Source organism: Microcaecilia unicolor, chromosome 6, assembly GCF_901765095.1.
Source record: "Microcaecilia unicolor chromosome 6, aMicUni1.1, whole genome shotgun sequence".
Lineage (NCBI taxonomy): Eukaryota > Metazoa > Chordata > Amphibia > Gymnophiona > Siphonopidae > Microcaecilia > Microcaecilia unicolor.
Genome location: NC_044036.1, coordinates 191,325,003 through 191,468,488, shown reverse-complemented (window position 1 = coordinate 191,468,488; position 143,486 = coordinate 191,325,003). Strand labels below are relative to the sequence as shown.

At 45.7% G+C, this 143,486-nt stretch overlaps 3 protein-coding genes across 3 annotated transcripts; 1 reads left to right on the top strand and 2 right to left on the bottom strand.

The window, feature by feature from the left end:
* Positions 1-177: 177 nt before the first annotated feature.
* TCTA (T cell leukemia translocation altered) lies at positions 178-37,118 on the bottom strand. The gene is made up of 3 exons (XM_030205995.1): positions 36,571-37,118; positions 22,375-22,429; positions 178-1,114 (listed from the first exon to the last, which is right to left on the bottom strand). The coding sequence occupies exons 1-3, from the start codon at positions 36,779-36,781 to the stop codon at positions 1,072-1,074; spliced, it is 309 nt and encodes a 102-aa protein (XP_030061855.1). The 5' UTR covers positions 36,782-37,118; the 3' UTR covers positions 178-1,071.
* Positions 37,119-49,434: 12,316 nt separating this feature from the next.
* LOC115472494 (transcription factor E2F2-like) lies at positions 49,435-75,308 on the bottom strand. The gene is made up of 4 exons (XM_030206785.1): positions 75,228-75,308; positions 51,564-51,669; positions 51,046-51,265; positions 49,435-49,843 (listed from the first exon to the last, which is right to left on the bottom strand). The coding sequence occupies exons 1-4, from the start codon at positions 75,306-75,308 to the stop codon at positions 49,795-49,797; spliced, it is 456 nt and encodes a 151-aa protein (XP_030062645.1). The 3' UTR covers positions 49,435-49,794.
* Positions 75,309-75,741: 433 nt separating this feature from the next.
* RHOA (ras homolog family member A) lies at positions 75,742-125,626 on the top strand. The gene is made up of 5 exons (XM_030205456.1): positions 75,742-76,071; positions 95,790-95,947; positions 103,192-103,312; positions 114,317-114,447; positions 124,374-125,626. The coding sequence occupies exons 2-5, from the start codon at positions 95,792-95,794 to the stop codon at positions 124,545-124,547; spliced, it is 582 nt and encodes a 193-aa protein (XP_030061316.1). The 5' UTR covers positions 75,742-76,071; positions 95,790-95,791; the 3' UTR covers positions 124,548-125,626.
* Positions 125,627-143,486: the final 17,860 nt, after the last annotated feature.

Sequence of the window (143,486 nt, the reverse complement as noted above, 5' to 3'; positions counted from 1 at the left end):
AAGGGTACTGAACAAGTGAGTAAGGGTTAGGAGTTAAAAGCAGAATAAAAAACCCATAGTTATACCCATGGAGTGTATACCAGCTGTACAATAGCTTTCTATAAACTCAATTTGTTAACTTATAATTCGAAATATTATTGAATGCATTATAATGTACAAAGATATTCCAAACTAATATATTTTCAGGAGTATTAATTTAATGGAACACCCCCTTTAATTCACAACCTAGAAAAGCCTGCAATGTCAGAGAATGTGGACTGCAGCATTCCTATAAGAAACAAGCAGGAGATTTTGTGTTATAGCCCCAAATTTTCACTCTTAGTACAGACAGGAGAAAAAAAGAAGATACATAGCACAGGGTTTTGAGAAAATAACTTTAAATATGTATATTTTACTAGTTTGGATAATTTAAGCATGCATATGAAATGCGAGCCAGAACATGGAAATAAAGGTTCAGTTAATAAGCACAATATTACCTTTACTGTCATTCACCCTTATGAAGGTACATTATTCGACTGTCCCAAACAGCTCAGCTAAGACGGAAACAGAGCCCTGAAGGGGGAAGGCGATGAGGCTTGATAGAAATTCCTACCCCAGCACCATTCCACAGTTAAACCAGTTTTTCAATGCCAGGCACATGCATATTTATGTGGCCACTCACCGGGAAACAGCATTCTGATTGGCTGATGAATCCTGGCTAATTCTTAATTAGAATACTCAATCTTAAGCCCCTATAGTTGAGAATAAATAAGCAAGCAATTCATTCTACTCCAATCATATAGAGGTCCAAATGCTAAAAGCCACACAAGTCCTACTGAAAAGGATGGAACAAGATCTCTTCTGACCCATTGATTCTAGCTTGTTCCCAAGTGGAAGCAGTAAGAGGGAGCCTGGCCCCTTTCTACAAAGTACACATAGTGCAGTACATTCATTTAATGGCTAGATGCTCCCTGCATACAGACTATGGCTTCTCTGCTGCAGGGTTCTTCAGCCCTTGTGTGAAAAATCACAGTAACTGGGGGTCACAGGTGCAGCAATGCATGGAACACTCTCCAGCTGGGGGATGCCAGTTCACTCTCGATGGGTTTTCAAGGATTCAGTGCTTGAACTTTCCCTGGAAAAGTGTAAGAAAAGAGAAGCAATGTAAACATAAGGCCTCTACAGCAAAACACTTTCCTGTACACCATGGCCATTTATAAGATGAGAACCACCTTGGTGAGGCAGAGGGAGGAATTTGTTGTTTATATTAGGTTTTGTTTTGATGGTTTACAATTTTTTATTTTCCTCTCCCAGTCCATCTCCAGGTACTTTCCCTCCAGTGACCCTGCCCTACTTCCAAGCATTTGTCGCCTCCTCTCCTTCCCCGTTTCTACTTTCTTTCTCCTTTCTGACTCTACTTTCAAGAGCTCCCTCCATAACCACCATTTCCTTCCTATTTTCAAGTACTCCCTATTGTTAGTTAGACTCCTTTTATTTCCAGCCAATCTTCCATCCATCCCACTTATATCCCTTCACCCCAAATCATCCACTTTGCCTAGCAATAGGGACTCAGTGATAGCAACTACCTACTTCTGTTGCCTGGACCCTCCCAGTGAGCTGTCAAAAACAAAAGAAGAACCAATATCCACAAAACAAAACAGTAGAGATGACCAGAAACAATCAATGGTGTTAAGCTGGATTTATTAGATGCTTTCTAAAACGAATCGACACGGGCCGTGTTTCGACTTGTAATGTCTGTCTCAGGAGTCTGCATACATATCACAGTATGCTAAGAAACACCTTGATAACCTCGTAAGTTCAAAGCCTACTGTGTCCTTCAAGAAATGTTAAGGAGAAAACGCTTGCCAATCGCCAAAATATTTCTTCCACAACCTCGACTGCTGTTCACACATCTAATAAATCCTGTTTAACACCATTGATTACTTCTGATGATCTCTACCATTTTGTTCTGCCCTCCCAGTGATCACCACCACAGAAATCTAGGACCTGAGCTGTCCAACCCTGTTATAGAACAATCAGGAACTTTTACCCCAGGCCTTTGATAAATGAGTAGTCAAAGGTAGAAGCAAAATTCAACACACAAAATGTTAGCTGGCTGTCTGGAAACATGGTTGCCGTAATCCAGCCAGACCTATCATTTTGGGTGGGCCCACAGTTAAAATGGATGGGCCTTTCAAAACTTCCTTCCCCTCCCCTTTGTCCTGCATCTCTTTCCCTCTCCTCCACCCCTGCATCCAGCATTTGCCCCCCACCTGTGACCCAGCAACTCCCAACCGCCTCCCTTGGTCTACCTCAGCATCTTCGCTGGCAGAGCAGTGATGTACATCCGATGTCTTTGCTGGCCCTGCAGGATTCTCCTCTGCTGCATCCAACCAGAGAAGAAACAGGAAGCAATGTCAGCAAATGTGGGACACAGCAGAGGGAAGCCTGTGGGGCTGATACAGGCAGTGGATGTGAGTCACTGCTGTACCAGCAAAGATGTTGAGGTAGATTGGATTGTGTGTGTGTGTGTGGGGGGGGGGGGGGGGGTGCGAGATCCAGGGCTGGAAGAGAGATGACTGCCAGTGAACATTTTTGGTAGGCCAGACAGGGTGGGCCTGAGCCAGGAATGGGTGGCCTTGTGCCCACCTGTAGCTATGTCACTGCCATAATCCCTGCAAATTGGAAAACAGATGGATCTATTTCAGGTGGAAAGGACACACTGAGTGGGCCCCACCTGGACTGGGTCTAATCCTTGTGTGATAATACTCAAAATATTGAACAAGCACTGTTACAGGCTAGGCAGGCAGGTAAGACTCTGATCTACAATGGTAAAAAAGTGCTGTGTTTTCAGGATACTCCTCCCAGATGGTGACTCAATGGAAGGTCATTGCCTCTGCCTACACTACACTGTTAGACAGGAAGATTAAAGTTTCGCTTTTATGTGCGCTACCACCACTTCCCTCATCAGGGGTTGCCATGAAAGCACATTCCATTCCTTAACTATTGACTCCTTTTCTTGATGCTTTCAGCCCACCTCCCCCTTTTGTCAAAGTCTGGGGTTCTCTGGCACTGGCCCCTCTACAAAGAAGAGGGGGAATGCCTTGGGTCTTTGACATCATCTATGTCACTTTTACCCTTCTCCATTGAGAATGCTGACCATTTCACCCTACTCTCTCTTTTCTATTTTTTAACCAGTTCTTAATACAAAATAGGACATTACCTCCTATCCCATTACTTTTTAATTTCCTCAGGAGTCATTCATAAGGTAATTTGTCAAATGACTTTTGAAAATCCAGAAACACATCAACCGGCTCACCTTTATCCACGTTTATTTTCCTCTTCAAAGAAATGATTGGTGAGGAAGATTTCCCTTAACTAAATCCATGTTTATTTATTTATTAGGATTTATTTACCACCTTTTTGAAGGAATTCACTCAAGGCGGTGTACAGTAAGAATAGATCAAACATGAGCAATAGGCAATTACAGCAGTAAAAATATTCGAACAATACAACGTATGGCATGGTATACTACTTGCAATGACAACACAATATGTACTAGAACATTATAATTGGTAGTGAAGGGTAAGGCAAAGTTGTAACATGCAGATGAGTAAGAAAGTAGGAAAGTTGGCTTTATGTCATTAATCCATCCCTTTGTGTATGCTCTATATAATTTTGTTCTTTATAATAGTTTCTACAATTTTGCCTAGCACCGAGACTCACTGGTCTTTAATTTCCCAGATCACCTCTGGAACCCTTTAAAAAAATTGGCGTTACATTGGCCACCCTCCAATATTCTGGTACCATGCTTGATTTTAAAGATAAATTACATATTACTAACAATAGCTCTGCAAGCGGAGGAGTGGCCTAGTGGTTAGGGTGGTGGACTTTGGTCCTGAGGAACTGAGTTCGACTCCCGGCACAGGCAGCTCCTTGTGACTCTGGGCAAGTCACTTAACCCTCCATTGCCTGCTGCACTGAGCCTGCCATGAGTGGGAAAGCACGGGGTACAAATGTAACCAAAAAAAAAAAAAAAAGCTCTGCAAGTTCATTTTTCAGTTCTATCAGTACTCTGTATACCATCCGGTCCAGAAGATTTGATAATGTTCAATTTGTTAAATTGCCCCATTACATCTTCCAGGTTTATAGAGATTTGTTTCAGTTTCTCTGACTCATCAGCACTAAACACTATTTCTGGCACTGGTATCCCACATCTTCCTCAGTGAAGACAGAAGCACAGAATGCATTTAATCTCTCCACTATGGCCTTTGTCTTCCCTGAATGTCCCTTTTACCGTGGGTCATCTTGCATCTTTTACTGGCTTCTTGCTTCTAATATACCTAAAAAAGTTTTTACTATGTGTTTTTACCTCCAACACAATCTTCTTTTCAAAGTCTCTCTTTGCCATCCTTATCAGCACTTTCACTTGCCATTCCTTAGGCTGTTATTTTCAGTAGGATCCTCCTTCATTTTCTGAAGGATTTTCTTTTAGCTCTAATAGCTTCTTTCGCCTCATATTTTAACCATGCTGGCTGTCGATTGGCCTTCCTTCCTCCATTTTTAATACATGAAATATATCTGGTCCAGGATGGTATTTTTCAATAACATCCATGCCTAATGTATATTTTTCACCTCTGCATCTGCTCCTCCTAAGGTTTTTTTTTTTTTTTTTAACCAGTCTCCTTTTTGAAAGTTAAATGCTAACATATTGGATTCCCTGTGTGTACTTACTCCAGTGATTATATCAAATCTGATCGTGTTATGATCACTCTTATCATAGTCCCAGCACCTTACCTCCTGCACCACATCATGCGCTCCACTAAGGACTAGGTCTTGAGATATTTCTCCTCACATTGGTTTCTGAACCAGCAGCACCATAAAGCAGTCCTTGATTTCATCACGGATCTTTACCTCCCTAGCATGCCCTGATGTTACATAGGGATTCCAAAGATATGTCTAGTAGTGCTATAGAAATGCTAAGTAGTTGTAGTAGTAGTTGACTTAAAGCCCTCTTGCTCTAATGCTACCCCTCTACCAATTCGGTCCACTTTATCCCTGTGATATAATTTCTACCCTAGTATGACAATGTCCCATTGGTTATCTTCCTTCCACCAGGTCTCAGAGATAGCTATTACATCTATCTTTTAATTAATTGCAATATATTTTAACTCTCCCATCTTATTTCTTAGGCTTCAGGCATTTGCATACAGAGATTTCAAACAATGTTTGTAATACCTATTTACAAATTGTTCAGCTGTTGACAGTGATAATTTGTAATCTTTAAAATCTATGTGCTCTGTATTTATAGCCATACTTGGTCAGACCAATGGTCCATCTAGCCCAGTATCCTGCTTTCAACAGTGGCCAGTTCAGGTCACAAGTACCTGACAGAATTGCAAATAGTAGCACGATTCATGCTACTGATCCCAGGGACAAGCAGTGGATTTCCCCATATCTATCTCAATAGCAGACTGTGGACTTTTCCCTCAGGAACTCGACCAAACCTTTTTTAACCTGAGATACACTAACCGCTAATACCACATCCTCTGGCAACAAGTTCCAGAGCTTAACTACTCGTTGAGTGAAAAAATATTTCCTTCTGTTTGTTTTAAAAGTAGTAAAAACAAAGAAAACAGCACCAAGGGCCTTAAAAGAAGGACACAGTTCTTTAATTATAAACTTTGATAAAAAAAAACAGTCAATTAAAGAACTGTGTCCCTCTTTTTAAGGCCCTTGGTGCTGTTTTCTTTGTTTGGACTTTTGCTTGTACTTCGTTCCCTCTCTTTGCTATACCATTTTAAAAGTAGTACCATGTAACTTCCTTGAGTGTCCCCCAGACACTGTACTTTTTGAAAAAGTAAAAAAAAACGATTTGCATTTACATGTTCTATACCACTCAATATTTTGCAGACTATCATATTCTCCCTCAGCCATCTGTTTTTCAAGCTGAAGAGTCCAAACTCACAACTATTTCCGCTTTAACAATGATTTCTATCTGCAAATCATGGGTACTGCTGGGGCACTAGGATGGCACCACAATATGCTAGCCTAGTAGTTCCCAAACTTTCTCAGGTCATGGTGCCCCTAGGCTACACATTTCCTCTCAGGTCTCCCCTCCCCTGTGTTGGAGTCATACCTTTGCTGGTGGGGATGTGCAAGTCCTACCAGCTGAAGAGGTCCACTGCCTGAGGCCTGAGTTCCATGCTGCTTGTGCAGTGAGCAAATCGATGGCATGCTTCAGCTGACACCTCATTCCCACACATGCCCTCCTTCTTGTCCCCCTTTCCTTCCAGCCTCTTTCGCTCCCCAATCCAGCCTCTGCCCGCCCTCTCTCCCCACTTCCATCCAGCTTCTCCTCCCACCCAGGTTCTGAGAAGTTCCAAAAGGACATTTCTCTGGTAAGTGAACACTATTTTGCTTTGTGCTTTGGGAACTTAAAGATTGGGGTTTAAAGGAGGAATTGTAGGTTAGTGATAGGCAAAATAAAAATATAAAAAGCAAATTTTATCTAATCTCCATAGTCTTTTCCACTTAGTTTTAAAATCTTTGTACCACAGCATTAACAGAGAGAATCTAACAGGCACTGCAGGATCTAGTTTAGTCTTCCCGCCCACCCTAGGACAACTCTTCATTTATAGTTATTGTAATTAGGGTAACAAGCAAGGAGTGCTCTTACAGAGTTTTAAATACATTTCATTACCATCTAAGAAGAAAACACTAAATAAATCATATAATATACTATCCACCTTATAATTGAAAGAGAAAAGCGCCTAGATTTCGACCCAAATCGGGAGATAGACGTTTATCTCACAAAAACGAATAAATCGGTATAATCGAAAGCCGATTTTGGACGTTTTCAACTGCACTCCATCGCGGAAGCGTACAAAGTTGACGGGGGCGGGTCGGAGGCGTGGTGAAGGTGGAACTGGGGCGTGCTTATCGGCCGAGGAGAGATGGGCGCCTTTCGCCGATAATGGAAAAAAAGTATGTGTTTGGTCATTTAGGGCACTTTTTGGGGCCTTATTCGTGAAAAAACAGGGTCCAGGAAAAGTGCCCTAAATTCTAGCTACAGATTACCCCCAGAGGGAATCGGGGATGACCTCCCCTGACTCCCCAGTGGTCACTAACCCCCTCCCACCACAAAACATGATGTTTCACAACTTTTTATTTTCACCCTCAAATGTCATACCCACCTCCCTGGCAGCAGTATGCAAGTCCCTGGAGCAGTTGTTAGGGGGTGCAGTGGACTTCAGGCAGGTGGACCCAGGCCCATCCCCCCCACCTGCTACAATTGTGCTGCTTAATGCTTAGTCATCCAACCCCCCCCCCCCAAACCCACTGAACCCACATGTAGGTGCCCCCCTTCACCCCTTAGGGCTATAGTAATGGTGTAGACTTGTGGGCAGTGGATTTTGAGGGGGATTTGGGGGGCTCAACACACAAGGGAAGGGTGCTATGCACCTGGGAGCTCTTTTACCTTTTTTTGTTTTTGTAAAAGTGCCCCCCCTAGGGTGCCCGGTTGGTGTCCTGGCATGTGAGGGGGACCAGTGCACTACAAATCCTGGCCCCTCCCACGAATAAATGCCTTGGATTTATTCGTTTTTGAGCTGGGCGCTTTCATTTTCCATTATCGCTGAAAAACAAAAACGCCCAGCTCACAAATTGTCGAATAAAACATGGACGTCTATTTTTTGCGAAAATACGGTTCGGTCCGCCCCTTCACGGACCCGTTCTCGGAGATAAACGCCCATGGAGATAGACGTTTTCGTTCAATTATGCCCCTCTATATAAACTAAAAGACACTTTTATATTAGGCTAATATCCTTAATACTGTAGCAAATTTTAAATTATTGAAAAACTCAAAAACACTAAGATGGAGTCAGCAGTCCAGCAGTGAGAGGGGTGCTATCTAGTCTTTTGCATTGAGTATCACATGATCTCCCAGTTGGTGAGATACCATATGTGTGTGCCCGATGCAAAGAGCTCCTAGCTCTCAGAGAACGTGTCCGTTCTCTTGAGACTAGAGTATCAGACTTGGTGGAGCTGAGGGATACAGAAAGGTACATAGAGGAGACCTACAGGGATGTTGTAGAATAGTCCCACCTCCAGTCTGGTAGCTCCTGTGCCACCTTGAAGGGAGGTCTCCTAGAAGGAGAGCATCACCCTGGTGAAGTAGGAAGTACTCCTGTAGCCAGGACCTGCCCACCAGGGGATGTACTATCCTCTCGCACCGAGGATATGTCTCCAAGTGCTGCCTGGGAGGGAAAGGTTAGGACAGCTGTTGTAGTTGGTGACTCGATTATTAGGCATATAGATAGCTGGGTGGCTGGTGGACGTGAGGATCGCCTGGTGACTTGCCTGCCTGGTGTGAAGGTGGCGGACCTCACGCGTCACCTAGATAGGATTTTAGATACTGCTGGGGAGGAGCCGGCTGTCTTGGTACATGTGGGTACCAATGACATAGGAAAATGTGGGAGAGAGGTTCTGGAAGCCAAATTTAGGTAGAAAGCTCAAATCCAGATCCTCTAGGGTAGCATTTTCTGAACTGCTACCCGTTCCACGCGCAGGGTCCAAGAGACAGGCAGAGCTCCAGAGTCTCAATGAGTGGATGAGACGATGGTGAAGGGAGGAGGGTTTTAGATTTGTTAGGAACTGGGCAGCATTCTGGGGAAGGGGGAGCCTATTCCGAAAGGATGGCATCAGCATTTAAAAAGGAGATAGAGCTAAACGAAAATCCTTCAGAAAATGGAAGAAGGAACCGACTGAAAATAATAAGAAACAGCATAAGGAATCTCTTCTCTACCACTATGGTATCCAAGTCCGTCAATGAGGCTGTCTCTGCCTATAACACTATTCTCTCCTCTGCATTGGACACTCTCGCTCCTCCCATGCCCCATCCTGTAAAATGTACCAAACCCCAGCCTTGGCTGACCTCTACAATCTGCTACTTACGTTCCTGTGCCCGCTCTGCCCAACGCCTCTGGCTAAAATCTCGTGCCCATGCTGACTTCATACATTTCAAATTCTTGCTGACCTCCTTCCAGTCTGCTCTTTTCCTCGCCAAACAGGACTATTACATCCAGTTGACAAATTCTCTTGGCTCAAACCCTCAACGCCTCTTTGCCGCTCTCAACTCTCTCCTCAAAGTACCTTCTCCTCCAACACCCCCCTCACTTACTCTAGCTGAGTACTTCCACGATAATGTCCACAAGATTAAACTTGAATTCTCAACCAGTTCACCCCCACCTCTCCTTCCCTTAGTCCATTCTCTCAACCCCCCCAACCCCCGCCTCCTTTTCGTTCTTTCCTGAAATCACTGAAGACGAAACTACACTCCTTCTCTCCTCCTCAAAACTAACCACATGCTCCTCTGACCCTATTCCCACTCATCTACTCAACACTCTCTCACCCACTGTCATCCCTTTCATCTGTCATATCCTCAATCTTTCACTTTCCACTGCGACTGTTCCTGATGCTTTCAAACATGCCGTAGTAACACCACTCCTAAAGAAACCCTCATTGGACCCTACCTGTCCCTCCAACTATCACCCCATCTCCCTCTTCCCTTTCCTATCCAAGATGCTTGAACGTGCTGTTCACCATCATTGCCTTGACTTCCTTTCATCTAAAGCAATTCTTGATCCACTTCAATCTGGCTTTTGCCCCCTTCATTCAACCGAAACAGCGCTTACTAAAGTCTCCAACAACCTGCTCCAGGCCAGATCCAAAGGGCTCTATTCTATCCTCATCCTCCTTGATCTATCTGCTGCTTTTGACATAGTCGATTCACAGCTTACTCCTTGATACGCTATCTTCTCTACTCTTCTCTATCTATACTTCTTCGCTTGGTACTCTGATCTCATCCCATGGTTTTCAGTATCATCTTTACGCCGATGACTCTCAGATCTACCTCTCCACACCAGAAATCTCAGCAAGCATCCAGGCCAAAGTTTCAGCCTGCCTGTCCGACATTGCTGCATGGATGTCTCACCACCATCTGAAGCTAAACATGACCAAAACTGAGCTTCTTATTTATTTATTTATGGCATTTATACCCCGCTCTTTCTCGCTCAATAGCAGGTTCAGTGCAGCTTACAAGGTATGGTACAAAGTATCACAGAGATAACCCCAGTTTGGTACAAGGTATGGTACAGAGTATCACAGAGATAACACAAAGTATGGTAAAAAGTATCAAGAGATGATCCAGTTATAAATCTTTCCACCTAAACCAACCTCTACTCTCCCCCCATTCTCTATTTCTGTGGATAATACGCTCATCCTTCCCGTTTCATCAGCACGTAACCTTGGAGTCATCTTCGACTCCTCCCTCTCCTTCTCTTCACATATTCAACAGACTGCTAAAACCTGTTGTTTCTTCCTCTATAACATCACCAAAATTCGCCCTTTCCTTTCTGAGAACGCAACTAGAACCCTCATCCACACTCTTATCACCTCCCGCTTAGACTACTGTAACTTGCTTCTCACAGGTCTCCCACTGAGCCATCTCTCTCCTCTTCAATCTGTTCAAAATTCGGCTGCATGCCTAATATTCCGCCAGTGTCGTTATGCTCATATTAGCCCTCTTCTCAAGTCACTTCATTGGCTCCCTATCCGTTTCCGCATACAGTTCAAACTCCTCTTACTGACTTACAAATGCATTCACTCTGCAGCTCCTCGGTACCTCTCCACTCATCTCTCCCTACACTCCTCCCCGGGAACTCCGCTCACTGGGAAAATCTCTCGTCTGCACCCTCTCCTCCACCGCTAACTCTAGACTCCGTGCCTTCTATCTTGCCGCACCGTATGTCTGGAATAGACTTCCTGAGCCAATACGTCAAGCCTCATCTCTGGCCATCTTCAAATCTAAGCTAAAAACCCACCTTTTCGATGCTACTACTACTACTACTACTATTTAGCATTTCTATAGCGCTACAAGGCATACGCAGCGCTGCACAAACATAGAAGAAAGACAGTCCCTGCTCAAAGAGCTTACAATCTAATAGACAAAAAATAAATAAAGTAAGCAAATCAAATCAATTAATGTGAACGGGAAGGAAGAGAGGAGGGTAGATGGAGGCGAGTGGTTACGAGTCAAAAGCAATGTTAAAGAGGTGGGCTTTCAGTCTAGATTTAAAGGTGGCCAAGGATGGGGCAAGACGTAGGGGCTCAGGAAGTTTATTCCAGGCGTAGGGTGCAGCGAGACAGAAGGCGCGAAGTCTGGAGTTGGCAGTAGTGGAGAAGGGAACAGATAAGAAGGATTTATCCATGGAGCAGAGTGCACGGGAAGGGGTGTAGGGAAGGACGAGTGTGGAGAGATACTGGGGAGCAGCAGAGTGAATACATTTATAGGTTAGTAGAAGAAGTTTGAACAGGATGCGAAAACGGATAGGGAGCCAGTGAAGGGTCTTGAGGAGAGGGGTAGTATGAGTAAAGCGACCCTGGCGGAAGATGAGACGGGCAGCAGAGTTTTGAACCGACTGGAGAGGGGAGAGGTGACTAAGTGGGAGGCCAGCAAGAAGCAGATTGCAGTAGTCTAAACGAGAGGTGACAAGGGTGTGGATGAGGGTTTTGGTAGAGTGCTCGGAAAGAAAGGGGCGGATTTTACGGATGTTGTAAAGAAAGAAACGATGCTGCCTTCAACTCCTAACCCCTACTCACCTTTTCAAAACCCTCACCTTTTCATCCTCCCTTCAACTGTCCCTTATCCCTGATATGTCCTGTCTGTCCTAACCCTTATCCCTCATTTGTCCTGTCTGTCCTAATTAGATTGTAAGCTCTATCGAGCAGGGACTGTCTCTCCATGTTCTAGTGTAAAGCGCTGTGTACGTCCGGTAGCGCTATAGAAATGATAAGTAGTAGTAGTAGAAAGGGACTCCCCTGCTCCCTCTAAATTGCTTTCCTCCATCGGAGACTGTGCCACAGAAGCTCGCTGTGCCTCCTGTCAACCGCCACGTGCGGAGCCGGTCATGCCTGAGAGGAAAAAATGGCGCCCGCCAAGTGCTGCACTAACTGCCCCGAGGAAACCACCAAAACTATCCCCTGCGCTTCCAACTCACTGGACGCCTGAGGGGAACTCCCATCACACTGAACACCCGCTGTGGGCTGATGGCGGCACGACTCACACTCGCCCGACGCTGCTCTCCGGCCCCCACACCGGGAGCAGCACTTAGCCGCCTCAGAAGGCACTGACATGCTCCACAAACGCCTGCCCCTCAAACAGACTCAGCAGCTCGTCTAGCTCCTCCGTATGATTAAACAAAAACAAAGTCTCTTAAAGAGATGCTTACCTTTTTTTTTTTTACTCAGGAGAGAAAGGCAACACCCGATCAGCCTTGGGCGACGGAGGAAAGGTAGGGGGAGACCAGGAGAGACCTGGCACCACCAGGTGTACACCAGAAGCTACAAACAGCCACTCAACCCCTGACTGTGCTAAACTAGGCCCAAAGGACACCAGTAGCCAGATCAAACCAGAGCTGCACAGAGATGTCCCTCCACCTGCTAGATAGAGAGAATACTGAGGTTTACTTGGCTGCACAGGTCCACATATAGCAAACCTCGGAGGTTCTCTATCTTCACCTGCTGGTAGAGGGACACAACCCACAAGTCTCTGGATTGATCTGTGGGACGCTATGGAAACTTAGATTGTAAGCCCTCTAGGGAAATGAAAAATGTGTACAACACTGCATACAGTAGTAGTAGTACATTATGGGACCTAAAGTGATTTAAGTGGTGGTATCAGAGACTACAAACAGAGCACTGAATCAGGAACATAAGTTCAAAAATAGGTATGAGCTGGGTAACTTGGCAGATCTGCAGCAGTGGGCTGAGAACCTTGGAAAGTCATGTTCACTCTCTGTTGCCTCTGATACAAACTAGAGATTCCAAGAATGGACTGGCCAAAAGAGTGAGATTTAAGGGCAATGTGTCCAAGATATAAATTTACAAAGTTTTACATGTGAAAAAAGGTTCACAAATGGAAAAAGCAAAATAAAATAATTTAGCTTTTTTGGATGCTTCTGAAGGAACATAGGCAAAGTGGGGGCAGCATTAAAAAAGTGTTCAAAGGAATTTGCCCAAGCAATTCCATGGGCTGAAAATTTCTCTTCACGGAACTTCTTCACTCCAGCCCAGATTTTCAAAGGGAAATTTTATTTATATCAGACTGTCCTCACCAGAGACACAAAAATGTACACAATTGCATGCACTTTTTAGCTCTCTGTTCTAGTGTCCTGCTGCTCATGTGCTCATTCCAGTAGTAGTGCCTCCTCAACCCCCCCCCCCCCCCCCCCCCCCGGTTCACCATCATGTAAAATTCTGGCATTTGCTGCCAGTTCCTCAGCTGACAGCAGACCCTTCACAGTTTCCCCCATTCTCCAGTCCTACTCTTTTTCAACAGCCTCAGAAAACTAACTGGCTCTCTCCTAAGACTCCCTGCAGAGCTCACCTTCCCCTAAATCCCCTAGCCATTGCAGCCCATTCTTCCTGCGACTACAACCTTCCCATTGGCTGGATTTTACTACATCTGCACTAGAAGGGATGGGACAGAATTAGAGCTGAAGTAGGCTAAACTCTAAAAAGTATCCACACACTTAGCCATCCTTCTGACTTTGAGACAGGTAATATACAAATTTTTAGAATCCTGAAAAAAATCCAGACAGTTGGCAATCTTAGTCTCCCGAATCCTAAACACATCTGACAGGATCTCCCTAAACCTTTGGCGATTCAATTAATCCACTGCGCCCTGTAATGTGGGATTACTCCTTTGCCCCAATGTGCTGTCTGCTCTGTTGCTGACAAGGGAAGAGACCAACTGAATCAAAGGTAAAATAGCATGTTGGTAAGGCACAGCTGGGCTGGGATTGGATTCAGAGAATACCTTGAATGTCCTGACTGTCAAGGTTGCCAATTCCATGGTAAAACCGCGGAATTGCGCCATTTCCCATGAGCACCCACGGGAAAAATGCAAAATCCGCGGGTAGTGGGTTTTTTGGCTGTTTTCCTGCAGGGGCCCGCGGGTTGGTGGATTTTTCCCCCTTGCCAATCTTATTGGTCAAATTTGACCAACAGGATGGTGAGGGAAGCAGATCTAACCTACTTTAAATACTTGGTGCATGCCGTTTGTTCCGAGTCTCCCTGGTGTTCCAGAAGTCTTGCGATGTTGTTGGCTGGTAGTGCTGCGGGTCCCTAGCCTACTTCCTGTATGATGATCTTCTGAGCTCTCTATCAGAGAGCAGATCATCAGGACAGGGACTTGGCACCAGAGAAGAAAAGAAAGTGTGCAGTAGAGCACACCACAGGGTGAGTCAGGGTCTGGGCAGGGGCCGAGGACGACGCATCATCTTGGGGATTGGGGTCTCGTTGTTGCCATTGGTCGCCATCCTTGTTCCCTCCTCAAACATACCTCAGCACTGGTAGTCTAGTGCGGCAGCCAGGCAGGAAAGCTCCCCACTCTTTCCTGCCCACTGTGCTGCTGGCTGCCGCTGCTGATGCTCGCTCCCACCTTTCACTTTGTTTTTAAAATGGCTGCCAACAGACTTCAAGCTCTCTCGGCAGCCATTTTAAAGACAAAGCGGGAGGCGGGTGTCACAAAAATCAGGAATAGTGTGCCCTTGGGCCACTGCTGGCGACTGGCAGCAGCAGGCGAACCACCCAACAAGGATCAAGGCTGAAAACAGAAGGGACTGGAACAAGCAGGACTGGAGCTGAAGCTGAAGGCAGGCAGGGCTGGAACAAGCAGGACTGGAGCTGAAGCTGAAGGCAGACAGGGCTGGAACAAGCAGTGATGGAACTAAAGCTGAAGACTGACAGGACTGGAACAAGCAGGGTTAGGATTGAAGTTGAAGACAGACAGGGCTGGAACAAGCAGTGATGGAACTAAAGCTGAAGACTGACAGGACTGGAACAAGCAGGGTTAGGATTGAAGTTGAAGACTGGTAGGACAGGAACAAGCAGGGCTGGAACTGCAACCAACACACACAGACAAAAACTCATCTGAAGACCTCTGTTGCAAAGGCAAAGCCTGAAAGTTCCCAGGTGCTTTATAAAGGCATTTACTGATGATGTCAAGTAAGAATGAGGCTTGGCAGCAGGAACACCAGGGTGAGGCTTGGCTGCAAGAACACCAAAGCAAGGCTGGAATGCTGGAACATCAGAATAGGGCTGGAATGATCTCTGGAACATGATTGGGAAACAGGGAGGAGGCAGTCCACAGCAGCCACAGCCATGACAGCGGAAGCGAGCAGCAGATCAGAGGCAGTGCAGCAGGCAGGAAATAGTGGGATCTTTTCTGCCCCACTAGGCCACCAGGAAGTTCAGGGAGGGCAGGCAGGCACCCACCTAGGGCTAGACAGCAAAGAGGTTGACCTCATCCGGCCCCGTCTCCTGTTTTCAATACTGAAAACAGAAGACGGAACCGGATGATATCAAAAAGTTGAAGCCTATTTGGGTAGTCGATGTTTCCCCTCCCCTGCTCAGAATACACTCAAAACAAAGCAAACATACCTATGATGAGCTGCTGCATCCACGTTGTCGTTCTTTATTGTTTTAGTATTTTCTTATATTTTCAAACATGCCAGCTTATGCAGCATACAAATGTACACAGAGTAAGTATAATAACGGAACAACTTTTCAAGGTAGAGTAGTCATTTGTTACAAATGGTTATCAGTGTGTCATTTGGAGGGGCTGGTTATAGGGAGACCCTAACATGTGTTATATTCCTGCAGAGATTTTTTTTTCTCTCGGTAAAGGACCACTAAAACAAACATCATGTTATGAGAATCAGGTGCTCAATATTCAGAATTTCTAGCTATCTACTTATTTATGACATGCTGATATGTTGCTGATTATGAATTATGCTTCTGATGCTGATTATGGATTATGCTGCTGGACAGAGCCGCCGAGAGGGGGGGACGGGGGGACAAAAGTCCCCGGGGGGGGCCTGGCACCGCTGCTGCAGTGTGGCCCGCCCTCCTCTCCTCCTCCTCTCCTCGCTCCGGAACTAACCTTAAGTCTCCTTCTTTCACTTCGCGCAAGCAGCAGCAGGGCAGGCCACTCCTTCCTTCCGTGTCCCACCTTCGCCTGACGTAACGTCCGCAAGGACGGGGCACGGAGGGAAGGAGGAGAGGTCTGCCCTGCTGCTGCTGCTGCTGCTTGCGCGAAGTGAAAGAAGGAGGCTTAAGGTTAGTTCTGGTAGCGGGTGGAGGGGGGGCCCGGCCACTTCAGGCGGGCGGCGACCTCGGGGGGGGGGGGGGGGGCCTTGTCCCGGGCCCGGCGGCCCTGCTGCTGGATTATGGATTATGCTTCTGATACTGATTATAAATTATGCTGCTGATTATTATGATTATGCTGATGATTACAAGGGTTTCATATTGACCTTATTAATATTCATATTGATCTTAATAGTAATAAAATTTGACTCTTTTTTGGGTTCCATTTAGGCTGGAAAAAGTTTTGCCATCTGGCAACACTGCTGACTGTATGCCACTGAATAAATCTCAGTGTTGCCAACATTCAAGGCAAGTTTATTAGTTGTCATCCAGGATGTAATACTAGTCATACAGTAACAGTCTATTTAATGCCACAGAAAAAGAATGATCAAAAGAGAAAAAGAACTGAATATCATCAACATAAATACCATATTGGGCATTCAGTTTTCAAACCTTCTGACAGATTAAGCAAAAGTGTCAAAAAAGGCCAATCCTTAGGGAACTCCTCTTTTAAAGGTCTTATGATTTATTGGTATTTGATAAGATTGCCTTTAATTGTGAAACTGTGAAGCAAATCAAGGCAATTTACAATAAAAGTCAAGTAGAACAGAAAGGAACTCCATAAAATATAGGACATACATCATTCATCCAAAAAGACAAAACAGGTTATACAAAAACAGATTGGCCACAAAAGCCATAGCAGCACACCAGCTGCAGCTGCCTGCTGAGAGAGGGCAGAATGAACATAAGGCAGCTGAGCTTGGCTTGGAGTGCCCCAACGAGATGGAAACGAACCACTGAAGTGGTTTAAAGTAGCATCTGGCCCACTGCCAAATGCCCAAGACACAGGCTATTGCGCCCAGAACTGGAACATATTCCCAGACCCAGGGACCTGGAAGGAAAAGCCAAGCCTGACTTAGGGCGAAGACAGTTACCCTTCTCCTCTCCTAGCCCTGAGACATGAAGAAGATCCCTTCTGAACTGCAGAGAAAGACTTTAGAGAATCCACCAGGTGCGACTGTAGCTGGCTTGGAGGATCCAAGAGAAAAGAGCTGAACTGGTGTGCAGGGTCTGCCGAAGAGGCTGAAGTTGAAATCTGGTTCATGGAGAGAACACCCAAAATAGAGACCACTGAAGCCAGAATGGGAAGAGTCCTCTAACCCAGGACAAGGAATGGAAAGTACCTGAAGAACACTTCCAGCTGTACTGTAGATACAACAGATGCTTGGCAAGGTAGAAAACTAATCCCAAACACTGAAGAAAGGAGCCAGCCAGAAAGAAACTCACATTAAGAGTCGCCAACAGCTAAATTCCGAGGTACGGCTAAATCGAAACCCCTGCCATGCAAAGAAAAAGTCACCACTATCATCAGGACCTGGAATAAAATGCCCTTGTAGATGTGGAAAGGCCTAATGGCTGGATCATCAAGTGATAATGATCTGCAAGGATAGCAAATCACAGAACCCCCCCCCCCCCCCCCCATGGGGAAGTCAAATGGTAATAGGAACATACACAGCCAGGAGAAGCAGGAGTGTTAGAAACTATCCCTGCTGGAGTGAAACTAGCACCAACTGCAGAGATTCTATCATGCAAGATTGCACCATGCATACTCCATTGGCTCAGGACATCCAAATGCAGGTGGAAGAGACCCCCCCCTGCTTTGGAACACCAAAGGAAATAGGACAAGGTCCCAAACCTTGAATCACCTCTAGGGACAGATGCCACCGTACAGAAATGAAAAAGCGTGCAATGGCACAGTGGCTTGAAGTAATGTGAATCCACTCCTCATGTGACATGGAGAGGTACCCTGTTCTTCAGTAAACCTATGGAGTGAAACGAGCTCCCCCCACTACCACCACCCCCGAGAGGGAAGTGCAGGAGGCATTGCTATACCTGAAGTCAGAAAAGAGGTGCTCCCAACAGCAAGAAAGGAGGCTTGTTTATGGAGAAGTGAGAACCCTGACAGGGAGATGTGCCTGGTCTGTAGCCTTTGGGCACCTAAGCCGAGACTAAGTGAATGGAACAGAAGCTCCAGGCTTGTCCCCCATCAATCTTGTAGACTTAGCTTCTCCTAGGTCTCCAACCAACTTTTCTAGATCTTCTCCCAACCAAAAAGTGTACCTCTAAAGCAGTGTTTCCCCAAGTCCGGTCCTGGAGTACCCCTTGCCAGTCAAGTTTTCAGGATACCCATAATGATTATGCATGAAAGAAATTTGCATATAATGGAGGCAGTGTATGCAAATAAAGTTCATGCATATTCATTGTGAATATTCTGAAAACCTAACTGGCAAGGGGTACTCCAGGAGTGGACTTGGGAAACACTGCTCTAAAGTCAGTGTGAAAGCCATTGCACCCATCCACTGTCAAAGCCACAGGCAACTTCTTGATGAGAGTGTCAAGAAATGGCTGGTATAGTCGAGCACAGCAACTGGCTGGTGTGGCTGCTCAAAAGAGCTACCAAGTGGAGCTGGGACCAGAGTGAGATGGTGTAGGAGAACATGGTGGCTTGTACCATTGTGCACTATGTACGACCAGCTGCAGTGGAGTCAAACCAGAAACCTTGGATTTCTGTGGTCAATCTCAGTTATATGTATGAACCAGAAAGCTAGACCGGTATAGTAAAATATCTCTACAACAGCGCCAGCTGCCGAAGACAAAGACAAGGTGCAAAAAAGGCAAGAGAAGCATGAAGAGGCATGATGGCAGCCGAGTGGTGTCATAGTGGATGGAACTGGTATGCAATAGGTCTGTCCAGTGGCACAGTACAATACCAGAGAGCAGAGCTTCTGTGGAAATCAACCCAATCAACTCTGAGCACTGCAGCATACTGCTAGCTGAGCCAGCCAGTGAAAGTAGTGCTTGTCAAGGGAAGCAACAGGTGAGAAGGGTAACATGTCTCAGCTGACAGCGGGCTTTCACAACTTCTAACATAATGCACAAACCAGCCATAAACCTGAAAACATAAGTCAGCCACTGCCCAGAAGAAACCATTCTGCTTCACCATGGACCTATACCCTGCACATGGAAGTATCTCCGAATGGCAGCAGTGAGGTCCCACTCGTCCACGAGTACCATAGGCACCAGAAATCATGAGAACTGTGTACCAGCCTCAGAAAAAAAAAAAATGTAAAATAGCTCACCAAAACCTGAAGCCAACAGCCCCCAAACATATGAAACTATGCCAAACTGCTTTGGCGTGGTTGCTTTTTTTTTTTTTTTTTTTAAGAACTGCCCTCTGACAAAAAAAAAAACAAAAAGTGAGGGAAACAAACTTCAAAAAAATAAAGTACAGCACAATATCACAACAGAAATAGGCCCCACCAGGGAACTCAACCCAAAGGGTGTACGGCCCTGCTGCTGTTCACCAGTCCACATACCAGGAGCCGCCGAACGCAGCATAGCAAGCACAGTCATGTGGTGACTCTTGATCTCCAGGAAAACCCTAATGCAACTCAGCTGTCCCAGCCCAGGCTTGGAAACAGGTGAAAGGTGCCAGCACCTCGTGCCTTGCTTAGGCAGCCACCTAGCAAGCACCACGATGGGTACTTATATTTGTGGTGACAGCTTTTCCAAGCTCCCAGGGCAAGATCCGTTTTCCGTTTACGCCAAGTTCTTTCCAGTTGTCTTGTCTCTGTTCTTAAGGCTCTGAGATCAGCAGATAACCAGGGCGTTGATTTACGTATGTAGGAGGTTTTGAGATGTAGAGGTGCAATAGAATACAGCACAACCTTGCATTTGTTTTCCCAGTCAGAGAGGTAGGTGGGCGTGGTTGGTTGCAATTCCATGCCGTAACTGTAGAGGGACTTCCAGAATAGGCTGGGGTCGATGACACCTCTAGTGTAATACTGACGAGTCATACAAGGCTGGGGGAGGCCTGAGGTTTGACAATGCAAAGTGAACTGCAACTTAAAGTGGTCCGACCAAGTTGTTTCAATCCAGCCAATATCTTGCAGGGAAAAATTCTTGTCGTCTGGTAGAAGGACACAATCCACTTGTCTCTCGATTCATCTGCTGCTGATGCTAAGGAAGCTTCAGGTCTGACTTGGTGATTTCCACATACACTATGTTGCAGTAATCTAGATGGGACAGAAGAAAGGCATGCGATAGTGTCAGCAAAGCCGAGGGGTCAAGATAACTCCTGATTGATCTGAGTTTCCAGACAGCCGCAAACCCGGATTTAAGTACTTACTACTGATTATGTCTCCTTCAAAACCTACTAGCTGCATTTGATCCTAACAAGGTATTGGTGATCCTGACACTTTCCAGTCTTGATTAGAATTGACTAAATAGTAACAAAAGCAGAGGAGCTGCTTAACAGAACTAGAAAAGGTTTGGAACACTGAGCCAAACCATGTCATAACAACAACAGAGAGCAAGAGAGTCTCTGCTCTAGAAACATCTGATTTTGCTTATATACCTTATCAAGCCTTTTTACTACATAATTGCTTGTTTATTTTATCCATTTGTCATTTTTTCCTTCAACTTGCAGTTATCTCCTTGTAGTTAGGTTCGAGAGGTTACGCACTTTTTTGCAGCAAATCCCATATTGCAAAGGGAAAAACATAGGTGTTGCAGCCTAAGTCACATTAAAAAAAATACACAAAAAAATCCCAAAAAGCTATGCATCTGGCTGAACCAAGAAACGAACTCCAGTGAGGTATTTTAAACTTGTTAAAAATGCCTCAAGTCTTGAAAAGCTGCAATAGTTGCTGCAGCTACACTCAACACTGTACTCACAGTCTTGACAGATGTTGAATCTACCAAAAGAACAAGATGTACATGAACTGGACAATAAAGAATAGCTGTGCTAAGCATCATCTCTCATCAGGATTTCTTAGATGCAAAGCTTTGTAACAACTTCTGGTTCATTAGTCCTGTATCCATATACTGTGGTATAGCCAAATCATATTTTCTACTTTTGGATACATAAAGCAACACATATTAAAAAAAGCACAGCACAGAGATACTCCTCAGTGACCACGCATGCTCTAGATTATTTTTTGTGCTAAGTTAGTGTTATGACTCTGCCCCGGTATCATGCTCTCATTCATCTCGCCCTCTGGTGGTCAGACCTGGTGGTCGCAATGGACTGTCTGTTTGTGGTTTTCCCGGTTCCAGAAGTCATGCCGATCCGGTCTGGATTTTCTAGCCTGCCAATTGGTCTCGAGACTTTTTGGAACTAAGCTGTTTCCGTACCTGGTGAACTCCCTGGCTGTTGGCCTTTATTAACCACCTGGAAGTTTCCCTAGTTTGCCTTGCAACAGAGGTCCTCAGAGGTGTGTCATCTGCGATTGTTTGTTGCTGTGCTTCCCTTGCTACTTTCAGTTTCTGCCTTTGAACCTTGTGCCTGGACTTGGACTTTGCTTGCCGCCTGCTATTGAACCTTTGCCTGGATCTGGACCTTGACTTTATTTTGCCTGCCCAAGGTTCTGCTGGGTTTGTGGACTATCTTCCTGCTCTCTGCTGTGGCTTCTGTTCTGGTGGGTGTTCCTCCTGCCGCTGCCACCCTTGGCAGTAGCCCAAGGGCTCACTATCCAGTGTTTCATGTGAAGCGTGACAGTTAGGTAGACCAATGTACTTTATGGATGAGTTGATGACTAAGGTGACCTAATGGTGTTTTAAGACTTAATACAGTTTCTCTACTGTTGGAGCTTTGTTTAGAAGCTTCTACTTGCATTTTAGGAAGTGTGTAATATCTTCAGTTTCTGCAAGCATTTGGATAATTCTGTCTGGTTGACTACCCTCTTCATGTGACTTTATTTTATTACAACTGTATTGATGTATAATTTTTAATGTATATTTATGACTATGGATTAACAGGTGAGTTATAATGTAAACTGCTCTGATATTTTTTGATTAGTGGTATATCAAGAAATACTATAAATGCTACCACTTCTCCTCCTCCTTCAAACAGCTGGTTATAAACTGAAAACCTCTTCCATGCAATGTGTGTCTGTTGCGAGCTACAGTTACTGCAAGTCACAAGTTCTTGCTAAAGCGACTGAGCAAAAATAAATAAAGGCTGCTCGTGCGGTGTAACAGTACAGAAATGAAAGGATAAAAGAGTTAAGAGTCACTGATGGTGATCTCCAAGACCATAAACACCCACCATACACATACTGTGGCCTGCAGGATCAGCACTCTGGTGCTAAATTACATAAACCAAAAGAATGCCTTAGTACTGACCAGATTGGGAAATGTGAGGCGCAGTCTGGTGTCCCTCCATTCTGTCCTCCCATACCTGAAAAAACAGAAAAGAAAACTTTCATTAGTGACTGAATTCAAGCCCAGATTCTACTGGCAGCTCTTTGTCCAATATCATGGCTGCTGCCAATAGCAATAGACAAAAGCCTCTAATAATGTCACCCATTAGCTTCAGCTACAAAAGGAACATATTCTCAGCTCTGTTTTTGTCAGGAACTGCACAGTCTGAGCAAATATGAACTATAGTCACACCCCTTGCATAGCAACATCCACAGAGGAATACTGCACCAGACTAAACACATTGGGATGTTCCCATGACAACTGATAAAACTTTTGATGAAAAAAAAAGCAGAACAGCGGTAAAAAAGAGAGAGAGAGAAAATCTTGAAATATCAAGAAATGGAATCAGACCAAGAAAATATGAAATATTGAATCAATTCTCACTATTATTCCTTGTGATCTTAGGCAAGTTACTTAACCCTCCATTGCCTCAGGTACAAACTTAGATTGTGAGCCCAAAAGGGAAATACCCAGTGTACTTGAATGTAACTCACCTTGAGCTACTACTGAAAAAGGTGTGAGCAAAATCCAAATGCAACCCAATATACATGTTGAGTATACAATATAAGTTCCACACTCTCAGCTAGGATAGGTGTCAGGTCAGTCTGCACCTTCCGTAGATATGGTAGTGCTTTTTTTTGCGCCAGTATGGCATACTAGCACTTTTTTTTTTTTACTTCCTGAGTCCCTCTCTCATCGCTCCTATTTCCTCAATGTCTGTTTGAGAGTCCGGGTCCCCAATCAATCAGTACAAGACCCAACCAGCACACTCAGCCTTCAAGAGAACAGACAGAGAGCAGCAGAATCAGAGACTGGGATCAACATGATCAGAAAAACAGACAACAAAGGTAGAAAAAATCATTTTATTTTCATTTTAGTGTTTAGAATATGTCCAGTTTGTCAGTTTCCACTTTGAAAAAAGCTTTAGAAACTATACAGGTCATCAGGGAAAAAAACAGAATTAAAACAGAGGTGGGGTAATGATTTAGGTACACCGGCGGAAGAGATAAATCTAAACCATTTAATAAAGAGAATACCGTAAGGATCGATTAGCGCAGAATTACGCAAATGCAATTTTCGAGTATTACACAGAGCTTATTTTACACAAGAACGCCTCTTCAAGGCGGGAGGTATAGACTCACCCATTTGCAAGAAATGCAACCAAGGTGTTAATTCATTTATACATGCGTTCTGGAAATGCACATATATTCAAAATTTTTGGAGGGAGGTGACCACCTACTTGGGACATCTGGGGGGGGGGGGGGAGACCTGTCCCAATGTCCCCTAAAGGACTCCTACTAGACCAATATGAGGCTTTTGGCCAACAAGATAAACATTTTCATCAATTAATTAGGAAGGCAGGGATGCTGGGTAAGAGATCAGTGTTGGGAATGTGGACCAGCGACCAAGCCCCGTCATATTGGCAATGGAGAAATAAATTACACACTTTGATGTTATTTGAACTGCAATATGCCCGCTTGACTTATAAGCGGAGGAAGATGTTTCTAGCTATCTGGGATAAATATATCGGATCTCTGTCCCGTAGAGCTCAGAGCTGGGTAATAAATTCATTTCCGGATTAGGGGGGGGGAGTAGATTGGTAGACGCTGGACGCTCCCTGGGATGGCCGAGGCCTTGCGCGCTCAGATGATGCAGAGTCGATTGGGGGGGAGGGTAGAGGTAAATAGGGTACTGGGAAGAGGGGGGGAATGGGGGGGGGGGAGTAGATCTACAGCTAGCTGATGGATGGTTAGGTTTTGAGATGAGGAGGTGCACAGGTTCTCCTCAATTTTCCTTTTTCTTTGCAATATATCATCCATCACTGAGAAGGCTCAGTTCCTCCTATGTCAATTTTGCATAGAATTGTGCTCTAGCTTATACATAGAGGAACCCAAGAAGGGGGGGAGGGGGGGAACAAAGGATATAAAAGGAATTCATTGACGATCACAAGGATGTGGGCATGATTTGATGACAGCTGTATTCTGCTTGGTGTTGATGGTTCACATAAGTTTTACCAAATTTGCGTCAATGAATATGATTAAATATAAACAACATAGTGGGGTGGGGGGGGGGGGGGGGGGGGGGGTAAAATGTAAAAATTTGATGACAGTAAGTAGAGGTGTTTATTTGTTGTGTTCTACCGTGCATGTTGCAATATTGTATTGAGATTACTGTATTGAGGTGGATTTCTTTCTTGACTTGTCATCAATAAAAACCTTTGAAACATAGAATATGTCCAGTTTGAGAATACATCTTTCTTATTTTGCACTGTATAGGAGGAAACGTGTTCCTTTCTGTTTTTCTGGTATTGTGCTGCATGCAGAGTCTAGCTTCTTAGGATTTCCAGTTAATTTTTGAATAATTTGAAGAGGGCTTTCTCTGTTCTGCATGTGTGACTGCAAGGCCAAGTGTCTGAATAGGGATCTGTTTGTTAGGTTCTGAGATAAGTACATAAGTATTGCCATACTGGGAAAGACCAAAGGTCCATCAAGCACAGCATCCCAGTATAATATTTTCAGTGATGCCTGTTTATATGTACCATGGCTGGTAAAGGGGGTGTGGCTACTGTGGGTATGGCTACCATAGGGGTGGAGCCATTGATGGTGACCCCACCCCCACCCCTAAGCTTACCCATAATGAGTACCAGTACCTTTTTTCCTACAAAAAAACGCATTTGGACATGGTATTCATATATTGTACGTATAAAGTTGATAAGCTATAATGCAAGTAGAAGCATGGCACTGTGAAACATCATCTTGCCCGTGCGATCTAGAAACCTGTGATCTTCACCAGCTAGTGTGCTGTTCCCTGTATTTTTTCACTTTCTTTTTGGCCAACTCAGCTACAAATACTATTATTGGCAGCTCTTTGTCTGATATCATGGCTGCAGCTAATAGCAGTAGACAAAAGCCTATAATAATGTCACCCACTGGCTTCAGCTACAAAAGTACAAAATGTACTCACTCTGCTGCTCCCCAGTATCTCTCCACACTCGTCCTTCCCTACTCCCCTTCCCATGCACTCCGTTCCATGGATAAATCCTTATCATCTATTTCCTTCTCCACTACTGCCAACTCCAGACTTCGCTCCACCCTACGCCTGGAATAAACTTCTTGAGCCCCTACATCTTGCCCCATCCTTGACCATCTTTAAATCTAGATTGAAAGCCCACCTCTTTAACATTGCCTTGGGTGAATCTTTTCATAAAGGCGGTTAATAAATCCCAATAAACAAATAAAATACTTATAATGGGATAGCTGCACTTTACTGGTACTAGTTAAACTTTATAGAGTTCTTCACATCTATCTTTTTTGACACAGGCTGAATAGTAAGTGGCCAGTACCACATGTGAGGCTGTTGCTCTTGTACAAGGTCACAAATTGGTATAGCTATAAATTACCTTTATTTACTTCAAAAGGCAAAATAATCTGATCATGGCTGTGCTTCCTATTGTTGTGAGAAGGGAAAAGGACCTCTGCACCATGTACTGGACTTCTCAAATTAGAAATGACTTCATAACTTGATTCATTTACGCAGGAGATGACGACTCAGGAAATTCAAGCACAGTACTCCTCTGCTTCCAATAATGATTCCACAGAAGGAATTAGCAGAATGCTAGGTTATCTTCAGAATTAGCAGAATGTGAGGATATCTTCAGATATGCCTGGCAGAAATGCATACCGATATTTAAAAAACAGGTCACCAGGTAGAGGAGCTAGACAGTAAGGCAGAGGACTATGTGAAAGATCTGGGAAAAGTACAAGATCACTGTGATAATTTTGAGAAAGAGGATAAAGAAATTTGGTGAACGTTGGAGGATCTTGAGAACTGCTCTTGGCGCAATAACCTCTAGTTTCAAGGAAAACCTGAAATGATTGTGCATAAAACTTGAAGAGGTAGTGCAAGAAAAAACCCGAAGCTATGCAGTTCATACAGGCCAATATCACTCTTAAATGTGGATTATAAGATATTCACAAAAAGTTTGGCTCGAAGGTTACAGAAGCAGCTCCCAGGGGTTATACATGCAGATCAGGCGGGATTTATAGAGGAGCGCCAGACCTTTGACAATATAAGGTGTCTAATGCATGTTATTCAACAGGTGAGAGACGACCAGACACCGGCGGTATTGCTATCAATAGACGCAGAAAAAGCGTTCGACCGTGTGGACTGGTCGTTTCTATTTGCAGCATTACAGCGAGTAGGTATTGATGGGAGGTTTTTGGGCTGGCTACGATTGCTTTATCAGGCTCCAATGGCCACCATAAAGATCAATGGAACATATACAAGAACATTTAGCCTTCGGCAGGGAACCAGACAGGGATGTGCAATATCACCACTACTATTTGCCCTGTCATTAGAACCACTGGCCAATATGATTAGGAAAGATAGGGAGGTGACAGGAGTGCTGAGGGGCTTAAGGGAACATAAACTTATGCTGTTTGCTGATGATGTTCTGTTGACAATCTCGAACCCATTGAAATCGGTAGAGAGGATAATAGAGCATTTGGCACGATATGGGCAATTATCGGGATTTAAACCCAATGTAGACAAGTCGATTTTCCTTAATCTTACGGTACCGTATGAGGAATTAGAGGCCCTTAAGGCCGCCTTCCCTTTTGTATGAGCGACAAAATCCATACGATATTTGGGAATACAGGTGACAACACAAATAGAGGGATTATTTGCAGCTAATTTCCCCCAAAAAGTTGAAGAACTATTTAGCGAATTGGATAAATGGGAAGGACTTAATGTTTCCTGGAAAGGGCGCATTAATGCTATTAAAATGATGCTGCTCCCGAAATTGTTGTATCTGTTTATGGCAATTCCGATACCAATCCCCAATAGCTTTTTTGCAAAACTCAATCGCAAAATGTTTGCATATATATGGAAAAAACGCCCGCCAAGAATACGGCGAGCTATGATGTACCAATCATGGGAGAGAGGAGGAATGGGGGTACCTAACTTTTACTTATACTATCAAGCAGCACAATCGAATTTTGGCGGAATGGTCCCCTGGAGCAGCCAAGAAATGGTTACATTGGGAAAGAGCATGGTTGGGTAGGAGAGCAATCAAGGATATCTTATGGATACCAGGTGAGGAAATGGTCCGTATAATTAAGCAAATGCCCATTGGGCTAAAACATCCAATGTGGACGTGGTATCAAGTGAGGAAGAAGCTGTTCCCTGAGAGGAATTATTATCGGCAAACGGCTATAAGGTGGGCAACAGGATTTCCACTGGGGAGATCAGAGAAGGTATTTGAGGTATGGGCCCAAGCTGGGTTGTGCACTCTGGGACAATTATGGAAAGAGGGAAAAATGCTTCAATTCAATGAGCTTCAGGAAGAGTATAGTCTCACCTATTACTGTAACTTACGTAGCTTCCTTAAAAGAAAGCGCAGGATGAGTTAGACCTAGCCGAAACAGCCATGGAAATAGCTATTAGTAGAGGGGGAGGCAGGGGAGGTATAACTCGCATATACTCGGCCCTGCTGGGGCGCACCGACCCACAGGTGCGTTATCAAGTCCAGTGGGAGGAAGCATTACAGACCACATACATCAAAGCAGAATGGAAAGCAAATTATAAATACTTACTTAAACCATTGCTGGCACAAACAGTGAATGAAAATGGACTTAAAATGTTGTACTGGTGGTACTATACGTCTGACCGCCTCCATAAAATGTACCCGGGAGTGTCGGGGCAATGTTGGAGGGAATGTGGGCAAAGGGGAACATTCTATCACATTTGGTGGACATGCGAGAAAGTAAATGTATATTGGAAGGCTGTAAGGGACTTGGTTAATAAAATACTACAGAGGACATATGCATGGAAAGCGGAACACTGCTTGCTTCATTTCCGACCAGCATCCATACCAAGCCGGCAACACAGGTTGGCGATTCAATACTTTGTGGCTGCAAAACTAGGATTGGCTCGAGCGTGGAAGCAAGTACAGACACCATCCCTACAGGTGGTAACCAGGAAAGTAGACTTTCTTTACCAAATGTCTAAGCTAACAGCTATGCGAAGAGGGTCCGTACTAACTTTTAATAAGATTTGGACACTATGAACAATATATTGATCACACTCAGACACCACCTGGGTAGGGAGGGAGGGTAGGATGTGGAATGTTGGGGGGAGGGGGAATTAACAAATGAAAAGCAAATTGTACTTGAAGTTTTGGCTGTTTGCATGCTGTTTATTTGATAACAATTTCAATAAAAAAAAAAAAAGAGGTAGTGCAAGAGATCTGTGAAGACTTACTGCAATGGAGAGAACACAGGAGGGTATGAGAGAACCTTCTTGTTTACATTTCCAGAGAGTGCATAGAGCCCTGGGCCCTAAAGACCCAATCTATCCTTGTGATAATTTAGCTTGCTTCCTTTATTGCCAGGAGAAAGAAGTTCTGCAGGCAGCTAGGCGAGGGGAGTCCACCAAGTGGGATAGTGCTAATGGGACACTGCATTGGTGGCAGGAGTGAAGGGCTATTACAAGGAGACTGAGGGAGGAACATATTCAATATAAATGGCCGTTTCCAAACAGCATGATGATTATGCTAAAAGGACAGTGGTATAAACGCAGCTCTGTAGAAGACACCACGCAGTTGATCCGGGAGACTGGCATGCTTGCTCAACAGGAATAGTTGCCTGAATCAGCTACAGCGTGGAAAAAGAAGAATAAACAACATTCTCCATGTGACAGAGAATCAAAGAAGGTGGAAAGCACCTAAGAAGACTATATCATGGGTAGTGAAGGCAAGGAAAGACTCATTGAACCTACTTATTTTATCTTCTAGGATAGGAAGACCCTTTATCTCCAGAGATGGATCTATCATAATTGAGCTATAAACTGTTTGTGAGGGGTTCAAATTATAGGAGTTTTAGAAATATTATTTTGGACGTAGAATGGGCTTTGTGGCAAGCATGTTGTGGCCAGGTATCATCAGTTGGACAATAACAGAATGAGAGCATGTTGCAAGTATTGTATAGAGAATTGTAAAAGTGCCCTGAGAATGGCAAGGACAAATCAAACTTATGAGTTTATCCTGTTGGGCAGACTGGATGGACCGTAGGTCTTTATCTGCCATCACTTACTATGGAGATGTTTGAAGGGGGTACATGGGGAGTATTGTCAATTCTGGTGCTGAATGAGAACCAGGAAGGCTGGTGTACTTTGTGGAAGGGAGGTTGTAGGGAGGAGAGCGAATGGATGGATCATCATGTACAACACGTATTCTGGTGTACCTCAAGGTTCAGTACTTGGAGTACTGTGTTCAGTTTTGGAGGCCGTATCTTGTTAAAGATGTAAGAAGACTGGAAGCGGTGCAAAGAAAAGCTACAAAAATGGTATGGGATTTGCGTTGCAAACTGTACGCGGTGAGACTTGCAGACCTTAACAAGTATACCTTGGAAGAAAGGAGAAACAGGGGTGACATGATACAGATGTTCAAATATTTGAAAGGTATTAATCCACAAACGAACCTTTTCTGGAGACAGGAAGGTGGTGGAACTAGAGGACATGAATTGAGGTTGAAGGGGGGCAGACTCAGGAGTAATGTCAGAAAGTATTTTTTCACGGAGAGGGTGGTAGATGGGAAAATTAGGTTCTTACCTTGGTAATTTTCTTTCCTTTAGTCACAGCAGATTAATCCATTAACTGATGGGTTGTATCCGCCTACCAGCAGGTGGAGATAGAGAACACTGAAAAACCATAGTGCCTCTTGGACGGCTAGCCCCAACTGCCTTCAGTATTTGAGATTTCCAAAGCAGAGTGAACCATAAAGGTATAACAACATAAACTTTCCTCACAGCGAACAATCGCCCCAGCACAGGAGCAAAGGAGGGACGATCTCAACCTCCTGTAGTAGAACATCATGTAGAAATTCTGATAACTGTTTTCCAACTTCTCCCAATGAGATTTATATCTGCATGAAAGATCTGAACAAAAACAAAGTCAGACAGGGAGGGATCATAGATTCATCTGCTACTAAAGGAAAGAAAATTACCAAGGCAAGAACCTAATTTTCCCTTCCTTGTCATCAGCAGCAGATGAATCCATTAACTGATGGGATGTATAAAGGCAATCCCTACTTAGGGTGGGAACAGGCCACACCAAGAGCCAATACTTGAGCTCCAAAAATAGCATCCTGCTTCGCTGCAACATCCAGCCTGTAATGCCAGGCAAAATAGAGCTGAGAAGCCCAAGTAGCTGAACTACAGATCTCTTGAAGAGAGAGTGCACCCGTTTCAGCCCACGAGGAGAAAATGGCTCTCGTGGAATGCGCCTTAAACCCTTCAGGTGGAGACCAACCTGAAAGCAGATACGCAGAAAAAAATGACTTCCTTGAGACAACAGGCTATAGTGGCCTTAGACGCCGGACCTCCACGCTGAGGACCTGACAACAAGACAAAAAGGCAATCAGAAGTCCTGAAGTCATTTGACATCTGTAGATACTGCAACAGTGCCCTGCGGACATCCAAAAGATGTAACTGCCCAAAGGAGTCCGGGAACTGTTCCCTAGAAAAGGAAGGAAGAAAAATGGGCCGGTTCAGGTGAAACGCTGAAACCACTTTAGGCAGGAAGGAAGGCACTGTACGTACCGTCACTCCGGACTCCGAGAATTGCAGAAAAGGGTCCCGAAAGGACAGCGCCTGCAGCTCAGACACGCGTCTAGCCGATGTAATGGCCACCGAAAAGACTGTCTTGAGAGTCACATCCTTCCTCGAAGCTCGCTTAAGCGGCTCGAAGGGAGAACACTGGAGAGCCTTCAACACCAACCCCAAGTTCCAGGCCGGACAGGGCAAGTGGACGGGAGCACAGAGCCTAAGCATCCCTCTGAGAAATCGGGCAATGTCCGGATGAGCAGCAAGGGAAAAGCCAGCGACTTTCCCTCGATAGCATGATAATGCAGCCACTTGCACCCGCAGGGAATTATAAGCCAGGCCTTTTTGTAAGCCCTCCTGCAAAAGTCCAGCACTGTCGAGACTGTAGCCCGCGTGGGTGTAATAGCCTTTGAAACACCCCACGCCTCAAACTTGCACCAGATCCGAGCATAAGCTGCGGAGGTGGACCGCTTACAGGCCTGCAAGAGAGTGGAGTTGACCTTGTTAGAGTAGCCCTTGTCTCTCAATTGCACCCTCTCAATAGCCAGGCCGTAAGACCAAATTGGCAGGGTTCCTCCATAGACACCGGACCCTGAACCAATAGGTTCAGCACCAGGGGCAAATGCACCGGAGCATCCACCAGCATCCGACAGAGATCCGCATACCACGGACGCCTTGGCCAATCTGGAGTGATGAGAATCACCAGACCTCGGTGCTGACGAATCCGCAGGACTCGCCCTATCAAGGGCCAAGGAGGGACCACATACAGGAGGCCCAAGGGCCAGTGTTGAGCCAGAGCATCCAACCCCGCCGAGTGAGGATCTCTCCTTCTGCTGAAAAAGCGAGGTACTTTGGCGTTAGCACTTGGCACCATTAGATCCATTCCGGGGGTCCCCCATTTGGCACAAATCTGATGAACAACTTCTTCTGCTAGCTCCCATTCCGCTGGGTCGATTTGATGCCTGCTGAGAAAATCGGCTTGCACGTTGCTCTGACCTGTTATGTGAGCTGCCGACAGAAACTGCAGGTGTAGCTCGGCCCGGTGGCAAATCTGAGCGGCCTCCGCAGCCAGGGCCCTGCACTGAGTGCCTACCTGACGATTTATGTATGCCACCGCTGTCGTGTTGTCTGACAGAACCCGGACAGCAAGCCCCTTCAGAGTCTTTTGAAAGCAATTGATGGACCACCCCGCTTCCACGGGTGTCCACAGACCCTGAGCACAGCTTCCCTGGCAATGCGCTCCCCAGCCCAAAAGGCTGGCATCTGTTATCACCAGACACCAAGAAGGAAGCGAAAGAGGCATTCCTTGGTGCAGCATCCTGTCGGAGAGCCACCACTCCAGACTGAGCCGGGCCGCAGGGAGCAACGTTAGTCTGAGTTGATATTTTTGGGACATCAGAGACCATTGTTGAAGCAGGGCAAGCTGCAGAGGCCTCATATGCGCTCTCGCCCAAGGAACCACCTCCAAGGTGGCCGTCATCGACCCCAGCAGCTGGACAAAGTCCCAAGCTGCTGGGAACTTTTTCTTCCTTCCGCAGAAGCAGACGGACCTGATTCTGAAGCTTGCACCGCCTTTGGTTGGGGGAGAAAGACAAACCCCGAGGCCGTTGAACCGGACCCCAAAATACTCAAGAGACTGAGAGGGGGTCAGGTGACTCGGGTACATTGACCACCCAGCCTAGCGCCTGCAGAACTGAAACCACTCTGGCTGTGGCAAGACGACTCTCGGTTGCCGAATCCGCTCTGATGAGCCAGTCGTCGAGATAAGGGTGAACTCTGATACCCTCTTGCTTGAGACAGGCAGCTACAACCACCATTACCTTGGAAAAGGTACGGGGAGCTGTGGCTAGGCTGAAAGGCAAGGCCTGAAACTGGAAATGCTTTCCCAACACCGCAAAGCGGAGGAACCGCTGGTGTGGAGGCCAGATAGGAATGTGCAAATAAGCTTCTTTTAGGTCCAGAGACGTGAGAAACTCTCCTGGCTGTACCGCCGCAATGACGGAGCACAGGGTTTCCATGCGGAAATGTTGTACTCTGAAAGCCTTGTTGACTCTTCGTAAGTCGAGGATAGGCCTGAAAGACCCCCCTTTTCGAAGCACGACAAAATTAATGGAATAGCGGCCACAGCCGCGTTCGGCAGGAGGCACCGGGATCACCGCTCCGACGTGCAGCAAGACTTGTAAGGTCTACTCTACCGCCGCCCGTTTTACGGCAGTGCCGCATCGGGACTCCACAAACACGTCTCTCACCGAGGCACCAAATTCCAGTCGGTAACCTTCTCTGATCAGGTCCAGGACCCACTGATCCAAAGTAATCTTGGTCCACTCCTCTCGAAAGAGGGAAAGACGTCCTCCTATTGCAGGCAAGGAGTTGCAGGCAAGGAGTTGACCGGCGTCCAATCATTGTGGAGGACGCCCCTGAACTCCTGGCCTTGACCCGGCCCCTGCGGAACGTTTGTCCGAGCGAAAAGAGTTCCTCTGCTGAAAACGAGCATGTTGAGATAATCCAGCAGAGCGCCACAGGTGATACCTGTGAGCTTCACGGAAGCGAGGTCTGGAAAAGGAGGGAAACACAGAACCCTTGGAAGAAGGCCTCGGCCTATCCTCAGGTAACCGCTGGGGTTTAGATTCCCCCAGGTCTTTCACAATCTTCTCCAATTCCTCTCCAAATAACTGGAGGCCCCGAAAGGGTAGCCTCACCAGCCTTTGCTTAGAAGCCACATCAGCCGCCCAATGCTGCAGCCAGAGAAGGCGGCAGGTGGACACCACCACAGACATCTGTTTAGCCGAAGCTCTGACCAGATCATAAAGGGTGTCGGCCAAAAATGACAGGGCCAACTCCATCCGCGGGGCAACCTCAGAAAGGGGGCCCGCACCATCGGCGGGCTGTTCCACCGCCTGTTGTAGCCAGGAAAGACATGCCCGGGCTGCACAGGAACTGCAAATAGACACCCTTAAGGCCAGGCCCGCAATTTCAAAGAACCACTTCAGCGCAGACTCCAGCCACCGGTCCTGCATGTCTTTCAAAGCAACCCCTCCCTCTACTGGGAGAGTGGTCTTTTTTGTTACCGCCGTGACCAACGCATCCACTTTAGGCATCCCCAAAGGGGCCAAGTGCTCCTCACGCAGAGGGTAAAGCTGACCCATAGCCCTGGCCACTTTCAAAGGCCCATCGGGGTCAGCCCATTGAGCAGAAATAAGCTCTTGGATGGAGTCATGCACCGGAAAGGCCTGAGTAGGCTTCTTAGTACTCGCCATCAAGATTAACAGAGGAGGCCTCGCCTTCAGCAGGATCATCAATCGAGAGGGCCTGCAAGGCGTCAGTAATGAGAGCTGGCAGCTCGTCACGGTGGAAAATCCGGACCACATTGTGATCATCTAAATCCAGTGGCAAACAGGCACCCTCCTCTGGATCATCTGTCCCTGAGGGCCTGCCAGATCCCTCAGACTCTCCACAGCCCGACCACGGGGAGGAAAAAGGATGTGCGCCACTTTCAGACGGGGAATTTACCCATCTATGTTTAGCATGTTTCTAACGCTCGGGGGAGGAAATAAACTCTGAAGTCATCCCCGGGGCATCAACACCCGGAGGAAGGCCAGGATGCAGCACAGTGTCCGACACCTGCGGCAGAGCTCTTTTCAGCATGAAAGCCTTATGTATTAAAAGCACAAACTCAGGGGAGAAGAACTCACCCTGACCCTCCGCCTCCGAATTAGGAAAAACGGATGTAGGAGTTCCTCTGGCAGCCTCTAAATGAGGCGTCCCCCTGCACTCAGACTCCTCCGCAACTGCGAGGGTCAAGACATGCGGCACTTCCAAAATGGCGCCCGCTGCCAGCTCCATCGAGCGGGAAGAATCATCACTCGCCATGCTCATACTAGCATGAGCGTCTAAGGAGCACGTTTTACACAGCCCAGCTGCTGATCTGCGTTTACCACAACAGGAACAGTGCTTAACTCCCTGAGCAGCCATCGCCTGACAGGACGGGAATATATCAATAAACTGGCGGCTTTGCGCCAAAACTTACCCCGATCGGAACGGCGTCCGCAGGACCTCCCCAGAGGAGCTGGGCACCACTCTCACCTCAGAGAACTGAGTCAACGAGCTCCGGTCAAGCTACACAGAACCAGAATCACTGGAAAAAGCCTCAGAACAGCCACGCAGTAAAAGCGCGCTTTTTTTTTTTTTTAACGCTGTGAGGAAAGTTGGAGGCAGGCAGCAACAGAGGGACTCCGGGAGGCAGGGGGAATGGGTAAGGCACGGAAAGGGCGAACCTATATGCCTTTAAAGTGGGCACCACCAGCCACAACACCCCTACTCAACTGGCAATGCACAGGAGCCACCCCAGGCAGTCTGAAATCCAGGAGCTGATCAAGCTACGTCCACAACTGCTGGGAGACAGAGAACACTGAAAAACCATAGTGCCTCTTGGACGACTAGCCCCAACTGCCTTCAGTATTTCTCTATCTCCACCTGCTGGTAGGGCGATACAACCCATCAGTTAATGGATTCATCTGCTGCTGATGACAAGGAAATGTGGAATGCCCTCCAGCGGGAGGTGGTGGAGATGAAAACAGTAATGGAATTCAAACATGCGTGGGGATAAACACAAAGGAATCCTGTTTAGAAGGAACGGATCTATGGAATCTTAGTGGAGATTGGGTGGCGACGCTGGTATTTGGAAAATAAAACCAGCGCAGAGCAGACTTCTACGGTCCGTGCCCTGATCATGACTGGATATGGAGGGTCTGGAGTGTAAATTTTAAGGGGCTTTGATGTTAGCTTCAGAACGTTTAGTACAGGGACAGTGCTGGGCAAACTTTTACAGTCTGTGCCCAGAGAAAGGCAGGGACAAATCAAACTCGGGTATACATATAAAGTATTGCATACATGTAAAATGAGTTTATCTTGTTGGGCAGACTGGATGGACCGTTAAGGTCTTTATCTGCCGTCATTTACTAGCTGAAGATAATAATGCAAGCATATAGCCTTGTTAGACTAAATAGTAACAAATTCACATGAAAATATATGTTGTCAAGTCCACTCTGTCAGCAGTGTGCCAGAAACAATGAGTATACAAAAGGCTTCCCGATCACGTAACTTCGGTTATCCAATGAATCATCCCAGTCACAAGCCAAACCCTGATGTTGTCGGCGTTCCAAGCTGGTATTTTGCATTGTAATCTCTCACTGGAATCATGCTGTTCAAATCCACTAGTGTGCACAAATAACGTGAAATTCAGTCCATTATTTCTAATAATCTTTTACGAGCGGTTTAATATAAACATTGCTTAGCGTTTGCTATTGTTTTGGGTGTACTTATGACTCCGCCTACTAGCCTGGACGTCTCCGGTTCTCAATCTGACCTCCTTGGTTGGTACCCATAGGTGAGGCCTATAAACCCTAGACACCAACTAGTGGCCTTAGGCGAGGCTCGTAGACCCTTTTCATGATAGCCGACAGTGAAAATTGTAGACCTTAAAACTGAAGCTGAGGGCCTACACTTCTGCAGCACTTACCTTGTCTGTAGTATAGGTTGTTCACAGTGGAACCGTACACTCTCCAGGCCAGGTGAATTGCTAGTATGCTGAGCAACAACCAGCCCAATAAAATTTTAAAAATCGCCACTCTGGTGTCATTGCTGCCCCAGTCCTGCAGGAACTCTTTGCTTAGAGACAGCAAATAATCCAGGAAGCGAGATACAAACTCTATATCCCAGGGCTCGTCCATATCCTGACTAAGCTTAACCACTCGCCAGAATTCATACGTCAACCCGCCTCTTCAGGTCTCATTCCATCAGGCCGGGCGCGGAGCTATTTCAAGCCGCACATATTAGAAATTCACCTCATCGAACAGCAAAAGGTTCTGCTGCCCCGCACATTCCGCATAGCCAGACATTTGCACTTATACGAAAAGAACAAATAGAAACTTGCAACACAAAATCGTATCCATTTATTTTACTACTCCTTTTTAAGTATCGAGATGTCCTTCCTTCGTCATCCCCTACAATACAAAGGTTGGAACCAATTGGCGAATCTACCGCCCCGAGTGTGAAGCCCGCGGGACGAAAGCCGTTACCATAGAAATAAAAACCGGCGTACAGTCACGTTCCAAGTTCCCACGGAGGTTGCAGAAAGAACAGGAGACGGCATGACTGAGCCAGCCTATATGTGAGCTGAAGCCAGTAGGCGCGGGCGGAGACTGCAGTCACATTGGAGTTACCCAAAAACAATAGCAAACACTTATTAGAGCTAAGGGACTGCCTTTGCGTGCGTGGTCCGTCTGTAAAACGTCTAAAAATGTTCAAGTTGGATAAGCAGTGCCTTAAAAGTTGGAGGATAAAATATTTTATTTATTTTGACAGCTTTTTACTACTAAAGCGCTAGACGTACTATGCAGCCCTGTACACTTGAACATGAAGAGACAGTCCCTGATCGACAGAGTTTACAATCTAATTAGGACAGACATACAGGACAAACAAGAGATAAGGGAATATTCAAGTGAGGATGATAAAATAAGGGTTCTGAACAAGTGAATAAGGGTTAGGAGCAGGGGCGTAGCCAGACTTCGGCGGGAGGGGGGGGTCCAGAGCCCGAGGTGAGGGAGCACATTTTAGCACCACCCCCCCACACCAACTTTTACCCACCCCTCCCGCCGCCGCCTACCTTTGCTGGCGAGGGACCCCAACCCCCGCCAGCCGAGCTGAGGTCCTCTTCTTCCCAATCCCGCACAAGGCTTCATTCTAGTCTGACGTCCTACAGAACAAAGCCTTGTTCTGTTTCTGTGAGTCTGACATCCTGCAGTACAATGTGAATTTGAAATGTATGAAGTCAGCATGGGCAGGGATTTCAGCCAAAGGCGTTCAGCAGAGCATTTTACTATATTTGAAAGCTTCCCATACCTAGAAATATATCATTAAATAAAATTGAAAAATCACTATAATAGCATAGAAATGTATTCTAAACCATGGAGGTTAGATTTAGAACAGGAGAAGGTATGAGCCTATCTAGCCTATTAAATGTGCTGAAGCCAATAGGCAGAGCTTGCTGACAGTAGGCAGAGTTTGCCACCATTTTCGCTCACCCAAAACAATGGCAAACACTACTTAAAACAATAGCAAAAGATTATTAGAAATACGACTGCCTCTGGTGGTCCATCTGTAAAACGTTGTTCCAGTTGGATAGGCAGTGCCTTAAAAGGTGGAGGGCAAAATTATTTGACAGCTTTTTAATTTATTTGAATGAATCCCACATTTAGATATAAATATCATGAAACAAAACTTGAATATCACTAAAACAGCTTAAAAATTTATTGTAGCTGGTACAGAGGCAGCACTTATAAATTCTGTATTTTGTGCTCATTTTTCTACACTGTTCTATACAATACAGATGGCCAAATTTCAGTAAGGAATGGGATATCCTGTTTCCTAATGGGTTCATCTTAACTGTTGTAATCTGCTTTGTGAAACCTGGTGTTATAAAGATGGAATATATTGAAATTAAATTAAGTAAAATGAAACTCTCCTTTCTTTGGGGCACATGGAATCACATCTGTTTTAGATACACAAATGGATTATTCTGTTTTGAACATGTTTCAGGGACAAGTGGTTTTATAAGTCAAAATAAATATTTTGTTTAATGTAGATCTTTTTTGTTTAAACATAACTAAATGGGCTATAAGCCCCTAATGCAGTGTTATAAACTGCCCCCAGATAACCTGAGAACCTATACAAAAATAGGACTCATAAAATCAGATTGATGAACCAAAGCTTAATTAAGCAATTTATTGTTTAAAAATAAATCATCCTTGCAAGTATGAGTGTGTGTTCAGTCAGCTCTAACTTGGAGCTTGCCTCTAAGCACACACACATTTCTATAAGATTCAGTAGCGTTCCTAGGGTGGCTGACACCCGGGGCGGATCGCCGATGCGCCCCCCCCCCCCCCACGGGTGCAGCGCGACACCTCCCCCAGGCGAAAGGACACCCCCCCGGTGCAGCACGACCCCCCCACCCCCGGCGAAAGGACACCTTCCCCCCAGCAAAAGAAAGGACACCCCCCCCCCGAGTGCATTTGTACCTGCTGGGGGGGGTGCCGCGTGCCTGTCGGCTGCGCTCGTTCCCTGCTCCCTCTGCCCCGGAACAGGAAGTAACCTGTTCCAGGGCAGAGGGAGCAGGGAACGAGCGTTGCCGACAGACGCGTGGCACCCCCTCAGCAGCGTGCACCCGGGGCGGACTGCACCCACCGCCCCCCCCCCCCTTGGTACGCCACTGATAAGATTCCACTGATTTTATAGTTACATTTAAGTGTCTGCCCCTAAGGTTTTCTCAATGGCCTATGGTCCCCTGCCTGTCTGCTAGGGTTCTGTGTAACAGCAGCTGGGACTTTGTTTCTTTGTTCATAGTTATCTTGCAGATGTCCAGTTCCCCATCTTCTGACCTTGCTTCATGCAATAGTTTATTTCAGCTCTGGGGCCTGACTAAAGTTTCCCCTTCCTCCCTCTTCTCCTGTTCCTGCTTCTTACAGATTCAAACAGCTAAGATATAGTAAAATGCTTGGGCCTTTATTTATTTATTTATTGCATTTGTATCCCACATTATCCCACCTATTTGCAGGCTCAATGTGGCTTACATAGTTTTGAAAACATTGTCATTACAGGATAGCAGATACGTTTCGTATTGTGTAGAGATTAAGGCCCAGATGCACAAAACTTTAACGACCCTTTAACGACCCTTTATCGAAGAAATTGCCAACCGTTGCATGTACTAAAGCCCATTTTTCGAGGACCGTAGCAGCTAACGAAAATGGAATGCAGATGAGCAATTAGTGTAGAAACCCTTTTGAAATGACATGCACTAACGTTTTCCGATTGGTTTAACGAAGGAAAACACCGAGAAATCTAACGAGAGGTCTGTACCTCTCATTAGGGCTCTCCGGCTAAAAACTCTAATGTAGAACTAAAAAAAAAAAGAAAAAGGGGGGTGAAAACACGCGCCAGGGGCGTCCTTTATTGACGCCCCAGGTCGCCGCTGCTCCCCGCTCCCTCTGCAAGCAATCCAGAAGTTAAAAAATAAAGGACCAGGAGGGGGCAAAGGCGCTCGTCAGGACCGTCCTGTTTGAACGGCCTTGCCCCCACCCCCACCCCGTCCAAGGTCGCCGCTGCTCCCCGCATTATAAATTTAAAAAGCAAAACGAAGAAATCCTTACTTTAGAAGCCCCGGCCGGCCCCCCTCCATTCCTCTCTACTCTTCTGTCAACCCCACAGCTCCGCTTCCTGACACCCTCTGCCCTGTGCCCCGCCTCCTCCGCGGGTCGTCGCTGCCATTCCCCCCCTCCATCGGGCCCCCCTCCCTCTTACCGGGCCCGTGCAGTGCCTCTCACCTCTAAGTGAAGGCGCTGCACGGGCAAGAAGATCAGCTGACGCCTCTGTCTTCGCCCATTCTTCCTTCGCGTCTCTCTCCTTTTGGGCCCGCCCCCGTCTGACGTAAGTAACCAACGTAGGTTACTTACGTCAGACAAGGGCGGGCCCAAGAGGAAAGGATGTCCTCCTTTGCTCCTGGGCCCGCCCTTGTCTAATGTAAGTGTTACTTACGTCAGACGGGGGCAGGCCCAGTTAGGGGGGGATGGGCATGTGTCCGCCTGCCTTAAATGCACTGCGGTACCCACTAAAGGTGCTCCAGGGACCTGCATACACGCAGGCCTCTAGGACTTGTTGCTGCTATATAACCTTGGCATACCAGTCCACACTTGAAGACTAATCGCTTTGAAAAAGTCCTTTATTTGAATAAACACGTTTACTCACAGTTAACTGCAGATCAGAGGTTGTGCCCCACTGGCAAAGAGTCTTCCTGGTACTGAGATTAGCAGTAGGTCAGAGCTGGCAGAATGGTGTACAATGCCCTCTTTCAGCAACATTCAAGGTAAGAACTATGTTCTCTAACGTGGGTAACACATAAAAGGGATCTAAAACTGACTTACAAAAATGGCCACTACCTCATGGACTACCGGAAACAAAACAGGGCACACTCTGACCCAGTTAGCAGGGGGAAAAGCACCATGGGAGTAGAGCCCACTACCCTACACCCACCACAATGCACTGCTGATGTGACTCTGCAGTGCACCAAACAGAAAAGGTGTCACACTCACCCGAGAGACACACCACAACCATGGAAAGGCTGTCAGAGGATAGAACACATTCTGCTGTCATGGAGGTGGGTACGGCATTTGAGGCTGACATACAGGCTGGGAAAAAAGGGTTTTGATTTGTATTTTTTTAGTGTGAGAGGAGGTTGATGACCACTGGGGGAGTAAGAGGAGGTCATCCCCCATTCCCTCCGGTGGTCATCTGGTCAGTTGGGGCACCTTTTTGATGCTTGGTCGTGAAAATAAAAGGACCAAGTAAACCTGGCGAAATACCGCTTAACACCGCTTTTTTTTCCATTATCGGCGAAAGCCGGCCATCTGGGAGCCACGCCCATGCCTGCCCATGTCCCGCCTTCGCTAGGCTGCCGACACGCTCCCTTGAACTTTCGCCGCCAAGGCGACGGGAAAGGGGCGATGTTGTCAAAAACGCTGCTTTCGATTATACCGATTTCGCCGCTTGTGAGAGATTGCCGGCCATCTCCCGATTTATGTCAGGAAATGGCCAGCGATCACTTTCGAAAATTAGCTGGATAGTTATTTAAATGTCTCTATCATATCTCCCTTCTCCTGCCTTTCTTCCAAAGTATATATATTAAGATCTTTAAGTCTGTCCCCATATGCTTTATGATGAAGACCACTGACTATTTTATTAGCCACCTTCTGAACTGACGTCATCCTGTTTTTTTTTTAATCTGCAGTCTCCAGAATTGTACACAATATTCTAAACTAGTAAAAAAGGCCCGTTTCTGACACAAATGAAACGGGCGCTAGCAAGGTTTTCCTCGGAGTGTGTATGTTTGGGAGAGTGTATGTGAGAGTGACTGTCCAGCTTATAATCGAACGAGAATAACGCCCAAGTTCCGACCTAAATCGGGAGATGGGCGTTCTTCTCACAAAAACAAATAAAGCGGTATAATCGAAAGCCGAACTTTGGACGCTTTCAACTGCACTCCGTCGCGGATGCGGACAAAGTTGACGGGGGCGTATCGAAGGCGTGTCGAAGGCGGAACTGGGGCGTGGTTATCGGGCGAACAGAGATGGGCGCCCTTCGCCGATAATGGAACAGTTTTGAGCTAGAATTTAGGACACTTTTCCTGGACCCTGTTTTTTGACGAATAAGGCCCCCAAAAGTGCCCTAAATGACCAGATGACCCCCAGAGGGAGTCGGGGATGACCTCCCCTGACTCCCCCAGTGGTCACTAACCCCCTCCCACCACAACAAATGATGTTTCACAACTTTTTACTTTCACCCTCAAATGTCATACCCTCCTCCCAAGCAGCAGTATGCAGGTCCCTGGAGCAGTTGTTAGGGGGTGCAGTGGACGTCAGGCAGGTGGACCCAGGCCCATCCCCCCCCCTACCTGTTACAATTGTGCTGCTTAATGCTACTAGTCGTCCAACCCCCCCAAACCCACTGTACCCACATGTAGGTGCCCCCCTTCACCTCTTAGGGCTATAGTAATGATGTAGACTTGTGGGCAGTGGGTTTTGAGGGGGATTTGGGGGGCTCAACACCCAAGGGAAGGGTGCTATGCACCTGGGAGCTCTTTTACCTTTTATTTGGTTTTTGTAAAAGTGCCCCCTAGGGTGCCCGGTTGGTGTCCTGGCATGTGAGGGGGACCAGTGCACTATGAATCCTGGCCCCTCCCACGAACAAATGCCTTGGATTTATTCGTTTTTGAGCTGGGCGATTTCATATTCCATTATCGCTGAAAAGCAAAAACGCCCAGCTCACACCTTGACGAATAAAACATGGGCGTCTTTTTCTTTTAAAAAATACGATCCGCCCCGCCCCTTCACGGACCCGTTCTCGGAGATAAACGCCCATGGAGATAGGCGTTTCTGTTCCATTATGCCCCTCTGTGTGAGAGACAGAGTGAAAGTGTGAGTGTGTGTGTGTGTGTGTGTGTGAGAGAGAGAGAGAGAGTGAGTCTGGGTGTGAGTGTGTTTGAGAGAGAGTATGTGTGTGAGAATGAGAGTGTGTGCAAGTGTGTATGTGAGACACAGTGTGAGAGAGAGTGTGTGTGTGTGTGTGTGTGTGCGAGAGAGAGAGTGTGTGTGAGACACAGATTCTCTGTGAGAGACTATCACACACAAGTACTCCACAGACCAAAACTTCCTCTCATCAGATATCAGCTGGGCAGCTTCCCCATGGTCAGACCATCACAAAGCAACCCTTTCCATACAATGGCGAAAAAAAAAAAATCAATTCAAACCACCTGACCCCATAACAGTCCAAACTGAATAAAGAAAAAACTCAATGCTTAATCCTCTCTTCAAGACACTCCGCTCTACTCCCAACCACCTTAACCACCCCTGACGTTACAATACCAATATCCGACAAATTGAAAATTCTAGGAGTAACACTAGACAACCATCTAACTCTTGATATTCACGCAACAGCCATGACGAAGAAGATGTTCAACATGATGTGGGTATTGAAAAGAGTAAAACCATTCCTCCCCCAAAAAACATTCAGCAATCTGGTATAATCCACAGTACTCACCCACGCTGACTACTACAACAGTATCTTCATTGGTTGCCAAGCCCAAATCCTAAAAAAACTTCAAACCCCCAAAACACAGCAGCCAGACTCATCTTCGGAAAATCACGGTTCAAAAGTGCAACACCTCTCCGTGAAAAACTCCACTGGCTCCACATCAAGGAATGAATAAACTTCAAAGCCCACACACTGATCCACAAGATCCTCCACGGAGAATCTCCAAGTTACATGACCACTCTAATCGACCTTCCAGCCAGGAACGGATCCAAATCTTCTCAAACATATCTCAACCTTCACCTGCCTAACTGCAAAGGTCTCAAATACAAAACTTACTATGCATCCAACTTCTCCGTCATAGGCAGCCAACTCTGGAACGCCATACCAAGATTCATCTGCACAACAAACGAACATCTATGCTTCCGAAAGCTGCTGAAAACACACCTTTTCAAACAAGCCTATCCAAACAACCCAACTTAATTTACGATCCAAATCCACACCACTAACACTATACATACCTCAATCTCCTCCCCTGTCCTGCTCTATACAGTTGTATTCTCATTGTGATACTTTTTATCCATACATTGTATTACCTCTATGATACTTTGTACTTACATTGTGTTATCTCTGTGACACTTTGTACTCATACATTGTAAGCCGCACTGAACCTGCTATTGAGCGGGAAAGAGCGGGGTATAAATGGTATAAATAAAATAAAAATAAAATCACCAGGTCATCATGGTTAATTTTATAAAATTATGCAAGACTCCATTTTAGCACCGCTGAAGGCTATGTTCAATGATTTAATAACATCGTGAAGGATGTCTGACTCCCTGCAGTTAGCCCATATCATAGTACTGGAAAACCAGGGGAGGATCCAGCTTGGCTTGCTTCTTACAGACAGATTTCTCTATTCAATTGTGAAGTAAAGCTGTTCACAAAAATTGTAGCTAATCCCCAAGATTATAGGTGAAGTTTGTTTCAATTAGATCAGCGGTCAAAAACATTAGGAGACTTCTGGCCTCCTTGGAGGTGGTTAAGCACTCTCGAGCACTTTCTCTGGTCATCAGTTTTGATGCAGAGAAGGCATTCGACAGGTTTTCTTAGGATTTCTAGTAGTAGTAGTATTTTTTGTATGGAGTCCTGGACATGTATGACATTTAGGGGCTTTTTCAGAATGCAATGAAAGCCTTGTATGAGGGACCTGGGGCAGTGGTATGGTTAATGGAGTTCTCATGGAATCTTTCCCCATTGGGGACAGTTGATTCTTGGAAAGTGGAAGGGATACACAGTCCCATTAAGAAGAAAACAATACTGAACTCCTTAAAGAGAGAGAGAGAGCAAAGAGGAATTTACTATAGCAGCTTTTTGCAGATGACCACCTGGTCCACCTCACAAATCCTCAGGCATCCCCAACCACTATTTGGGGACTTTTCAGGCTTTAAGCTTAACTACAGTAAATCAATAGCTTTGGCCACCAATCAAGCAGTTCCCAATATGAGGCCAGATACATCCCCCCTAAAATGAGCAGATAATTCCACAAGGCAGTTGCATAAAGCCAATTACACAAGACTTCTGGACAACACTAGAGCACAACTTGGCTGTTGAGGCTCTTTGCCCCTTTAGATGAATAGTAGGGTGAGCCTTTATCGCATGGTGATCTTTCCTTGATGGCTATATGAATGTCAGATGCTTCTGTTGCATCTTCTGAGGAAGGACTGGATGCAACTGAGGACAGTCTTACAAAATTCCTGTGAGAATTTTATTTCTGGGATTGGTAGCATGGAATGTTGCTACTATTTGGGTTTCTGCCAGGTGACCTGAATTGGCCACTGTTGGAAATGGGATACTAGGCTAAATGAACCGTTGGTCTGACCCAGTATGGCTATTCTCATGTTGATATGTTCTTATGATGGGAAGAAATCAAATCTAAATTGAAAATAGAGCAGTTACTAGGCCCATGAAGTCAGCTACGGCTTACCGGATTTGGTAGTCCATAACCATCATGTCTACTTCAACACCTATGTGACTAGCTTTGTGAGAGTGATTTTTTTTTACTCCCCTTGCATTTGAGCAGGCTCTCTTTGCTCCCTGGAATTTATCTATTGCACGTGACATCAGCTCAGTTATTCCTAGAGTGGAAGAATAGTGTATTGCTACAATCTTTGTCATTTATTGCGCTGCTTGATGACTTGCTACCTGTAGTGAATTGTTGCCAATTATGGGTAATGGGAAATTCTTGCCAGAATTTTTAGGAGATGGTATGGATGGGGTTTCTCTCAAATTGAGCACTTTTTAAAAGAAGATACCTCACTGATACCCTATGTATCTTTTAAGCAGCATCTTCAACACACATCAGGTGGAAATCAGTTTGTACACACTCAAATATTTCAATATATTAGATCCCTGGATTTGGAGGCTCTAAGAGTATGGGTTGGTAGCCATCTGGAAGAACTATGACGTTTTGAACAACAGGATAGAGGCTTGCTTTCATTTTACCTTGAGGCGCTTTGAGTGGCCTAGTGGTTAGGGTGGTGGACTTTGGTCCTGGGGAACTGAGGAACTGAGTTCAATTCCCACTTCAGGCACAGGCAGCTCCTTGTGACTCTGGGCAAGTCACTTAACCCTCCATTGCCCCATGTAAGCCGCATTGAGCCTGCCATGAGTGGGAAAGCACGGGGTACAAATGTAACAAAACAAAAAAAAACATTGCGCCCTCTAAAAATGTTGCCCATCTTCTGAGTCTCTAGGAGTTTGATGTTGGTCTGGGGATCCATGCACTTAATATTAAGGCCCTTCTCAAACAGATTCCAATGGCCATACATGCACAGATCTAAAGGAATGCCAATTCAGAATTATATAGAGAGCTTATTGCTCAAACACAGGCATTTCAAGCAGGATTCACTTAATCTCCAGTGTACCTTAAGAGTCAGCAAGTTGATAATACATATTATCAAGTCTTATGGGATTGTCCAGACAACCTTTCATTTTGGGATGATAGTTTTTTGATTTAGGGGTCTATTTTGGGTCAGAGTGTTATGATTCTGCTAGACAGGCAGGGAAATGTTTGGGACTCACTTCTCTTTTTTTTGTAATATATTTATAATTTTGAATTAGAAAACGCGAACATAATAAAACAAAAAAAAAAAACAACAACAAATGACAGTGGGTTAACATTTGAATATAACAGACAGCATATTTAAACAAGTAATTTATAATTTAAACAAGTAAAACAAGCAGTTATTAGCCCGTTAAACTTGCATATTTGTCTAGCAATGACCAAGTTTTACAAAAGGACAAAATATGACCAGTTTTCAAAGCAGCTATTTCTTCATATCACCTATATGAACAAAGCCAATTCCACCACTCATGATAGGAGACATGCTGATTATTCTTCCAGTGTAGAACTATCAGATGGAGTGCAATCGAGATCATTAAATTAAGCAATTTAGCATGTTTCAGTGGAATTAATAGGCCAGGAGTAGATGCTTTAAGAATTAGTACCTTAAAGGTTAACACATCTGAATTATCGAATATTGTCTGAAGGGATCTCCCGATCAATTTCCAATACAGCCAGTGGTGTGCTGGAGCCGGCTCGCTCCGGCTCTGCAGAGCCGGTTGTTAATTATTGACCAATTTAGCGAGCCGGTTGTTCAGCTGTCTCTGCAGGGAGTGGACCGGATCAAAGTTTTTTTTTTCTACAGCGGGAGGCCTCCTTGTGCTGCATTGGGCTGGTTCCAGTGAGGGTGGGGCCGCCCCATCCGGCACCCGGTGACAACGCAACCATATTGGGAGGGGGGTGTCCTTCTAACTTGCGCTCCGTCCGTGCTGCACCTACCTACGTCTGCGGCTCCTCCCAGCGGTTCCTGTCGCTCTCTCGACGTCACCAATGCTGCTTCCTCCCTCTGCAGCTCCTTTTGCTCTCTCCCCGCCTCTTGGGTCTCCAAGTCCCGCCCATGGGTCACGTCATGACGCCTTCCTCCCCCTGCGGCACCCTGTGCCCTTCTTGCTTGAGGTAACGGATCCTCCTGAGCCCTGCTGCAGGTGTCTGGCGCCTTCTGCTTTTTTCACTGCCGCTGCCGGCCACGGGCCACCAGTCTACTCGTCCTCCCTCCTCCTCGTCGGCAGAAGAATCTTGGACATCTTCTTTCTTCACTTCCATTCCAGCTAGGTAGGCCCCGCGGCGATCTAATATTTATTTCAATTGACTAAAAACATTTTCATTGTATTTTCTGCTGCTAGTGCTAGTTTGACACAGCAGCAAGCTGCAGCAAGGGGGCCGGGGGCCGGGGCCCGGGGGGGGGGGGAATCGGGGATCATAAAATGTGAAAAGGAAGGGGGGCGGGGAGGGGGGGCAAGGACAATGGCAACGGGTATGGCATGGCATGTGGCCAAATTTCAGTGAGGATATCCTGTTTCCTGCTGGGTTCGTCTTACTCTTAACTGTTGTTGTAAATAATCTATAAACTTGATGGAATATATATATTGAAATTTAAATGGAAGTAGAATTAAACTCTCCTTTCATTGGGTCACACATGGAATCAGATCTTCATCTGTTTTGTAGAAAGTTACCTTTTAGATACACATGGATTAATCTGTTTTTGAACATGTTTCAGGGGGAAGTGGTTTTATTAGTCAAAATAAATATTTTGTTTCATGCAGATTTCTTTTGTTTATACATAAATGGGCTATATAAGCCCCTAATGCAGCCCATATTGGTTTTCTTATATTTTGTTCTTGTGATAACTTAGTACAAAACTGAAAACTCTTATCTCTGTCTGGTCGGTAATAAAAGGAGCTCATTGTGAACACTATCTACCCTAAAAGGTTGTTTTGTGGCTTGGTATGGTCATATTTTCAATATGGTAATACTACGGCCCAGCTAAGGACCAAACTTGCTTTTCTTGTGCCACCATCACTATCCATTTCAAAATACACTGAAACAGAATAATAGAATTCAGTTATATCATGGGAACAAATAGATGGATATGTCTGAAACATTTGAGATTAGCATATATATGATATATATACCCAACTGAGCATTTAAAAGTTTGTCCTTTAATGATACCATATGTTCAGAAATCCATAGCCATTTAGTATAGGTAGTTATTCAAAGATGATCACATTCATACACCAGAACAGGCATCCATCCATCACATCACATTGCAAAAGAAAACAACTTCTACACAGTACGTCCAAAATTTAAATTTTATTTCCGTATTTCTTTCTTCCAAAATTCCAGACAGCACATGTACAGATCAGTAGGAGGACCCAAACAAAGCACTCCAAAACAAGTAAAGTCAGAAACAACACAGTTTATTGTTCAACCACCCTTAGGATTTACCTTGGGTTTAAAAAGCAAAACCATGTGTATATCCTTTGTACCAATAATGTATAATAAAATTACACGTTGTTACTCTCCCTGGGAATAGCCAGCTCTGCAATTGGGGGGGTGGGGTGCAGAGGTGGATGGGTGGGGGGGCGCAGAGGTGGATAGGGGAGAGAGCCTGTTGTTAAAAATTTACCAGCACACCACTGAATACAGCTGCAGATTAATGCAGAGTGGAGGAGTGCCCTAGTGGTTAGGGTGGTGGACTTTGGTCCTGGGGAACTGAGGAACTGAGTTCAATTCCCACTTCAGGCACAGGCAACTCCTTGTGACTCTGGGCAAGTCACTTAACCCTCTATTGCCCTGTGTAAGCCGCATTGAGCCTGCCATGAGTGGGAAAGCGCAGGGTACAAATGTAACAAAAATTAAAAAAAAAAATACAGAAGATCTTACTTTAGAAAGTTTTTCAGGTGTCCAATAGGATTTGTGTACAATATAATATGCTGATCCAGCAGGGCAGCAGATAATGAGGAACGCATGGTCTTTGTCCAAAAAAAACTCCCGTTCTTTGATTGTAAGTGAAACTCTCAAATATTTTTCCCAGGCAGAAGTAATTTGAATATATATTCGGCTTTGACATTTGCAAGAGTTGATACAGAGTTGATGCAGACTTGGGAGCCATAAGGAGGCGACATAAGCTGTTAAAGCTAGGAATCTGAGGCCGATAGTCTTGCTTCATAGAAGAAATTTGGATAATATGCTGAGTCAAGATGTTCAAGAAAGCTTTGTGTGTATGAGGAATATTATAGCACGCACTAACATCCTGAAAAGGAATAATGTTAGATCCTGATTGCAGTTGTTCTGGAGACCAAATATTAGCAGCACACCATATCGCACAAAGACGGGGAAACATCTTAATTGGGAAATCAGAATTGTACCAAATATAGTTCTAGAACTTGACCACTTAAAGTTTAGCATGGTACAGATAAGGTTTACTGAACGTGAGGAGGATTTTAAGATCAAACATTTATTAGGATATCGAAATTTGTTCATAGTTGGTAACAAATTAAGTGGTATTGGAAAAATTGCTTCTTTCTCAAAGATCACCCATCTAGGAGTGTCTTGTGAAAAAGTTGCAGAATACCATTGTTTAACCTGTGAAAATAAAAAAAGGCCAGGTGATATAGCTTAAAGTCAGGCACGTTTAGGCCCCCTTGGTGTTTTGGCATTTGAAGCTTTTTGATAGAGATCCGAGGCACCGAAGATTTCCAAAGGAATTTAGAAATTAAACTATTGATTTTTTTATAAAGAGAGTCCTTAAAGAAAATAGGTACCATGCTAAAAATATAATTGAGTTTCGGTGCCAGTACCATTTTTATAACTTCAATCTTACCCACCAAGATAGAAAAAGTTTAGTCCATGAATTTAATAGGTCCGTAGTAATTTGCAAAACTTTTGTTTCAATAGCTTTATGAGTGCCATCAGGTGAGTTGCTATAATTTATTCCTAAATATTTAATACCATTAGGTTCCCAACTAAATGGGTACTTTGTAATATCAGATTTCAATACAAATTTAGACAGTGGCATAACAGCGGATTTTGACCAGTTAACTTTATAACCTGAAATATTTGAAAAAGCAGTGATATTATTTAGAATGTAAGGGATAGAATCAGTAGTTACATAGCAAGATATCATCAGCATAGACAATTTAAATTACTCATCCCTAAGCTTGACACCCAGTATCTTATGATTTGCATGGATGGATATTGCCAAGGGTTCTAAGGCCAAATTAAACAATAATGGAGACAGTGGACACCCTTGTTTGGTACCTCTGTGAAGAGTAAAATTTGAGGAGGAGGTAATATTGTTAGCATAGATGAAAGCTTGAGGAGAGGCGTAAAGTACTTTAACCATATGTATATCTCTGAGGAACGTTTAATTGTGGAGATCCTGAGTGCCAGGCCTTGTTAGGTGAGGAACAGCACAAGGAGCGGATTTGTAAGTTATCAGGGACCAAGACTCACATCCACTGTATGTTGTTTTTGGACTTTTTCCGAATGAGCTGAATCCCTTCCAAGACATTGGTGATGTCATAGATCCGGCGTTTCTGAACCTCCAAAACCTCAGCGGCCCGGTTCAGGTCCATCACCCCATTATCAGATTCACTCAGCAGATGGATGAACTTCTTGGTGAGCAACCCCAAAGAGGTGTCATACCGTGTCTTCTCCCCAGGGGATCGGGGGGCTGAAAAGGAAAAATGATTAGGTAAGAGGGGCTCACATCTTCCATAAAAACACACAAGAAATGAGCTTTGGAGGTCTCAGCTGCTTATCACTACATCACTCACAACTGACAGGATACAGTGTAAGGCAGGAGTGAGGTGCATTGACAAAGCAGTTTATAGAAAGGCACCTGGAACATATACACATCAAAGAGGTTATGCAGTCACCTAGGAATTTTGGCTCCAAACTGCTTCATTGTCTCTGGAATTCTAACGCCCTAAAAACTCGGTATTTGTAACTACCTTTTCTTCATCACTTACTTTTGGGGCTGGAGATCTTGGATGCTGGCTTCCCCTTCCCTTTCGGCGTCCGGAAGTCGGTCACATACTGCAGGCCTGTCCCCTCCAGGTCCAGCTTCCGTTTGGCCTTAAAAGAGGAAAAGAAAGGGATTATGGGAAAAGGGGTTGTGGGGTTAAGAGAGAGCTGATCTCCTACACTCGTTTCAGCTCAAATGGTTGATCTCAAAACACCGAGTGCCACCAATGAACAGGCTTACACGGCAAAATGTTATGGGTAACTGAACTAAGGTGCCGACTGCAATCACTGCTGAAGCACAAGAGAATTTGCACTTCTCACAGCAAGGAGTCCAAGTAGAAGCACAGTCAAATGCCCAAAGCGTGGACTGTGTTGAAACAAAATCGATAAGTCTTCCACCCTACAGGCATCATCCACTGGAAAATAAACACCTACATCACCAATCACGGGATTATGATCCTATGAGAATTATGGAAAATGGCAAGGTTCAGATCACTTGGAAACTCCCATTACAGGCAGTAAGAAATAACTTGACATAGTGGTCACTGAAAAAACATGAGAACAGCTTTTATAACAGGTGTCAGTGCCGGGTGATAATTCTGTACATCAAATCATGGGCATAGCCAGACCTTGTAGTGGGAGGGGGCCAGAGCCCGAGGTGAGGGGGGGCAATTTTGGTCCGCTGCCCGCCGCTGCCCCCTCCACCCACTACTGCAGCAAATACCTTGGCTGGCGGAGGTCCCCGACCCCTGCTAGATGAAGCCTTCTCCAGAGTCTGTCTTGGGCTGCCGCGTTGCCTGCCCTGCTCTCTTTTCCCCCTCGCATCCTGTACGCTCCTTTTAGTGAAACTGCTCAATTTCACTGGGGGGGAGCGTGCAGGATGTGGGGGGGGGGGGGAAGGGGAGGGGCAGGCGGCGTGGTGGTGCTGGACAGGGCTTCGGCTGGCAGGGGTTGGGGAACCTCTGCCAGCAAAAGCAGGGGCCCAGAGGAAATTTGAGGGGGCCCAGGCCCCATGACCCCACATAGCTACACCACTGCATCAAATGGAGTGTGCCAATAACCTCAAATACCAAGAAATGCCACCAAGAAAGGGGAAAGGGAATGGAACTTGACATACTGCCTTTCTGTGGTTTTTGCAACTACATTTAAAGCTGTTTACATGGTATATAAAGGTACTTATTTGTACCTGGGGCAATGGAGGGTTGAGTGGCATGCCCGGAGTCACAGGGAGCTGCAGTGGGAATCGAACCCAGTTCCCCAGGATCAAAGTCCACTGCACTAAACACTAGGCCACTCCTCCACTCCATGGCAGAAACATTTCCTATTGCAGTGGGTGCCACAGGCTCGATTACAAGACATTTTCAAGCACTGCTTATAGGGTAAGAGTAAGTTTCCCAGAGCCGCTGGTGGGAGGCGGGGCTGGTGGTTGGGGGGCGGGGATAGTGCTGGGCAGACTTATACGGTCTGTGCCCTGAAAAAGACAGGTACAAATCAAGGTAAGGTATACACAAAAGTGGCACATATGAGTTATCTTGTTGGGCAGACTAGATGGACCGTGCAGGTCTTTTTCTGCCGTCATTTACTATGTTACTATCCAGCTCATTTTTGAAAGTGATCACCGGCCATTTTCCGACATACATCGGAAGATGCCGGTGATCTCGGAAAAGCGGCCAAATCGGTATAATCGAAAGCTGCTTTTTTGCCAACATCACTGCTTTCCCGTTGCGTCGCCAGCCAAAGTTCAAAGGGGCATGTCGGCGGCGAAGCAAAGGCGGGACATGGGCGGGCATGGGCATGGCTACCAGATGGCCGGCTTTCGGCGATAATGGAAAAAAAACCGGCGATAAGCAGTATATCGCCGGGTTTACTTGGTCCTTTTATTTTCACGACCAAGCCTCAAAAAGGTGCACCAAATGATCAGATGACCACTGGAGGGAATGGGGGATGACCTCCCCATACTCCCCCAGTAGTCACCAACCCCCTCCCATACTAAAAAAATAAAACTAAAAACCTTTTTTGCCAGCCTGTATGTCAGCCTCAAATGCCGTACCCACCTCCATGACAGCAGAATGTGTTGTATTGTCCGTCAGCCTTTCTCTGGTTGTGATGTGGCTCTCGGGTGAGTGTGACACCTTTTCTGTTAGGTGCCCTGCAGAGTCACATTAGTAATGCATTGTGGTGGGTGTAGGGTACTGGGCTCTACTCCCATGGTGCTTTTCCCCCCTGCTAACTGGGTCAGAGTATGCCCTGTTTTGTTTCCGGTAGTCCATGAGGTAGTGGCCATTTTTGTAAGTCAGTTTTAGATCCCTTTCATGTGTTACCCACGTTAGAGAACATAGTTCTTACCTTGAATGTTGCTGAAAGAGGGCATTGTACACCATTCTGCCAGCTCTGACCTACTGCTAATCTCAGTACCAGGGAGACTCTGCCAGTGGGGCACAACCTCTGATCTGCAGTTAACTGTGAGTAAACGTGCTTATTAAAATAAAGGACTTTTTCAAAGAGATTAGTCTTCAGGTGTCAACTGGTGTGCCAAGGTTATACAGCAGCAACAAGTCCTAGAGGCCTGCGTGTATGCAGGTCCCTGGAGCACGTTTAGTGGGTACTGCAGTGCACTTAAGGCAGGCGGACCCAGGCCCATCCCCCCCTACCTGTAACACTTGTGCTGGTAATGGAAGCCCTCCAAAACCCACCGTACCTACATGTAGTTGCCCCCTTCACCCCTAAGAGCTTTGGTAGTGTTGTACATTTGTGGGTAGTGGGTTTTGGGGGGAGGGGGTTGGGGGTTGGGGGGCTCAGCACCCAAAGTAAAGGAGCTATGCATGTGGGAGGTTTTTCTGAATTCCACTGCACTGACCCCTAGAGTGCCCAGCTGGTGTCCTGGCATGTCAGGGGGACCAGTGCGCTACAAATTATGGCTCCTTCCACGACCAAATGCCTTGGATTTCGCCGGGTTGGAGATGGCCGGCATTTTTCCCATTATCGCTGAAAAACAACCCCGGCCATCTCAAACCCGGTGAATTCCAAGGCATTTGGCCGGGCTAAACCGTATTATCGAAAAAAAAGATGGTCAGCCATATTTTTCGATAATACGGTTCCGGCCAGCTGTAGCGCCGCCGCCAACATAGATCGCCGGCGATCTATTTGGCCAGCGACGTTCGATTATGCCCCTCCACGTTACTATATTCAAATAAGGTTCATTAAATCCAAACCGAGTGAGTATTTTAAACAGGTATGACCATTCAATACGGTAAAATGCCTTTTCAGCATCTAGTGATAATGCGATCAGCGGGGAGTCATCCTCAACGGAATGTGCTAGTATATTCCAAAATAGCCTACAGTTATCTGAGGGTAGTCTGCCGGATACAAGTCCATTCTGATCTCGATGACTAAGGATGGGCAGATCTTTTTGTAGGCGGTTGGCTAATATTTCGGCATATATCTTATTGTCTACATTTATGAGTGAAATGGGACGATAGTTTGAAACATTGGTTGGGTCTCTCCCTGGTTTAGGTATTACAACAATTTTAGACTCTAAAAATGTACCCTTCTCTTCTCCATGTTGAGATAAATTTTCATATAAAAGTAAAAGCTTGGGTGCAAGAATTTCCGCCAATGCATTATAAAATTCAACTGTTAGACCATCATTACCTGGAGATTTATTTCTTAATAACTCTTGAATGGCCATAAGTATCTCCTTTTTTGCGTCCAAGGAAGCTGCCTGCTCAGGGCACAGAGAAGGGTGTATAAGCTTGTTTAAAAAAGATTGGTAAAGCGATTCCGATGGGTTGATTTCTGAATTATAAATCTGCTGATAAAAGTCTACAAATTGCTGTACAATTTTCTGATCTGAATAGTGTGTTACACCATCGGCATCTGTGATGTGTGAGATCTTAGAGCGTTTTTTTTATTCTTGAGATATTGAGCTAGCATATGCCCTGTTTTGTTACGTTCTGTATAGTAATAGGATTTTTGTAAAAAGATGGAGGATACAGCTTCCTTGCTTAGGATTGTATTAAAGTTATACTTAGCTTATGATTGGCCTGTCAAAAGCAGATGTCAGAAGCCTGATCTATCTATTTAAGCTTACCTCTCCCTACAGGCCATGCTTTAGCGTTTGATTCCTGTCAGTTGAAGCCTGTTCCACTTTCTCTCAGTCTGTGCTGTTGCACACTGTGTGTTTGTTGGACTTTGTCTTCTCTCCTCGTAGCTTTTAGCTTCGGTGTTTGCTGGGTGTTCCCAGCGTGAGCTTGTTTCACTCCCCTGCACCTGAGTCTGTTCCCTGCTTGCTGGTGTAGTGTGGTCTGTGGTAAGCTTGTCCCTTGTATCGTTCCAGTTCGTTTATTTAGTTTCCCTTTCCTCAGTGTAACCCTTTATGTGCTGAATTTAGTATTTGCTTTCTGTAGTCCTGCCTCTGTCGGCAGCCTCCCTGTCCTTGTATTTGCTCCTGTTCATTTAAGTTTTTCTTTGTTTGCCTTGCCTTGGTCTGTCGTGTTTGCCCTGCTTCCTGCTGTTCCAGAAGCAGCCTTCCCTTTAGCCCATTTTTTCCTCTTTGTTTGCTGAGTCTGTCTCCGGTTTTTGGTGAGCATTACTCCTTGTCTGATCTGTGTATGTTAAGACAACTTTCTTTGTTTGCTTCCCTTTACCTTTGTGCGCTGTGTGGCACAGCTTTGTGTATTCCTATAAGCAGCTTCCCTTTACCTTTGTATGCTGTGTGGCACAGCCTTGTGTATTCCTGTAGCAGCTTCCCTTTTACCCCTGTGTGCTGTGGGGGTCAGCCTTGTGCATTCTTGTGTGTGAATTTCTTTACCCTCGTGCGCTGTGTGGCACAGCTTTGTGTAATCCTATAGGTGGCTTCCTCTTTTGAAAGCTGTACGGTACAGCCTAGAGTATTCCTTTGATAACTTCCTTTAGCCTTGACTGCCTTTTGGCACAGCCTTGTGTATTCCTATAGTAGCTTCTCTGTCAGTCACCCTTTCCCTGGTGTCTCTAGCTTGCGCTGTGTACGTTGTTTGTGCTCCAGTCTCTTGGGGGACCCCTCGTTGTTCTTTCTCCCTTCCCAGTGTATGACTCTGTTCCTGTTCGGCTGTGAGGCCCATACACTTGGACTCTGTACGAGTGGATTCCCGTTCGGCCATGAGGCCCGCCTGAGTGGTCTAGCTCCCTTTTTCTGGTGGTGCTAGTTGCTTGTCCTGTGTGTGCGGGGCTTGGTGGCTAGGGTTGTGCGTAGTGCCTATTTGGTCTATCCTAGGCCTTGGCCAAGATCCTTCCTAGGCCTTGGCCTGGGCTCAAGGGCTCACAAACAGATTAACACAGAGAATTCAGGAGAATTCCTCTATGCACACTTTTTTGAAAGATTCAACTAGAATTATGTCTTGCCAAACAGTCTCTTAAGAAGTAAAGGGGTTTTCTTCAAGTTTGTGGAAGTTATATACAGATGTTACCATGCAGAACTAGGAATCTCATAGTAAACAACCTAGGTGAAACCTAAAGTTTCAAGCAGTGAACTCTAATTTTCATACTTTCCTGGAGCAGGGGAGAGTTGGGGGGAATGGGTTGTGAATGGAGGGGAGGTGGGTATTGGTACCATTGCCATTTATTCTGTGGAAAAGGGAGGACAATGCACTAGGAATCCTTAGCCTATAATTGTTAGTCCTCATGAAAAAATCTTGTTTGTTATACTGTGTATTTGTCAGCTCTCATGTAAAAATTGTCTCTTGATATTAGTTCTCTTACAGTGTAATATTTTTGTAATATCTGTTCTCTTATAATATTTTTGTTAAACTGTGACTTCGAACTGAATGTAAAAATGGAAATTGAATACTGATATTGGTACAGTGGGAGTAGGGTGGGTGAATGATGGGGAAAGGGTTGTATTATGGAAGGGAAGGGGATTATATGTTACTAAAATTTTAGCTGGATTTTAACTTTGTTGTTTTATTGTTATTTATTTATTTATTTATTTATGCATTCTTGTATCACGCTATTATCCAAAAACAAGTTTTGGTTCAACACAGTTTACATTTTGGTGGAGTTACAATAGTGTTGTGCAATGTTGAGACTGTCACAGAGATCAGGAGTGGAGTGAGCCCTAGTGCTGATCCGGAGACCAGCGATCAGAATCCCAATGCTTCACCTGCAGCAGCCACCATTCCCCAGAGGTTGAGCCCCTGGGTTTGAACGGCGAATAGGACATAGGAAGTCGGGCAAGGGAGAGGTCTCAGGCTCAGACAGAGTGAGGAAGCGAGGTTGGAGCTATGCCAAAGTAGGTCCAGGCGATGGTCGGAGCAGGTGGAGGACCAGCAGAGGTCTAGACAGTGGTCAGGTCCAGGCAGTGGTCAGGTCAGGCAGCAATCCAGCAGTAGTCGGGTCCAGGTAGAGGTCAGGTTGGATAAACATCAACAGGAACAACACACAAGAAGGTAGTAGCTGAGGCAAAGATGTGGTGAGAAGTTCCTGGTTTTAAAGCGAAGGCATCTGATGTCAAAGTAGGCATGCCAAACAGTAGATGCGCCCAGACGCAGGTGTGTCCAGACGTGCCAAAGTATAGACGTGCCCAGATGTAAACGCGCCCAAACTGTAACTACTCAGAAGGGATGAATTGAGGGCATCGCAGGCACGTGCGCCTAGCTCCACACTTGGTGTTCCAGGTTCATGACAGTACCCCCCTCCGGCCCAGACCAGGCTTGGATGGATAACGAGAGTGGAAGTCGCAGAGCAGATAAGGAGCATGGACGTTGGTAGCGGGCTCCCAGGAGTTATCTTCAGGGCCATCATTTTCCAGGATATTAAGTAGTAGAGCTGGTCTGCCCGGCGTTTCGAGTCAAGGATTACTGCTACCTCAAATTCGGCATCTGGAGTGGTATCCAGGAGATTGGGTTGTGTAGGCTCAGGATGCCATTTAGAGGATACGAAGGGCTTCAAGAGTGACACATGGAACGCATTGTGTATCTTGGACTTGGAAGGCAAATGCAGCCGATATGTAAGGGTTCCAATTTGGGACTGGATAGTGAATGGCCCGATAAACCTGGGAGCAAATTTATAGGAGGGTAGCCGAAAGTGCAGGTATTTGGTATTGTGAGAAGTAAGAGGTTGCTAGGACCGGGGAGAGTCCTGGGGGTGGCAACAGGTGCAGGAGGTTATGGGCTGGGTCCTGTGTAGCTAATTAACCACTTTATACCCCACCTGAGTTGTGAAAGGAAGAGAAGTGAGCTGGCAGCAGAAGAAGAGAGATCCCCCTGGAAGATACTGGCTAACCCTAGGGACTTGTGGTGGACTGTGGGTCCAAAGGAGATCAGCAGGCTGGAAATCCTGGGGTAAGAAGTCCCTAAAGCATTAGTGTTTGACTGTGTGTCCTCAGTACTTATAGGAACTGTGTGTCCAAAGAAGGAAGGACTATGTGTCCAAAGAAGAAAGGACTGTGTGTCCAGAACTGTGTGTTCAAAGAGGGGACTGTGTGTCCCAGTACTGAGAGAAGCAGGCTGCAAAGCCTGGGGTTAAAAGTCCCCAAAGTATTGAAGGTAGTACTGAGCCCATGTATCTGTGTGGGGAGGCTCAGTGTGAAGATCTATGAAAGCATAAAGTATTAAGCTAGAAGTGTGCCCAGGGGCTGGAATAAAGAGTTGCCTGAGAAATATGCAGTTGGTGAGACCTGTTTAATTTGCTTAGTGGGAATCAGGTCACCCTGAGCGAGAAGGGGTGGCACACTAATCTGCATATAATCTGCATATTGAGAACCAGGTCACCCTGAGTGAAGAGGGGGATATCACAAATGGCACCCCAGATGGGACGTGACTGTTGAACAACCACTGGGTGATAAGGATATCGAAGGATCCCTGCTATCCTTGGCAGTTGGAGACCACTGTGGGAAAGATGGAGCCAAGGGAAGAGCTGAGGACTAGTGTGGACCCAGGCAGTCGGTGTATCCCCAGTGAAGTGAGATGGAGGTGTCCTGGGAGGTTCCAGAGGCCGTGTTCCAGAAGCCCGTCGAGGGGGTCAACACTAGCAAAGGCACTTTGCTCACCTACCCCAGGTAAAGGGTACCTAGGGGGGAGGTGAGGGTGGATTGTAAGATCTGGAGGCTTGGGAGTGGCTGTAGGGGATGGAGGAGGGCACAAACACACCCACAGACCACAGGTGCAGCACAAGTGTGGGGGGGCCAGGCGAGTGAACAGGCTGCACTTGGATAGTGTTGTTGTTTTTTGTGATTGCAGGCTGCACCCCATCGGACGGCCAGGAAGGAGGGAGGCCTGAGAAGCCGGAGGAGCCGGAGAGGAGAAGGCCAGAGTGCTTGCCTGAGTCGAGGACCGATGGAGAAGATCTGGAAAAGAGGGACATTGAGAACCTGCTTTTAGGGGGACTTGCTGTAGAACGCCCAAAGGAGGAGTCAGGTGACCTCTTTCTCGGAGGGATCATGGTATCGTTGGGCGCCCAGTGAATGGGAAGGGCCCAGGCCATGTGATGTGCTAAGAGGGGGATGAGGAGCCTAGATGGGGGGTGGTGAGGCCCATGGCTGGAGCAGGGATGAGCCGGGAAAAGTATAGGCCCTCTTTGAAGAATTGCTGCTCCTCAGTGGAGAAGGCTTAGAGGGCTGCTGAGGTAGAGCAGCAATTATTTTAAGGGTGGGGGTATGTGAGAGGTTGCTAGGACCGGGGAGAGTCCTGGGGGTGGCAACAGGTGCAGGAGGTTATGGGCTGGGTCCTGTGTAGCTAATTAACCACTTTATACCCCACCTGAGTTGTGAAAGGAAGAGAAGTGAGCTGGCAGCAGAAGAAGAGAGATCCCCCTGGAAGATACTGGCTAATCCTAGGGACTTGTGGTGGACTGTGGGTCCAAAGGAGATCAGCAGGCTGGAAATCCTGGGGTAAGAAGTCCCTAAAGCATTAGTGTTTGACAGTGTGTCCTCAGTACTTATAGGAACTGTGTGTTCAGTGAAAGGACTGTGTGTCCAAAGAAGGAAGGACTGTGTGTCCAGGACTGTGTATCCAGAACTGTGTGTTCAAAGAGGGGACTGTGTGTCCCAGTACTGAAAGAAGCAGGCTGCAAAGCCTGGGGTTAAAAGTCCCCAAAGTATTGAAGGTAGTACTGAGCCCATGTATCTGTGTGGGGAGGTTCAGTGTGAAGATCTATGAAAGCATAAAGTATTAAGCTAGAAGAAGTGTGCCCAGGGGCTGAAATAAAGAGTTGCCTGAGAAATATGCAGTTGGTGAGACCTGTTTAATTTGCTTAGTGGGAATCAGGTCACCCTGAGCAAGAAGGGGTGGCACACTAATCTGCATATTGAGAACCAGGTCACCCTGAGTGAAGAGGGGGATATCACAGTATTTAACCAGACCTTTTGTCCAGGTTGGAAGACAAGAGCTGGTCTATGTTGTCGATCAGCGAAGTGTTTATGACGAGCTGAAGCTTGCCAGAGATGACTTTGAACCTGATCCCCGATGTCCTGAATGTTTTGGAGAGTTTGATGGACTGCTGGAGGTTCTGAGGCTCCAGGAATGGACAGAGGTAAACAAGGATGGCGCCCGTAGACTACATAGAAGGGAGACATTTGGAAGGACTTGTGTAGGCTATTGTTGTATGTATTCTCAGCCCAGGGAAGAAGAGCAGACCAGTTATCCTGTTTGTTCATGTGCATAAGAAGAAAGGTCTTGAGAGTTTGATTGGTTCACTCTACCAATCTGTTCATCTGGGGATGGTTTGTCTGGGGATGATAAGCGGAAGAGTAATGGGTGGGGATTCCCATGGTAGAACAAAGAGCTCTCCAGAATCGAAAGGTAAACTGAGGACCCCGGTCACTCATGATCTGTAGTGGAAGTCCGTGGAGGCAGAATATTTGTTGGATGAAAACCCAAGCCAACTTGACCACAGAAGGAAGGGAGTGCACAGGAACGAAATGAGCCATCATGTTCCCGTCTGAAGCAGGCAGGTCGGTGATGAAATTCATGGAGAGTTCCTGCCAAGGGATGTTAGGAACAGGTAAAGGTTGAAGGAGTCCCCCATAGTTGATTCTCTCAAAGTCATTGGAGCACAGTTTGGACATGGGTTGGATGTTCTTGACGGGATGAAGAAAAGATGAGTATATTGCCAAGCTACGCAATAATGAAGGAGTACAGAAGATCCCAGAGAATGTAATTGATGAAATTTTGGAAAACAGCGGGTGCATTGCATTGGCCGAAGGGCATGATCCGGTACTCATAATGCCCATCGTGCGTATTAAAGGTCGTCTTCCATTCGTCACCACTACGTATTCTGATCAGATTGTAGGCTCCCCAGAGATCCAGTTTGATGAAGATTGTAGCCCCCTGCAGTCGGTCAAACAACTCAGGTATAAGTGGAAGGGGGTAACGATTCTTAATCGTGATATCGTTTAAACCTCGATAATCTATGCAGGGTCAAAGGGTCCCATCCTTCTTGGCAACAAAGAAGAACCCAGCCCCTGCCAGCGAGTAGGAAGGTCGAATAAATAATTTTTTAAGGTTCTCTTGGATGTAATCCTTCATGGCCTGGGACTCGTCTCGAGAAGGAGTATACAGTTGTCTACGTGGAGGCATCTTCCCAGGGAGTAAGTTGATGTCGCAGTCAAAGCTCCTGTGGGGAGGAAGACAATCAGCCTCCTTCTTAATGAAAATGTTAGAAAAGTCAGCATATTCAGGTGGTAGATGGAACCCCTGGGTGGCGCAGGTAAGAGCAGAGGGTGCGACGGGCTCGGGGCATGGCACCACCAACTTCGGAGAGTTAGAAAAACAATGTGGCCCCCACTTGATTATTTCACTGGTGCTCCAGTCAATACTGGGAGAGTGCAGGCAGAGCCAGGGAAAGCCTAGCACTACGGGATGAATGGATTGCGATAAGACCAGAAGCCGGATGGTCTTGTGATGTAGGGTTCCCAATTGTAGGCGAAGAGGAATAGAGATCTGAGAGACAACCCCAGGAAGCACCTCTCCTTGGATAGAGGTTACTTGTACAGCTGGATGCATGGGTTGCATGGGGATATCGTACTGCTGCAGTAGTTTAGTGTTAATAAAGCTTCCTGCTGCCCCCAAGTCTACAAGGGTAACAGTCTCAATCGTTGTCCCAGCCCACTGGATGGTGACTGAGAAGGTCAGCAATGACTTGGGGAAGTTTGAAGACAGGCCCAGGATCATTCTCTCCAAGGATCACTCTCTCCAAAGTTCCCAGGCCTAGACGTTTCCCGCCTTCTGAGGGCATTTGCTGAGAAAATGGCCAGCCTGTCCACAATAAAGACAGAAGTTATTGGCTCAACGATGGGACTTCTCCTGTTCAGATAGGCAGTAATGGCCAACCACCATAGGTTCATCAGATTTCTCCAGAGAAGGGTCCGAACTAGGAGGTGGAAGCAGGGGTCGTTGAAAGCAAGGAACTAGGCAAGAAGGCCGCCACTAAACTGCGCGTTCTTGGGCCCTCTCCTGGAATCGAATGTCAATACGGATATATAAGGCTATAAGTTTGTTGAGAATGGCCGGTCTGTCCCACTCTGCAAGCTCATCCTTTATCTGCTCAGATAGTCTTTGCCAAAACATAGCAGTCAGAGCTTCTTGATTCCAGCGTAACTCAGAAATGTCCGAAAACAAACTGCGTAAGCCCCTACAGAGAGGTTCCCTTGTTTGGAGTCAGAGAAGTTCACTAGTGGCTGAAGAGGGGCATCCAGGCTCGTTGAAGACCATCCTGAAGCGATGGAGAAAAGCTGCGAGATCCGTAAGGATAGAATCCTGTTGTTCCCAGAAATGAGAAGCCCAAGCTAGGGCTTGACCCAATAATAAGGATATGATGTAGACTACTTTAATGTGGTCTGAAGGGAAAGACGCTGGCTGTATCTCAAACTGAATAAGGCACTGCTTGAGGAATCCACGACAGGCCACTGGGGAGCCATTGAAGCGAGGAGGTTCAGGAACTCGGAGAGGAAGGCCTCAAGAGTTCAGCGCGGAGGCACCCGCCTGCGAAGTTACCGTTCGCTGCTGCGTCTGGACTGTAGAAAGCTGTGAGCAAACATCCTGGAGGACTCCTGATAGGTGACACAGTTGAGTTTGCTGTTGCTGCACCAGGTGTACTAAGTCAGGTAGGTCAGCCTTGTCTGAAAAGCTCATGACTTCAGCTATCTGTCACAGAGATCAGGAGCCCTAGTGCTGATCCGGAGACCAGTGGTCAGAAGCCCAACGCTTCACCTGCAGCGGTCACCGTTCCCCAGGATTGAGCCCCTGGGTTCGGGCGGCCAACAGGACATAGGAAGTCGGGTGAGGGAGAGGTCTTAGGCTCAGACAGAGGAGGCGAGGTCAGAGCTTTGCCGGTCAAGTTCATGCGATGGTCAGAGCAGGTGGAGGACCAGCAGAGGTCAGGTCCAGACAGTGATCAGGTCAGATGGCGATCCTGCAGATGTCAGGACCAGGCAGTAGTCAGGTCTAGCGGCAATCCAGCAGTGGTCAGGTCCAGGCAGAAGTCAGGTCAGGCAACGATCCAGCAATAGGTCCAGGCAGAGTTCAGGTCAGATAAACAGCAACAGGAACAATACGCCAGTCTCCAAGAAGGTAGTAGCTGAGGCAAAGATGTGGTGAGAAGTTCCTATTTATTTAATTATTAGGATTTACCGCCTTTTTGAAGGAATTCACTCAAGGCAGTGTACAGTAAAAATAAATCAAACATTAGCAATAGGCAATTGCAGCAGTAAAAATATTCAACTAACAATACAAAGTATGGCATGGTATACTACTTGCAATGTCAACACAATACATAATAGAACATTATAATCGGTAGTGAAGGGTAAGGCAAAGTTGTAACATGGATGGGTAAGAAAGTAGGAAGAGTTAGAAAGTAAGGTGATTGATTTAAAGAAAGTTGCACATGAGGTCAGAGAGATGGTTAAATATTATCTCAGCTAGGGTAGGAGTGGATAAACATGTCCCACTGCGGTATGTGCAGCCCGAGTCAATCCTTGTGTGTGTGTGTGTGTGTGAGTGAGACTAACAAATTAGTTACTTCTTCCATTAAAGACCTGGTTGAAGAGCCAAGCTTTCACCTTCCTGAAGTAGAGATAGTCTTGTGTTAAGCGAAGCCTTTCAGGCAATGCATTCCAGAGTGTGGGGGCTACTCCAGAGAAGGCTCACTTGCGGGTATCACATTGTGTAATGTCTTTTGGAGAGGGTGTAGTTATTGAAAGTCCTTGGGAGGACCTTAGTGTCTTTGGCGGTGTGTGGAGGATCATCCTATTCTTCAGATATTCAGGGCCATTTCCTTTCAGGGCCTTGAAGATCAGACATAGAGTTTTACATTTAGCCCTGTATTGTACTGGTGGCCAATGAAGTTTTTGCAAAAACGGTGTGATGTGGTCACGTCGCTTGCAACCTTCTATGAGTCTTGCTGCTGCATTCTGAATCAACTGGAGCTGGTGCAGGCCCTTTGTAGTCAGACCATTGCATAGTGCTGTAATGGTATCAGTTTATTACTGAAATATGTAGCATATTTGCTGGATTATATATACACCAATATATTTGTGTATCTTTTAAAAATATATATTTGACACTGCAGAAGAGAGAATAGTTTCATTTCAAGCCCCCCTCTCTCCATTCCTTTTTCTGGGAACTTCTGAGAGCAGGGATAGTTAATTACAAACACTTAACAAAGACAAAAGAGCTTCCTCTGCCCTCCCACCTAACAAAAGATGGACTAAGGTGGGCACCTGAATACCCCATTGAAAACAAAGAACTCAGAGAGGGAAACCATAAACAGGACATTTGCTTGTCAAAGGTATACCTGCCCCTCCCATCATCTATCAGACAAATGGATGCCAGGACATCTGCAGAAAGAAGGACTTATAATGTGGTCATGTGAACAGACTACATTGACCATAATGCCTTGCAAAATATCCAGGACATTCACACACCATGCTTCTCTGCTAACATTATAAAAGGCCTGGAAACAGCCCAGCTCGCTCTCTTGAAACCTGCCTCCTCCTCTTGGGACCTGCCTCCTCTTGAAACCTGCCTCCTCCTCTTGGGACCTGCCTCCTCTTGGGACCTGCTGCTCTCTTTGGGGTCTGCTGATGCCTTGCTTCTGAAACATGTGCTCATCAATCAGCTGGACCACAGCATGCTTGTAACAAGGACTTGTAAGTTAACCTACCTGCTACTTTGTTCTATTTTATGCACAGATTACCTGTAAAGATCTCTTAAAACCTACCTCTCGTGTGCAATTGTATATTAAATCAATCTTTTTGAAGCTAAAAATATGGTCTCTTTGTGTTCTGAGTATATATATACTTAATATATTTAATTTATTGCAATTATCACCTTTGGTGATTGGTGGAGAAATTAATATCCTAAAACTTATAAATACAGCACCTGCTCTTAAATTATAAACAGTGGCGAGTTGCTCTAGAGCTATTTTCCCCAAAATAAATCATTTCTTGTAACAGTGCATTGCAGTAATCCAGTCTTGATGTCATAATGGCATCCACAACTGGGATAAAATTTACCTTCTCGATGTAAGGAAAAAGGCAACGTAGCTGTCGCAAATAGTAGAAGCAGCTCTTGAAGGTTGCTTGGATTTACTACTACTACTACTACTTAACATTTCTAGAGCGCTACTAGGGTTACGCAGCGCTGTACAAATTAACAATTAAGGACGGTCCCTGCTCGGAAGAGCTTACAATCTAAAGGACGAAATGTCAAGTTGGGGTAGATAAGTTTTCCTGAGAAGAGGTGAAGTGGTTGGGTGCCGAAGGCGATATTGAAGAGGTGGGCTTTGAGCATTGATTTGAAGATGGGTAGGGAGGGGGCACGGCGTATGGGCTCAGGGAGTTTGTTCCAGGCGTGGGGTGAGGCGAGACAGAAGGGGCGGAGCCTGGAGTTGGAGGTGGTGGAGAAGGGTACTGAAAGGAAGGATTTGTCTTGAGAGCGGAGGTTACGGGTAGGGACGTAAGGGGAGATGAGGGTAGAGAGGTACGGAGGGGCCGCAGATCGAGTGCATTTGTAGGTGAGTAAGAGAAGCTTGAACTGTATGCGGTATCCGATTGGGAGCCAGTGAAGTGACTTGAGGAGAGGGGTGACATGAGTATATCGGTTAAGGCGGAAGATAAGACATGCGGCAGAGTTCTGGATGGACTGAAGGGGAGATAGATGGCTACGTGGGAGGCCGGTCAGGAGTAGGTTGCAGTAGTCAAGGCGAGAGGTAATGAGAGAGTGGATGAGAGTTCGGATTTGGGGAATCAGAGTAAGTGTTGAATCTAATTGTATTCTAAGGTTCCTGACTTGTGATTTGAGGGGGAGTTCATACTTCCCAAAAGAGATTTTGATGTCAGGTACATGTCCACTTGCATTAGTGACCCAGAGAAGCTCGGGTTTACTTGGGTTCAGGCAAAGTTTGTTGTGTTTACCCCATTCTTGAATTGATGTTAGAAAGGTAATCAGTTTATTCAAGGTTGTAGGTAAGTCAGGTTCAATGGGTATGAATAGCTGCAAATCATCCGCATAGATGCAGAACTGAGTGTCCTAGTTTTAGAGTGAAGGCATCTGATGTCAAAGTAGGCGCATCAAACAGTAGATGCACCCAGGCGCAGGTGTGCCCAGACGTAGATGCGCCCAAACTGTAGGTGCACTCAGACTGTAGATGCACCAAACTGTAAGTACTCCGAAGGGATGAATTGAGGGTATCGCAGGCACATGCACCTAGCTCTGCACTTGGTGTTCCAGGTTCGTGACAGAGACGGCATCAATAGTTCATGTGGTTATTCATAGAGTTTTTGAAGAGATAGATTTGTAATGGAATAGGTAGTGGTAGCTTTTGTGTTCAGTTATAGAGTTTTGGTAATATTTATTCATATAGTTTTTGAAGAGGTAGATTTAAAAGGAAGGCAATGATATCTTTATGATTAGCTGTATAATTTTTTAAAAAGTAGGTTTTCATTTTTTTTCTGAATTGGAGGAGATTTGTGATGCTTCTTATGGTTTTCGGTATCAAGTTCCACCATTTGGAACCCAGGTAGCTAAATCCTGCTGTGTAGATAATTTTGTAGATGGTGTTTTTGCAGTTGGGTAGATGTAGGAGTAGGTAGTTTCTGTTTTCTGGGCTGGCATTTGTTGAGGATAGTTCAATCATATTAAGCACATATTGGGGTGCCACTCCGAATAATATCTTGAAAATTAGGGTGCTCACTTTGAAAAATATTCTTTCCTTTACCGGTAGCCAATGTTGTGTTTCAAGCAGTGGGGTTGTTCTTTCATAATTCTATTTCTTGAAAATCAGTCTTGCTGCCGTGTTTTGGACTGTTTGCAGCGATTTTAGTGTTTTCCTTGCACCCTACATAGTGTGTTTTCCTTGCACCCTACATTTGCTGCATTGCAGTAGTCTAGTTGTAATAGTATCGTTGACTGGATCAGTATTCGGAAAGATTGTCTAGGGAAATAGTCTCTTATTCTTCTCAGTTTCCACAGTTTTCTGAAGCATTTTGTTTGATGTTACTGCTGATATTTGATTGTCCAGTGTTAGGTGTTTGTCGAGCATGATTCCTAGTATTTTAAGTTGCGTTTCGATGAGGTATGTTTGTTGGTTGACTGTGAATTTTTGGTAGGATGTGGGGTTGTGTGGGCTGGATAGTACTAGGAATTTGGTTTTGTCTCTGTTCAGTTTGAAATTTGTTGCCCATTCTTCCATGAGGTCCAATCTTTTATTAATTTTTGTTCTGTATGTTTGTGATATTGTTTTGGAAAGGTATGAAGATGGTGACATCATCTGCATATATAAATGGGTTTAAACCCATTAATTCCATTTTTTTTCCTAGTGGCGCCATCAATACATTGAACAGTATTGGTGATATTGGCAATCCCTGTGGTACCCCACACTCCATGAGGCTGATGTTTGGTTGGATAATCTTTACATCTATGCAGATGATGTGCAGATGTCACAAGTGGATGCATACCTGACATCAAAATCTCTTTTGGGAAGTACAAGCTCCCCTTCAAATCACTAGTCAGGAACCTTGGAATACAACTGGATTCAACACTTACTCCGATTCCCCAAATCCAAGCAACCTTCAAGAGCTGTTTCTACTATTTGTGACAGCTACGCTGCCTTTTTCCTTACATCGAGAAGGTAACTCTTATCCCAGTTGTGGATGCTATGAAACCATCAAGACTGGATTACTGCAATGCACTATACAACGGTCTGACTACAAAGGCCTGCACCAGCTTCAATTGATTCAGAATGCTGCAGCAAGACTTGTAGAAGGTTGCAAGCAATGTGACCACATCACACCATTCTTACAAAAGCTTTATTGGTTACCAGTACAATACAGGGCTAAGTTTAAAACTCTATGTCTGATCTTCAAGGCCCTGAAAGGAAATGACCCTGAGTACTTGAAGAACAGGACACTAAGGTCCTCTCAAGGACTTTCACTAATTACACTCTCTCCAAAAGACATTTACATGATGTAGTAGCAGCAAGCGAGCCTTCTCTGGAGTAGCCCCCACACTCTGGAATGCAGTGCCTGAAAGGCTCTGCTTAACACAAGACTATCTCTACTTCAAGAAACAGGTGAAAACTTGGCTCTTCAACCAGGCCTTTAATAGAAGAAGTAACTAACTTGTTAGGCTCACTCTCACACACGAGTGACATAGGCTGCACATACTGCAGCGGGACATGCTTATCGACTCCTACCCTAGATGATTTAATACTTAACCATCTCTCTGACCTCATGTGCACCTTTCTTTAAATTAATCACCTTATTTTCTATCTCCTCTTACTTACTTTCTTATCTATCTATATGTTCCATCTTTGCTTATACCCTTCACTGTCAATTAAAATGTCCTATTATGTGTTGTGTTGACATTGTAAGTAGTATACTATGCCATACATTGTATTGTTATTTGAATATTTTTACTGCTGTAATTGCCTATTGCTAATGTTTGATTTATTCTTACTGTACACTGCCTTGACTGAATTCTTTCAAAAAGGCGGTAAATAAATCCTAATAAATAAAAAAAATCCTAATAAATAAATGTAGGATCTGGTCTTTAGGAAGCCATTGAACCATGTTGCCACTGCACCACTGATTTCTATGTTGTCGAGCAGCGTCATTAGTGTGGTGTAGTCTACTAGGTCGAATGCACTTGACATGTCAAATTGTAGTAGTAATACATTTTGTCCTTGGCATATTATGCTTCTGAATTTTGTTATCAGGGTGGTTATGACCATTTCACTGCTGTGTTGTGGTCTGATTGGGATTTAAGAAGAATTGAGAATTTTGTCAAGTATTCCGTTAGTTGCTGTTTTACTAGACCTTCCATCATTTTGGTCAGTAGTGGTATTGAGACTACTGATATTGCTGATCTTGTTGGTAGTGTTTTGGGGGATAAGTGTACTATGTCACCTTTGTCTGTTGGAAATTGACCTCTCTCAAACATGTATGTGATGTGTGTGGTTAGGTACTCGATGAACTAGTCTGGTGGGGTTTTCTTCATGTAGTTGGGGCATTTGTCGAGTAGGCAGTATGAATGTGTGTTTTGTCAATAGTGTCTTTACTGTGTCTAGTTGGGGTGGTTTGGCGTGGTCCATATTCTGTCTACTGCAATGTGGTTGTTGTGTGTTTCGTAGTCCTGTAGGTAGTCTGACATTTATTTGTGCTTTTGCAAGGTTTGATCTTGTGTTTATTTTGTTTTTGAAGTATTGTGTAAGCTTGTCTGCAGTTGGTGGTGTTTCAGTTGTCGCCAATATGTTCTGGGTTTTCAGTAGTTTGTTCATGAGTTTGAATATTTTTTTTACTATCGGTCTGGTCAAGGTTTGTATATCTACTATAGTGTTCTGCTTTCGCTTTCTTTTTGCTGTTTATGTATGTTCTTAAGGCTTTTTTCCATATGGTTTTGTTTGTGTCTGTTTTGTTTTTGGCCCATGCTTTTTCGAGTTTCCTAGAGAGTTTCTTCATGTGTGTGGTTGTTTTGTGATTTTTGTTTTTGTTTTGAGTGGTGCTATTTTGTTTAGTGTGTTTTCACTTGTTTCGTCCCAACATACCACCCAGTGTTTATCCTTGGGTGGTATGTTGTTGAGTTCATTTATTGTTGTTCAGAATGTGTGGTTGTCTACTTTTCCTCTGGTTGTGAAATGTGTGTTGGGTTCTTGGCTCTTTTTTCTTTCCATAGTGTGAAAGTGAGCTTGCTGTGGTCTGACCATGGTAGCTCTTCCCATGTGTGGTTTGTGAATATGTGGTCGCTACTTATTGAGAATCTGTAGGGTAATATGTCTAACTGGTATCCTTTTGTCTGTGATGAGACTCCTTGTGAAATTCCATTGGTCTATGAAGTTCACTAGTGTTCTGGCATTTGTGTCATTTTGTTTTTCTAGGTGCAGGTTTATGTCACATATTAGTAGGACATTTTGGTGATTGGTGCAGATGTATGATATGAAGTCCGTGAAGTCATCTTGGGTGTTTGTCCAGCTTTCTGGAGGGTGGTAGAATAATGTGATGCATAGTTGGTCAGTTAGTGTTTTGTCAGTGATTTTGCATACCAGGATTTCGATTGTTGAGGATGTGTGTTTAGCAACAGGTTCTGCTACGAAGGAGGATTTGTATATTATTGCAACACCTCCTCCTCTTCTTTTGGTTCTGGTAATATGTATTATTTTTTATCCTGGTGGGCATAGGTCTAGTAGTGCAGGATCTTCAAGGTGCAGATATGTTTCAGTTATGAGCAGTAGTTCGAGTTGTTCCATTGCTATTCACTCTCTTAGTAATGTCTTATTTACTGCTGATCTAGCATTTGTGTAACTTATTTGTATTGGGACATACATGTTGTATTTAATGTGGTGGCATCGCATTAATCTACCATTCTAATTTTTTGATCGAAACCATTGATGTTATTTCACCTCAACTTGAGATAGCCTCGATAAGGATAAAAGACAAAGCCCTACTTGACCATTTGACTTGCATCATGCTTTACAGGCCACCTGGCAATTGGAATGATATTCATCCTTCTCAGAATTTATTTCAAACATGTGTATTTCCAACTCCAGCGTACTCATCTTAGGTGATATCAACCTTCATCTTGAAGACATGACATCCCCTTGGACTCAAGAATGTAAAGATCTCCTCCTTTCGTTGGACCTGGCATGGCCACAGTGCGAACCCACTCACATCAAAGGTAATACACTGGACCTTTGTTCATATAAATTGTCCACAGTCCATAATTTTAGAACAACAGACACGTACTGGTCTGAAATCCCCTGGACCGATCACTTAAAATTGAACCTCTCCAACCTTTGGCAGAGAAAAGGATCAAATCAAATTCAACAGCCCACAAATGTCAGTACTAGAGGAAGAATTGATCCTTCGGAGTTTGGGTCCAGAAAGTATGATAATGATGGTCATCAAACACAGATACTACACACTTCCTTTCTGACTGGAACACAAGATGCAATAGTGTTCTTGACGACATAGCACCTTTAAAAATTAGATCATCTAAGAAAATCAATTAAACACCCTGGTTTAATGAAGATCTTAAAAAACTAAAGACACAAACCAGAAAAATGGAACGCAAATGGAATAAAGGAAAAACTGAACATACACTTAAAGAGTGGAAACTAGCTCTCAGAAAATACAAATACGCAACCAGACAGGCTCGGAAATCCTATTATAAATCTATAATTGGGCAAGATTATTCAGATCTAAAGAAATTATTTCATGTTGTTAATAAACTTTTTGACACCAACCTTATCACCACAGCAAGTATAGACATCCCGTCTGCTGATTCACTAGCCAAACACTTTCATGAAAAAATCTTAAAACTACATAACTCTCTCCCTCTCAAGATCTCAGATACTGATCACTTCTTCAATATACTTGAGTCTACCTCCGGAGACTATCCGCAGCAGAGTGAGTACATTTATAGGTTAGTAGAAGAAGTTTGAACAGGATGCGAAAACGGATAGGGAGCCAGTGAAGCGACTTGAGGAGAGGGGTAGTATGAGTAAAGCGACCCTGGCGGAAGACGAGACGGGCAGCAGAGTTTTGAACTGACTGGAGAGGGGAGAGGTGACTAAGTGGGAGGCCAGCAAGAAGCAGATTGCAGTAGTCCAAACGAGAGGTGACAAGGGTGTGGATGAGGGTTTTGGTAGAGTGCTCAGAAAGAAAGGGGCGGATTTTACAGATGTTGTAAAGAAAGAAACGACAGGTCTTGGCGGTCTGCTGGATATGAGCAGAGAAGGAGAGAGAAGAGTCAAAGATAACCCCAAGCTTTCGAGCTGAGGAGACAGGGAGAATGAGAGAGCCATCAACAGAAATAGAAAACGGGGGGAGTGGGGAGGTGGGTTTGGGGGGGGGGGGGGGGGAAATGAGAAGCTCGGTTTTGGTCATATTTAATTTCAGGTGGTTTTGAGACATCCAGACAGCAATATCAGACAAGCACGCTGAAACTTTGGTTTGGATGCAAGATGAGATATTAGGGGTAGAAAGGTAGATTTGGGAGTCATCAGCATAGAGATGGTAGAAAAAGCCATGGGATGAGATTAATGAACCAAGGGAATAAGTGTAGATAGAAAAGAGGAGGGGACCAAGAACAGAAACCTGAGGTATGCCGACAGGCAGAGGGATAGAAGTAGAAGAGGATCCACCAGAGTGAACACTAAAGGTGCGGAGGGAGAGGTAGGAAGAGAACCAGGAAAGGACAGAGCCCTGGAATCCAAGTGAAGACAGGGTATCGAGAAGTATGCTGTGATCAACAGTGTCAAAAGCAGCGGAAAGATCAAGAAGAATGAGGATGGAATATTGACCTCTGGATTTAGCCAGTAATAGGTCATTGGAGACTTTAGTAAGCGCAGTTTCGGTTGAGTGGAGAGGGCGAAAACCAGATTGTAGTGGATCAAGAACAGCATGTGAGGAGAGAAAATCAATGCAGCGGCAGTGAACAGCACGCTCAAGTAATTTGGAGAGAAAGGGAAGGAGGGAGATGGGTCGGTAATTAGAGGGACAAGTTGGGTCGAGTGAAGGCTTCTTAAGGAGAGGTGTGACCACAGCATGTTTAAAGGCAGCAGGGACAGTCGCAGTGGAAAGTGAGAGGTTGAGAATGTGACAGATAAAAGGAATAAGAGCAGGTGAGATGGCATTAAGAAGGTGGGTGGGAATGGGATCAGAGGAACAGGTGGTACATTTTGAGGAAGAAAGGAGAAGTGTAGTTTCCGCAATAGTAACTTCAGGAAAGGAGGAAAGGGAATGAGGGGAAGGAGAGAGAGGGGAACGGACTAGTGGAGAGGTGGCGAGGTAGAGAATGCAAGGTTTATCTTTTGAACCTTGTCGTGAAAGAATTTGTGTTTATCCCACGCTTGTTTGAATTCCATTACCGTTTTCATCTCCACCACCTCCTGTGGGAAGGCATTCCACATATCCACCACCTTCTCTATGGAAAAATACTTCCTGACATTACTCCTAAGTCTGCCCCCCTTCAACCTCAATTCATGTCCTCTAGTTCTACCACCTTCCCGTCTCCGAAAAAGTTTTTTTTTGTTACATTTGTACCCCATGCTTTCCCACTCATGGCAGGCTCAATGCGGCTTACATGGGGCAATGGAGGGTTAAGTGACTTGCCCAGAATCACAAGGAGCTACCTGTGCCTGAAGCGGGAATTGAACTCAGTTCCCCAGGACCAAAGTCCACCACCCTAACACCTTTCAAATATTTGAACATATGTATCATGTCATCCCTGTTTCTCCTTTCCTCCAAGGTATACATGTTCAGGTGGGCAAGCCTCTCCTCGTACGGTTTGCAACGCAAATCCCATACCATATTTGTAGTTTTTCTTTGCATCGCTTCCAGTCTTTTTACATCTTTAGCAAGATATGGCCTCCTAAACTGAACATAGTACTCCAAGTGGGGCCTCACCAACGCTCTGGCACTGACAGGAAAGTTGATATTTAGCACTAAGCTGCAGATTACTGCAGTGATTATAACATGGCAGTAATCTGGATGCTCACTAGTTTGAGCATGGTACAGTTATATATATATATTTTTTTTTTTTGGGGGGGGGGCTAATTTTGCAGTTTAGCACAAGAAGTAAGCCACATTGCGCCTGCATGAGTGGGAAAATGTGGGATATAAGTAACCCATAAATAAATAAATAAGTCATTATCAGTGGCTGGAAGCACTGCTACTTCCATGATGTTCAGCAACAGCCCAGGATCTGGGTTGAGAATATCGTCTTTTGGCAGGGCTTGGGGATCACCAACAGCCAAGCTATTAATGTTTTCTAAGTTTATAGCCTGAATGTGTGTGTGTGTGTGTGTGGTGGCTGGGGTTTTGGGGGGGGGGGGGCAGGGAAGGAAGGAGAAGCAGGCAGAGAGAAAATACATCATGCCCAACTATTCCACCATCGGGCCACGCAAAACTTGCCTTCTGGTTACACTACTACTTTTAAGCATCAGGAAATTGTCCATTTGAGAGTATATTAGTACTTTACTATTGCTATATGCCCCCGCATCCTCATCTATCTCCAGTGGTCTCCTTGCTCACCACTGGTACTTTTCTAAACTCAATACAAATTACTCCTCTCTAGAAAAGAGGAGACTACTCAGTACTGGAAGAACACCTCGGAGATAGCACCTGCAAACTGTACCACGTGAACAGATTTAACCACCAAAAAACTGAAAAAAAAGACCTTATTTCAAAAATCCTCACTTACAAACGCTGTTGTTTTTCTCAAACTAGAAACCTTCCATAACAAGGACCGACTATATTTAGAAAAAAAGAACACATATATCATCGCCGCACACACCAACACCGCCTTAGTGTCTCAGCCTGCCAATTGCTCGAGGCTCACACAAATAGTAACTCGAGCTTTTATAGTCCACACCTAATTCCACTCCTCTGCAACGCCTTCTTTCAGCTTCGTCACTGTTTCTCTTCAAATCTTTTTGTGGTACAATCCATCGTGAAAAATTCTGCTATACAGAATATTTTTTTTTAATGTTTCTTTCACCATATGAACCTTTACTTTGTATTTTACTTTACAAAATATCTATGCTGCTTTAAGGTAAATCCAACAATAAATAAATAAAAACGAGAACTTCGTTTGTCCTTCCCCCTTCCTAATTGCCTTTTCGGCACCATTTCGAGTTCGCAGCTACCTGGTAGGGCAGGGGCGCTCGCTTGCGCGCAACTATGTACTTCTATGGGGTGATGAGTCCAAATTTAGACAGGGAGGTTGGATAAAAACCTTGAAATTATATGCAGAACTGAAACGCTATCGCACCTCTGGCCTGTCTAACTACATGGGCTGACGCGCATGCGTCTCAGCGCCATTTGTTTTCTTTTTTTAATTTTCTGCGCGCAGCCCGGGTCATCATTGTAATCTCAATACGCGGCTGCACCCAGGGGAAGGGCGAAGCGCGATCGAGGAGGAGGAGGAGGAAAAAGACAGTAGAAAAAGAGAGATATAAAAAGAAAAGCAGGAAAAGATCAATAAAATTTCTCCCTCTGTTCTCCAGATAGTAGTGGAGTTTTTGAGAGAGAAAAGGCTGAAGAACGTAAGTAAGGCCTTGGGTTATTGTTGCATGATGGTAATGCTTTTATCCGTGAAGTATCTGTTTTTCTCTCTCTTAGTATTCTTGTATAGCGAGCCCGGCCCTTTAGGTTTTCCTTTGCCAGTGATGGGGTTTGGTGGATTTGCTCATCTAGTATTACTTGGTCTTACTTGTATTTTTCTATTTTCTGTGGTTTGTTTCTCCTTTGCTGTAGGTTTTCCCTCCCCCTTTCTTGGCGCGGTCATATCCTCTCTTTGGGGCTGTCTGTAACTTTTACAGGCGGTCAGCTGAAGTCCTTATGTATCGGTTGTCTTGATTTTTTCCCCCCTGAATTTTTGTATCTTTTCTCAGGTTAATTAAGGGAAGAACTTTCTTTGAAAACTAATGTAATTTCTGCTGATGCTACCTGTGCGCCAGAGCAAGGGAAAGACGAACTTTACTTTTTATGTTCCCAGTAATGTAAGATTGAAATTCGGATCCATGTATGTTATTTAGTACGTTTTATTCTTAATGGTTTTTCTTGCAGGTTTACTTATTTTTGCGTTTAGTGCTTGAGATTTATTTATTGTGTTTTTTTTTTTTTTTTTCAAATAGTGGGAAAGAAGATGTATTTAATTTAGAAGTTGTAAACAACGTCTGCTTTCGTGACCAGTTTCTCTTTAACGGTGATCTCTTAAGCAAAGAGTGGTGCGGGAGCATCGTAGTATTATTTTCTCGGACTATAGACTTGTAACTTTCATGAACAGGTTTTTCCGCTTTGTCGATTATGTGTAGCACACTTTATTTGTGCTCCTATCACGTTTAAAAAAAAAGTGGTTTGCGCTCTAGTATTTTATCTCACATTCATTTGTTGCTGATTGACGCCATCTTGGGTTTGGAGATGTTTCAGTGACCTCACCCAGCCCGAAGAAAATTATGAAGGAAAAAAGAAGCCCTCTTGCAAACTGCTGACAACAAAACAGTGTTTGATCTCTATCTAGGAACTGTCCATGTGCTTAGCATAGACATCGCTTCGATCCTCTCATTTTTATACAGAGTAAACGGGACATATTTTTTAAACTTTCTTTTAAACTTAATGGTTTGGAAGTATTTTGAAGATATTTCAATTTGACTTTAGTGCATATATCCTGCATGTTACAAATAGGTTGATTCAGTGTGGCTTACATAGTATCAGATAGGGGGTATGCAGTATTTTGGTCAGTTTGGCGTTATTTCAGGCTTTGCCCTTGGCATCCTAGAAACATAGAAACATGACAGCAGATAAAGGCCGTATCACCCATCCAGTCTGCCCATCCTCTATAACCCCTAACTCTTCCTTTTCCTAAGCGATCCCATATGCTTATCCCATGCCTTTTTAAAATTCTGCAACAGTCCTGGACTCCACAACCTCCACCGGGAGGCCATTCCATGCCTCCACCACCCTTTCTGTGAAATAGTACTTCCTTAGATTACTCCTAAGCCTATTCCTTCTTAACTTCATCATATGCCCCCTCATTCCAGAGCTCTCCTTCAGTTGAAAAAGGCTCTCTTCCTGTACATAAATGCCTTTGAGATATTTAAATGTCTTTTATCATTTCTCCTCTCTCCCAGCATATACACGTTGAGGTTCATAAGCCTGTCCCTATAATTTTTGCGTTCAAGACAGCTTACTAATTTATTAGCCGCCCTCTGGACCGACTCCATCCTGTTTATATCTTTTTATAGGTGCGGCCTACAGAACTGCACACACTACTCCAAATGGGGCCTCGCCAAATACTTAAATGGCACTATCGCCTCCTTTTTTTCTGCTGGTCATGCCTCTTTATTCACCCAAGCATCCTTCTGGCTTTGACTGCCGCTTTTTCTATCTGAAAGCTTTAAGGTCATCACACAATCACCCCCAAGTCCCGCTCTTCCTTCGTACACTGAAGCACTTCACCCCCTATACTGTACCATTCCCAAAGATTCTTGCGACCCAAGTGCATGACCCTACATTTTTTGGGATTAAACCTTAGTTGCCAAATATTGGTCCATTCCTCCAGCTTTGCGAGGTCCTTCCTCATGTCATTCATGCCCTCTAGGGTGTCCACCCTGTTGCAGAGTTTGGTATCATCCGCAAAGAGACAAACCTTACCAGACAGCCCTTCTGCAATATCACTCACAAGGACGTTAAAAAGAGCTGGCCCTAGGACTGATCCCTGCGGTACTCCACTGATGACATCCTTTTCTTCAGAGCATGCTCCATTTACAGGCTACCCTCTGTCTCCTACCATTCAACCAATTTTTAACCCAATCAGTTACTCTAGGTCCTATACCGAGGGCACTCAGTTTATTTATCAGTCACCTGTGCGGAACCGTGTCAAAGGCTTTGCTGAAATCCAAGTGTACCACATCAAGCGCCCCTCCCATGTCCAACTGTTTGGCTACCCAGTCGAAGAAGACAGTCAGATTTGTCTGACACGACCTGCTACTAGTGAAGCCATTCTGTCTCAGGTCCTGCATTCCATTTAGTTCAAGAAATCTCACAATTCTCCTCTTTAGAAGCATTTCAATTAGCTTACGCACTACCGAGGTCAGACTGACAGGTCTGTAATTCCTAACATCCTCCTTACTTCCATCCTTGTGCAAAGGAACCACATCCACCCTTCTCCAGTCCACCGGGACCACTCCAGTTTCTAAGGAAACATTGAAGAGATCCGTCAGGGTACCGACAGAACTTCTCCCAAGTATCTTTAGCACCCTTGGGTGTATCCCATCTAGCCCCATCGCTCTGTCTACTTTTAGTTTGGCCAGTTCCTCCCGAACCCAGTCCTTTAGCCTTTGTTTTCTGCAGCTCTACCCCTGGTCTTTCATCCGTGAACACAGAGCTAAAATAATTGTTAAGCAGCTCAGCTTTTTCCTTATCTTCCACATATTTCTCTCCCTCAGCTTTGAGTCTCACAATGCTTATATGGCACTTCCTGTTGTCACATATCTGAAAAAGGTCTTATCCCCCAATTTTACCGTATTAGCTATCTTTTCCTCCATTTGCCGCTTCCCTTTCCTGATAGCTTTTCCAGCTTCTCTTAGCTTACTTAGGTATTCTCTCCTGTCTTCATCTTTCTGAGTCGTCTTATAGTGCAAAGGCTAGCCTCCATACCCTTATCTTTTCAGCTACTACATTCGAGTACCAGAGAGGCCTTCTTTTCCTCTTACTTTTATGTAATTTTCAAATATAAAGGTTAGTTGCCTTTTCAGTCTTGTCCATTGCTGTTTTACATCCTTCAGCTGTTCCCATCATTCTAACTGTTCCTTGAGAAATTCCCCCATCTCCCTTCAATCTCAAATGAGCCCTCTCTTCTAATATTGAACCACACCATACGATGATCACTAGATGCCAAATGGTCTGCCACCTTGATGTCAGAAATGTTCTCTCCATTCGTAAACACCAGGTCCAGAATAGCTCCATTCCTCGTCATTCCCTACAGGAAAAATTGTTCCAGCAGTGGGTAACGGAACCAAGATCTCTTTGCTTCTAGACGACCCTGCAGTCGGGGCACCCAATCAACATCCGGCATATTGAAGTCACCTATCAGTAGTACTTTCCCATTCCTAGCTATCTTGCAGATGTCTTCTGTCCATTTCCTCCGACTGTTGAGAGTGGTCTGTATATCACTCCGGTATAGATACATTTTTCTTTCCCTCTTTCCAGTTTAACCCACAGCGCTTCTTCCTTACCCCACGTGTCTTGAAGTTCCGTCACTTGGATATCATTCTTAGCATACATTTTCCACACCTCCTTTTTTCCTACTCTGTCCTTCCTGAATAGTATTGCGTATAGTCTATTGCAGTAATCCATTTGGGATAGTGTTAGCGATTGTATTATTTGGTGAACGATTGTATTATTGGGTGAAATGATTTTGGTGAGATTAGGTTTCTGATTCTTAACTTCCGTAGTGTACAAAATATATTCTTGGTTACTTGTGATCATAGTAGCCAACTTTTCAAAATTATTGGGGATGCTAAGCCCAATGGAAATAACCCCTTTCTGGACACATACAAGGAATTTTCTCAATATTGGGGGTGCTCAAAGCCCACAGAGCTGGTTCCTATGCTTGTAATATGTGATGGTTGAAGGTGAGGTCAATTGTGTTGCCTAGGATTTTTAGGTGTTTTTTTTTTTTTTTTTTTTAGAGGTTTTTGGTGTGGTTTAATGAGAAACTTTATTGGAGAGGTTGGAAGGAGCAGGAAATTACCATTGATTTTTAGTTTGTGTTTTGTTTTTCCTTGTTTAGTTGTAACTTAATGTTATAGCCCATGTTTCCGCGATGTCCAGGGCATCTTTAACTGTGTTTAGGATCTCTTGAATGTTATCTTTGAAGGGGATGGATATCGTTCTGTCATCCGCATATATGTATGTTTTGAAGCCTTTTGCTTGCAGTTTGTACCTAGAGGAATCTTAAGGTTGTTGAACAGAATGGGGGATAGTGGAGATCCCTGTGCTACCCCACATTTTGACACCCATTGAGGGGAGAGATGACAAAGTTGTTTTACTTTGTAGGATCTTGATTTCAGGAAGCCCGTGAACCATCTCAGCACGTCACCTCTGGTGCCTATATTGCCAAGTAGGTTTACCAAAGACATTGTGGTTTATCACATCGAAGGTCAAATTGCATGAATCAGCATGGCCAGTGCTGCTGCTTTCCGTATGTGCTGTGGCCTGGTCTGAGGCCTGATTGTGATCAGTGTATGATGGAATGGTTTGCTAGGTAGTCCCATCAGTTGTGATACTAGCCCTTCGATTAACTTGACGAATAGTGGGATGGATGCTACTGGTCTACAGTTAAATACCTTATCCATGTTGCCCATGGGGTTTTTTTTTCCTTAGGATGGGGGTCAATAGAATACTGTATTTGTCTCTCGCGAAGAGGCCCTTGTTCAGTGTTTATGTGGTCTGTCAAGAGTGTTTTTGAAGTCATCAGGAGCTGATCTCATGATAGAGGTTGTGGGCAGGTGTCAAGTTGACAATGGGATTTTGAATATTTTTTTCAGTACCTTATGGATGATGTCTGGTGTTGGTGATACAAAGGCAGTCCAGGTGCTGTTAGCTCTTGTAGGTATGTTGTGTTATGTCATCTAGGAAATTATCAGGGTGGAGTTTAGTTGCAGATAGTGTCAGTTTAATCTTTGCTACTTTTTGGTCAAAGTAGTTTATTTATTTGTTGCATTTGTATTCCACATTTTCCCACCTATTTGCAGGCTCAGTGTGGCTTACATAGTACCGTTAAGGTGTTTGCCCAGTTGGTTGATAGCAAATACAAGGTTGTATAGTGATCGAATGAGGTAAAATAAATATGTGGAGGGTCGGAAGGGATGAAGATCGTTTGTTGTCCAATACGATCATTAGGCATGCTGTGTTTTGGGTGAAGAGGTTTACGTAGGATCGTTGGGGTAGGCCTTTTTGAAGAGGTTGTTTTTTAGTGATTTCCTGAAGTTCAGGTGGTCATGGATTGTTTTCACAGCTTTTGGGAGGCCATGCCATAGTTGCGCGCTTATTTAGGACAAGCCTGATGCGTAGGTTGTTTTGTATTTCAGTCCTTTGCAATTTGGGTAGTTTAGGTTTAGGTATGAGATCTGTCATGTATCCTGGGACTACGCCATATATAATTTTGTGGACTAAAGTGCAGATTTTGAAGATGATCCGTTCTTTGATTGGGAGCCATTGCAGTTTTTCTCGAAGGGGTTTGGCACTTTCGAAGCGTGTTTTGCTGAATATCAACCTGGCTGCTGTATTTTGGGCGGTCTGGAGTTTTTTTGTGAGTTGTTCTTTGCATCCCGCCTAGATTCCGTTGCAGTAATCTGCATGACATGTATTAGGTTTCGAAAGGTTTCCCTTGGGAAGAAAGGTTTTAGTCATTTGAGCTTCCATATTGAATAGAACATTTTCTTTATTACAGAGTTTACTTGGCTCTCCAAGAGTAAGGTTGCGGTCGAGTGTGACTCCGAGTATTTTCAAGCTGTCTTAGGTAGGGAGGGTGTGTCCTGGAGTATTTATAGTTGTGGGTTTGTACTTGTTGAGAAGAGAGGATGAGGCAGTGTGTTTTTTTTCAGTTTCAGTTGGAATGAGTTTGCCCAGGAGTCCATGATGTTCAGGCCATCATTGATTTTATTGGTTATTTCTGTCAAGTCATGTTTGAAGGGGATGTAGATTCTATCATCTGCGTATATGAACGGGTTGAGGCCTTGATTGGATAGGGACTGTGCCAGTGGAATCATCATCATGTTGAAGAGTATTGGTGATAATGGTGATCCTTGAGGTGCTCCGCATACTGCTTTCCACGGTGGTGATATGTTTGTTTGATTTTACTTGATAAGTTCTGGTGGTTAAACCTTTAATCCAATTAAGTACATTTCCTTCAATCCCGAAGTGACTTAGTAGTCTTAGTAGTATGTTGTGGTTTACCATGTCGAACTGCTTTTACCTGTGGATATTTCCTGCTTGAATTTGGCCAGGAGGGTGACTAAGACAGTTTTGGTACTATGGTGGGAGCATAATCCTGATTGTGAATTATGTAGTATTGAGAACTTGTCCAGGTATTCCGTGAGCTGTTTAGTCGGGGGCGGATTTTAGTAGATAACTGGGACACATATCCAGTTTGCAGTGGGTCTTGGCAAACCTGTGAGTCGCTTGTGTAACTGATTTGGTGTTGAGGAGATTAAATGCTGTCCAGATACAGTCAGCTGGGTATCCATCGGAGGTTAGGTGCAGATAGTTGAAGAAGTTTTTGATGCCGGTGTTGTAATGAGGAAGCGTGCTGAGTAATTTTATTATTTTTCCGTTAAAGTAATTAGTAAGTTTGTCTGCGGGTGGGATGTCTGTTGGTTGTGGTGATAGGGGTGGTGTCCAGTAACTTATTTACGAGTTGGAATAGTTTCTTCATATCTTTGTAATCCGGTCCTAGTTTGGTACTGGACCTTTTGGTTTGTTTTATTGCATATTTGTGTTTTCTATGTATATGTTTCCATGCGTTGAGTGTATGTTTGTCTTTTATTTTTCTCCATGCTCGTTCAAGTTTCCTAGATTGTGTTTTGAGTTTTTTTAGTTCTTCATTGAACCATGGTATAGTATTCTGTCTTTTTGATATTCTTGTTTTTAAGGGTGCTATTTTGTTTAATACGCTGCTACATCTGTCATCCCAGCAGTTGAAATAAAGTTTGGAGTCAGTTCATGTTGTCCATTCGTTGTCGTATATCTTTTGCTAGAATACTTGTGAATCTATTTGCCCTCTTGTAGTGTAAGTTGTATGTTCTGGTGTGCGGTTTGAATCCTCCTTCTGACAGTTTAAAGTTAGGTTCAGTTTGTAATGGTCGGTCCAAGGTGTTGCTGTCCATTTGATGTCTGTCATTAATAGGTTATGATCTGTGGACAGTTTATGTAATAGGAGGTCCAATGTGTGACCCTTGGTATGGGTCGGTTGCATGTGAGGCCATTTGAGATCCCAGGACTGTAGGAAGTCTTACATTCCTGTACGTTAATGGAGTTGGGGTCCTGTAGGTGAAGGTTAATGTCGCCTAGTATTAATGTGTTGATGTTTACACAATTGTTTGATATGAAGTCCGTGAAGATAGGCTGGCTTTCGTTCCAGTTGCCGGGTGGTCTGTAGAACAGGACGCAAATCAGGTGATCGATCAGGGAATTGTTATGGATTCTAAATGAGGCAATTTCTAGTTGGGGTGTTATGGAGTCGGCAATGGTTTCGGTGGTGAATTGTTCTTGGTAGATTAGTGCTATGCCTCCGCCTCTCTTTTCCAATCTGGTTCGGTGCGTGATTTTGTAACCTGGAGGGCACTGTTCAAGGATTATGGGGTCGTTTTGGTTGTGAATCCATGTTTCATTGATAAAGATAAGATCGAGGTTTTCTGAAGTAATTGTCTGATATTGTTGTTGTTTTGTTAATTACGGACCTAGCATTGATGTAGCCCACCTGCATATTTTGGTATGGGGCTGCTAGGTTTGGTGTTAAGTGGATTTTTCTTAGTTGTATTTCCTTGGGTGGTGTTTGTTGTGGTCATTCCTCCTGTTTTGTTGGTGATGTCCGTGTTTAAATGATCTTCCTTTAGTGTTGTGAGTGTCAGTTTGGTGGAATGTTTGATCAGTCTTTGGTGATTTTGTAGAATAGGTATGAAGTAATGTTCTGTGAGTGGGATGGATAGTGCTGGGTGGATCAGTGAAAGGGAATAGATTACCAGAAGTATTTTGATTGTGTTCATTTTGGTGTCAGTTTGGGATAAATAGGTTACTCACAGTAAGATGCTCGGGAGTGATGTCCTGGGCATAGAGCACTGTAGCTCTAGTCTCTGTTCTGCTGTTAGGAAGTAGGGAGGCTCCGTTAAAGAGGTCATGGAATCCTCAATCTATTCTTTGTTTTGACTGCCACCAGTGTTTTATGCAGCGATCGGTAGTTGTAACCAGTGCTTTGGTTCTTTAGTCCTCTATTTGATTCGCTGGGCCCTTTGTCGTGCACTATCAAGGAGGTTTAATAGACTGGAATCGGAGTGCGTCTGTATAGCCTATTGTAAGACAATTGGTTAATCTCTGTTTCCACTCCCCTGTGTAGCCGTCATTGACATAATACTCAGAGCACTATCAAGGAGGTTTAGTAGACTGGAGTGGAAGTGAGCCTGTCTAGTCCACTATAGGTCTATTAGTTAGTCTCTGTTTCCACTCCCCCACTCTGCTGTCATTGCCCTACACTCAACTCAGAGCAAGCTAACCTGTGAGTTGCTTGGTCCATGTCGTTCTCCATTGTTGGTCCCTTTGCTGCAAGACCAAATTCTGTTTCAGTTGGATGCGTGTGCTCCTTTACCGGCGGCGCTGGCAATTCGGCAACATTCAGGCTAGTCTCGCAAGCACCGTTGACTGCTGCTTCTCTCGTGAGGTAATTAAATTTGCTGATGACACAAAGTTATTCAAAGTCAAATCGCAGGAGGATTGTGAAAAATTTACAAGAGGACCTTACGAGACTGGGTGTCTAAATGGCAGATGACGTTTAATGTGAGCAAATGCAGAGTGATGCATGTGGGAAAGAGGAACCCGAATTATAGCTACTTCATGCAAGGTTCCACGTTAGGAGTCACGGACCAAGAAAGGGATCTAGGTGTCGTTGTTGATGATACGTTGAAACGGTGAAACATTCTGCTCAGTGTGCTGCAGCGACTAAGAAAGCAAATAGAATGTTAGGTATTATTAGGAAAGGAATGGAAAACAAAAATGAGAATGTTATAATGCGACTGCACCTCGAATATTGTGTTTATTCCTTGTCATCAGCAGCAGATGAATCCATTAACTGATGGGTTGTATCCGCCTACCAGCAGGTGGAGATAGAGAACACTGAAAAACCACAGTGACCCTTGGACGACTAGCCCCATTTTACCCTAAGTATTTCTCTATCTCCCAGCAGGTGTGGACGTAGCTTGATTAGGTCCTGGCTTTCTGCCTGGGATGGCTCCTGTGCTTTGCCAGTTGAGCAGGAGTGTTGTGGCTGGTGGTGCCCACTTTAAAGGCATATAGGTTCGCCCTTTCCCTGCCTTACTCGTTCCCCCATGCTCCCGGAGTCCCTCTGTTGCTGCCTGCCTCCAACTTTCCTCACAGCGTTAAAAAAAAAAAAAAAAGAGCGCGCTTTTACTGCGTGGCTGTTCTGAGGCTTTCTCCAGAGATTCTGGTTCTATGCAGCTTGACCGGAGCTCGTTCTCGGTCTTCTGAGGTGAGAGTGGTGCCCAGCTCCTCCGAGGAGGTCCTGTGGATGCCGTTCTGAGCGGCGTAAGTTTTGACGCGAAGCTGCCATTTTATTGCTATATTTCAGTCCAGTTGGGTGATGGCTGCTGAAGGAGTTAAGCGCTGCTCCCGTTGTGGTAAACGCAGATCAGCAGTGGAGCTGTGTAAAATGTGCTCCTTAGATGCTCGCGCTAGTACAAGCGTGACGAGTGATGATTCTTCCTGCTCGATGGAGCTGGCACCTCGAGCCCCGCGATGGCAGAGGTGTCTGAGTGCAGGGGGATGCCTCGTTTCGAGGTTGCCAGAGGAGCTCCAACCTCCATTTCACCTAATTCGGGGACGGCCAGGGTGAGTTTTTCTCCCCTGAGTTTGTGCTACTGATGCATAAGGCCTTTTATGGTTAAAAGAGCTCTGCCGCAGGTGTCTGACACTCAGTTGCATCCTGGGTTCCCTCCGGGTGTTGATGCCCCAGGGATGGCTTCAGATGTTTTCTTCCCCCGAGCATAAATTCCCAGTCTGAAAGTGGCGCATATCCTCTTCCTTCCCCCCCTCCCCCCCCCCCCGTGATCAGGCTGTGGGGAGTCTGAGGGATCTGGCAGGCCCTCGGGGACAGATGATCCAGAGGAGGGTGCCTGTTTGCCACTGGATTTGGATGATCCTAATGTGGTTCGGATTTTCCACCACGACGAGCTGCCAGCTCTCATTGTGGACGCCTTGCAGGCCCTCTCGATTGATGATCCTGCTGAAGGCGAGGCCTCCTCTGTTAATCTTAGGATGGTGAGTACTAAGAAGCCTACTCGGGCCTTTCCTGTGCATGACTCCACCCAAGAGCTTATTTCAGCTCAATGGTCTGACCCCGATGGGCCTTTGAAAGTGGCCAGGGCTATGGGTCAGCTTAGCACTTGGCCCCTTTTGGGATGCCTAAAGTGGATGCGTTGGTCACGGCGGTGACAAAAAAGACCACTCTCCCAGTAAAGGGAGGGGTCGCTTTGAAAGACATGCAGGACCAGCGGCTAGAATCCGCGCTGAAGCGGTCCTTTGAAATTGCGGGCCTGGCCTTAAGGGCGTCGATTTGCAGTTCCTATTCAGCCTGGGCATGTATTTCCTGATTACAACAGGCGGTGGAGCAACCTGCAGATGGTGCGGGGTCCCTCTGAGGTTGCCCCGCGGATTTTATTTTAAAATTTATTTTTATTACATTTGTACCCCGTGCTTTTCCCACTCATGGCAGGCTCAATGCGGCAGGCAATGGAGGGTTAAGTGACTTGCCCAGAGTCACAAGGAGCTGCCTGTGCCGGGAATTGAACTCAGTTCCTCGGTTTCCCAGGACCAAAGTCCACCACCCTAACCACTAGGCCACTCCTGGAGTCGGCCCTGTCATTTTTGGCTAATGCCCTTTATGATCTGGTCAGAGCTTTGGCTAAACAGATGTCTGTGGCGGTTTCTGCCCGCCGCCTTCTTTGGCTACGGCATTGGGCACCTGACATGGTCTGTAAGCAAAGTCTGGTGAGGTTACCCTTTCGGGCCCTCCTGTTATTTGAAGAGGATTTGGAGAAGATTGTTAAAGACCTAGGGGACTCTAAGCCCCAGTGGTTACCTGAGGATAGGTTGAGGCCTTCTTTCAAGGGCCCTGTGTTTCCCTCCTCTCCTTAACCTCGCTTCCGTGAAGCTTGTTTTCTCAATGTGCCCATTTTCAGCAGAGGAACTCCTTTCGCTCGGACAAACGCTCCGCAGCAGCCGGTTCTCTGCCTGGAGTTCAGGAGCGTCCTCCACAATGATGGGACGCCAGTCCACGCCTCGATTCCTGCAGTAGGAGGACGTCTTTCCCTCTTGAGGAGTGGACCAAGATTACCTCGGATCAGCAGGTCCTGGACCTGATCAGAGAAGATTACCGATTGGAATTCGGTGCCCCAGTGAGAGACATGTTTGTGGAGTCCTGATGCGGCACTGCCGTCAAACGGGCGGCGGTAGAGGAGACTTTGCAAGTCCTGCTGCACCTCGGAGTGGTGATCCCGGTGCCTCCTGCTGAACAAGGCTGCGGCCGCTATTCCATTAATTTTGTCGTGCCTCGAAAAGGCGGGTCTTTCAGACCGATCCTCGACTTACGAAGAGTCAACGAGGCCCTAAGAGTACGACACTTTCGCATGGAAACCCTGCTCTCCGTCATTGTAGTGGTACAGCCAGGAGAGTTTCTCACGTCTCTAGACCAAAGGAAGCGTATTTGCACATTCCTATTTGGCCCCCGCATCAGCGGTTTCTCCAGTTTGCGGTGTTGGGACAACATTTCCAGTTTCAGGCCTTGCCTTTCGGCCTAGCCACAGCTCCCCGTACCTTTTCCAAGGTAATGTTGGTGGTAGCTGCCTGTCTCAGGCGAGAGGGTATCAGAGTGCATCCTTATCTCGACGACTGGCTCATCAGAGCAGATTCGGCAGCCGAAAGTCGCCTTGCCACAGCCAGAGTGGTTACAGTCCTGCAGACTCTAGGCTGGGTGGTCAGTGTACCCAAAAGTCACCTGACCTCCTCTCAATCTCTCGAGTATTTGGGGGTCCGGTTTGACACGGCCTCGGGGGTTCTCTTTCTCCCCAACCAAAGGCGGTGCAAGCTTCAGAATCGGGTCCGTCTGCTCCTGCGGATGCCTCACCCGCGAGCTTGGGACTTTGTCCAGCTGCTGGGGTCGATGACAGCCACCTTGGAGGTGATTCCTTGGGTGAGAGCTCATATGAGGTCTTTGCAGATTGCCCTGCTTCAACAGTGGTCTCTGATTTCCCAGGAATATCAACGCAGACTAACGTGGCTCCCTGCGGCCCGGCTCAGTCTGGAGTGGTGGCTCTCCCAACAGGATGCTGCGCCAAGGAATGCCACTGACGCTGCCTTCTTGGTGCCTGGTGATAACGGATGCCAGCCTGTTGAGCTGGGGAGCGCATTGCCAAGGCAGCTATGCTCAGGGTCATTGGACAACCGTGGAAGCGGGGTGGTCCATCAATCGCTTGTAACTGAGAGCGATATTCCAGGCTCTTATGGCCTTTCAAAAGACTCTGAAGGGGCTTGCTGTCCGGGTGCTGTCAGACAACACAACAGCGGTGGCCTACATAAATTGTCAGGGTGGCACTCATTGCAGGGCCCTGACTGTGGAGGCCGCTCAGATTTGCCACTGGGCCGAGCTCCATTTGCAGCTTCTGTTAGCAGATCAGAGCAATGTGCAAGCCAATTTTCTCAGCAGGCACCAAATAGACCCGGCGGAATGGGAACTGGCAGAAGTTTTTCTTCAGATTTGTGCCAAATGGGGGACCCACGGAATGGATCTAATGATGCCAAAGTACCTCGCTTTTTCAGCAGGAGGAGAGATCCTCACTCGGCGGGGTTGGATGCTCTGGCTCAACCCTGGTCCTCGGGCCTCCTGTATGTGTTCCCTCCTTGGCCCTTGATAGGGCGAGTCCTCCTTCGGATTCGACTTCACTGGGGATTGGTGATTCTCATTGCTCCGGACTGGCCAAGGCGTCCGTGGTATGCGGATCTCCGGATGGTGGTGGAGGCTCCATTTCATTTGCCCCTGGTGCCGAACCTGTTGGTTCAGGGTCCGGTGTCTATGGAGGATCCCTGCCGATTTGGTCTTACGGCCTGGCTCTTGAGAGGGCACAATTAAGAGACAAGGGCTACTCTAACAAGGTCATTTACACTCTCTTGCAGGCCCGCAAGCGGTCCACTTCCGCAGCTTATGCTCGGATCTGGTGCAAGTTTGAGGCGTGGTGTGTTTCAAAGGCAATCACTCCCACATGGGCTACTGTCTTGCCGGTGCTGGACTTTTTGCAGGATGGCTTAGAAAAAGGCCTGGCTTACAATTCCCTGTGGCTCCAAGTGGCAGCATTGGCATGCTATCGAGGGAAAGTATTTTGAATGTCCCTTGCTGCTCATCCGGACGTTACCCGATTTCTCAGAGGGGTACTTAGGCTCTGTCCTCCCGGGCGAGCGCCTTGCCCGGCCTGGAACCTGGGGCTGGTGTTGAAGGCTCTCCAGGGTTCGCTTTTTGAGTCGCTTAAGCGAGCTTCAGAGAAGGATGTAACTCTCAAAACAGTCTTTTTGGTGGCCATGACTTCGGCTAGACGCATGTCTGAGCTTCAGGCGCTGTCCTGTCGGGACCCTTTTCTGCAATTCTCGGAGTCCGGAGTGACGGTACATACAGTGCCTTACTTCCTGCCTAAAGTGGTTTCAGCGTTTTACCTGAACCAGCCCATTTTTCTTCCTTCCTTTTCTAGGGAAGATTTTCCGGACTCCTTTGGGCAATTAAATCTTTTGGATGTCCGCAGGGCCCTGTTGCAGTATCTACAGATGTCTAATGCCTTCAGGACTTCTGATCACCTTTTTGTCTTGTTGACAGGTCCTCGACGTGGGGGGGGGGGGGGGGGGGGTAGTCACAGCAGATGACTCCATGATCCCTCCCTGTCTGACTTTGTTTTATGTTCAGATCTTTTATGCAGACATATATCTCATCGGGAGAAGTTGGAAACCAGTTTTCAGAATTTCTACATGCTGTTCTATTACAGGAGGTTGAGTTCGTCCCTCCTTTGTGTGGTTATTGCTCCTGTTCTGGGTCGTTTGTTCGCTGTGAGGAAAGTGTTATTCTACCTTTATGATTCACTCTGCTTTGGAAATTTCAAATACTGAAGGCAGAATGGGGCTAGCCATCCAAGGGTCTCTGTGGTTTTTCAGTGTTCTCTATCTCCACCTGCTGGTAGGCGGATATAACTCATCAGTTAATGGATTCATCTGTTGTGACTGAAGGAAAGAAAATTACCAAGGTAAGAACCTAATTTTACCATTCAGGTCACCGTATCTCAAAAAAAGATATAGTGGAATTAAAATAGGTGCAGAGAAGGGCGACGAGAATGATAATGGGAATGGGACGACTTCCCTATGAGGAAAGGCTAAAGTGGCTAGGGCTCTTCGGCTTGGAGAAAAGGCGGCTGAGGGGAGATATGATAGATGTCTATAAAATAATGAGTGGAGTGGAATGGGTAGATGTGAAGCGTCTGTTCACGCTTTCCAAAAATACTAGGACTAGGGGGCATGCAATGAAGCTACAATGTAGTAAAATTAAAATGAATTGGAGAAAATATTTCTTCACTCAGTGTAATTAAACTCTGGAATTCGTTGCCAGAGAATGTGGTAAAGGTGGTTAGCTTAGCGGAGTTTAAAAAAGGTTTGGAAGACTTCCTAAAGAAAAAGTCCATAGACCATTATTAAATTGGACTTGGGGAGAATCCACAATCCTCTGGGATTACCAGTATAGAATGTTTTGTACTTTTGGAATCTTGCCATTGTACTTTTTGGGATCTTGCCAGGTATTTGTGACCTGGATTGGCCACTGTTGGAAACAGGATGCTGGGCTTTGGTCTTTCCCAGTATGGCAGTACTTATGTAAAGCTGATATATTTCAATTAATAAATTCAGAATAAAATTCTTCTTTCTATCTTGTTGTCTGAGCATTTTATTTTTGTAGTCACGCTGGTCCAGTGTCTATTTTCTGTTCCTGTTTTTTGCAGGATCCTCTGTCCGTTTGACATTTCTTCCTTCTCCATGTCCACCATCCCTATGTCCCTACTGTTCCCGTGCAGCATATCCATTCTGTGTCCCTGTCCCTATCCTCCATTCACATTCATCATCTGTCCTTTCAGTGTCTCTATCCTCCCATTACATTCAGCGTCTTGCCTTCTCTTGAATTTTATCCTTTGTCCCTCGCCACCACACCGCACTGTACCCCATTGTGTACATCATTGCTCCTGTGTGTCCCATTCCCTATGCTTTCTCCATGCCCTGCACATCTCTTCTCTGTCTCCCTGACCCTCCACTCTCCTCTCATTCCTTCCTCCTGCACTTCTACTCTGGGCCTGAATGTCTTCTTCTCTCTCTTCCCCACCCCCATATTATGATCTAGTATTGCTCTCTCTTCGGTCTCCAATATATATCCCACTCCTTCAATACGATCTCTCCCGCTCTCCCTCCCCCCTCTCATTCCCAGATCCAGCACCGCTCTCCCTCCACAAATCCAACATTTCTCCCCTTTCCTTTCACCCCAACCTCATGGTCCGAACTCCCAGTGACTCCGATTTTCACTCGACTCCCTGCGGTCCGTTGGTGCAACTATCAGCAATTAAGGCAGGCTGCCTTTATCTTCCCAATGATGCCTTCCGCCCTCTTCTGATGCAAATTCCTGTTCTGCATGTTCGGGAGGCAGCCTGCCTTAATCGCTGCGGTGTCGCTACTGACAGTGATCAAGGCAAATTAGCAGCAACCTCAGTTAGACTGAAGTGAGATGCTAACAGCCTGGGACAGGTCGTGAGGGGGAAGGGGGGAGACCAATCGCTGTAGTAAGAGCAGGTAGGCTGGGTTCTAGTTGTTGACGACCTTAAAATTGCAGGTGCATCTTATACAGGTGCCTAGGATCAGGCACCTCTTTGGCCACCAGCATGGGGGACCTGAGAGGGAGGCCCGTAGCTACGTCACTGGACCAGAGGTAATATAAAATTAGCAAATAGCAAAGGTGAGCACGTGCACCCCTGTCAGGTACCCCTCTCAATTGAAAAGACAGAAGAGTAACCCCATTGATTTTTTTTTTTTTTTTTTTTTAAGCCTTGCCACTTGTGCCTCATACAAATGATTTAACCATTCTGACCAAACCCCATATGCCGCAATACTTGCCACAGATAGGGCCACTCAACCCTATCCATCGCTTTCTCAGCATCTGTCCTTAAAAAGGCTACCAGGTCCCCCCTCTGTTGTGCCTCCCGTAACACATGCAAAGTGCGTCGAATGTTATCTGCCACTTGCCTGTGGGCTACGAAGCCTGACTAGTCTGTATATATCAGCCGGGGAAGTACCCCGCCCCAGTAGCTCAGCCAAGACCTTGGCCAGGATTTTAATATCTAAATTGAACAAGGAAATTGGGTGATAAGATCACAAAGTGCTGAGTCTCGCCCAGGCTTCAAGAGCATCAATTATTCCTGCTTCGTGCATACTTCCTGGAAGGGCTGACCACCAAAGCAGGCATTCCCAACTCGCACTTGCAATATTTTTTTAAAACATTTTGCCGAGCAATCATCCAATCCTGGACCTTTCCCTCCCTTAAGTCCAGTATGGCTATTCTTATGGTCTTATATTTGAAATGCAAAATGAAAGCAGGTCAAAGACAAAGGACCACAAACAACATAGGATACAAAAAAAAACAAAAACAGGTATATAGCTTATGTAACATTGTGTCATTTTGAGGGTCTGTTTTTTTTTTTTTGTAGGGACCTCTACCTTACCAACATCCTTGTGTGCTCATGATTCTCAAGGAGGGCTCTCACCAGGGTTGGGTTGCCTGGTTATTAACATCTTTTCTTACCAGTAATTATCTCTTGATGTTTCCAAGCATACTACTAGCTTTTCTAGCTGCTTTGTTAGCTTGTTGGTGACAATTCCCTGTTTTTAACAGGTGATATTTAGTTACTGCTAGTTCTTCCCATCCAAATTGTTTGGCTCTTGAATTTCTGTAATCAAATGTAGTTTTTATATTAGTTCTCCAGAACACTGGATAGGAGGCAAATACACATCAACTGATGGGTATCTGCCAGCAAAGTTCTCCCAGGGTGCTAGTGTGATATATTTTGTTACATTTGTACCCCACATTTTCCCACCTATTTGCAGGCTCAATGTGGCTTACATAGTACCTACCGTCAAGGCGTTTGCCAAGTCGGTTGATAACAAATGCAAGGTTATATTGTGGTCGAATGAGGTAGATGTGTAACAGGCGCTATGAGGGTCAAGGGAGTGAAGATTGTATGTTGTCCAGTACAGTCATTGGTTATGCTGTGTTGGCTGGGTGTGGGGATTTACGGTGGGTCGGTAGGGTAAGCCTTTTTGAAGAGGTTGGTTTTTAGTGATTTCTTGAAGTTTAGGTGGTCATGGATTGTTTTTACGGCTTTTGGGAGTCCATTCCATAGTTGTGCGCTTTATGTAGGAGAAGCAGGATGCGTACGTTGTTTTGTATTTAAGTCTTTTACAATTTGGGTAATGTAGGTTTAGGTATGATCATGATGATCCAATTCTGTTTCTGGTTGGTAGATCTATGAGATCTGTCATATATCCTGGGACTACGCCGTAGATTATTTTGTGGACCAAAGTAAAGATTTTGAAGATGAGCCAATGCAGCTTTGCACGGACGGGTTTAGCACTTTCGAACCGTGTTTTACAAATATCAGTCTGGCTGCTGTGTTTTGGGTGGTTTGGAGTTTTTTTTGTGAGTTGCTCTTTGCATCCCACATAGATTCCGTTGCAGTAATCTGCATGGCTTAGGACCATTGATTGTATTAGGTTTCGAAAAGTTTCTCTCAGGAAGAAAGGTTTTAATCGTTTCAGTTTCCACATTGAGTAGAACATTTTCTTTATTACAGAGTTTACTTGGTTCTCGAGGGTAAGGTTCCGGTCAATTGTGACGCCGACTATTTTTAGGCTGTCTGAGGTAGGGAGGGTGTGTACTGGGGTATTTATAGTTGTGGGTTTGTACTTGTTGAGAAGAGGATGAGGCAGTGTGTTTTTTCAGTGTTCAGTTTCAGTTTGAATGAATTTGCCCAAGTGTCCATGATGTTCAGACCGTCATTGATTTCATTGGTTATTTCTGTTATGTCTGAAGGGGATGTAGATTGTAACATCATCTGCATAGATGAACGGATTGAGGCCTCGATTGGATAGGGACTTTGCCAGTGGGATCATCATTATGTTGAAGAGTATTGGTGATAGTGGTGATCCTTGAGGTACTCCGCAGGCTGCTTTCCAAGGTGGTGAGATGTTTGAGTTTGATTTTACTTATGTTGTGGTGGTTAGGAAACCCTTGATCCAGTTAAGTACATTTTCATCAATCCCAAAGTGGCTAAGGAGTCTTATTAGTATATTGTGGTTTACCATGTCGAATGTGCTCGACATGTCGAATTGGAGGAGAAGTATGCTTTTACCTGTGGATATTTCCTGCTTGAATTTAGCCAGGAGTGTGACTAGGACAGTTTCAGTGCTATGGTGGGGGCGGAATCCTGATTGAGAGTCCTATAGTAATGAGAACTTGTCTGTATATTCCGTAATCTGTTTGGTCACCAAGCTTTCCGTCAGTTTGACTACTAATGGGATAGACGCAACTGGGCAGTAATTGGTGAGATTGTTTGTGTTTATCTTAGTGTCTTTTGGTATTGGGGTGAGTAGGATGTTGCCATATTCCTCGGGGAAGAGACCTTGTTGTAGCATGAAGTTTAGGTGGGATGTGAGGTCTGCTATGAAAGGGCAGGGGGCAGATTTGAGTAGGTTACTGGGGCATATATCCAGTTTGCAGTGGGTGTTGGCAAACCTATGAGTCGCTTGTGTAACTGATTCAGTGGTGAGGGGGGTAAATGTTGACCAGATACGGTCAGCTGGGTATCCATCAGGGATTAGGTCCAGGTTGTTGAAGAAGTTTTCGATGTCTGTGTTGTGCTGAGGAAGTGTATTGCATAATTTTATTATTTTTTCGTTAAAGTGGTTAGCAAGTTTGTCTGCGGATGGGATATCTGTGTTGGTTGTGGTGATAGGGGTGGTGTCTAGTAATTTATTTACGAGTTGAAATAGTTTCTTCAGGCCTTTGTAATCCGGTCCTATGTTAGTTTTGTAGTAGAACCTCTTGGCTTGTCATATTGCATATTTGTATTTTCTGTGTATTTGTTTCCATGCATTGAGTGTATGTTCATCTTTTTTTTATTTTTTTCCCTGCTCGTTCAAGTTTCCTGGTTTGTAGTTTTTTTTGTTTTTTTTTTAATTCGTCATTGAACGATGGTATCAAGTTTTGTCTTCTTGATATTCTTGTCTTTAGAGGTGCTATTTCTTTTAATACGCTTCTGCATCTATTCTCCCAGTGATTGAGATAGTGTTTGGAATCCGTTCGTGTTGTCCATTCGTTGTCAATATTGAAGTCTTTTCTGTTTTCCCTCAGGAATGGCAGCCATTCGGAAAAAACTGGTGATAGTGGGTGATGGTGCCTGTGGAAAGACCTGCCTGTTGATTGTCTTTAGTAAAGACCAGTTTCCAGAAGTATATGTTCCCACAGTCTTTGAAAACTATGTAGCGGATATTGAAGTGGATTCCAAACAGGTAAGCATTAAGCACTGAAATTATACATTGTTCCCTTTTTGATGGGCGGAAGAGTAAATTCTGAATAAACTTGATGTAGTCTTTTGCATCTCTGTAGCTCCTCTAAGGTTTTCCTTTGTATGAATTTTAAACTGATCCTTCACTGTTAGGTTTCCAGCTTATTGTTTAAACTCTCCACCCTTATAAAGTTCCATTTTGGTCAAACCCATGGGTGTAGTTTGACTGTTTCATTTGGGGGGGGGGGGGGGGGGGGGAGCAAAGGATGGGACGGGGCACATTAGCTTCTCCAAGGACAAGCAGGCTGCTTGTTCTCACGAATGGGTGACATCCACGGCAGCCCCGAGACCGGAATCTACCTAGCAACAAAAGTTTGCTAGAGCCTTCGATCGCGCATGGGTGCGGCCATCAGGTTTCCGCCTGTCGCGCAAGAGTCCTGTTTTTCTTTTTCTGCGGTAGACAGCAGTTGTGTAGGGATAGCCGTCTCTCTCTGTGTCCGAGAAAAGCCTTCGTTTTTTCGTCGTGAGTTTGCGTCTTTTTTTTTTTTTTTTTTCTTTTCTTTGTTCTCCTCATGGAGACAGTAAAAAAAAAAAAAAAAATCTAGTGGTTCCCTTATTTCTTTTGGCCCTCTTAAGTTTTCTTTCGCTGCCGTCGCGGCCCTTTTGGGCTGCGCATTCGAATTTCTCTTTTTGTGCCCCTTTTTTTCTTGGCACCATCGCGAATTTTGACTTCACCGCTTCTAAGTTTCCGTCCATGACATCGAGGATTCCTGGCAGCTTCAAGAAGTGCGGTCGGTGCAACTGGCCAATCTCGGGTACTGATCACCATTCGTGGTGTATCCAGTGCTTTGGGCCCGACTCGCCCAGATGCGTGTAAGTTGTGTCTTAGCCTTAAAAAGTGGACACAGGCGTCGAGACAGGCTCAGCGGGAATGTCTGTTTGGAGCCTTGCCCGGCACGTCGACAGCAGTACCGAGGTCGACCGGCATCTGCACCGAAGATGGCATCGACATCGGGAGAGCAGGTAATACCTGTCAGGAGACCACCGCATGCTGGGAGCAGTGAGCCGTCGAGTGGATCTCCACCTGTCTCGAAGGCTCCTGCTGCAAAGGCCCATCGGGACCGACCACTTTCGGACCCGACTCCGAGGTGGCGTGTGGATTCCACGTCCTCCTTGTCAATACCGAGGAGTACCAATGCCGTGCATCGAGTGAAGGCTAAGAAGCATCAGCATCGATCTCCTTCTACATTCGGTACCGGGAGCTCTGGGGTGTCGAGGGACTCAGCACCCGAGAAGAGTCGACGCCGGGAGGACCGCTCACCCTCCATCCAAGAGGTGTCAGTCTTCGGACAGTCCGGTACCGCCTCCTTCCTCTCCACAGGTTCTGCCTCTTGCTCCTGCACCAGCCCCACAGCCTTTCCTGGCAGACCCTCTTGACAAGCGCCTCAGAGCCATTCTTCCAGGTCTCCTGGTGGGGCTGCTGCGCCAGTCTGTTCCGGTACCGGGGGTGCTTGCGCCTTCGGTACCGTTGATGGAAGCGGCAGCGAACTCTGTGCCTGTGGTGCAGTCCCCGATGCTGCTTGTGGCTTCGGCTGCCACCCAGGTCGACTCCCCGTCGACATCGCTGGAGGGAGCTTCATCGCTGCCGGCACGGGAGTCGACTTCTCGATGTCGTCATCGAGGACGTGGTTCTTCCGAGTCGAGGTGGGCCTGGTTTTGGACTGCAGTTCGTGACCTCTTGTCCGACACCGAGGAGGATGCCTCGTGGGGAGGAGGATCCCAGGTATTTTTCTTCTGAGGAGTCTTGTGGTCTCCCTTCTGATCCCACTCCTTCGCCTGAAAGGAAACTTCTCCCTCAGAGAGCTTTCTTTCTCCTCCTTTGTGTGGGAAATGTCCATGGCTATTCCCTTCCCGGTGGTTTCTGAGGATGAGCCCAGGGCCGAGATGTTCGAGGTCCTTGACTGTCCTTAAGCAGACATTGCTGAAGAACTGGACGAAACCACTATCTAATCCCACCATCCCCCAAAAAGCTGAGTCCCAGTATCGAATCCATTGGGAGCCTGAGTTGATGAAGTCGCAGTTACCTCACTACTCTATGGTTGTGGATTCTGCTCTCAAGAGAGCCAAAAGTTCTAGAGATTTTGCCTCAGCGCCCCCGGGACAAGAATCTAGAACTCTGGACTCTTGGGAGGAAGGCCTACCAGTCCTCCATGCTCGTGTCCAAGATTCAGTCGTACCAGCTCTACACGAGCATCAACATGCGGAACAATGTCCAGCAACTGGCGGACTTGGTGGATAAGCTCCCCCTGGAGCATGCCAGTCCTTTTCAGGAGGTGGTCAGGCAGCTGAAGGCGTGTCGTAAATTCCTGTCCAGGGGTGCTTACAACTCTTTTGATGTTGCATCCAGAGCCACTGCACAAGGTATAGTGATGCGCAGACTCTCATGGTTGCGTGCCTCTGACCTGGACAATAGAGTCCAGCAGCGGGGGGATAATATTTTGGGCAAGAAAGTCGAGCAGCTGGTCGAACAGCTCAACCAGCGGGAAACCGCTATGGACAATCTCTCCCACCGGGCGCCTTCAGCATCTACCTCATCAGGTAGACATTTTTTCCGTGGAAGGCGAACTGCTCCCTATGCTTACAATAAGAGTAGGTACAATCCACCTTCTCAGGCTCAACCCCAGCGCGCTCGTTCTAGTCAACAGCGTGCGCCTAGACAGGCCCCCGCAGCTCCCCAGCAAAAGCAAGGGGCAGGCTTTTGATTGGCTCCAGTTGAGCATAGCTGCCATAAAAGTGTCCATGCTGGACGATCTACCAGTCGGGGGGGGGGGGGGGGGGGGGAGGTTAAAATGTTTTCACCAAAGGTGGCCTCTCATAACCTCCGAGTGGTGGGTTCTTCAAATAGTCCGGCTGGGATACTCCCTCAATTTGATCTCCATACCTCCAAATTGCCCACCGGTAGCTCAGTCCTTCAGCTTCCAGCACAGGTAGGTACTTGCAGAGGAACTCTGCCCTTCTCAGCGCCAGTGCGGTCGAGCCTGTTCCACCAGGGCAAGAAGGGCTGGGATTCTATTCCAGGTACTTCCTTGTGCAAAAGAAAACAGGGGGGATGCGTCCCATTCTAGACCTAAGGGCCCTGAACAAGTATCTGGTCCGAGAAAAGTTCAGGATGGTTTCCCTGGGCACCCTTCTTCCCATGACTCAGAAAAACGACTGGCTATGCTCTCTGGACTTAAAGGATGCTTATACACACATCCCAATACTGCCAGCTCACAGGCAGTATCTACAATTCCGTCTGGGAACACAGCATTTTCAGTATTGTGTGCTACCCTTTGGGCTCGCGTCTGTGCCCAGGGTATTAACCAAATGCCTGGCGGTAGTTGCAGCATCGCTACGCAGACTGGGAGTGCATGTGTTCCCCTATCTCGACGATTGGCTTTTGAAGAACACCTCAGAGGCAGGAGCTCTGCAGTCTATGCAGATGACTATTCAACTATTCAACTCCTGGAGCTACTGGAGTTTGTCATAAATTACCCAAAGTCCCATCTTCTTCCAGTTCAGAAATTAGAATTCATAGGAACTCTGCTGGATTCACAGACTGCTCATGCCTATCTTCCAGAGGCGAGAGTGGACAACCTTCTGTCTCTTGTTTCCTTGGCCAGAGCGTCTCAGCAGATCACAGTTTGGCAGATGTTGAGACTGCTAGGCTATATGGCATCCACAGTCCATGTGACTCCCATGGCCCGTCTTCACATGCGATCAGCTCAATGGACCCTAGCTTCCCAGTGGTTTCAGGCCACAGGGGATCTAGAGGATGCAATCCAGCTACCCACCGAATTTCGCAATTCCCTTCAGTGGTGGACAATTCGATCTAATTTGACTTTGGGACGTCGCTTCCAAATTCCTCAGCCGCAAAAAGTGCTGACTACGGATGCATCTCTCCTGGGGTGGGGAGCCCATGTAGACAGGCTTCACACTCAAGGAGCTTGGTCCCTCCAGGAATCAGGTCTTCAGATCAATCTCCTGGAGTTGCGAGCGATCTGGAACGCTTCAAGGGCTTTCAGAGATCAGCTGTCCAATCAAATTATTCAAATTCAGACAGACAATCAGGTTGCCACGTATTAAGTCAACAAGCAGGGGGGCACTGGATCTCGCCCCCTGTGTCGGGAAGCCGTCCAGATGTGGCTATGGGTTCACGTCCACGGCATGCTTCTCCAAGCCACGTATCTGGCATGCGTAAACAGTCTGGCCTACAGGTTGAGCAGGATAATGCAACCTCACGAGTGGTCGCTCAACTTAGGCGTGGTATGCAAGATCTTCCGGGCGTGGGACACCCCCTCGGTGGATCTTTTTGCCACGCAGACCACTCACAAGGTCCCTCAGTTCTGTTCCAGACTTCAGGCCCATGGCAGGCTAGCGTCGGATGCTTTTCTCCTTCATTGGGCTAGAGGCTTCCTGTATGCATATTCTCCCATACCTCTGGTGGGGAAGCAAGACTGCGGAACCATGATTCTGATAGCCCCTTTCTGGATGCGTCAGATCCGGTTCCCTCTTCTTCTGGAGTTGTCCTCCGAAGAACCGTGGAGATTGGAGTGTTTTCCAACCCTCAGAACGAGGGGCGCTTCTGCATCCCAGCCTTCAGTCTCTGACTCTCATGGCCTGGATGTTGAGGACGTAGACTTCGCCCCGTAGGTCTTTCTGAGGGTGTCTCCTGAGATAAAGTTGCCAAATCACAGCAAGATTTCAAAGAGTTGTTAGGATTGGAAGTATCAATATCTATTACTATCGATTTTCTCTCTAGTCGAGATGGTTTTAGTGTTTGAGTATTTAAATGGTTTCTTGAGACATAAATAAAAATTAAACAATGATTGAGAGTGGTCCGACCACAGAACAGCAGACTAGGTGTTAGACTCTATTAAAAAAATCAAACTAGTTATAATAAACATATTAAAAAAAAAAAATCAAACTAACAGTCAAGGACATATCCCTTTTTGTGTGTTGGGCCACTATTCATCAAATCGAGGTTACAAGACTGTAAACATTCTATAAAATTAACATTAGGATCACCAAAGTCATCTAAATGAAGATTCAAATCACCCAAAATAATCAGTCTTTCTGATTTTGACCAAGGGCCTGGAGGTCGATAAATCAGCAGAATTCCAGCTAAGGTGGAATATTTTCTAGTGGTATAATTATAAAAGTCGTCTTGAAAACTACATAGCATAATAAACTCTAAACCGGGAGAGGTCATAGAAAATTCAAAAGAAAGCTTTAAAAACGTCTTATAAATTAAGTGGAATATAACATATAACCTGGTAGACAGAGGTGAGATTTAATTGAGGTATCCTCCTCTAGCATCCAAGTTTCAGTAATAAACATAAAACCTAAATCTAATGTAGAAAGAAGATCCTGAAATATTAAAAGCTTGTTATTAAGAAACCTAGCTTTGACGTAATATGCCGGGACTGGAGTTACTGAACAAAAATAAGGTTGAGTTGGCTGTATCAATATATCATACATTAGTAGGTTTAGATTCGGAGCACATATCAGACAACATGCTTCCTATAATGTCAATACTGCGAGGACAAAAATCTAAGCAATTGACTTTTAGAAATACAGGAAGATAAACTTTGAACCTAGGCATTGAAGATCTATACAGGAATTTTTAGTTCATATTCTTTTAGAATTCCCAGCGTATATCCTAATTAAGAACAGTCAATAACAGCTTCATTTTAAGATAAAATTTAAGATAGTAACAATAAAAATTGTTACCAAATACTTCACAAATTCGCTTTGCAAAGGTGCTTGCTGTGCCACTAGGTGTCGCGGTTTAAAAACCCTGCAATGCCTAGCGTCAAATTCAGTAGGCGGAGCTTGCTCCTACACCTAATGCCCAGATGGAAAAGGCAACTATAGCGGAGCTTGCTCCCATTCCAGGGACCGCAACAACAATAAGCAAGTTAGAGTAGGAAGCACCACAGTCAGGAACAGTTCTCTTCAATGGACAGCTGCAGAGTGGATTTAGAGATGGTATCACAGCATGGGTTTAAAAACCCTGCAGTGCCTAGTGTCAAATTCAGTAGGTGGAGCTTGCTTCCACGTCTAGCACACAGATGGAAAAGGCAACTATAGCGGAGCTTGCTCCCAAGCCAAGAACATCAACAACAATAAGTTAGAGTGAGAAGCACTACAATCAGGAACAGTTCTGTTCAGCTCTCCCCTTTCCTTTCAGCTTTCTGTGATACATAGCTTTGTTATAATCTTCTGTAGTAGGCATTTATCCCTATGGGGGCTTTAGTTCTGAAGGTGCCCAGACTGCACCAGCCATGACAGCCAGTGATGTCACTGGAATGGTTAAGCTTTTTTTTTTATCTCCATCTGCTGGTAGGGATTCAAGTTGACATTTACTAATAAATTTTACCCACTTTTAACTGGGCCAGTACATTGTCCTTGCTGATAAATAATCCTTGTATACTGTAGTTGTGAAAGGCTTTATTCATAGATTAAAACTTCAATTGACACAGATATTTACGTGGGCATGTTAGTTTGTTGTTTCTTTTGTTTTTGAGTAAATTTTAGGAGGGGTAATATATACACCAAAGAAGCTTTACACCACATTAGCCTGGTTCAGTATTGGTTTGTGGGTAGTAGGATGCAATATTACTGTATCTAGGTGTAAACTTGCCTTAATTGTGATTGTACCAGTATTGCCTACAATCACAGTTATATGCATATCTGCATAAATGTATGAAATCCATTAGTGACTGCCTTAAAGCAGGTGTAAATTCTGTGCCTTACTCCAGGCACATTATGGAAGGTTTATCTTATAGGGTCTCACCTGTTATAATTACCTGCTACTTGTAGTTGGTTCATTTAATACAGTGGTTCCCAAACCTGGTTCTGGCGGCGGCACCCCAGCCAGTCAGGTTTTCAGGATACCTACAGTCCATTGCATGCAAATCTCTCTCATAAATATTCTTTGTGGATATTGTGGGGTTCCTCCAGTACCAGGCTTGGAAACCTTAATATTTGAACATAGAGATCAGATCACTAGACTAGATTCTTAAAAAAAAAAAATGCTAAATTTAACTAGCATTGATAGCACTCTTGAATATGATTTACATTATATATTTGATAATTGTAATGTAGCATAAAAAGTTCTGAAATGGAATCGATGAACTGAAACTGGTTTACACTAAGGGGGTTCTCGTCAGTTATCTGGCTTTTTCCTTCCATTTTTTCCTGTAGGTGGAGTTGGCTTTGTGGGATACAGCAGGACAGGAAGATTATGATCGACTTAGACCACTGTCCTATCCCGATACTGATGTTATTTTAATGTGTTTTTCAATTGATAGCCCTGATAGTTTAGGTAAGTCAATCTCTTTTGTATTACAGTGGTCAAAAGACTTCAGTAGATTTGGGAATTTTGTGTTTGTATGTTTTTAGTTTTGGATTAACTGCATTTGTAAGAAAAATTCAGACTCAAAACAGAGATCCCATCAGAATGTTGACAAAAGTATAGGTTAATTGCTGCTCAGTTTATAGGATAAATCTTGTAAACATTGTGACAGTTCTCAATACTTTTTACTAAGGACTGAAGGAGATGATATAAAGTTGGCCTCTGATGCACTTCACATCCTTGTGTGTTTTTTTTTCTTTTTTTTTCTTTTTGTCCATAATGATTGGGGTTTGTCCATCCACTACTGGAAGGAGACAGAGAACAAAATCGTCCCTTAAGGAAGTAGTGCAGCCATAGAACGTTATTTTGTGTCTCCTGGCGGATGATGGATGGATTGTGCAGCTCCTTCTTTGGAGCTTGTTTCTCGGCAACTGTCCTGGTTCTACTGGGTTTCAGTTGAGTAGGGGATAATGGCTGGTTTATTGTGGAAGATGCTTAAGCACTGATGACACCAGAGTCCCTCCTAGCTAAAGTGACAACTGGTGGTGCTGTGTCTCCCACCCCCCCCCCCCCACCCCGGCTGCCTCGCTCCTTCCTGAGTGGAAGCTATGGCAATAAAGTGAGTTCTCCGAGGACAGGCAGTGTATTTAATACTCGCATGTGAGCGACGTCACCCAGTGCAGAATGCTACAGTATGGAGAGGCACATGCTAGCGTTCCATGACAGCGCAGGACCAGCAGTTTCTTTTCTCTATGAGGAGAGAACGTGCTGTCCACAGCTCCTCACAGCGTCTGGAGCATGACCAACTTGAGCTGTCTTTTTGTGCCTTCCCTGCAAAATGTATATCCTGATTCTTTTCCCGGGGGGGGGGGGGGGAGTTGCTTGCTCCCTTTAAGTGTTTTTAGTTAGATTTTTCCCCACTTGTAGGTTTCCTTATCTTTTTTGTGCTCTTTAGGCTGTTTTAGGCCTGAGCTTCGGTCGGGAGTTGTTTTTTTTTTTGTTTTTTTTCCCTGTCTCTTTCTGGTGCTTTTCCCCTTTTTGAAGTCGACATAGAGTCGTTTGATTTGGCCACAGCTGTTTTTCCTTCCATGTCATCGAAGGTACCCAGTGGCTTCAATTGCTGTGCCTGGTGCAGTTGGACCATCTCTGGCACAGACACCCATTCTTGGTGTCATCTGAGTATGGGTCCAGAAAATTCCCCTTCCAGCTGTATTCTTTGCCTGCTTTATGCAGAAAAGAACCCAGCTGTCCAGAGAGGCTCAGAGACAACATTTTTGGAGTCCGGTCCGAATTATCAGCATCAGTGTTGACACTGACGTTAGCACTTCATAGGAGGTTTGCTTTTGTCAAAGCCCCCTCTCAAACCTCCATCAGTGTCATGGGATCTCCATGTCGTTCTCACCCAGCTAATGAAAGCTCCTTTCCTTAGCATCCCTCCGGATCGGACCAGGATTGAACTGATGGGTTGTGCACGCCTACCAGCAGGTGGAGACTGAGAAAAAACTGTGACTCTAGAGAGCCAATAAGAGCCCTGGTCATGTGACCCTAGCCTCAGTATTTTCTCAGTCTCCCAGCAGGTAGGAAGCAAGCCCTTTTAGTCTCTCTCTTTCTCCGAGGACAAGCAGGCTGCTTGTTCTCACGACTGGGTTGATGTCCACGGCAGCCCCCACCAACCAGAAGACATCGTCGACATCGGTACCGAAGACCCGGCTGTTGACACCGATGCCGTTGAGGTAGACGTCGAAGGGCCGGCGCAAGTTCCAAAAGGACGGTCCCGAAGAACTTGCCTCGCACCTGTGTCCGCTTCCTTAAGCCGAGACACAAGGTGCACGTCTTGGTATTATGCTCCAGGCCGAGGCACTGGAGGCACCAAGCGTGGGTATCGGTTTGCGAGATCTGCCGGCCGCACCGACCACACTTTTTGAATCTGCTCAGGACCTTCGAGGACATTGATGGAAAAATCGCGTCGGCAAGGTCAAAGTCGTCTATGGTGGCGGTGAAAGCACACCCGAAAAAGAAACGACCGCGCGGCCACAAGGCCGCGACAAAGCGCCCTCGCGGCTACGAACGCCGAGGTCTTGTTCTTCCCCCATGTTTCTCTCTTCTCTATAAGCAGACTAAACTGTAAGTTAGCGAACAGTGCAGTGTGCTGTCCTCTGTTTTATTCCAGAGGGGTCATTTGTATGGATTTACAATCCGCCAAGCCAGGTAGCATACCGTCCCATTCGGGCAGGACGGTCTTCTCTTCAAGGTCGGCATTTCGATCAGGCATTGGGATCTCAGAAGGATAACCCTTATGTTTCCTTGCTGGGATACCAAGTTGCCTTTTGGGGCTGTCATTTTTGCCTTTTTTCCTTTTTGTCTAGTGGAGTTTCTTTCTTCTCCAGTCTGGCCTCATTATTTCTCTCGTACTCAGGCTGGCGCATGCTCTGTCTGGGACAGACATCCAGCCTTGATAAGCAGGACGGTGTCTTTTGTAGTTGCAATTTCTCGTTCCATAGCGTCCCACAGATCAATCCAGAGACGAGTGGGTTATGTCCCTCTACCAGCAGGTGGAGATAAGAGAGAACTTCAGAGTCTTGATATATGTAGACCTGTGCAGTCAGCCTACTCTCAGTATTCTCTCTATCTCAGCAGGTGGATAGACACATCCTGTGCAGCTCTCTGGATTGAGCTGTGCTCCTAGCCTGTTACTTCAGGATTAGTTGAGCGGATTGAGATGTGCTCCTAGCCTGTTCCCTCAGGTTTAGTTGAGCTAGGGGTTAGTGGCCATGTGGAGCCAGTTAGGGGTACACCTGGTGGTGCCAGGTCCCTCCCCCACCCCTGTCCTGTTACCAGGCTGACTAACAGTTTCTGACCTCTCTGCCTTAAAAAAAAAAAAAAAAGAACAGAGAGACAAGAGGAAATGAAGCAGAGCAGAAGGGGATAATGGCTTTACACCATGGTAATTTCTTTCCTTTGGGGCTCTGTTTTTTCCATCCTATTGAGGTGAGTGGTATTTCCTTTTTTTTCTGTGGGAGTTCGTCAGTTTCGTGGAGGAGCGTCTGGGCTTCGCGTGGCTCCCAGCACAAGTGTATTTTATTTTTGCCTGGCTATGGCTGTTGGGGCGTTGATAGGGAGCTCCGTTAGACGGCCATTCCTGGCTGTGGTTTTGACGCCATTTCGCCATCGCGGGCGCTATTTTGTGCGGGGGTTTGCTGTGCACGCGACGCTTTTGACTCCTCTCAATTTCAATTATTTCAATTATTTTTAATGGCGACAGTGCAAGCGGAGGGGCACGAGCTCGGGGCGGTAGGATTCTGGCCCAAAATTTTGCTCCATGCCCGTTTAAGGAGGGAAACGGTGAGCTTTTCGGCTCCGGTGTCAGAGGCCTGTTCCGCGTTCCCGTTTGGGATGGCTTCTAGCTCTTATGCCGGTCCTGTTGCTATTCTTCGTTGAGAATTTAATTGAGCACGCTATTTAAGCTAAGGAATGTTTTTCTCGCCCATGCTCTTTGTGAAGTTTATTGCTTCTGGATACGGCAGGTCGCTGTCCGTTCTTTCAGGGACTCCGCGTCTGGAACGCAACCGCGGCCGGCCTTGTACGCATTCAGCTGAGCGAGGTTGAGTGCTTGCTTCGGCAGCTCATATTATAAAATTGGATCATGCAATTTCAGGATCTCACACAAATTCATGAATCGTTTCATATTTAGCGGTGCGGCCTTCTTTTCCGCGTCGGGGGTTAGTGGGCGCCATTTTTGGTAACGGAGAGCGGGTCAGTGGCGGTCTCTCCTGGGACCTCGGTTACACAGCTGGTGCCGCGTCCTGCCTTGGGTTATCTGGGTGGTGCCTGCGCTAGGTGGAATTTCGTTTCTGACGGAGATTTTTTGGATTAGGTACTGCCGTTATGGTACGCTGTCTGGATTTGCCTGTTTTGGACTCTGTTTACTTCTTTGCTCCTTTGCACATGTTCGGTCCTTCTTTCAGTAGGTAAGGGAGTTTTTACCTCTCTCCTGTTTCTGGGGGGATTAGGTATTCGCTCCTATGGGCTAGTGTAGAGCTAGGGGAGCGTGCTAGGGGGTGAGGTTTTATTTTTTCCTCAGTTTCTCCCTGTCTAATTTTAGTACAGCACCTCGTATGTTTTAGGGCATGGGTTCAGGTCTGTTGTGGACATGTGGGGACAGTCAGGAGCCTGCGGGCTCAATCTGCTGTTTCCACGGGGGGGCCAGTCCAAGTCTGGCGTGTCTGGTTAATCTGGTCATTTTGGTGCTGGAATGTCTGTTGTTTTTGTAGCAATTTAGACTCTCCGCTCAGTGTTCTACTGGTTGCCATGGTAATCATGCCTCCAGAGGCTGACATGTCAGTTTTCTTTTTCCTGAGACTTTTGGGTACTTCTGCTGCAGTCAGCTCTACTGTCTGGATAGGTTTTCCTGTCCTGAATGTGGTTCCTTATTTCCTCTATTCATGGATGTCTATTCAGTCTCTGGGCACCGAGTCCGGCCTGTGTATTAGGTCTTGGAGTGTGTTTTTTGTGGCCGATATCTTTTACGTTCTTTTTGCAGGTTGCGGGTTACCGTTTCTGCATCTTCAGTAGCCAGTCTTTTAGTGCCCTGGGTGTTCTCAGCTCATTGCTTTTGTAGGGCTCATGGGGCAGGTTTTTGGCTGGTAGTAACCTTCTTTCCTAGGTAGCTCTCCCTGTTTGTGGCTTTTCAGTCTTCTGTTCAGCTGCATTTGGTTTCTGGGCTGCAGACGCATTTCGGCCTATTGCTTTCTGGCTTCCTTAGTTTCCACCTTTGGTGGTGGGATAGTAGGCTGCTCAGGGGAGAGTTTTATCTGTATGTCATGGTAAATGGGCGCTCTCAGCCACAGATTGCTAGATTTCACGCCCTTGTGGTTATGTTACTTTTGGTTCTTATTCTTGTCGCACCTTCCCTATCTTGAGGGTGTTGGTGTCTGCTCTGTCTAGGGGCGTTCGGTTTGGCTCCTGTCTGCTGGCGGCTGGTTACTCTTGTCAGGTACCGCATCTGGTGGTTTTCGATGAATAGTGTTTGTATTTGCATACAGCTAGGATGGCTCGTCTGGGCTGTTTTCAGAATGTCGAGCCTGGGGCCTCCGTTTGGTTCTATCTGGGATCATTCCTATTTGCAGCAAAGCAGCTTTACTCTGGCCCCGGCCGTCGAGCTTTCCTTTGGCTCAGGCTGGCGAACCCTGCTCAGGCCGGCGTGGCCAGCTCAAGTGGGGCTGTGGCCAAGTGGTTAGAGCACTGGTTTTGTATTCCAGAAGTGGCTGGTTCAAATCCCACTGGTACTACTGAAAAAGCTGTTCATGACAAGCACTTCAATTTTTAAAGAGCGTTGCTCCGGCTCACGCTGTCGAGTGTTGTCTGCTCAGGCCGTCGAGCCTGGCTCTGGCTCTGGCTCAGGCCGTCGAGCCTGGCTCTGGCTCAGGCCGTCGAGCCTGGCTCTGGCTCTGGCTCAGGCCGTCGAGTCTGGCTCTGGCTCAGGCCGTCGAGTCTGGCTCAGGCTGTCGAGCCTTGCTTCGGCTGCAGCCGTTGACCTTGCTCCGGCTTTGTTTTGGTTGAGACAATGAGGGGGTGTTTGCGAAATTTCCTTGATTTTTTTGATTTCCGGCGTCTGTTTTTGGTCTTGGGCCCTTCTAGGTCGGTACCTTTGAGTTTTTTAGTTCTTATCCTGTCAGTTCCGAGCCAAGGAAATCTCTCGCTGACTACGTGTAGGTTGCAGGCTTGGTCTTTTGGCCACGGCTATTGTTTCTTGCCTGTCAGCTTTAGGTGGCTGTTGTTCAGTTCTTGTCAGACCGTCTGGTCTTCGCTGCTTCGGGCCTCTTGATTGGGTCACTCCACTTATTTGTTTCTGGTTTGGCAGTAGTTTTTCCTCCCTGCCATAGGGAAGTTCTGGTTTGCCTTTTCTTGTTCAGGTGCCTCTCTCCTTGCTGTTTGGGCACTCCTTCTCTTTTTCGTGTAGGAGGCAGTGATTGCCTGCTTGACGGATATTTTCCGGTGCTCTTCTTTAGGAGTTCAGCAAGGAAGTAGATGTTTTCTAGCTCCGGAGTTGACTGGCCCTTAGCTGGTTTTCCTCGGTTTCCAGTTCGGGGACAGCTTCATATTGGTTTTTGGCCTGGCCGGTTGTTTTCTTCCTATCTGCCTTGCGGCTGCGTTTTGCTTTCTTTAGTTTGGGAATGCTAGTTCGGGGATACTTATGTTCCTTTTGTTGGGAGTTCTTCTCTCTTATTCCTCTGGACCTCGGGAGTCATGGCCAGGTATTTCTTGACAGCATCTTTTCTGGCGGTTTTCTGGGACCCCATCTATGCTCATTGCTGCATGTTGAGCACAACTTCATTGCGACACGTTAAGAGCACAGCTCCATTACTGCATGTTGGGTACAGCTCCATTGCTGCATGTTGAGCACAGCTCCATTGCTGTAATCTGTGCAGCTCCATCTAGGTTCTTGGCTGCATATTAAGCTCAGCTCTCTTGATGCATGTTGAGCACAGTTCCATGGTTGCATGTTGAGCACAGCTCCTTTCCTGCACATTGGATACATCTCTTTTGCTGCATGTTCAGCTCGGCTCTATTATTGCTCTTTGAGCATGGCTCTATCGCGTCATGCTGTTGGTTGGGCGCGATTCTTTTCCTGGATGTTGAGCGCAGCTTTATTGCGGGATTGGGTGCGCGGCTCCATCCCTGTGCGCGACTTGGTCGCGGCCGCATCGCGGCATTTTGTGAGCGGTTCCATCGCTGCTTTTCAGCATAGCCCCTTCGTTTTGAGCGCAGATCTTTCCTGCATGTTGCAGACTGCCCCATCGCTGTATGGTGAGCACGACTTCCTTCTCTTGGGTGGTTCCTCCATTCCTTAGTGGGATTGGTTTATTGGATCCTTTCTGGGCACGGGGTCACAGTTCCATGTTGTCCTTAGCTCCTTTGAGTGTGGGGGCGTACAGATATATATGTGGGTCCTGCGTGGGGAAGATTCTTTCTTCTTGCCGTATTGCGCCTTTCCTCAAGCTTTGGATGTTCGAGTTTGGCTGTTTTTGGTACCTGGTACCGTGCTCATGTCTGGTGTGGTTCAGTTCTTTCTTTGGGCCTTTGGCGGTTTGGGAAGCCCACCCTACTTTGGGGACTGCTTTTGTACATCCCACTCGTCTCTGGATTGATCTGTGGGACGCTATGGAAGGTAAAATTATGTCTTACCTGATAATTTTCTTTCCATTAGTCCCAACAGATCAATCCAGAGGCCCGCCCTTTATTGTTGTTTGTTTGCATCATTTACATTGTTCTCAGCGGTGATGCTTCGCGAAGTGGTTTCTTGTCTACGGGACCACTGGGAATTCCAGGAACACTGCAAAGGATGCGGTTATTTATGATTGCATTTATCACTTAAGTGGTTTTCCTCCCGTTCTTACGGTAGAGGAGGAGCCTGCAAGGGTTCTTTGGAGGCAGGAGTGGAGTTTAATATTGGATTGTTTTTTCTTCTTCAGCTGCTTTGGTATTGACAATACTGAGAGTAGGCTGACTGCACAGGTCTACATATATCAAGACTCTGAAGTTCTCTCTATCTCCACTTGCTGGTAGAGGGACATAACCCACTCGTCTCTGGATTGATCTGTTGGGACTAATGGAAAGAAAATTATCAGGTAAGACATAATTTTACCTTTCCCCTGTCTGGTCTCTTTGTTTATCTCTTACTCAGGCTAGTGCATGCTCTCCACCTGGCACAGGCATCCAGCCTTGCTAAGTAGGACGGCGTCTTTGGTAGTTGTAGTATTCTCTTCTCCGATTTCAGTCTCTGTGCCTTAGCGACATTGTCAGACCATGGAGTGACAGGGAGTTAGTCTTCTTCGCCCGATAGTCCGAGATCTTCTGGTTTCCTTTATGGTTTCTTACTGTCTTCAGACAGTGCTTTTAGTAGTCTTGCCTTCAGCTAGGAGAGTAGGTTCTGCAAGTTTCTTTCATGCAGGTTTCCGTTTTTTTCTTTTTGGCATTTTTTTTCAAGGAGCAAGTACGTCTATGTAGGCAGTACTTCTGCATCTGGGTACTTCTTTTCTATCTACCGTACTTTCCCATTTTCATCTTTTCCCATCACTTTTTTCTTATTGTTCTGGGGTCTTCTGCGGAAGGCCAAGATCACAGAAAATTATATGCTACATATGAAAAGAGCTCTTATATATTTAGAGAGCTGTTACAAGCTATTTGGTTCTTCTTTTTGGTCCTTCTGGTCAGTTGGAGTGAGGTTTTTTTTTTTTTTTTGGTTGTTTCGGCCTCACTATATCTCGACAGATTATGGAATTCATATCCTCTATTTGTCTGCTCACTGGGGTACCGTCTCTGGAGAGTGTTTTCACCTATCTTACTTCTTGGTGCCCTAGGTGCTCATGTTGGAAGGTGCCATTTTGGGCTTAGCTTCATTCTGTTTTAATTGATATACACTCTACATGTTCATTGTCGCCAGGAGGCGATCTATGCAACTCGCATATTCTCAGTGGCTTTGGTACGTCCCATCAGTCCAATCCTGGTCCGGAGGGATGCTAAGGAAGGAGAAATTAGATCTTACCTGCTAATTTGCTTTCCTTTAGTCCCTCTGGACCGGACCAGGCCCCTCCCATATTTCGGCATCTTTTCAATGGAATATTTACAAAAAAAAAAGAATATGACAAGCTGCTAGTATATATGGAACTTTAGGTGCTCCGTGCCACGTCTCTGGTCGGAGTTGCTGGTGGCCTCAGTGGCTGGTATTTATGTGTAGGTATATGTCTATGTCTTTATATGTGGGTATGTATATATGTATCTATATATATAAAACTTTAAGAGGGCCATGCCACTTTGCTGAGAGTTGTTGGGGGTGCCCAGTTCCTGGTATATATATATATATAACACTTTAAGTGGGTCATACAACTTCTCTGGTGAGAGTTGCGGGAGAACTATAATACAACTGAGAGTTGCGGGAGACCTATAATACAACTGAGCCATACCACTTCTCTAGTGAGAGTTGCTGGTGCGCTATATTACAAGTGAGCCATACCACTTCTCTGGTGCCACTGAATTCCTGCCATCTGAAGTATTCGACCTGGAAGTATTTTCTTGGTGGCTGTTACTTCAGCTCGTAGAGTCAGTGAGCTTCAAGCCTTGGTAGTGCATGCTCCTTACCTCAAGTTTCATCACAACAGAGTAGTCCTCCACACTCACCCTAAGTTCTTGCCGAAGGTGGTGTCGGAGTTCCATCTGAACCAGTCAATTGTCTTGCCAACCTTCTTTCCCCGTCCTCATACCCGCCCTGCTGAAGGTCAGTTGCATACATTGGACTGCAAGAGAGCATTGGCCTTCTATGTGGAGCGGACAAGCCCCTTCAGACAGTCTGCCCAAATGTTTGTTTCTTTCGATCCCAACAGAAGGGGAGTCGCTGTTGGGAAACGTACCATTTCCATTTCTAATTGGATAGCAGATTGCATTTCCTTCACTTATGCCCAAGCTGGGCTGACTCTTGAGGGTCATGTCACGGCTCATAGTATTAGAGCCATGGCAGTGTCAGTGGCTCACTTGGTCAGCCACTATAGAAGAGATTTGCAAGGCTGCGACGTGGTCATCAGTCCACACATTCACATCTCATTACTGCCTTCAGCAGGATTCCTGATTTGACAGTCGGTTTGGGCAGTCAGTGCTGCAGAATCTGTTTGAGGTTTAGAATCCAACTCCACCCCCCTAGGCCCACATTTTGTTCTGTTCCAGGTTGCGCACTCAGATGTTTCTTCGTAGTTCAATCTTGTCCTCGCCGTTGAGAGGCCCATTTGACTATTGTTCATTGTTTTGAGTGAGCCTGGGGGCTACGGATACCCCACATGTGAGAACAAGCAGCCTGCTTGTCCTCTGAGAAAGCAAAGATACTTAACTGTAGCAGGTATTCTCGGAGTACAGCAGGCAGATTGTTCTCACCAACCCACCCACCTCCCCTTTTGGAGTTGTTGTTGTTGCTCTTTATTTGCTTTTTGATATAACTGAGGCGGGAACGGACGCGAGCAGGTGGGAAGATGGCCGCGCATGCGCGGTGTGAGTCCCTCGCGCTCCGGAAGCTGTCACAAAGCTTTATTGATTTTTTGTTAGAAAAATCCTCCGTTCCTGGGCCGCCGTGGATGCCAACCCACATGTGAGAACAATCAGCCTGCTGTCCTCGGAGAATACCTGCTACAGGTAAGTATCTTCGCTTTTCCACAGTAACATACATATTAAATGACGGCAGATAAAGACCAGAACAGTCATCCAGTCTGCCCAACAAGATAAACTCATTGTACATGATATGTGATACTTTATATGTATATCCGAGTTTCATTTGTCCTTGCCATTCTCAGGGCACATGAATATATATAAGAGATTTGTATGCCTTGGGCCCATTGCATGCAAATACGTTATACATATTCATTGAGGAAATACCAAAAACCAAAATAGACATGGCCCTCCAGAACTGGGTTTAGGGAACTCTGCCGAAATGACATTCAGATATGACAAAGATCTTAATGCACAAGAAGCAAATTCTTTTCTGTTGAAAGGAAGCTGTATATTTTCATTTAGTGGCTAATGGGTTTATGGTATGGTCTTCCAGAGGAGCTGGTGGAGGCAAAATCATAGTTAAAGAAAAATTAAGAAAGCTTGGGATAAGCAGTTACAAAGACATGAAGGAAAAGCCATAGGTCTGCCATGCTTCAGGTGGTAAATTTAAGCAAACCAGATAGAACTTGTGTCTCCATCTGCTATCATATTTTGTTTTGTGTTTACTGTTTGAGTATACAGGTGTCTAATATATGGGGCATGGCTAGTAATCTGTCTCAGCATTAGTAGTGTGACATTGCTTCCAGTGGAAGCATTTACAAGAACAGCTTAAGGTAATATGGTCGTTCATGAAGAAAGCTTTTATTTGTGTTCAGGTGAGGATTGTAAAATATAATGTGCTTAAGTTTTGTTTTTGTTTTTTGTTTTTTTTGCATTGCTTAGAAAACATTCCAGAGAAGTGGACTCCAGAAGTGAAGCATTTCTGTCCCAATGTACCAATTATCCTGGTGGGGAACAAGAAGGACTTGAGGAATGATGAGCATACACGGCGGGAGTTAGCCAAAATGAAACAGGTGATGTCACTTGAATGTATCTGTTGGCTTTTAGAATTCTAGCCCATGGAGTAGACAGAAGTAAAAGCCAGACCAGTTATCTTTCAAAGAGGAGTAAAGATGGTCTCCATGCCTAACACTTTGTATCCTGTTCTGGTCAAGTGTTGTGACCCATGGTGATATGAAAACCCAGAACTATTTTTTTGCCTTTTATCATTTGGACATTACAACGAAAAGTAAACCGTATATGTTGGATACAGGCAGTGTAGCAAAAGATGACAGAATTAGCACAGATTTGAAATTGATGAGTAGTGACGCCAGTGTCAAGGCTTGAACCTTTTTTCCAATCCAGTTACTCAACTTCTTGTATGCCTGCCTTTCTTACAAATACAGGAAGTGAGACAGTGCAAGAGCTATAAGAAGGACGTGGCTGTTGTATATGTGATGCTCTTTAACCTAAAAAAGGATCCGCAGTCAGTCTCGGCTTTAAGTTTTTAGTGATGCAATTTGATGTGTCAAGTACCTTTGACCTTGTTGATGCTTTTAGGCCTGTTGGATCAGTTTGGATTGCTTTGGGAAGGTCTGCCAATGGTTCTGTGGCTTCCTAAAATCTAGATCGTATCAAGTGAAGTTGTCGGGTTCTCTTACCTTCCTGGTTTCCTGACTGTGGGATGCCACAGAGAGTGCCACTTTCTCCAATCCTATTCAGTGTTATGATGGCTCCATTAGGTGAAAGGCTAGAGGCAGCGGGATTCTGCACTTTTATTTATGTGGACTGGTCTTCTAGAAATTGCTCCTAAGATTAGGTTTGGCCTGGATTTATTGGAATCCTGGGCTTCTGAATTTAAGACTAAATTTCTTGTGGTTACCAACCCCTTTGACTGTACCGCATATAATAATTTTACTATTGACAGCTTGTCATACCGCCTAGACTCTACACTTGGGGTACTGGTGTATTAATTGACAAGTCACCTCATGTTCGAGCTTCAGGTTTCTTCAGTAGTGTAAAAATCCTTCAGGTCTCTTTGGAAGCTGAGGAGAATCGGATCATTTTTCTCGCCAGACATCTTTAGACAGTTCAATCCTCGGTTTTAACTCTATTCAATTACTGCAATTCCATTTATGCTGGATGTAAAGAGGGTGTCCTAAAAAGGCTACAAACAGCCCAAAATACTGCAGCTAGGCTTGTTCTCAAGGTATCATGTCTTGATAGAGCCACTCCATTATGCAAGCTGCACGGGTTGCTCATTAAAGCCAGAATTATTTTTAAATTATGTGTTTGTGTCTTTCAAATATTATATGGCATGTCACCGGATTTTATGCAGTCCTTAATAACTGTTCCCCTGCACAATATAACCTCTGGCTCTAGGGACTACCTTAGACTTCATCTTCCAGTTCCTTTTCGTCAAGCAGATGAATCCAATACGAGTGGGTTGTGTCCATCAACCAGCAGGGGGAGATAGCACTGAAAAACCATAGTGCCTCGTGGCCAGTTAGCTCCATCTGCCTCTTCAGTATTCTCTATCTCCCCAGCAGGGTGGTTGCAGCTTGTTCAAGCTCCTTCAGAAAATCTGCCTGGGGTGGCTCCTGTGCTTTTGCCAGTTGTAGCAGGGGTGTTGTGGCTGATGGTGCCCACTTTAAAGGCAAATAGGTTAGCCCTTTCCCTGCCTTACCCGGCCCCCGATGTGGAAGTAGACAAATAGGCAAGTCCTGTCCCTGTCTTTGCCCACGCTGTGGATGCAGGCACATAGATTTGCCCTTTCCCTGCCTTTCCCGTGCTACTAATCCTCCGGAGTTGGAAATTTGCCTCTTTCACTGTTGCCTCAAACTTTCCTCACAGCGTTAAAAAAAAAAAAAAAAAAAAGTCGCATTGCGCTTTGGCGCTGCGATCCCAGAAAAGAGGTTTTCTTCTGATTGTGCAGCGTGACCAGAGCTCGGAGACTTGGTCTGGTGAGGTAAGAGCATTTTGTAACGCCTCCGGGGAGGGCCCACATTCGGGACGATTTTGGCGCGCGCTTTCGGCGATGGCTGCTGAGAAAGTTAAGCGCTGTTCTGTTTGGGGCAAGCGCAGATCTGCTGTGGGTCTCTGTAAGGCGTGCTTTTCAGACAGTAGAGCCGGCCTGAGCATGGCGAGCGATGTTCCTTCCCGCTCCGTGGATCTGGCAGCAGGCGCCATTTTGGAACAGCATGGCGCGACCCCCGCTGAGGCGGAGGGGTTTGAGCCTGGAGGGGCGCCTCGTGTGGAGGCTAATAAAAGAGCTGTTTCCCCCGAACTGGAACCGGGAGGCCAGGGTGAGCCATTCTCCCCTGAATTTGTTTTATTGCTGCATAGTGCATACATGTTAAAAAGAGCTCTTCCGCAGGGATCCCCTGCGGCCCTGCTTTCTGTATTCCCTCCAGTGGAGTCTGGCCTTGGATTACCGTCGGGCGCGTTTTCCCCTGACAGCGCGTTTTCCCCTGACAGATGGCCGCAAGACAAGCGCAGAAGAGTGGCAGCTATGAAACGGTCCTTTGAAATTTCAGGCCTCTCCTTACGGGCGTCTGCATGCAGCTGCTACGCTGCCCGAGCCTGCCTCGCTTGGTTACAACAGGCAGTGGAACAGCCCGGAGATGGAGTGGAGCCCCTTACGGAGGTGGCACTGCGGATGGAGTCTGCCTAGTCATTTTTGGCTGACGCTTTTATGATCTGGTCAGAGCTTCGACTAAACAGATGGCTGTAGCGGTGGCGGCTTGCCGTCTTCTGTGGCTACGGCATTGGGCAGCTGACATGGCCTCTAAGCAAAGGTTGGTGAAGTTGCCCTTTCAAGGCCTTCTCCTGTTTGGTGAGGAGTTGGAGAAAATTGTGAAAGGCCTGGGGGATGCTAAACCCCAGCGCTTACTCGAGGATAGGCCGTGGCCTTCTTCTAAGGGTGAGGCGGTTCCCTCCTCTTACAGACCTCGCTTCCGTGAAGCTAGAAGGTACCGCCCGGGGCGTTCTGCTGGGTTCACTTCGCGTGCCCGTTTTCAGTAGAGGAACTCCTTTCGCTAGGACAAACGTTCCGCAGCAGCAGGCTCAAGACCTGGAGTTCAAGGGCGACCCTCTCAGTGATGGTGCGAAGGCCCCCTCCTCGATTCCTGTGATAGGAGGACGACTTTTCTTCTTTCTTGAGGAGTGGGCCAAGATTACCTCAGATCAGTGGGTCTTGGACCTGATCAGAGAAGGCTACAGAATAGAATTCAATGCCCCGATAAGAGACGTGTTTGTGGAGTCCCGATGCGGTTCTGCCGCCAATCGGGTGGCGGTAGAGGAGACCTTGCAAGGCTTGATTCACATAGGGGCGGTTTCCCCCGTGCCTCCTGCCGAATGCGGCTCTGGAAGTTACTCCATTTACTTCGTGGTGCCGCGAAAAGGAGGGTCTTTTCGGCCTATCCTAGACTTAAAAGAAGTCAACAAGTCTCTGAACGTATGGCATTTTCACATGGAAACTCTGCGCTCCGTCATAGCGGCGGTACAGCCAGGAGAGTTTCTCACGTCTCTGGACCTGAAAGAAGCTTACTTGCACATACCAATTTGGCCCCCGCACCAGAGGTTTCTGCTTTTTGTGGTGATGGGAAAACATTTCCAGTTTCGGGCCTTGCCTTTTGGCCTCGCCACAGCTCCCCGAATCTTTTCCAAGGTAATGGTGGTAGTAGCTGCTTTTCTCAGGCGAGAGGGTATCCGGGTTCACCCATACCTAGACAACTGGCTCATCAGAGCAGACTCTGCAGAAGAGAGTCATCAGGTTACAGCCAGAGTGGTCTCAGTACTGCAATCTCTGGGCTGGGTCGTCAATATAGCCAAAAGTCACCTGACCCCCTCTCAATCTCTAGAATATTTGGGGGTCCGGTTCGACACAGCCTCGGGGATGGTCTTCCTACCCGAGCAAAGGCGGTGCAAGCTTCAGAACCAGGTCCGTCTGCTCCTGAGGATGCCTCGCCCGCGAGCTTGGCCAGTTGTTGGGGTCGATGACGGCCACTTTGGAAGTGGTGCCTTGGGCAAGAGCGCACCCGAGACCTCTGCAGTGTTTCCTGCTTCAACGGTGGTCTCCAATATCTCAGGATTATCAATGCAGACTCATGTGGCTCCCTGCGGCCCGGCTCAGTATGGAGTGGTGGCTCTCAGCATGCTGCGGCGAGGAATGCCGCCTCACATTGAGTACAAGATTTCAGCGTATTATCTACAACGACTCTAGATCTTTTTCTTGGGTGCTGACTCCCAAGGTGGACCCTAGCATCCAGTAACTATGATTCGGATTATTCTTTCCAATGTCCATCACCTTGCATTTGTTCACATTAAATTTCATCCGCCATTTGGACGCCTAGAGGGGCATAATCGAAAGGGACGCCCAAGTTTTTCTGAGGACGTCCTCGCAGGACATCCCCATGAAGGGGCGGGGAAACCCATATTATCGAAACAAGATGGACGTCCATCTTTCGTTTCGATAATACAGTTGGAGATGCCCAAATCTGGAAATTTAGGTCAACCTTACAGATGGTCGTCCTTAGACTTGGTCATTTCTGATTTTCGGCGATAATGGAAACTGAGGATGCCCATATCAGAAACGAACAAATGCAAGCCCTGTGGTCATGGGAGGAGCCAGCATTCGTAGTGCAGTGGTCCCCCTCACATGCCAGGACACCAACCGGGCAACCTAGGGGGCACTGTAATGGACTTTAGAAATTGCTCCCAGGTGCATAGCTCCCTTACCATGTGTGCTGAGCCCCCCCCCCCCCAACCACCCCCAAAACCCACTACCCACAACACTACCATAGCCCTTATGGGTGAAGGGGGGCACCTAGATGTGAGTACAGTGGGTTTTGGAGGGCTCACATTTACCAACCCAAGTGTAACAGGTGGTGGGGGATGGGCCTGTGTCCGCCTGTCTGAAGTGCACTGCACCCACTAAAACTGCTCTAGGGACTGCATACTGCTGCAATGGACCGGAGTATGACATTTGAGGCTGGCATAGAGGCGGCAAAAAATACCCTTAATTGTTCTGTCTGTGTACTGTCTTATCTAGATTGTAAGCTCTTAGCGGGGATAGTCTTTGTGTATGGTGTACAGCACTGCGTATGCCTTGTAGCGCTATAGAAATGATAAATAGTAGTAGTAGTAGTAGTAGTTGCAGCAGATGAATCCTGGAACTAGTGGATTAAGTCCGCCTACCAGCAGGTGGAGATAAACTAAAGGCAGTGATGTCAGACGGCCAGCTCCTTCCTCAGTTAGTATGTCTCTATCTCAGCAGGTGGTGGACAGCTTTTTCTCCAGCTTCTGGGCCCAAGGCCTCTGAGGGTGCTCCTGGGCCGGTGGCCAGTTTGAGCCAGGGGTGGCAGACTGGTGGTGTCCCCTTTGGCAGCATACGCAGTTGCTGGGTCCCTGCTGCACCTCAAATTCCCTCTGAACAGGCTTTTGCTGCTCCTTTTCTTCCCTTTTTGTTTCTGCCTCCTTACTAAAAAAAAAAAAAAGAGAGAGAGAGAGAACCATAGAATTTATTTAAAAGAGAAGCACAGGGAAGTGTGTTTTTGCTGAGAGCAGGTTTGTGTTACTGCTGTCCAAGTTCTGTTTTCTTTTGCCTGCTTGTCTGAGCCTGCCTCGAAGTGGAGTCTGAGTTTTTTTTTCTTCGGCTCAGCTGTCAGTTCCCGCGCTTTCCCAGTCTGGGGTAAGTCCTGCTGGGTTCCTGTTCGGGGATGGGCGATGGCAGCGGAGGCGGTAAAATGCTGTTCCCGATGCGGGAAACTGGCGTTCGGCGGCAGACCTTTGCAGCACGGGGTGCGCTGATTTGGCAGGACTCGCCAGAGCGGTGGTCACCCCCCCCACACACACACACACCCCCCGAGAGAATGCTTTCCCGCCCAGATTCTGGTGATTCTTGCTCCATTTTGCGATCGGTTGCGGAGCCAGCTCCGGTAGCGGTTTTGGCCAAAGCTGCTTCTCCGCTGGTAGGGGAGTCGGGGGGGGGGGGGTGCCCAGGCACTGTGGGCGATGGTGCAGGTGCCATGGGAACCTCCTTCGTTGTGGCGGAGGGGTTTTCTGGCTGCGACCTCCTCCGTTGTGGCGGAGGGATTTTCGCCATAGTTTATTTTGCTACTCCATCAGGCGTTTTTGTTGAACAGGGCCTTGCCCCCCCCTCACATGGCTGCGACAGCTTCGGCCTTTGATTCTCTCTGGGGGTAACCAAGAGATTTTGGGTTTTTCCCCAGAGGATTTCTCCTCCCTTAAAAAGCCTTGGCTTTTTTGGGGTCTGAGGAGGGGTCCTGCATACGGTCGCCTGCAGCTTCATCCGTGGTGGCTCTCTCGGAGCAGACGGGGGTAGAGGACATGGAGGACAGTGTCCTTACTGACCAACCGGAGGACTGTTCCACTGTGAGGATTTTCCATAAGGGGGAGTTGTTCTCCTTTATCTCTCAGACGCTGGAAGCCCTGAATATAGAGGACCCTGAGGTTGAGGCTTCTCAGGCGGTCAACCCCAAGGTGGCTAGTACCAGACTACCTTCTAAGACCTTTCCGGTACATGAAGCTATTGAAGAGTTGATTTCAGCCCAGTGGGCGGATCCGGATGGGGGGGCTGAAAGTAGCTAGGGCTATGGCCAGGCTGGATCCGGTTTCAGCGGACCGTTTAGAGCAGTTTTCTCTACCTAGGGTGGATGCCCTGGTGACGGCGGTCACTAAGAAGACTACTTACTCTTCCAGTGGAAGGTGGTGTGGCACTTAAGGATATGCAAGACAGATGACTGGAGGCCTGCCTGTGAGGTGGCCGCTTTGACACTTCAAGCTTCTGTTTGTAGTTCTTATGCGGCTAGAGCTTCTCAGTTGGCTACATTCTGTCATGGATTAGATTTTGGAGTCTGATATGCCGGGAACTCCTCAGATGTCACTTATGGATATTGGGCTGGCGTACTTGGCGGATGCCTTGTATGATTTGGTTCATGCTTCGGCCAAACTCATGGCCTTGTCAATTTCCTCTCAATGTCTTCTGTGGCTCCGTCATTGGGCCGCAGATACTGCCTCTAAGCAAGGCTCATAATTGCCGTTCCAAGGGAAATTGCTTTTTGGGGAAGACCTAGAAAAGATTGTTAGATTTGGGGGATTCCAAATCCCAACGTCTTCCGGAGGATAGACCCAAGTCTACTTCCAGGCTGGGAGCCTTGAGGTCACGTTTCAGAGAGACATAAGTAATGCCACACTGGGAAAAGACCAAGGGTCCATCGAGCCCAGCATCCTGTCCACGACAGCGGCGAATCCAGGCCAAGGGCACCTGGCGAGCTTCCCAAACGTACAGACAGTCTATACATGTTATTCCTGGAATTGTGGATTTTTCCCGTCCATTTAGTAGCGGTTTATGGACTTGTCCTTTAGGAAACCGTCTAACCCCTTTTTAAACTCTGCTAAGCTAACCGCCTTCACCACGTTCTCCGGCAACGAATTCCAGAGTTTAATTATGCATTGGGTGAAGAAAACGTTTCTCCGATTTGTTTTAAATTTACTACACTGTAGTTTCATTGCATGCCCCTTAGTCCTAGTATTTTTGGAAAGCGTGAACAGACGCTTCACATCCACCTGTTCCACGCCACTCATTATTTTATATACCTCTGTCATGTCTCCCCTCAACCCCTAGCCTCCTTAGTCTTTCTTCATAGGGAAGTCGTCCCATCCCCGCTATCATTGTAGTCGCCCTTCGCTGCACCTTTTCCAATTCTACTATATCTTTCTTGAGATGCGGCGACCAGAATTGAACACAGTACTCAAGGTGCGGTCACACCATGGAGCGATACAACGGCATTATAACATCCTCACACCTGTTTTCCATACCTTTCCTAATAATACCCAACATTCTATTCGCTTTCCTAGCTGCAGCAGGACACTGAGCTGAAGGTTTCAGTGTATTATCGACGATGACACCCAGATCCCTTGGTCCGTAACTCCTAACGTGGAACCTTGCATGACGTAGCTATAATTCGGGTTCTTTTTTCCCACATGCATCACCTTGCACTTGCTCACATTAAACGTCATCTGCCATTTAGCCTCCCAGTCTCGTAAGGTCCTTCTGTAATTTTTCACAATCCTGTCGCGAGTTAACGACTTTGAATAACTTTGTGTCATCAGCAAATTTAATTACCTCGCTAGTTATTCCCAACTCTAAATCATTTATAAATATATTAAAAAGCAGCGGTCCTAGCACAGACCCCTGAGGAACCTCACTAACTACCCTTCTCCATTGTGAATACTGCCCATTTAACCCCACTCTCTGTTTCCTATCCTTCAACCAGTTTTTAATCCACAATAGGACATTTCCTCTTATCCCATGATCCTCCAATTTCCTCTGTAGCCTTTCATGAGGTACCTTGTCAAACGCCTTTTGAAAATCCAGATACACGATATCAACCGGCTCTCCGGGGCGGTCCAATGCAGCCTGGCAGCATTCTTCCTTTCGTAACGAGAAGCGTCCGGCTGGACCCCCCCTCTCGTCAGGGGGCTCCTCGGGCCTCCCAATGATGGGGCGCAGATCCACTCGGGAGGAGAGCAGATTGGTGGTCGGCTTTCTCTTTTTCATCCAGAGTGGGCCAGAATTACTTCGGACCAGTGGGTCCTCGATGTGGTGCGAGAAGGTTACAAGCTAGAATTCTTCTCTCCCGTCAAGACTTTTTTCTGGAGTCCCTCTGTGTATCGCGGGCCAAGAGTACAGCGGTTCTGCAGTGTTTGTGAGACCTGCTAAGGATAGGGGCTATTGTGCCTGTTCCTCCTCTCGAAAGGTGCACAGGTCGGTGCTCCATCTTCTTTGTGGTTCCAAAGAAGGGAGGGGCTTTTCGGCCTATTCTCGATCTCAGAAAAGTAAACCAGTTTTTGTGGGTTCGTCACTTCCGCATGGAGACATTAAGGGCAGTTATTGCTGCTGTTCAACCAGGCGAGTTTTTGAAGGCTCTCGATTTGAGGGAAACTTACCTGCACATTCCCATTTAGCAGCCCCATCAGAGGTTTCTCAGATTTGCGGTGCTGGGTCAGCATTTCCAGTTTTGGGCCCTTCCTTTTCGGAATGGCCACTGCCCCACGCATTTTTTCCAAGGCCGTGGTGGTGGCGGCGTTCCTGCAGAAGGAGGGGATTCAACTGCATCCATATCTCGACGACTGGCTGGTTCGGGTGACGACAGCAGAGGCGAGTGGTCACCGAGCGATTGCGGTGTTGCAATCCTTAGGTTGGGTGGTCAGTATGGACAAGAGTCATCTGGTTCCTACTCAGTCTGGAGTATCTTGGAGTGCAATTCGATGCGAAGTGGGGGAAGGTGTTTCTCCCCAAGGGGTGAAGGATCAAATTGCTTTCTCAGGTACGGACCTTATTGAGTCGTCGCGCTCCCTGAGTGTGGGACTATGTTCAGCTTCCTTTTATTAAGCTGCGCGGCAGTGCCGATGGAGACCATTCAAAGTGGGTGGACTTTGTCGGCATTACTGCACTGGCAGCTGCTAGCATGACTTGATAAAAGGGAGCCTAAATGACAACCAGCTAATTATCTGGAATTGTAAGCAATCTAATTTTCCACTTGAACTATGTTGATGTTTGTTGGTTGTAAATCAGATGGAATACATTTGTTGTAAACTGTTCTATATCCTTTTGTCGAAAAGTGGATTTGTTTATTTAAATGTATGAAAACTCTTTTTCTCGTCATAAGTAAGTTTGAGTAGTTGTTAGTAAGATGAGCATCTCTCAATACATATATGAGTAGGTAGGTGTTTTGAGAATTTATTCTAGTACTTAAGTGCAGTGGAATAGTCCACCTACTTTTGTGTACCTATTTAGGCCCCCACTAGGGTTAAAAGTCTGTGTTCCCAGTTGCTTTATAGCAAGACAAACTGAGCATTCAGTGTAGCTTCTAAATTTGTCAGATTCTGTAGTTGTGCTTAAGGCTTACAAACAATTTTTAACCTTTTTCCACAGGAACCAGTGAAGCCTGAGGAAGGTCGTGATATGGCAAACAGAATTGGTGCATTTGGTTACATGGAGTGTTCAGCAAAGACTAAAGATGGTGTGAGGGAAGTTTTCGAAATGGCTACAAGAGCAGCCTTGCAAGCCAGACGAGGAAAGAAGAAATCTGGCTGTCGCCTTATTTAAAATATTAAAAGAATCCAAACAAAACCATCACCATCATCCACAACAACAACAACAAAAGAAAAGTCAAAAGAAGGCAGCCAAGGAGCACCAACCTTACCAGGCTGTCACTTAAAATGACAAATGTGGAGTAATGTTAATATGATTACTGGCCTTCCGTTTATCTATGTTTCTTACAGGTTTTTAAACCATCTTGCTACCAGTATTTAAAACCCAACTATGATTTTTTTTTTCCATTCTGTTTTTGTCTGTTTTTAACAATTCCACTTTCTTAGCACCTGAACACACACAATTAACTTTGACATTCCTTTAGTAATTATCCTGTGCACTCCTGCAGAGGATGGTCTCTGAAGTGGAATAAATAGCCACTGGGCAAAATATGAAGTTTGACCCTCTCCACTAGAAGGCCCAGGAAAAAGTATAGGGGGTCCAGTGATAGACTGTGTCGTAACTATTGTCTGTCTAACATGTAATATAAAGGTTGTACAGTGCTTTCCCTCCTTTCTGAAAATGGCCCAGAGCACCTTGCAGCCCATTGTTTTGTTTAAGGCAGTGGTTCCCAAAACTGGTCCTGGAGGCATCCCAGCCAGTCAGCTTTCAGGATATCCAGAGAGATTTGCATGCAAATATCATTATAGATATCCTGAAAACCTGACTGGCTGGGGTGCCTCTAGGACTAGGTTGGTAAACTCTGTTTTGAGTTTATATTTTATTCAGAAGAACAGCGCCCTCTCTAGTTATGGTCTGCATACACTCAGTTGCAGTTAAGGCCTTTTTGCTAGGAAATTTGCAATCCTCATCAAATGTGTAAGCACTAAAGGTTCAGATCTAATCCTTGACACTAAGAATTTCATCAAAGTGTGCCAGCTGTACAGGCCATTTTGGCAATTTTTATAGGTTATAATCACCATTGGAAAGACCATTCTAATAGACTTTGCTTTTACAGTACAGTCTTGATTATCTGACATAAATGGGACCAACCCATTGTTGGATAAATGAAAAGTTGGATGATATGGAAAACCATGCATAAACAAAGCATTCTGTGGCATGATTGTAGCACTAAAACATAATTACTGTTCTAATTTTTAATAGAAATAAATGCAATCTCACTGTGTGTCTGTTGGATATGCTGGATGGTCAGATTAGCAAAGGTCGAATAATAGAGACTGTACTGTACTTTGCAGAAGTCAGGTTTAAGATGGGGAAGGAATGTGGTTTCACACACTGCAGCTTTAAACTTTGGAGTGATATGTTAATTTGAAACCATTTTGGAAATTAAAATGAAAATTTTAACATTTTCATGTTAGTTATGTAGTAGATACTGATGTGTGTTTTCAAAGCACTTAGACTTTCAAAGTGTTCTTTGAAAATGAGCCCCACTCTGTATTAGTGTCATGTAGAATATCATGATGTTGGAAATGAAAAAGCATTCCCATCAGTTTAGATGTAGGACTTTTTGCTGTAATTGGAACTCCTAATAATGTTACTTATATTTTCTGCATTAGGGTATTTTTATTTTTAGAGTGTATTTCAAAATAAAAAAAAAATTGAATGGTTAAAAAAAGTGTAGGGCTGTGCAATACCAGTTTTCTTTTTTGTATAAAAACCTTATTCCAGAAAGCCTTCCCCAGAGCTTTCTCAACTGAAAACCTTAATTTAAAAAAAAAACTGGGGGGGGGGGGGGGCAGTTCTGAACTCAAAAATATGTACTGCTTGACAGTCCCTACCCCAGCACTGACCACCTATTGTTTCTCAGTTGTTTTGCTGCTTAGATCTTGCACTTGAATGCTCCTGATGTTCTGCCTTTCATCTCAGTAAGTTTCAGGCCATACACATCCTAGATTCCTTCATGTGTATAAAAACTGTGCGGGTTCAAACTGATACACAGTAGACCAAGACAGAGCATGAAGCCAACTTCCAGAGCTAGAGTTGTTGGGAGCAACCCAAGATGTAGTGTCAAAGACCAAGTGCAAAATGATAGTGATGGTCTCCTGAACTTATGTTTTCCCAAACCCTAAAATCAGACACCCTTGATCTTCGTCCTTTACTCCTAGGTATTGACCTTAAGCTGCTCCAATTTTCTGGAAATCCCTTGTGAATATAGGTGAGGATAATTTTGCATACAGTGGAAATAGTAGGCATGCAGGTTACTCTCTTGCTTTTTCATTAACTATGATTTATTTATTTTGCACCATATATATTTATTGCTTACAAAATTTCCATAAAACCCTATCACCATACTATCCATATGTCTCTCATGCCCACCATTTAGTAACCACCTTTCAATCTTCTACTCATCCAACATTCCAAACCAATCTGTTTTTAAAATAATTCTTTCTCCATATTCTAGAATCAAGCAATAACTTAGATCTTAATATACAATAACCAACATTTTTTGTCCTCGATTCCTGCACCTCATTCTTTATATATCACAAATTAGTACTTTCCTTTTTACCCAAAACTAGAAGGTGAAGAACTGTGGTGGAATCCAGTTTGAAGGAATTTGTATTACAATTGAAGTCTTCTTTTTATTCAAGTTATAACGTCTATTATCACGGAAGATGGACGGTATGTTTTATTGATGAAAAAGCCGATTATTTTTTTAGTTCCTATACTTGGACATATATTTTTTTTGGAATTGTCTTGTTCCTATTGAAGGATGTAGTACAGTCTAATTTTGGGGACAAGGGAAGTATTGATTTGTGATTATATGTCAACATAAGAATGAGGTGCAGCAATTGAAGATATAAAATATGTTTATTGTATATGAAGATCTAATCTCCCTGTTATTGCTCTCTGATGTTATAATATGGAGGAAGAATTATTTTTTTTTTTTATAAACTCATCTTTATTAGAACATTGTCAATTACAATTGTTGACTTGTTATATATAGCTTAATCAACCACAAATTGTACATGAACAGAAATACCGTCTGTTATGGTCTAAGCATAGTGTCCACATTTTCTCCCTCCCCTCCCCTCATAAGTTCAAAATTCTACTCTGAGCGTATCCCAAAAGGGTGCCCATGTAGCACAGAAGGAGTCTCCCTTTTTTGATGCCAAGTCTTTGATGCTCCTTTTTTCCAAGGAGCACATTTGCAACATCGCCATGCGCCATTGCTCTGTAGAGGGGCATTCTTCACTTCTCCACAGTTGCAAAATTGTCTTTTTGCCCATAAGGACTGTACGCTGTAAAAAAGCTCTCATTTTCGTTGGCATGCGTTCTCTGCTGAGAAATCTATCAAACAACTGTCCCGGATCTGTTTTCCAGTTCGTATGCCAGCATGCAGATACTTGTGTCCCCACATCTTTCCAGAATTTTTGCACCCCTGGAGCATGTCCAGAACATGTGCCCCTGCTGCCCCACGTTTAGGGCAGTTGTCAGTCTCTGCTATGGTTGCTCTCCAAGCACTATGTGGTGATATATACAGTCTCAAGATAAATTTAAGTTGTATCTCTTGCCAAGCGACATTCTCTGTAAGTTTTTTCCACAGATAGTAGCTGTCTTTTCATTTGATCCGCCTGAAGGTTAATTCCAAATTCAGTGTTCCATTGCTCAATCACTTTTGAAAAGTCCAGTTCCTGCGTAGCCTCTCGAAGGTGGGAGTGAAAGTATCTCAGTGGGATTCGCTGTTGAGCCTCCAGCCCTAACAAGTCACTAAAACTTCTCCCACACCTCTGCTGTTAAAGGATTGTTTTGGCAAGGAATTAACATAATGTCTCAGCTGGTGGTATGCAAAGGTGTCTGGCTGGTTGATATGAAATTCTGTACATATGTCCTTCAAAGGTTTCATTTCACCTCGTTTCGTTACAATATGGAACAGATAAGTTATTCCATGGGTCTCCCAGACCTAGAAGGTCGCTGAGGCGGCTACTGCCGGAAAGTCTGGGTTGCTTCTCATCGGCAAAAGTGGGGAGTTTTTACTATCCAAGGAGAGGAATTTTGTCACCCATTTCCAGGTCTGTTTTAATGGTTGCACTATAGTTTTTTGCCGGCCCTAAACCATCTCCCTGTCTCCCTCTCCCCTGCACCCAACTTGCAAAATGTGCTTGACCAAACAGCTGTGTTTCTGCCACTGTTCAGGAAAAGTAAGATGTGGAGCGGAACCAGGCCGACAAGTGCCTTAGGCTGCTGGAACTGGAAAAAAAACGCAAATTAAGAAGGCCTAATCCTCCTTTTGCCCTGGGTACTTGTGCCCTTGCTATGCTCATACGAGCCTCTTCCCATTCCATTTATTTTTTTATCTAACTACTTTTCATCTCTACGCAGCAAATGTAACGGTAGCATCTGAAAGGCGTATATCCATATGGGAAAAAGCACCATATTATATAATGCTACCCTTCCCAAAAGTGACAAAGGCAATGCCTGCCAACTCTTCAGGGTCTCCGCTGTTCTGATCTTCAGTGGCTCAATATTTAGAGTATACAGCCTGTCTAAATCTGTGGGGATCTTCATTCCCAAATATGTGATGTAATCCGATGCCCACTTTAACGAAAAAGTGCCCTCCCATTGGTCCTAGTTGCTAAGAATATGGACAATGCCTCAGATTCTTGCAAGTTGAGTCTAAATCCTGAGTAAAATCCAAATTCATCCACCACAGAAAGTAATGCGTATAGTGATTTTTGTGGGGAGGTAAGTGTTAATAGCAAATCTGCATAGGCCAAGATCTTTATGCTGTGGGAGGGCAGCTCTGCTCCCACTATGTCTGGGTCTTTCATAATGGTGCTTGATCAGTGGTTCCAGATATAGGAGAAATAATAAGGTGAGAGTGGGCAGCCTTGTCTGACCCCAGTTTGTACCTCGAACGGAGGTGAAACAAGTAATTTATTAATAATCTTGCTGAGGGTCTTTCATAGAGTGCCTTAAGTGCTTGCATAAACCATCCCCTCACCCCCACAAATTCTAGCACTTTGAACATATAGTCCCAGTGTACTTGGTCAAATGCTTTTTCAGCGTTTAAACTGACCAGTAGTAATGGTTGTTCGGTTGTGTGACAATGGGCCATCGACAGCAACAATTTACGCATGTTTAAGGTGGAATGTCTGCCCTTTACAAAGCCCACTTGAGAAGAACCCACCAATTCTAGTAAATAAGGTGTTAACTGTGCTGCCATTGCCCGTGTTAAAATTTTAAGGTCAGACTTCAACAAAGATATTGGCCTATACGATGTTAACCTGCTCTCGCGGTTTTCCAGGTTTGGGTATCAAGGTAATTAAAGCTATATTTACTTCCTGTGGGAAAAAAACCCCTCTGTACCACTGCCTCAAAAAAACTCTGAGATATACCCTCCCATCTGTGGTGGTAGCATCTTATAGTATTCATTGGGAAGTCCATCTGGGCCTGGTGTTGATCCCAAAGGGAGGGATTTTATTACCTGTTGTATCTCCTTAGTGGTTAATGGTTGACCTAATTGGTCCTGTGCTAACTGGGGTAGCTTTAAAAGGCCTGAGTCTTCCAGGTAATCAAGTACCTCCGGTCCTTCCCCTTGTTGCTTTCTAGTAAAGGTTTGGGCAAAATGCTCATAAAATATTTTTTATATCCCCTCCTGGGAGGATATCTTTCCACCCGTCTTATCTAACACCTCTGTAATTAAGGGTTTCATCCCACGATGTTTGGCGATACTTGCAAGCATTCTGGCGGATTTATTTCCAAACCTCTGGAAATTTAGGTTCTTATACATTAAATGCTGCTTCGTCTTTTCTTGTATTGCCGTATTCAAGGCCACCAATGTGGCCGATAAATTTGCTTGGTGCTGTTGTGATGGCTGCTTAATACTAAGTGTCTTCAATATTTTGTATTCCCTCTCTAGTCGCAGTATATTCCACGCCTGCTTTTTTGCTTGCATGCATATGTATGCAATGATCCCCCTGCGGAGAACTACTTTCGATGCTTCCCATAAAGTAATGGGGGAATCACACAAGTTTTCGTTATCATTTATATATTGATTCCATAAGGTGGCCAAATGTGTCCTAAAGTGGGTGTCATTGTATAAATGTGCAGGAAATCGCCACCTTGTCCCCAACCTTCCCAACATGGTAAACTCTAAATCTATCCAAACCATCGAATGATCAGTTACTGCCGATGGTCTAATATCTGCCCCCTTGACCCTAAAAAACTGAGTGGGATATTTTATTATTTTATTTTTGTTACATTTGTACCCCGCGCTTTCCCACTCGTGGCAGGCTCAACATATAATCAATTTGAGACCATGTTTTATGTGCTTTAGAGAGGTGAGTAAAGTCTCTAGCAGTGGGGTTAAGTGTTCTCCACACATCTATTAGATTTAGAGCCTTGCTCATATGTAAAAGGCCCTGTTGTGCCCCCAGGAGTACCGTTCCACTGGACCTTGTACCTGATCTATCTTTCTTTGGGTCAATGACCTGGTTAAAATCCCCTCCCCATACCCAGGGAGCGTCTGTATAGCGGTATCCTAGCGCTATTAAGTCTTGAAAAAAACGTGTAGAGGGATCGTTTGGGCCGTACACTGAACATAGATAGAAGGAAAGCCCATAAAGGGTTACATGAAGTAATAGGATCCGCCCCTCTTTATCTTTTGATACCAATTTGGTTTTACAAGGGAGACCCTTTAGAATTAGTATCGCTACACCCCGGCGGCCATTTCCAGCTGAAGAATAATAACATTCTCCAACCCACTGACGGTTTAGTTTCTCGTGCTCCACATCTGACAATTTTTAGTTTCTTGGAGACATGCGACATCTACCTTATGTCGCTTTAACTGTGTTAGAATTTTTGTACTTTTCACTGGCGAGGATATACCCGAGACATTCCAGGAAATTATACGTTGTCTGATGTTACTCGTCATATGACTTCTCACTAATATAACTTGCCGCTTGTCGATATCGTGACCTCCTAGAGCCCAGCCCGCCTCTAGGTGGTTTTATGTCTCTCCCTGGTTCTACAATCCATTCTGCTCCTCCCGCATCACTGATATCCTTCCTCTCCCCTGTGGTTCGCTCCCTCTCGCCTGCCCGAATCCTTCCCCAATCTTCATCCCATAATTCCACCTTCTCCTCTCCCTTCCCGTACCTCCACTAAACCCCTCCCCCCTTTCCCGCCTAAATTCCCTTAATTCCCCCTTTTTGCAATACCTACCTGCTCCCTTGAACCTCCCTTATCCCTTCCCTCTGCAATACTATTTCCCATGTGAATGGTAGAATCACTATTAATGCACAAGGCCCCTCAGCCCCCCCACCCCCTTTGTTATAAACGCTATATAACCCTTTCTCAACCTTCCTTTAAAACAGACCTTTTCCGGTATTATCACATCTCCACTTACATATCCACTCTCATATCTTCTCTTATATTCACTCTCTGCCGCCCCCACCATTTGTGGTGCCATGGCCATTATTTTTCTCCAGTTCTGTTACCAGTTCCATGGCATCCACCACATTGTCAAAAGTCTTCCACCTCCCTTCATGTTTAATCTTTAATGTTGCAGGGTATATCAACATGAAGTTCTCTTTTGCCTCATGTAGGCGACGACAAATCAGGGTGAACTGTTTCCTACGCTCTTGTAGAGATGCGGAATACTCCTGAAAAATACAGATCAGGTGTCCCTCAAATTTGGTTTCGTTTCTCTTTATCCTGTATCCCCATAAAATCTCCATTTTGTGGATATAATTGTGACGTTTCAAAATTATTACTTGGGTGGGGGGGAACGGCCATTTTGTTTCCTGCCCATGCGGTGTACTCTCTAAACATAAAGGCCCCGCATGGTCTGACGTTGCAAATTCTGTTTTCAGCCAGCGTTCTACTACTGTCCCCAGCACCGAGTCACGGATTCCGGGAAGCCAACCAGTCTCAGATTCGCTCGTGACCCCTTCTAGCTTCTCCGTAAGTTGTTTAATCTGCTGGGTGATTGGGGGTGAGGCGTCCTCAAGTTCTGATACCCTGCGCTCCAATTCTCCGGTGCGCTGAGTTGTCTCGGTCAGTAATGTTTTGATGCTGGTAAATTGATTAGATAGCCTCTCAAGTTTTACTTCCAGCGCTTTCTCCATTACTTCTGTTAATTGTAGCAGTTGTTCTGGCGAGAATTTCTGTTCCGTTAGTCCCTGGTGATGTTCCATGGCGTCTTCACCCCCTTCACCTTTTCTTTCTCTTTCTTGACGCCTTTTCCGACCATCTTTTTCGCAGGTGTCTCTATATATTTGTCCATCAGTGCAAGCTATAGGTAACGTCGTTTTTTTATATCCAGGTGTTTGTTCAGTAAGTTTTCAGGTATGGTGGGCTTTGGGGCCTCAGAGAGCAGAGCAGACACGTACTACTACTGCTACTATTTAGCATTTCTATAGCGCTACAAGGCATACGCAGCGCTGCACAAACATAGAAGAAAGACAGTCCCTGCTCAAAGAACTTACAATCTAATAGACAAAAAACACGTCTTGCTCTCTCTACAGCATCACGTGAGTCCCAGGAAGAATTATTTTAAAAAGAGATTTGTTGGGCATGTTTGAGTGGAAGATTGAAAGGTGGGTTTGTGAATGGTGTGCATGAATGATATGGGGGCAGTAGCTTCATATGGAGATAGGGTTCTAAGGAGGTTTTGTAAGCAATAAATTTGTATTAAGAGAGTATATATGGTTCATGATTTTAAAAAATCAGTTACTGTAAGTTTGGACATTTAGTGTTTGTGTAACTATATTGAAACAATTATAATTATACCCAGTGATTATTGATTACTTATTCATTAGAGAGAGCCTGAGAGCCTGACCCATTGATGGCCCTTGGACTGAGAGTGAAGAGCAATGTCATAGATTATAACTTGGTTTTAATTGCAGTCCAGTATCCACATTTTTACCTAATCTAAAGATTATGGCAGATTACAAGGATTTGGTGCAGAAATCTGCACTGCCGTGTAAGTGTCAGCTATGTTTCCTTATCCTGAAAGATCAGTCCAGATTGATGGATTATGATGCCTTCAGTTTAAGCTTTAAAGATTAATAAAGCCCCATGAATGCAGGTGCCCAGCTCGCCTGCCATGGGCTAATTAAAAAAAGAAGAAGAAGAAGATTGGAATTCGTATTCAATTCTGAGCCTGCTAAATGTTTTCTGATTATAAGCCTACTTTGAAACTTTATATTTCATTTCTGCAGCACATTGCAAGTTCTACTGTTTTAACATTACTCATAACAAAATAAAACAACTTTTTTTTTAGTAGTGTCTTTATCCTCTTTGCTGCTCTGTTCAGGTAACATATACAATTAAATAGGGCCTTAAGATCTGAAAGCTTTGGTTGCTAGCATTACTGTATACAACACTGTGCACCACATAAATATAAGACCCACTGTTATTGGCTCCAAATGGCTCATAGTGTATTTATAAGCAGAGAAAAGTCAAGTAACTTGTTAGCCCATCCTATCTTATCTATTCAGTGTTCACAGCAGTCACTGGAAAAAAAACAGTACCGAGGGCAAGGATTGCTTTAGCATTTCTCCTTCCTTTAGGACTTGTGTGTTTTATTATCCTCAGTCTAGAAACATCTGCTCACTTCATCTTGGTGCCACTGGTGCTTGCCTACTTGCACACTTCTTTCAATAGCCTTCCCAATATAACTGTTTTGACACTTGTAAATTTACATGATTTCCAAAATAATTTGTTTTATCTGAAGCAGGAAGCTAGTTAGCAAAATTGTAAATGTTATGTTAAGCTGTACCTGCTGTACACTGCCTTGGGTGAATTCCTTCATAAAGGCGCTTAAGAAATCTCAATAAATAAATAGTGCTGGCAACAGGAGAAGCAAGAGCTGGATACAGTATATGAATGTGCTCTGGCTCACAAGTACTATGTGGACTGCTGCTATCAGTTGCAGGTTAGAGCAGAAGTCTGGGGGGAAAGGGGGAGCATCTTGGTTTCTCATTTCTTTTTTCAACTGACATTATGACTCCATTCCAGGTTGTAGTTCTTCCTTTGGAAGTATCTTGCCTAGTCAGTGAGTGAATATTTGCTGTACTAGTTGATGCTAATGGGTTTTGTACCCTCACTAACAGATGAAGGTAGAGAAGCTCAAGATTCCCAAATGACACTATTGGTATAACAGGTGGTGCAACCAGGATTCTGTCAGTAGTTCTCTGTCTCCAACAATGGTGCAGGTTGGGCTGGCACAGCAGGATTTTTCTGGTAAAAGGCCTAGCTTCCCTGGTTGCACACTAGTAGTTGAGGCAGAGCACTGTGGTCTACCAGGAGTTGAATTACAATCCTTTTGGTTGGGTCTGGAAGGATTTGCTGCCCCTCCATAGCCCATGAGCCTTTGCTGCTGTCTGGCAGAGGTCCCTTTGGGCCTTGCCAGATGGGGTACCTCCCTCTTTCTACCCTCTGTAGTTGAGTGCAGAAATATCCTAATGGTTAATGCAGTGAGCTGGGATCCTAGGGAACTGGCTTTGAGTCCCACTATAGCTCAGTGTGACCCTGGCCAAGTTACCTAACACTGCCCCAGGTACAAAAAAAACCCACCTTAGATTGTGAGCCCATTAGTGACAGAGAAGGTACCTGCATAGGCTACGTACAGCATAGTAGGGGTGGGGGGATTAAGTGAAGTTTGAACTGGCTGCATTTTATTCCCTTCTGTGGGAATACGTTTACGTAAAAAAAATTTAGAGAGAATTCTGAAGGCAGGCTGGGATAGAGGAATTAATTGGATGCAACAATTTCTTTACCTGAGAGGAACTGGGAAAATCCCTGGTCTTTTGTGTTGGAGGGCGAGGTTTCCTAGACCAGTGCTTGTTTTCTTGTCATTCCAGCTTCAGCAACATGTCGGCAGTATGGTACTAGTGGAGGCCAGCAATTAACATAGTAACATAGTAGATGACGTCAGAGAAAGACCTGCACGGTCCATCCAGTCTGCCCAACAAGATAAACTCATATGTGCTACTTTTTGTGTATACCTGACCTTGATTTGTATCTGCCATTTTCAGGGCACAGACAGTAGAAGTCTGCCCAGCACTAGCCTCACCTCCCAATCACTAGCCCCGCCTCCCACCACCGGCTCTGCCACATAATCTCCGCTAAGCTTCTGAGGATCCATTCCTTCTGAACAGGATTCCTTTATGTTTATCCCATGCATTTTTAAATTCTGTTACCGTTTTCATCTCTACCACCTCCCGTGGGAGGGCATTCCAAGTATCCACCACTCTCTCCGTGAAAAAATACTTCCTGACATTTTTCTTGAGTCTGCCCCCCTTCAATCTCATTTCATGTCCTCTAGTTCTCCCACCTTTCCATCTACTGAAAAGGTTCGTTTGCGGATTAATAACTTTCAAATATTTGAACGTCTATCATATCACCCCTGTTTCTCCTTTCGTCCAGGGTATACATGTTCAGGTCAGGAAGTCTCTCGTACGTCTTGTAACGCAAATCCCATACCATTCTTGTAGGTTTTCTTTGCACCACTTCAATTCTTTTTACATATTTAGCAAGATACGGCCTCTAAAACTGAACACAATACTCCAGGTGAGGCCTCACCAACGACTTATACAGGGGCATTAAAACCTCTTTTCTTCTGCTGATCACACCTCTCTTTATCAGCCTAGCAACCTTCTAGCTATGGCCACTGCCTTGTCACACTGTTTTGTCACCTTCAGATCCTCAGATACTATCACTCCAAGATCTTTCTCCCCGTCCGTACATATCAGACTCTCACCGCCTAACACGTACTGCCACTGGCTTCTACTGCCCTGCATGCAGTGGCAAGGCCTTGGGGGAGTTATCAAGTGGTCCAGCAGCCATTCTACCTTTGCACTACAGTTCTCCATGTAGTTCAGAGAAGGGGGCATATCCTGAATACATTAGGATTGGAGTTTGTCCCAGCCACCCTGTGCGATGTCAGACTGAGGGAGGGACTACTGGAAGCCAATATGATTTGGGGGGCCAAGACCAGCCTTAGCAATTGTGAGGTCTTGTGCAGACCAGTTCAGTGGGGCCCCTTGCATCACCTGTAGTCAAGGGTCAGGGAGGAAGAAGTAGCCATAAAGTGGGTTCATATTAACCAGCTCAGGCCATACCATCCCAGAAAGCTCCTTTATCCAAGGACAAGCAGGCTTGCTTCTTCTCATAAGTGGGTAGACACTCCCACATTGCCCGGCCTGGCAATATTGCCATAGAAAAAAATACAGAGCTTTTAGGAGCACAAATGTGCAGCTTCAGTTTCGCTTTTTCTGCGTGAGGAGCAGCTGCTTTTTAAGGTGGCTCACATGCCCGGTCAGAGCATTTTATTACTTTTGAGTGCCTTCAGCGGTTTTTCTACCTGCTTCTTTTTGTCTTTTTTTTTTTTTTTAATTTAAAGGAGCTTCTTTCATTTTTAGGGGTATGTTTACTAAGGTGTGAATGTTTTTAACGCGCCTTAACGCTAACTTGCCTATACATTTCTATGGGCGTGTTAGCATTTAATGCACGTAAACCATTTATGCACGTTAAAAATGCTAACGCACCCATAGCACTTGGCAAACATAGGCGTTACTTTTTTGCCCCTTGTTTGTTTCCTTTATTTTTCGACGTGGGACGTTTTCAGGTCTGCCCAGTCGGGCTTCTTTGTGCCTTTCCCCCCCCCCCCCCCCCCCCCCTTTTTCAGGCACCATCAAGTCTTTTGATTTGGCTGGTGCAGTTTTTCTTTCCATGTTCACGAAGACTCCCATTGGATTCAAGTGTTGTACTTTGTGCAACCGGACCATCTAGGAGAAAGACACCCATTTGTGGTGTCTTCAGTGCTTAGGGCCCAACCATAGTCCTGCCAACTGTGTCCTCTGCCTTCGTATGAAAAAGAGGACATGGGTTTCTTGATAGGCTCAACGTGTGAAGATTTTTGGAGCCAGGCCTAGTTCCTTGATATTGGCATCAAGGTCGTAGGCGTCTGTGTTGATGTTGAACATTGCACTGACACCAGAAGCCCAGGTAGAGATAGCTGCTTCGAGGCCCTGTGACACTGGGAGCAGTGAGGCATCGAGTGGGTCTCCGCCTGTCTCAAAGCCTGCTATGCAGGCTCCCGGGACCATCCATTGTTGGACCTGACCCCAAGGTGACGAGAGGATTTGACATCTTCCTCTTCAGCACCAAGGCCAAGAAGCACCAACACCGATCTTCAATGCATGGTGCCGGGAGCTCTGGGGCGCCGAGGGATTCAGCACTCGAGAAGCATTGATGCCGGGAGGACCACACCCCCTATAGCCAGGAGGTGCCGACGCAAGTGTCTCCAAGCAGCCGAGATCCTGCACAGGCCCTGGTGATTTTGTGCCTCAGCCGACACCACAGTCTTTCCCGATGGTGGCCCTCAAGCGCATGCAGGCCTTGCTCCCTGAGCATCTAGATGGCCTAATGCAGCGATGTACGTCGGTATCCGAGGTGCTTGTGCCTACCATACCTCCCGATGCAGCCCTGCCTGGTCCTCAGCCCGCGGTGCGGCATCAGTGTCCACAGCCATCCAGGCAAGCACCCCCTTGACATTGGTGGAGGAAGCTTCACCAGAGTCGAGATGGGAGACAGTTTCTCAATGCTGCTCTCAAGGACACGGGTCCTCGGCATCGTGGCGGGCTGGTCTCGGACATCCCTTAGGAGGAGCACTCATGGGCAGCATAAGAGGATCCCAGGTACTTTTCCTCTGACAAGTCCTATGGGATTCCTTCTGAGCCCTCCCCTCCACCTGAGAGCCTCTCTTTCACCTCTTTTGTGAGGGAAATAGCTGAGGCCATTCCATTCCCTGTAGAAGTGGAGGATGAGCCCAGGGCCAAGATGCTCGAGGTCCTGAACTACACCTCCCCTCCTAAGGAGGCAGTGACAGCTCCTCTCCATGAGGTATTCAAGGACGTCCTTGTTAGGAACTGGGTGTCCTCTCTGGCCATATGGTCCCCAAGAAAACAGATACCCAGTATAGGATCCACGGTGAACCTGAGTTTGTGAGGTCCCAGTTACCTCATGGTGGTGGACTCCACTCTCAAAAGAACCAGGAGTACTAGGGGCTATGCCTCTGCTCCTCCAGGCAGAGAAACTAGAACCCTGGACTCTTTTGGGAGAAAGATGTATCAGGCCTATGCTCATTGCCCTTATCCAGTCATACCAGCTCTTCACGAGTGTATACTTGTAGAACTCGGTGAGTCAGCTGTCAGACTTGGTCGATGTGCTCCCTTCGGTGCAGGCTGAGCCTTTTCGCCAGTTGGTCAAGCAGCAGAAGGTGTGTCATAAGTTCTTGGCCAGGGGCACTTGTGACACTTTTGACGTGGCATCCAGGATCTCTGCTCAAGGTATAGCGACGCGCAGGCTCTCATGGCTGTGTGTCTCTGACCTGCAGAGGTTTGCGGATGCCCCTTGCTGGGGGGAGACAATCTTTTTGGAGAGAAGGTTGAGGAGGTTGCTGACCAAATCAGGACGCATACAGTTACTATCTCTTCTCTCTCCCACCGAGCATCTTCTGCATACGCTTCTTCATCCAGGCGGTATTTTGGCAAGTTGCGGAGTGCTCCCTCTTACTACTCTAGGCGTAGGTACACTCCTGAAGCTCGCCAGCCTGCTCAGGCTCAGCCCCAGTACGCTCGTTCTCATCAATAGCGTGTGCCTAAGGTCCCTGCAGCTCCCCAGCAGAAGAAAAAAGATGAGCTTTTGACTGGCTCCAGCAGAGCATTGCCGCGGTGAAAGTGTCTGTCCCGGACAATTTGCCGGTCAGGGGGAGGTTAAAGATTTATCACCAAAGCTGATCTCTCATAACCTCCGATCGGTGGGTTCCAAATAGTCTGGCTCGGATACACCCTCAATTTGGTTTCCAAACCTCCAATTGTCCACCGAGAGCCCATTCTTTCAGCTCTCAGCACAAGGGGGTACTTGCAGAGGAATTCTCCGCCCTTCTCAAGGCCCATGCAGTTGAACCCATTCCACCAGGGGAAGAAGGGCAGGGATTCTGTTCCAGATACTTTCTTGTGCAGAAGAAGATGGGGGATGCGGCACATCCTAGACCTAAGGGCCCTGAACAAATTCCTAGTCCGCAAAAAGTTTAGGATGGTTTCTCTAGGCACCCTTCTTCCCATGATTCAGGAAAATGATTGGCTATGCTCTCTTGAAGGATACATATACGCACATCTCAATACTTCCACCCCAATTTTGGCTGAGAACACGTCACTTTCAGTACAGCGTGTTGCCTTTTGGCCTTGCGTCAGCTCCCAGGGTCTTTACCAAGTCTCTAGAAGTAGTTGCAGTATTGCTACACAGACTGGGAGTTCATGTGTTCCCTTATCTCAACGATTGGCTGGTGAGCACCTCGGAGGATGGTGCTCTGGAGTCCATGCGGATGACTATTCGGGTGCTAGAACTACTAGGGTTTGTTATCAACTACCCCAAGTCCCATCTCCACCCTGTTCAACAATTGGAGTTCATGGGACCCCTGCTCAATATGACGACTGTCCAAGCCTACCTCCCGAAGATGCGTGTGGACAATCTTGTTTCCCTAGCGTCCAAGGTTCGGACATCTCAGCAGATGCTGAGATTGCTGAGTCACATGGCTTCCACAGTACGCTACACCCATGGCACATGAGATCTGCTCAATGGCCCCTAGCTTCACAGTGGTACCAAGGACTAGGTGGAGAGGATGTCATCCCAGTGTCCCCAGAGCTTGTATACTTTCTTCAATGGTGGACAAATTGGTCCAATTTGATTGGTACTTCCATTCCAAATTCCACAGCTGCAAAAGGTGCTGATGATGGATGCATCTCTCCTGGAATGGGGAGCTCATGTAGATGGACTTCGCACTCAAGGAGGTTGGTCCCTTCAGGAAACGAATCTTCAGATCAATCTCCTGGAGCTTCAAACAATCTGGAACACTCAAGGCTTTCAGAGATCGGCTGTCCCATGAAATTATTTTAATTCAGACAGCCAATCGGGTTGCAATGTATTACACCAACAAGCAGGGGGGCACTGGATCTCACCCTCTGTGTCAGGAAGCTGTCCAGATGTGGCATTGGGCTCACCAACACAGTATGTTTCTCCAAGCCACTTATCTGATGGCTATGAACAGTGACCTGGCCAACAGGCAGAGCAAGATAATGCAAGCACACGAGTGGTCTTTAAATACGGGTGTAGCCTGCAAGATCTTTCAAGCGTGGGGTACCCCCTTGGTGGAGCTTTTTGCCACTTGGATCAACCACAAAGTCCCTCAGTTCTGTTCCAGATGCCTTCCTTCTGGAATTGTCCTCCGAAGAACTGTGGAGATTGGAGTGTTTTCTGATCGTCATCACACAGAATGAGGGGTCACTTCTACATCCCAACCTCCAGTCTCTGAATGTTGAGAGCCTAGAATTTGCTTCCTTGGGTCTTTCGGAGGGTGTCTCCTGAGTTTTGCTTGCTTCTAGGAAAGATTCCACCGAGGTGTTATTCTTTTAAATGGAGGAGGCTTGCCATTTGGTGTGACAGCAAGGCCATGGATCCGCTTTCTTGGCCTACACAGACCCTACTTGAATACCTTCTACACTTACCAGAGTCCAGTCGCAAGACGAACTCCATAAGGGTTCACCTTAGTGCAAGTAGTGTCAAAGCACCCTGTCAAACCTCCACCAGTGTCATGGGATCTCAACGTCATTCTCACACAGCTGATGCCAGCTCCTTTTGAGCCACTGAATTTCCTGCCATCTGAAGTACTTGACCTGGAAGGTTGTTTTCTTGGTAGCTGTTACTTCAGCTCATAGGGTCAGTGAGCCTCAGGCCTTAGTAGTGGATGCACCTTATACTAAGTTTCATCACAACAGAGTAGTTCTCTGCACGCACCCTAAGTTCTTGCCGAAGGTGGTGTTGGAGTTCCATCTGAACCAGTCAGTTGTCTAACCAACATTCTTACCCCGACCTCATTCCTATCCTGGCGAAAGCAGCTTGCACACCTTGGACAGCAAGAGAGCATTGGCCTTTTGCACGAAGCGGACAAAGCCCTTCAGGCAGTCCGCCCAACATTTTGTTTCTTTTGATCCCAACAGGATGGGGGTCGCCATCGGGAAATGCACCATATCCAGTTGGCTAGCAAATTGCATTTCCTTTGCATATGCCCAGGCTAGGCTGACTTTGGGGGGTCATGTCACAGCTCATAATGTTAGAGCCATGGCTGCATTAGTAGCCCACTTGAAATCAGCCTCCACTGAAGAGATTTGCAAGAATATATATATATATATATATATATATATATATACAGTGGGGGAAATAAGTATTTGATCCCTTGCTGATTTTGTAAGTTTGCCCACTGACAAAGACATGAGCAGCCCATAATTGAAGGGTAGGTTATTGGTAACAGTGAGAGATAGCACATCACAAATTAAATCCGGAAAATCACATTGTGGAAAGTATATGAATTTATTTGCATTCTGCAGAGGGAAATAAGTATTTGATCCCCCACCAACCAGTAAGAGATCTGGCCCCTACAGACCAGGTAGATGCTCCAAATCAACTCGTTACCTGCATGACAGATAGCTGTCGGCAATGGTCACCTGTATGAAAGACACCTGTCCACAGACTCAGTGAATCAGTCAGACTCTAACCTCTACAAAATGGCCAAGAGCAAGGAGCTGTCTAAGGATGTCAGGGACAAGATCATACACCTGCACAAGGCTGGAATGGGCTACAAAACCATCAGTAAGACGCTGGGCGAGAAGGAGACAACTGTTGGTGCCATAGTAAGAAAATGGAAGAAGTACAAAATGACTGTCAATCGACAAAGATCTGGGGCTCCACGCAAAATCTCACCTCGTGGGGTATCCTTGATCATGAGGAAGGTTAGAAATCAGCCTACAACTACAAGGGGGGAACTTGTCAATGATCTCAAGGCAGCTGGGACCACTGTCACCACGAAAACCATTGCTAACACATTACAACATAACGGATTGCAATCCTGCAGTGCCCGCAAGGTCCCCCTGCTCCGGAAGGCACATGTGACGGCCCGTCTGAAGTTTGCCAGTGAACACCTGGATGATGCCGAGAGTGATTGGGAGAAGGTGCTGTGGTCAGATGAGACAAAAATTGAGCTCTTTGGCATGAACTCAACTCGCCGTGTTTGGAGGAAGAGAAATGCTGCCTATGACCCAAAGAACACCGTCCCCACTGTCAAGCATGGAGGTGGAAATGTTATGTTTTGGGGGTGTTTCTCTGCTAAGGGCACAGGACTACTTCACCGCATCAATGGGAGAATGGATGGGGCCATGTACCGTACAATTCTGAGTGACAACCTCCTTCCCTCCGCCAGGGCCTTAAAAATGGGTCATGGCTGGGTCTTCCAGCACGACAATGACCCAAAACATACAGCCAAGGCAACAAAGGAGTGGCTCAGGAAGAAGCACATTAGGGTCATGGAGTGGCCTAGCCAGTCACCAGACCTTAATCCCATTGAAAACTTATGGAGGGAGCTGAAGCTGCGAGTTGCCAAGCGACAGCCCAGAACTCTTAATGATTTAGAGATGATCTGCAAAGAGGAGTGGACCAAAATTCCTCCTGACATGTGTGCAAACCTCATCATCAACTACAGAAGACGTCTGACCGCTGTGCTTGCCAACAAGGGTTTTGCCACCAAGTATTAGGTCTTGTTTGCCAGAGGGATTAAATACTTATTTCCCTCTGCAGAATGCAAATAAATTCATATACTTTCCACAATGTGATTTTCCGGATTTAATTTGTGATGTGCTATCTCTCACTGTTACCAATAACCTACCCTTCAATTATGGGCTGCTCATGTCTTTGTCAGTGGGCAAACTTACAAAATCAGCAAGGGATCAAATACTTATTTCCCCCACTGTATATATATATATATATATAAAATGTAGGATACAGTTTTACCCTCCCTAATCACACTGTTAAAAAATCCCTTCTCCTTGAGTAGTGGATCTTAAAGGCCTGGATGCTGCATAATGACAAATCCTTGTCTTCCCTGCTTTCATCCGTCTAAACTGAGATGATTGCTTGGCCAGGCAGGATTTTACC

Excerpts from the sequence above, each read along its gene's own strand:
- TCTA (XM_030205995.1), bottom strand. The coding sequence starts at position 36,781 with ATGGACGAGCCCTGGGATATAGAGTTTGTATCTCGCTTCCTGGATTAT. Across the intron at positions 22,430-36,570 it reads CAACCTATACTACAGACAAG|GTATGGGAGGACAGAATGGA; the intron begins GTAAGTGCTGCA and ends CTGTTTTTTCAG. Across the intron at positions 1,115-22,374 it reads GCCTCACATTTCCCAATCTG|GGAAAGTTCAAGCACTGAAT; the intron begins GTCAGTACTAAG and ends ACACTTTTCCAG.
- LOC115472494 (XM_030206785.1), bottom strand. The coding sequence starts at position 75,308 with ATGATATATGTGTTCTTTTTTTCTAAATATAGTCGGTCCTTGTTATGG. Across the intron at positions 51,670-75,227 it reads TGAGAAAAACAACAGCGTTT|GCCAAACGGAAGCTGGACCT; the intron begins GTAAGTGAGGAT and ends TCCTCTTTTAAG. Across the intron at positions 49,844-51,045 it reads AAAAACAACATACAGTGGAT|GATGTTAGTGCGTGCTATAA; the intron begins GTGAGTCTTGGT and ends ATTCCTTTTCAG.
- RHOA (XM_030205456.1), top strand. The coding sequence starts at position 95,792 with ATGGCAGCCATTCGGAAAAAACTGGTGATAGTGGGTGATGGTGCCTGT. Across the intron at positions 95,948-103,191 it reads TTGAAGTGGATTCCAAACAG|GTGGAGTTGGCTTTGTGGGA; the intron begins GTAAGCATTAAG and ends TTTTTCCTGTAG. Across the intron at positions 103,313-114,316 it reads TGATAGCCCTGATAGTTTAG|AAAACATTCCAGAGAAGTGG; the intron begins GTAAGTCAATCT and ends TGCATTGCTTAG.